Raw genomic sequence first — 121,896 nt, 5'->3', positions numbered from 1 at the left:
CATTCAGTGACCACTCAAAGTTATGATGGCGCTGAATGAGGGAGACTTACGACTGGTCCTCGAAGTTCCAGCCATTGCAGCATCCCCGAGGTCACATGATCGTGATTTGGGTGGTTGGCAACCAGCTTGCACTTATGATGGTTGCAGTGTCCCATGGTCATGTGATTGCCATTTGTGATCATCCCTGCCTTCCCGGAGACTTCTGGGGAAGAAATGGCGAACTGAAGATGGCTCCACTAAAAGTGGAACCAACAACCATGGCAGAATGAAGAGCCAGCGAGTAGATCAGTTCTTCATAATTCCTCTGAACAAGGAGAGGACTTGAGATTGCCCACAAGAGATCCCAGGGACCCCCCCATCTGTCTGTGGCATCCCCCCACAGCACCTCCCCTGCCACGACTCCTGGCTCTTCCCACATTGCAATCATGTGAGGTCCTTGTTTAATGACCTTGGTCATTGGTTATGATGGCAACCAGGACTGCCAGGATTGCCATCGCTAAATGATGTGGTCATATGACATTGTGTTTTATGACTGCATCGCTTAGCAATGGAAATTCAAGTCCCAATTGCCATTGTAAACTGAAGACTACCTGTAACTCCTTTAAATAAACCCCTGTAAAACATGCAGGATAATTTTAGTTTTGACTTACTTATCATTGAAATATATGCTTCTGACTATAGCATAAGTACAGGCAGGAATTAAAGGGAATCCTGTGGACAACAAATATGTTTCTTATTAATAACACAGGGCATTTTATTTATTTAGCCCCAATATTGCTTTCAAATATTAGTAACCTAAATGTCTATTATGGAGAAAATCTATGTGGTTGCCAAGAGTTGACACCAATTTGATGGCACAGAATCAATCAATCAAACAAACAAAAATATCTTAGAGGAAAAATGAATCTGCAAGGTTAGTATGCATCAAACTAAATTAAAATAAGCATCCTAAAAATTGACCAAAAATAAGTCTAATTTATAGTTCATGTTAAAGACAGCATAAGAATCTATATCTAACTCAACTTGTCAAACAAGTGAAATGAGACCCACGAACTTTATAGTACATGTGAATTAAAATAATGAGAGGAGGTAAGTTTATTGTAGGGGGGAGGAGCCTTAAAAAAGACTTCAAAAATTCAATGCAGCATGTTACTTTTCCCATGATGACAGCGTATCTTGCTACAGTATGTGTGCTTGCCAGGTAGAAAGGAGTGGAAAGGAAAGGAAAGCAATGTACCCCAGCCGAGAAAATAATACCACTACAAGGCTTGTCTTTTTGCAAATACATTTACCAGTGACAGTGTAGAGGTAAATGCCTTCACGGAGCATCCAGAAGAAAGTGCAAAGAAGAAAACAGAGATGGGAGACGTAAATCGCTTTACATACCTGTGGGCGGGCAAAAGCACAGACTTAGTACAGCATACAAATCATGTGGGCGCTTCTATAATATGGACAATTACCAGCTGCTTTAGCAAACGAACAGATGTGAAGAGGAATATTAAACTTCCCAGGCTTGTTCCCTTATTCAAAAGGCCCTTGTCTCTCCTAACTTTGAATCAGTATCCCAACTAGATGCTGAAGCTGGTAGATTTGAAACCATAAAAGCAACACCATGCCTACTTACTGGAGGAGTTTCAATCAGTAGCTGCTGGGTATCTCTTGCCAGACAGGTAAGTGATAGAACAAAGTAGCAAATAAAACTAAAAAAGAGATTCTTATGCAAACTAACTCTTGGGCAACTCAAGCTCCTAAAAAGAAACACAGAAGAGAAAATCGTTGTTTCTCTAATTTATCTCTTTTGCCTATAGAATGAGTTGTTATCAAATTCAGTACTTGAGTAACAGTGGTTTGGTTTTGTTCATCACACAGCCATCCTCTTGGTGTCAAGCAGCTGCTCATCTGAAGGCTTCCTTGGAGAGAGCTGCAGACCCCAAGAGCAAAATTCCACTCAGTTCAGGGTAGGATGTTTAAGAAAGGAACACATTAATCTGATCAATTAAATTTTTTTTTTTTAATCAACTTTTCAGAAAAGCCAGAGGACTTTCCAAGAATCTGGCCAGTGATGACTGCATCTTTAACTTTATCAGTGCTCTCATTCTTTGACTATTAGTCCACAGTATTTAAAATATTTGGATACAGATGAAGTTCACAGATCCTCCACAGAATGGTTTTGAAAGGGTCCTTTCTTTTCACTGTCCCATTAACATGTGATGAAGATGTTCAGGAATGTTCCGATCCATTCAGGGGGAAGGAAAGTGAAATAAAGAAAATGGTTAGGGGTGATATGTGATATTAGAAGCAGTGGCAATGGGCCTCTCATTGGCATCTGGCTGACAGCTGCTATCTTTATGTTCCAGAATGTCTTGTGGCAGTGACACTAGGTGATAAGACTGTGCATGCTTCAAAAATGACTGGAGTCAGTGCTTCAGACCATGTGTGAGACCAATACCTCCCTGTTATCCCTGTTAATGTACAGATGTCTTTTTTTAGGTTTCTAAAGCTGAGAAGAATTGTGCAGAGCCTGAAAAAAGATGCATGCTTTAATGAATAATAGAGAAATACTGTGCTCACACACAATTAATTTATCAAAGAGCAAGATAATTGTGTTTGACCAAGGAAATGGTGTGAACAGTTAAAGGTTATAAAAAAAAAAAGAGATCAAAACTAGAGTATATTTATTTGTGTTCCTTCATAGAATTTTTAATAAATATGGGGAAATGGATAGAGACATCTGAATATGTAAACATGACAGTAGAAAGGTGATGTTTAATAAGTGGTCTCTTGTGGGTAATGAATCATTCTCTGAAGCAAAACTGGCTGTTTATAAGTACCTGCTTCTGTCCAGTTCATTATTTGGAACTGACAGTTGGGTATGTTAGAAGAATCATAAAAGTAAGTTGAATGTAAGGAGATACATTATGGCATTTATAAAGGGTGTGTTGAAACAAGAACAGATAGGGTCAAGAATGAATGTGGATTGAAAAAGCGAGTGACCAATAAATATGTACTTAAATATAAATAAATATAAATAAATGTGTATGTAAAAAAAGGACATTGAGATGGTTTGGTTATCTGGAGAGAATGAGGATTGAATTGCAAAACATATATATGAAGGAAGAGTGAATGAGTTAAGAGGAAGAGAAAGACTGAGAAAGTAATAGTTGGATGGAGCTGATGAAACCCACAAAAAGAGGCAGGTGAAAAGTTTAAAGGATGGAACACAATGCAGGACACATGAATGGATGTGGCAGGACTAAGGACAATGATAGAAAGGCATGGAGAGTGGTATACAGTGTAAATGCATAGGTGGATGATATAGTGAACTAGAATCAGTTACTGAAGAGTATCTGTTTCTTTTCTTATGTCTGATTTTTTCTGCTCACGATTTCTTTTTTTTGTCCTTGCACTTTGCATAGTATTGCTTATCTTAAAAAGAAACAGCATGAGTATATTTATATGTATAATGTATCAATGGTGTACCTCCCCCAAAGGGAAAAAAGAGATGCTGATGTTTTTTGATTTATGAAGCTCTGGATGCTTCCTCACGGGACAAAATATTTTTTTCCTCAACCTGGCAACCGGTAAATCAGCTGTCACAGATGACACAGAAGAATTGTTATGTTGCAGCTTAAACAAAATCATACTGGAATATTCCTGAGTCCAAGAATACCTATTCAATGCAATGCTAGTGATGAGAAATGGCAATTCCACCCTTTACAAATCATGAATGAATTGAGAAAGCCTCGTATCACAATGCAAATTGCTGTTATGCTTAAACAGGACAGCCATTGTTACTTTTATAAACCATGTATCACAGGAGAGAGAGAAACATATTTCATAGATGTTTATAATAGACATAAATATAATACCGTATTTTTCCGACTATAAGACGCCCCCATGTACAAGACGCCCCCCATTTTTCCAACCCCAAATTAAGAAATCAATATTTTAAAGATAAAGCAGATCACATTTTTATTTAGTAATTAGGTAACATTTACCTGATATACTCAGAGGGAGGAGGTCCAAACTGTCTCTCTGCAGCTCTGTTTCCATGCTGTTTTGCAAAACTGATTACATTCAGTTTAAATTTTGCACAGTAAGACATTCTCTTATTTATATTTTTATTTTCTGACATCTTTATGGGCTCTCCACCTCCAATGAGATGTGTTCCAATTGGTTTGTTCAGCATCAGCTGACATCAGTTACATAAGGCTCGTGATTGGAGGAAGCCCGTTCACAGAGACAAAGTATGGGCAGTTTCACTCGTGGTTGGAGGCTCGTGATTGGAGGAAGCCCGTTCGCAGAGACAAAGTATGGGCAGTTTCACTCGTGGTTGGAGGCTCGTGATTGGAGGAAGCCCGTTCGCAGAGACAAAGTATGGGCAGTTTCACTCGTGGTTGGAGGCTCGTGATTGGAGGAAGCCCGTTCGCAGAGACAAAGTATGGGCAGTTTCACTCGTGGTTGGAGGCTCGTGATTGGAGGAAGCCCGTTCGCAGAGACAAAGTATGGGCAGTTTCACTCGTGGTTGGAGGCTCGTGATTGGAGGAAGCCCGTTCGCAGAGACAAAGTATGGGCAGTTTCACTCGTGGTTGGAGGCTCGTGATTGGAGGAAGCCCGTTCGCAGAGACAAAGTATGGGCAGTTTCACTCGTGGTTAGAGGCTAGTAATAGGAGGAAGCCCGTTTGCAGAGACAAGGTATGGGCAGTTTTGCCACCGCGCGGTTCTCTTTTCGGCTGACTTCCTTGAATAAGATGCCCTTCAATTTTGAGCATAAGGATTTTAGAAAAAAGTATCGTCTTATAGTCGGAAAAATACGGTACATGTTTTGTAAGAAGGAGATAGAAAGCAGGTTAGAAGCTCAACACCACTGTACCCAAAGATGGCATCATGTGTTCTAATAGTGTGGCACCCTTGACATGTTACAGAAGGCAGAAAAACACAGGCCTCACGTGTCTAAGCAGTTCTTTTCTTTCATAGCTTTGGACCCCTTGAATGAGCAGGGAAGAGGAAGCCATGGCAACCTGGAAAATTTGGGGACAATAATACAGCTCCAACTATTTGAGGTATTGCAAGAGGGGGAATTTGGATTTCTTTGTGAAAGGGCAGTACAGTCAAACTCTGGGGGAGATGGGCAGCATACAAATTGAATGAATGAATGAATGAATGAATGAATGAATGAATGAATGAATGAATGAACTAAAAAGCATCTTTCAACTTCAGTATTTGGTCCAGATGCATTAGCAACAACTCCTGAGTTACTATTAATACTAAAAGGTATTTGGAATTATTCCAAATCTAAGTTTTTAGATTATTCTTAAACCTCCCCCCCCCATTTATTTATTTATTTATTTATTTATTTGCAAGATTTAGAGGCCGTCCAACTCCAAAACAACTCTGAGTGACTTACACCAAAATAGGAAATAATAAAGAGAAAACAGTGAAAAGTAAAGAACAAGTGGAATGAACTTCCTCCCCATGGCTCTGTCACTGGTGACATCAGTTTTGGCATCTAAAGGTGCTCTGAAGACATTACTGAATTGTTCTGAATTATTTTTAATTGAGATGAACTTACCTGTTATATTGTTCTTTTATTGCTTTTAGTTTGCTAGTACATCGGTTTGAAGTATATAAGTATGCAGTTTGTACTATGTAATACTATACTAAGGGTAAGTAATACATGTTTGGGTCCCAATGTACTTTACGGTGTATTATATAGACAGTTCTCATTTAGCAACTGTCTCAATAGTGACTGTTCGCAAATATGACAGTAATAAACAGCAATTAAAAAATCATTTTCTAACCAATGCATGCATTTATGACAACAAAAACCATCAGTGTGAAACTGATTAACGTCTGATCAGTTTTAGGCAGCAGCTGCCAGCCAGAGAAAGGGTTCTGATCAACTAATTAAGGTTCTAATCAACTAATTAAGGTTCTAATTAACTAATTAAGGTCATAGAGATGAGCTTGTTAACTTGCAGTTAGTACTTTTAGGGAAGTGCTGCGCTGCAGAGAAAAGCAGCTCAGGAAGAGATAGCTTGTTTAAGCAATCTCTCCGCCCTGCAAGGAGGCAAAAAAGGTGTCAGGCGCAGGACACAGTATGAAAGAACTTTATCTGAATGAGACGGCAGCAACCAGTGATCTTCACAGCATCTGTCTGTCTCTCTCTGTCACATGTTCACTTAGTGACCATTTCACTTAATGACCTAATCGTTAGAACCAATTGTAGTCACTTAATGAGGACTATGTGTAATATGCCAATGAATACATTTCTTTATTGATTTGCATAGAAAAAGCAACTTGCGCTGATGAAAAGATTTGGGGACAGAAGAAATTCTACATTAAGAACCTTTGTAATAATGGGGATCTTGGAGGGTGGCAACCTTCTTAATCTAGCCTTTTGGGGCCTGTACTTCTTCCTCCCTGTTCAAGTCACCATAGATTTGTATACAGTTGAAAAAGCAAAATGTCAAGGCTGCTCCCAAGATCCTGGGAGAACTTGGCTATCACCACTTTAACAATGATTTCTGGAATCCAGTTTCTTTTCCAGCATATCATTAGGAGTCTGGTCACACCTTTTTGAAGCAACAAATTTTATTAAAATGCATAAGCTTTCACGAGCTGCAGCTCACTCATCAGATGAATCTGGTGACGATTCATGGCAAACTAGATGTCCCTGAAGGAGCGGGGACAGCATTGCGGCAGAGATTGGAGGCCAGATAGAGAATTCTGACTGGCAAAGTCTCTCCAGAAAAAGGAGATATCATGAGATCTCCCACTTGCACTCCACACAGCTGCTCCTCATTAGTAGACTGCAGGAACTGAGGGTTTTTTGGACTGCTCGTCAGTTGAGCGGCTGGGAGTTGAGGGATTTCAATCAAGCTCACAGCCGTAATGCAGTCTATATGGACATAAGGCTCGCACAATTTGTATATATGAAGTGACATCTCTGTAGAGAAAATAGATGAATATCTAAAGAAACAAAATTTACCGAGGATTGACGAGGAACAGAGACAGATTATGAATGGACCTTTAACAATAAGGGAAGTTTCTGAAGCTATAAAAAAGATTAAACTAGGAAAGGTGCCTGGACCAGAAGGATTATCAGGTTCTTATTATAAGTGTTTTGAGGATGAACTTTTACAACCTTTACAAAACACAACGAACTCTATCCTACACAGAGGAAAGATGCCAGAGAGTTAGAAAGAAGCCAATATAGCATTAATATCTAAAGAGGGACAAAATTTGACTTTACAAGAAACTATAGGCCAATATCATTGTTGAATAATGACTACAAGTTGTTCATGATTCTAGCTGAAAGATTAAAATGTTCTAATCTTGTGTGTGTACTTGTTGGGGTCTGTGAGGATGCTGTTGGTGTAAATGTGGGGGCAAAGGGTTTGTTGCAGGATCTGCTCCTCATGTTAGCATCATTACCCTGTTGCTTCTTGTTGCTTGTGAGAATCTGCTTTAGGTTGGGTGGTTGTCTGCACGCAAGGAAAGGTCTGCCACCTAGTGCCTTAGAAAGTGCAATGTCATCATAGCTTATTAATAATGTGTGTGAGTGGCTTCAGCTGCAAGCTACAGAGGACAAGAAATGGTGTTCTGTTGTTCTATTTCTGTGGTCAAGCTATGAAACAGACATACAAACATCATCAACCCAACACATCCTGGGACAACACACAACTATGCACACCTATTAGAGTCTAGACTACCTAAACTGATGTAGGATTTAAATTAAATTTAGAAACCTATTGTGCTTGTTGAGACCTTTTGAGATAAACTGAAACCTTTTGGTGTATGTGGGAATTACTTCACATTATAATCGTTAATTGATAAGTTACTTGGCATAGATGCAGGCACAAATATGTGGTTTGTCTTATAATAGGTTCTCCCTGGTAATTGATCTGGCTGTATTGATTTGTATATTGATCTTGTTGTGTGAGTAGTTCAGTCTCCTTAATGTCTAATTTAATTCCATCAGTTGAGCATCTCTATCAAGTGGGTCAGAATAGATGCAGCTGTAGTGCATGGCCTGGCTACAGATGATAGATTTGGTAGAGTGTTTTGGGTGGAAACGGAAGCATAAACAATCTGGGAAGAAGCAATACCCTAATCAAGAACCATCAAGGAGGAAGCCCAACCAAGACTGGCATGACAAGCTACTACATATAACAGCCAGCAAACCTCAATCTCCCTTGCACTGATGATTTTACCTAGCCTGGGATTGAAATGTCTGCAAGAAAGAACCCAACAATTGATATTGTTACATTAATGTAGCTGGTTGCTTTTTTACTCTCCTGGTGTTGTATTTCTTTCTACCATTAGAATGCTTTATGAAGTTTCAATTTGTTCATCTGCTGGCATGAAAATAGCCTTCATTCAATAATATATACATATTGTAACATAACAATACTCTTTTACCTGTATTCTCATGCACAGGAACTTGTACAAATTTTGGATAACATTTAAACTGGGCTTTCAGGATATTTGAGTCTAGGTCTGTAAAGTCAGTTTTTTTCCTTATATCTCTATAATCTGTGATGATATTTTCTTCAATCATGTTCCAGCTGTCTTGTTTGAAAATGCTTAGACAAAAACCTGGGGGGGGGGAAATAAAGAAAAAGATGTACAATTAGTACAGCTGGAATTTTTAGGTGACTCCTTACATAGATCCATTTAATATAAGATGTGTTCATTTAATCTAAATTGTTTTGAACAAGTAAACAAATGTGGACCTCTACTACCCAGTTGGGGAGTTAAAGCATCCATTTCGTGCCTGCTGTGAAAAATGGCTTTTCATGCAATGTGACATAAAGGACCGTTTCTTAAAACAAATAACACTAAAAATGCACTGAGCCCTTAAGAAACATTGATATACTTTAGAGTTATATAAATCTTTACTCCCCATTGAAATAAGTTATAATCAATGTAAAATATATATTATACGAACATATAATACTATAATAGTTGGCCTTACTGGTTGTATTGCATGATGATGTGGGGTCGTTATGTTGCAAGTACTATGAGTAAAAATACTATGAAGTTTGAGAAGCAAAAAGAGGACCAAGTAAACAAAAAACAAAGGTGCTGATTAGCAGTTGGGAGGGGGATTGGTGCCCTATAAAGGTCATTTGACACTTTCTTCTTGTTTATGTCTTTTCTTTAACTTCCACACACCCTTACTGTGGAATTTCTCTTCCTTTGAAGAGCATGGAAAAATGGAGAGGCATTTAGGCTCAGCATGATGTAAAATTATAAGTACTGCGTGTCCTGGCAAGAAGTATCAGTGGCAACTGCATTTGGCAAGAATCTTCCCAGATGTATCTTGGAACTATGGAGCAATAATCGGAAAAGAGGGGAAAGAGAGCAGAGATCCTTGAAAAGGAATGGCAGGAAGATGCTGTCTCCAGATTGACTCTGGAATATGAAATGAATGTTGCAGAAAAAGTGAGACAGAAATACACGTGGCACAAGGCAAATATAAACATGCATTTATAAAAGTATGAAAATGGATATAAGAATCAAATGATGCCAATCTTATTCTAAAATACAAAACAGAATCCCAGCATATGCTAAAAAGAAATATTCCCTGTCAATGAGGAACTGAAATTTCCCTCTCGATGAAATGCCTGAGTTCCCAATTTGTTGCTTACCTTCTTCAGGAGAGAATCTGTAAGCATGAAGAGTAATACTATTAATATATTGTTTAAATATACATGATAAGAACAAACACTGTAACACAGTATTTATATCAGCAACTCATGTTCTTTTATTTTGATAGAGCTGTGCCTCAGCTGTCCTAATAAATAATCTTTGTACCATCAAATCATTCTCCTTTTGTTTAATTGGTGTTATACCTACTAAAAATAATACCTCAACTAATCAGAAGTGGATGCCAGCCTTTCTGGTAATGGGGCAACTAGGCAGTGTGGATAAATCCAGAATGTGACAAATCACAAATACAAGACAATCACTACAGGGTGGACGTGTCAGCAGGTGGTGTTTGGTGCAGTCAGGGAAAGGAGGCTGAAAAAATTTCCAAACCAGGTCAGACCATCATGGTACTAACTTGTAACTTGCTTCTGCATATTTGTGCAAGTGAAAAAGTGCATTCAGGAGTCATGACAGTGGGTTTCACATGTATCAGATGTGTAAGCTTGTTACTTGTCCAATTGCAAACACTAACCTAGATCAGACTGTCATGGTATTAAGGTAGACAGACAGAAAAGGCAGTAGTTTTATGAACAACCAATTGCCAAAGATCATGGATGATCCACTGTGCCAATAAACATATCAATAAGGTAAACGTGGAACAAATGCTTCTAGTCCGGTTAATCAAAGCTAAGCTAAATGGGCCAATGGTCTGACTTTGTCTAAGGCAGTTTCCTATCAATAGAGGTGAATATGTGTAGCTCAGGGTTGAACTGTGGAGTCCCATTTTAGCACTGAAGATGTTACCTAGCTGGATAACTAAATGTTTGCAAGAAAAGAACCAAGCTCAGAGAATCCCAAGGACTCCGCAGTTTCCTTTGTATGGCTCAGTAATAACTCCCTTCATTCTGGTCTTTTGTCTCATCATAATTATTCAATGACCTCACAAAGTGATGGGTTTCCAGCTATTCTAGTTGTGGAGTCATTAGCAGCATGATGAATTCTTAACTACAGGTCACTTTCTCTCTATCTGGTATGTTCATTAGTTACCCATTACTTTTTTAATTAACAGCAATGATGAGACTTAATCAATTGTTAATCTTGATTAGGTTTATGAAACAATTAAGTTCATTTTACTGAATTCCCATTTCATCTTCTGAGATAATGGTTGGAATGAAATCTGTACAGTATTTTAAAGTATTTAAGTACAATCCAGTATATCTGCTTTTTCAACTGCCCAAAACAATTAATTCCCTTTAATTTTAGAGGGACCTGCTATATATAACAAGTTTCAAGCTAAAACCTTAGCCCAAGTACTATGTGGAGCCAGGTGGGCCTTTATGCTAAGACTAATGCCCCTGGAGTGCTTCAAACTACGTTTCTATGATCTATACTTGCAGCACCCAGATGGGTTTCCAATGCCCTCCTCAGGTTAGAAACAGAGATGCCTAAAATTGAAGTTAGGGCATGGAGGTTAATGTTAACCTACTGGCAGAAGGTCCAGTTCTTCTCCTCAGGACTACCCCCATTAATAATGGCTGGTGAATGCCACTTAAGCTTGAAGAATGTCATAGAACAAAAATGAGTGACTTATGAGTTATCATTAGAGTTTCTACGAATCTTGAGCTATGACCCTGGCAAATACACACTTCTTCAAAGATTTAATGACACTGAACTTCAGGCAATAAGTAGCTTGTCACAGAGAAATAGGACTTGGGTGACAAAGGGCTTTTGGGAAATAGCCAATTATCTCTTTACTGACATTTTCCAAACTAAGGAAAGCTTTCTTCTGGGCAAGGCATAATAATTTGCCTTCAGCATTACTACAGGAAAGATGTTCTAAAATGCCATTTGAGAAGCACATTTGCCCATGTGTAACTGGAGATGTAACAATCCAACACATGTTATTTTATTGTACCATCTATATGGGTATTTGTAAGGCTTTTATTCTGCCTCTTTTCAGTCAGTACCCTGGGAGATCTGACAATACTTTTTTTCAGATTGTAAATCATTCATAACTCAGATCATAGCAAAATACTGTGCAGCAGCTAAGAAAATCAGGCATCAATTAGTGAAAGGTCTCCCACTGTTGTAATATACTTTTTATATCAGCTATTACTTTATTTTTTATTTATTTTTAGTTGTTTTCAGTTAAAGATTCATCCATTCATTCATATACTGCATGGCATATAGTGTGGACTTCAGAAACTGAGCTCCCAACAGTAAGCTGTGGCCTGCAGTTCATAGAATGCCATCCTGTGCTATTAGAGTAAGTATGACAAAGGTGTTATGCGACCTCTATGTTCCTTTCCAACATCACAGTAGCTTCACTATTACAAAAAGACACAAGATATGTATCATCAGAACCATGGGAAGAAAGACAGTAAAAAAATTACTTTGCCATAATTTTTGCCATCTTTCCTGGAAGTACTATTAAATCAAGGAAAAAGAAACATGGAAAATTCAAACTGAAATTCACAACAATTATTAGAGTGATTTTGTTGTGTAGTGTGATAGATTCATCAGCAAAGCCAACAATAAGTTGATGATGCATTTTCTGACAATACTTGTTCTCATTGCTGTTTCTGTTTTTATGTGGCACAGAGGACTTTTCCATGGTAGTGTTTTTTTTTACGTTGTATCCCCATGACATCACCTTCATCTCATCCTCAGCCCAAGAGTGAGATGGGCTTAATCTGTTAGACTTTGTCACCCATTCATTACCTTGGAGGGAATTCAGATGACTAGGGTGACTTGAAACAGAGGCAACAGAAGCAGGATAGGGATCAGCCACAGGAGAGCCAGTCTCATGGGTCAAGGATGCATGAAGAGCCCTTCAATTCAGCAATAAAGAAAGGCCTGGGAGCTTGAGTATAGGTGAGCCCTTAAACAAGCTAGATGAAATGACCAGATTAGCTGAGGATCACAATTTAAACTCCAAATGAGCCAAATAAAATGGAAACTCTATCGTCTGTCTATCTATCTATCTATCTATCTATCTATCTATCTATCTATCTATCTATCTATCTATCTATCTATCTATCATCTACCTGATTATTTAGGTTCCTCCAGTGTCCTCAGAGGAAGAAAGGGAGAGATGGTTACCCACCACTTTTTCAAATGTCTCCCACCCTTCCAGTATTCCATCTTTACTCCTCCCTTGTAGAATTGAGAGGTGCCTCCTCTCCCCCATCTATTTTCTATATATAGCCCTTTTTTTCTTTCTCCTCCTTGACTGTGATGCAGGGCTCAGGAGAGGACAGAAGGATGAAAGAAGAATTTGCTCCTTGTGTGTTAACTGTTCCTTTGCAGACATTGACTTGCCAGAGACCCATCTTGTACCTTAAGCACCACAGATTCCATTGCTGGAACTGTCAGTTTTGAAGTAAGTTTTTAAATTAGGAACTTACTGTTACACTGTACATGTGCAAATGCACTTACAAAGCAGGTGAAGAACATTTTGACAGCAGTCCAGGTACATAGCTCCTGAGAGTTAACTCCACTGAATTCAGCAATGATTAATACCAACTCTAAACATTAAAATTCTAAAACATACTAAGCTTTAACAAAATATCTTTAGCTTCCTGAAATTGCAGTAATTTTTCAAAACAGGGTTACTATTTAAATCACTGAGGGAATGAAAAGAGTGTGTGTGTGTGGGGGGGGGTATTAACCATTTTTAAAACATTTGATTTTCTGTATATTATTCTGCCATAAGCAATAGCAATAGTTGACAGTCTATCTATTGCCTCATTCATTTGCCACTGCAAAGGAGGTCCATCAGTTTAGCTGTTGCCTTAATAACATTTTCCTACTCTGAATAATATCCTGAGCCATCCCTCCGATGCTTTTTCCCTCTACCACAACTTAGTGTCTCTAACAAACGTTGACATTTCCAAAGAGATATCCCTTTGATACACTAGCATGATTACAGTAAATTTAAGTATGTACATACGTATATATATTTCTATAGATCAGTGCTTACCCAATATTTTTTTCCTGAGATATTTGGAAAGATCAATCATTCATCATTCTCCTTCCAAATTCAAAGGGAGGAATGAGAGATGGGTACTAATATTATCTGCAGTGTGATATGGTGACTTGATATCATAGAGTTAGCAGATATCACATGATGAAAAATATCTGATTGTCCACCCTATGTAACTTATCAGCGACCTGAAAGAAATGGTCTTTCTTCCTGTTATACATCAGTTTCCCTCATATACAGTTTTCATATTTAAGCAGCACTAGTGAAGAACTAACTCTTCCCCTTTTAATCTAATTGGCTCTGATGCATCAGAAAGAGGGAAAGCGAGAGAGGTACAGCTCAATTTCTACACTTATCCAAATGTTACATATTTCAGACTACATTCCTCCCCATATTAGTAGAAACAATGTATGATATCATTATTGCATCCAAATCTGTAATAACAACAGCAGCAATCTTTATCTTGGCAAAGACCAACATAAAATGGAATAACAATGTTTGTGCTACAACTGAGTAATAAAATGCAGCCCCTAAAATATAATAAAGTAAAATGATTAAAATTAAGAATAAAAATTGTTAAAACGTACATTAGGGAATAGTCCTTAGGATGGGATCAGGAAAGCTAAGATTCAGAATGAGGTGAAGCTTGCAATTAATGCCAAAAATAACAGACAAACAAAAATGGGTTCTTGGGGTATGTGCAGAGCAAGAGAAAAGTCAAGGAAGCAGTTTGTCTGCTGGTTGGAGAAGGTGCAAGATGGTGATAGCCAACAGGGGGAAGGTTGAACTGCTTAATTCCTGTTTAGTCAAGGAAGAGGTGATAGAATATCTAGCTGCTATGAATGAATGAATTCTCTTCTCCAGGACCAGATGGATTACATCCCAGCATGCTAAAGGAATTGGTGGATGTGATCTCTGAACCACTGATTATATTCTTTGAGAACTCTTGCAGTACAGAGGAAATGCCAGAAGACTGGAGAAGAGTTAACTTTATTCCAGTCTTTTAAAAAGGGGGGAAAGGGGGATCCACAAAACTAAAGACCAGTCAGCTTGACATCAGTGATTTGGAAAATTCTAGAAAAGATCAAGTGGTGGGTTTGCAAGCACTTGGAAAGGACAGAGGTGAATCTTATTGCTTTTTTGACAATGTGATTAGATTAGTAAACTAAAGGAATGCTGTGGATGTAGCGAACTTAGACTTAAGTAAGGCATTTGATTAGATTGACCGTAGCATCCTTCTTGAGAACAATGTGGGATGGAGGGTCTCACTACCAGATGGATTTGCAGTTGGTTGAACATGGCACCAAACACATGGTCCTTAATGAATCTATGTAAATATGGAGGGAGGTATAGTTCTGTTCTAGGCCCAGTGCTGTTCATCATTTCCATAAATAACTTAAAAAACACAATCAAATCTGTAGATGACATAAAGCTGGGGAGAATTGCTAACACCTCAGAAGAGAGGGTCAAGATGGCAGTTTGTTAGGGAGACCACAGAGTTTCTTCAGTGGAGATAGTGTTTTAAGTTAGAGATCATTCATGATTACTGTTAACTGTTAAGAACCCGGCATAACAGCAATTTTCTATGGGGCTATTTTGAAGAAGGTGAATTCAGAGAACTATAAAAATCTTGAAGGAGATTTGAATCTTTAACTGAAAGCAATCTACAGTTTTACAGTGGGTAGTGATGAGTGAGAACCAGTTTTAGTTTTCCTTAAAACTTTCAGGTTTAACTAAAGTTTACTATCACGTGACTGTCTCTACTTTCTTCTTAATGGTATTTCCTTTGAACTTTTCCACTTCTCTTCTTAAATTGGGGATTTGCAAGTGTATGCATTTATGATCCAGGAGGACAATTTAAATAACTTTTCAAGTTGACTCTGTTTATCTATAACATTTTAGTACTACAAAATGTACTTATAAGGCCAGTTAAAAGCTATTAGCCCCCACTCTTCTGGCTCTCCGGAAGAACCTTAAGGCCTGGCTCTGCCAACTAGCTTGGGGATCCACTGGGGGTGGCTGGCACCTTCAGGATGCTCTCTCTGTCTTTTAAATTTGTCTGTAGTCTTTTAATTGTGTTTCATAATTTTTAAACGTTTTTATGTTTTTTATTTGTGAGCCTCCTAGAGTCACTGATAGTGAGATGGGCGGTGTATAAATTTGATTTATAAATAAACAAACAAACAAACAAACAAATAAATAAATATCTGGTTAACACAGTAAGGATTTTTGAGCGAAGACAGTCATTCTTTGATAGTCTCTCCCTCCTTTTTTTTTTTTTTAGTGAGAAACCCAAATGCAAATTGGGGTTTGTAAAAATTTGCATATTCAATACAATTATAAAGATAAGGATTTTACTAACCTGGAGACAATTATTTTTGGATATTAGCCTTATTCAAACAAATGTTATGCAACCAGTTTCAAATAATTTGGATGGCCTTCTATACTTTTACTTTTTCTTCAACCACCAGAGGGAGTTCCGATATAAGGAATGTCCATTTGACATTTTCAGCTTTGAACTGAAACTTAAACAAAAGCATCTGGTCTAAGGAAGTGCTTGAACTTTTGTATAAAGGTTAATGGTATTTAAAAAGCTTATCTTAAGGATTTAACATGTACATGGTTTCTATCCATTCCACCAGATCTGGCAGGTGGGCATTTCCTTATTTATTTAAATAATTTATATGGTTGCCCATCTCACAGCAGTGACTCTGAACGGCATACAAGGAAGAAAATAAAAATAACATCCACATATAACCCATGATGCCTGAGATTAAAACAAGAAAACTCCAGTCAGGAAACACACACACACACACACACACACACACACCAGCAACAGAGCTAGCCTAATTGGCTGGCCCAAATTCCTGAAAAACAGCAGGGTTTTCAAACCTTGCAAAAAGGCTAACAGGGTCAGGGCCATCCAGTTTTCCCAAGTGATGCTGTCCCAGAGGGCAGGCATTGCCACCAGAGAAGACGTGACTCCTGGGCCCAACAATATGCACCGTTTGTTCGAGGGGACTTGGAGCATTCCCTCTCTGCTAAATCTGTTGGGCCAGGGAGGGACAATGGGAGGTCCCCCCATGAAACAGGGTCATCTAGTGGGATCCAGGGAGTGTACCTTCTATTTTATGCTACCTGCACTATGGAACAGTATTTGCTCGAGATCCAGATGGCCCCAACCCTGTTAGCCTTCTGGAAAGCCATGAAGATCTGGCTTTTCTTTAGAGCCAGCTTGTTAATGGGGCCCAGTATGTACAAGGTTACGGTTGTACTTCAGTTACATTGTATTTTTTTTCAAAAAAAGTATTATGCTTTTTTATATTTTATTGTGAGCCAGTTAGAGTCACTAGATCACAAGAACAGATATATAAATTTTATAGACACAATTAATTAATTAAAATGGTATTTCTTCATTTCTTTTTACTTCATACTGTATTATCTGGACATTTATATAAGAATTATCCATTATTGAAATCTCTCTTATTTAATATTCTACACTTAACTGTATAATTTGTTCCAGTCCTGTTTAATGAACAGAAACATAATATCACTGAACATAAAATCACCTTTTATCTATCAAAACTGAGTAGAAGACACAGTAAAGAGGAGATCGGAAGAAGCCCGACCTGATTTCTCTGTTACCTTCTCACAAATTAAAGTTCTTCTTACAGGTTAATTGGATACAATGAAAGATAATATCACTAAACCAACTGAATAAAAAACCAAGATTTGGAAGCAGAATTGGACTCTTTGAAGGTTGGCATTAATGACAAATAAGAGAAATTAATGACTAAATTACAACATCAAGAGAAAGAAATTAAGATCTGCAGGAGCTCTCCTTAGTTCAGAGAACCCAACAGAGTTAAACAAGTTGGAAACTAAACTAAAAATAGCTGAAATAGAATTACATTTAAAAAATATGAAGTTCAGAAGTACACCCAAGGACTTTAGCAAAGATGATTTAGAAAGAGAAATGGAAAACTTACTTAAAACCTATCTTGACATGGATATAGATGAAACTTTGGAAACCCAAGAAATATGCAAAATAAATACATACTGTAAGTAGTATGAAGGAGAAAATTGCCACATCATATACTTGTCAGATTTACTTATTTTAAGACAAAAGAAGCAATCAGACAACAGAATTTAACTCAATTTGGAAGCCAGTTCTAGACTATGATATATGCAGACTTGTACCACATCTGAAATTTGGGGTTCTCCTAACATGAAGTCTTAACATTGTAGCTTTATGGAATCTTTAGTAGCTGGATAGAATTTAATATAGGTTTTAATCCTATTTTGCTATTTATAATGGGCTGACTATTGCTGTTGATATTTGTATAATGCTGGGACTTTAACTGTGACCTCCAGTTTTCAAAACAATATAATATATTCAGTCACTTAAAATCAATTAGTGAAATACTGAAAATTTTAACTTAATTCTATGATGCTTGTAAATTCTCTATTTATTCACTTCATATTTTATTTTACTTTATTCTTTTGTTCCCATTCCTTTGGTTTTCTATCCTTTTTTCCCCTTTATTTTTCCTCTTTTATTTTCAAAAACGTCTAATAAAGAAATATTTTTTTAAAAGAGAGAGATGCGGTACAAGGTTCAAAAGGATCTTGATGGACCTGAACATGGCCCAAATCTCAAAATGTGCAGTTTAAGGGTGAGAAATGTAAGGTTCCACACTTAAGTAAGAAAAAAACAGATGCACTTGTACAAAATTGGTGCTATCAGAGTCAGCAGTAGTATTTGTGAGAATGATTTGTGTGTCTGGGTAGATCGCAGATTAAGTATGAGTCAGCAGTGTGCTGCAGCTCCTAAAGGAACCAATGCAATCTTGGGCTGAATCCACAGAGGTATAATGTTGAGAACATGGGAAGTGATAAGGGACTGCTTATCTTCAATCGTTTATGCCCATCTGGTAAGATCAAGCAGGATGGGTACATGACAGGTCCCATCTATTAAATAATGTCATCATACAGGACCTGGGAGAGACATCTATTTCATTGCTGCACCTGCCTTCTGGAACATTCCCCCCCTCCTCCATCATAAGGTCCCACCCTTATGATGTTCCATAATTTACTCAAAACCTGGTCGTTCTCCTAGGCCTTAGGTTAAAGGGATTGTCTAACCCCTTCTACTTACTTTAGCTTTGTTTAATTTAAAATTACCCTCTAAATTTAAATAAATAAATAAACAAGCAGAAGTCATTACAAATTTTGGAATGAAGTTTAATGAGGTTTGGGTATTGTAACAGAATCTTGAAGGCCTTTCAAAGCCCCACTCTATTTCAACTAACACAATCAAGGAGTTGTTGTTTTGAATGTCTTTCTTATGTTTTCTACTTGCTACCTCCCCAGCACTCAAATATCATTCCTGTAATGGCTCAGCATTCTCTTCCCCCTTCTCTGAGTCACAACTCCCTACAAATACCTATCCTCAAGTCTTCTTTCAGGTTCTCTCCCTTTTTCATGCACAACCATTTAGCATGCTTTATTTCATTCCCTCCTGGGTACAAAGATTAGTTCTTCCTTCCCCAGTTAAACACAAGTTTAATTAAAAACAGTGATTTGATAGAAAGAAAAAAAGTTTTTATACATCTGAAGACATTAACACATGTTAAAAAGAAATGTAACATTATGGTATGGTCTCCTACATTATGTATTTATATAAGATAATTAAAAAGCAGTATTTAATTTGACAATTCTTAGATATTATTATAAAGGGCTAAAATAAATTCAAAACTGTGTGCTAAATATAGAAGTTGGTACTTCATATTTACAGAAGATAATATAAAAAGAAGGAATCTCTGATATATTATTTGAAAAAGCTCAGGAAGCAATGAGTTTAAAAATCTGCAGTAAAATATATAACTATCAGGGCTATGAAGAGATCTATAGTCAAAAGACAAGGCAGTCACTCAATCCTGACCAAAGGGTGCTCTAAGGAGCCTCTGAAGGTGCTACTTGTGCACCCCTTTGCTCTGATTCACAATGATCTGTTTGAATCCAGATCTTTGCACAGCCATACTAAAGCATGTATTTACTTAAAGCTTTGCTTTTTAAAATTAAGTGGAAATATAAATGAAATTGAAGTCTTGTTTAACAGGTTGCTTAGCAACTGTTGTGACTTGTAAGGTACTTTTTAGATCATTTGTTTCTTCTAGTATATTTTTGCTACAAGAACATCGTCCTCCTTATTTTCAAGTTTTTATTACATTTGCAATAAGCTGACGTGACATTCCTTTGCAGACACGAGGGCTAAAATTCCTTTTCTAAAAGTCTAGATTCTAGAGTGGTGTTCCTCAACCTTGGCAGCTTGAAGATGTGTGGACTTCAACTCCCAGAATTCCCCAGCCAGCTATGGTGGCTAGGGAATTCTGGGAGTTGAAGCCCACATATCTTCAAGCTGTCAAGGTTGAAGAACTTTGTTCTAGAGTACCTAATGATTCAAAGAATTATTCTAAACTCTATTTATTATGACAATGACTAAATATGCCCAAAGGAGTCCATTGATATTCTATTGCCCAAGGGTCCATACAGCAAGGAATTGGTCTTCTGGCAAATTATTAATTTTTCAGTATCCTCAGTATGGAAATCTATATACCACTGGAGTCTGGAAAAGGTTTTATTAGAATTGTTGCTGGTTGACATTCCAAAAAGCCAGATCAGGTCAAGCAGAACCCCACACTGGGTTGGCCTGTACTTTTTGTATGTTTTTGCTTGAATTAATAACATTCCATGAAATTCACACCAGTGATTCCTGCAGGCAGGGTATGTCGTGTCTATTTCAAAATCCAGAAGTTCTCATTCAGAACTGGACCTCCTCATGGGAATAAAATAGAGTTGGTCTGCAGTCACAACGCTGTGTATTCAGCAAATTCTGTATGATGTACAAGTCACAGTGATTACTAGAATGGATTGGATAGTGTCAGATTAAGAAGATAAAGTGAGACTAGTTCCGGATCACAGCCTTTCATTCTGCAATTCTGTGTAATCATCATAGAAAAAAAAAAAAATCACAGCATTAATTTTACAGTAAAAAGTTTGGCTCCTGACTGGCAAACCCTCAAGGGAATGGAGAGACTTAAAGTCTACTGTATAAAACCTTGATAAATAACTTGTACGCACAATGTTAAATAAGGTGGGTAATATAAGGATAGTCAATGTCTTAAAATGAAACAGTTTCAGAGTGTTTAATTATATAGTACTTAAATCCTTTCAATAACAATTTCCCCATCCACCAGCTTCACTACTTGTTTCTTTCTTTTCCGGCGTATTCTCATGACACCTTTTTGTCCTTTCTTTGGAATGAAACCTGGGGAAAAAAAAGAAAAGGACAAAATGTATTAAACGACAGGCCATAATCTTCTCTTTTTTTCTCCACCTCTATTTCCCTCCTCTCCTTTTGTTGTTTCCCTTTTGTCTAATTATACATTACAAACTCCTTAAAGTGGGACTTGTTATAGATTTAAAAAAAAAAACTGTCACGATTTACGACTGACAATATACAGCAATTGTTCAGGTAGCTGAAAGTATTATGACAGAGATTTTGATGCCTATGGTGTACCTACACACTTCTCTTTCTTTAGAACAAATAAAATATTAACAGTCCAAAAGCCTGTTTATCAATGGCAAAGACATACTCTTCTTGGAGGGGGGCAGAAAGTGGGCCTTCTCTGTCATGGCACTTGCCCTCTGGAACAGTATTCCCCCTGAGATTTGTATAATCCCCACCCTGACCTTAATTAAACAAGCTCTCAAGACCTGGCTATTCCCCCAAGCTTTGGGTCAGAGTGGGTGACAGAGATTCATTTAAAGAATCTCCAAATTCTTCTTTTAGGTTTCATAGATTCATATTTTTTTATTTTATTTTTTAATCTTCCCAGAATCATTAAAGATTGGAGTGGCCTATACACTGAATGAATGAATGAATGAATGAATGAATGAATGAATGAATGAATGAATGAATGAATGGAGGGAGGGAGGGAGGGAGGGAAAGACAGACAGACAGACAGACAGACAGACAGACAGACTGGTATCAAAAACACAAGGAGATAGTTCTCTTTGGAATCATCTCCAGCCCTCTGGAAAAAAAAAAGTTATATCTATCTCTAACCAGGAGTACCTCCAGATGATTTATTACATTTGTATCCCACTGTTCCTCTATGGAAGTCAGTGCCATCATACAAGTCCCCCCTCCCACTTCCCAAACCTTAGGTATATTCGGTAGTCTGACAAAATTAGTGTGAACTAGGTTAGTTGGAATTAGACTTGATTATATAAGCAGAATATCAGGCTTCTCCACATTCCACATATGTGGAATTCAGAAGATGCTTCAAAACAGAACAGGGAAAGGGGCCTGTAGCCCTCCTGAGTGTGTTGAAGTACAACTCCTAGGAGCCTTAGCCAGCACTGCTGATAGGGAGGGAAGTTTAAAGTTGAGATTCAGCAACATCTGAAGAGGCTTTCAGCCTCATTAGATTCATGAAGCATACTGATTGGTTGCTATTGCAAACCTGAAAGGTTTGTGTGTTGCACTCCAACTCCTATCAGGAGAAAGCCTGGGTCTTTCCTATTCTGCTTTGCCAATGGCTGCCTTTAGGGCTTCCAAAACACGTTTTGTAGGTGCTTGTTTAAGATGAATAACAGGACAAATTTGATTGACTTGTGTACTCAGTAGTAATATTTTTCTTTAGGGGAGAATATTTCAATCCAAGCATTGCAAAGCCTTGTGGTTGTACCTTTCTTACACATCTGCAAACATGACTTCCTAGAGGTAAAGTTATTTTCATTTCCACCACATCCAGTGTAGCTGAATGGACGGCACCTTCCAGTAGTGAGGCTGTAGAAGAACCTTTTCTCATTTGCTTTGCAAAGACCTCTGTCCACAGGCATCACACAAAGAGAAGGGAGCCGGGATAACTCTAGACACAGTAAGTGAGAAAACATGGTTAGAAATCTTGGATTCTGCAGTTGTATTTTTGGTTCTATAATAAATGTACATTTCTCCAATATCGCACTGCAGTTCTCAGAACTTAAAATGCGAGTGTCTGTCGTGTGTTATTGGGGAGGTTCTTTAAGTCAAAGGAAAGCATCAAAATTGAATGTAATTATGTATAAAAGCATGAAACTGTGAAATACACATACTTAATATATTGCTTATATAATATAAATAGGCTATTTTTAAAAAAGTGTAAAAAAGGAAACAAAATCCATAGATATGAATATGAGAGAATAATAAAATAAATCATGAAAAAGAATTGAATCTCTATGATAAAATTACAGATATTGTATCCCAATTTATCTCTGGGGGACATGGGCAGCATATAAATTTAATAAATAAATAAATAATCCCAATCTCATGCTCTCCAAATGTGTTTGACCAGCACCCCCTTCCCCACCCAAGAAGGCCAATGGATGTGAAGGCTGTGGATGATGGGAATTTGCAATCTAATGTGCCTAGAGTGCCAGTTTGGGAAAAGCTGTGCTGTACTAATAAATGAATGCTCTAAGATAGACCAGTTAAACTTAGCACTTGACTGAATGTGTTCTAAACATGTTATGCTTCTAGCCATTGATCCAATATGGTATACGGTTTCTAGATTTAAACAAACTCAACAGTAGTTATTTTTTTCCAATACTGTATATCATTGAAAGCACTATGAAGTTGTATTTAAGCATCACATTCCATCATTTACAAGGTCACTCCTTTCATAGGCATCCTGTTTTGCACAAAATGCATTCTAGCAACTAAAATTGTTCTCTAAAAGCTTGATGTTTTGAGAAATTACAAGAAGCCATGGCATTCAACAGTTCTGAAATGTGGCCAGCTTAGTAGAATGCTATCTGTTTGACCACAAGGAAGGAAGACTTCAAAACAGCATATTTGCTTGGGAGAGATAATCATAGAAGAAAATAGGTAACACAGACACATACATGATATCAGAAGCTTTTAGAAGCTGCATTGCAGCTCTGACTTGAAGATCAGGGAGAGCTGGATAAAGTGACCCCACAGTACTAGAAGATGCACTGGCCGGTGAAGCTGGTAGTCATTTTAATTTCTTATTATATTGCTGCAAACTGATATTCCATTAGGGTATTATAAAAATATATATGGAAGCTGGGGCAACTGCCAGGGTCCAATTATATGTTATGTTAGCTGTGGTTAGCAACAATCCCAGCAAGTGTCAGGTTTCTGGAGCCACCAAAGGATCCCAGGTTCTGACATTGGCCATGTCATATTATGCAAAGACTATAATATTTCTGCTGAAAGATAATTATACTTTGGTTGTGCCTGGAAACAAAACCAAAATGCTGTTTATGAGGCATTTTCCAGCTGGACTCATAGTCGTTTCCATCATGAGACCCCAGACACCTTCTTAGGTGTCCTCAAGCATGAAAACAAATCAACAAGCACAAATCAACAAAGAGATACAGTCCGCATGTCACTAAGCAGTAAAGAACGTTGTCCTTTGAAACAATCATAAAAGAGAAACAGCAATTAGTCCATTTTGAAAGCTGTAACTGATTCAGAGGAACTACTAACAGTGCAAAGATACCAGAGATTTGTCCAAAGAATGATTGGGAGAGGGGGGTTATGAAACTTAAGACAAAGCAAGGACTGGTCATCAGAGGCTTTAAGGGCCTAGATTTTCTAGGTGTGAAATAACAATACAGAAAGTACTATGGCATCAAAACCTGCCCAGGTCCATAGCCTGAAAAAAAAAAAAAGTAATAAAAACCTGAAGCTTAAATTATTTTATAAAACCCAGTAAAATCTTAGGTTATAAAAGATGCGCATGCTCCAAGGTTACAGAAAAAACAGTCGAAACATGGAAAATATTGACTTGCCTGTAAGATGCCAGGAAACAAATCTCCCCCTCAGTTAGTTTTAGATTCAAACTAAACATAGCAAATACGTCTTTTCCTTTAACAGAAAATCATGGATTCACGTTGTGATCCTGAGGAGGTCCTTTCCTATGAAATTATTGCAACAAGCCTTTCCCTGGTCAAATGCTCTTTGCACTGAACAAGCAGGATTTTTGATTTAATCTCACTTCTATTTTATCTCAGTGGTTGACTTAAGGGATTTTGATATCAAGAGAAAGTGAACTAGGGACTTAATTCTACACTGGGCAAGCAGCATTGTGTGTGCAGCTATGAACACGATGGCCCCTTCCTCCAGCAGAGCCTTCTCCTAGGACATCAGGAGAATGTGTTTCTTAGTCCCTAGCTTGCATTTTGAATTGATTCTTTTGCCCCCTGAGTGAAGAGACCAAAGAGAATAAAACCAAATGGAGACATGCGCGCGCGCACACACACACACACAGAGCATGAAGCCAAAGAAAGTAGATTAGGTAGATGAAATTATGTGCATAAGGCTTTCTTATATATGAACATCTATAAAGAGAAATAATGGGAACGTTGTCTATTGCCGTTTGACGATTTGAAGAAGGCACAAGGACAGTCGCAGCACTATGATTGAAGCCCTGACTCTTTGTATATGCGTGTGACATCAGCACACACAAAAAGGGGTAAAGTTTCAATCACACTGTTGTGACCACCATCTTCATTTTTTTGACTTCCTCCCCATGGAGGCTGATGCACCCTCTGCTATCCAGGACACTTTTTCAAAATTTCAAATATGTTTCTCTCTCTCTCATTCTATATATATATATATATATATATATATATATATATATATATATATATATATATATACATACATACACACACACATATACATATACATATATACATGTGTGTGTGTGTGCACGCATGCATGTGTGTGTCTATATTTCAGAGTCCTGGTATAAGGGTTATGACAGCTCATTATGAAACACTAGTATGCCATGAAAATATGCAATTAACAATTAACACAGCAGTGATGAATCAATGATATTATTTACCTACCCCAAAGAATACTTGATGGCTGGCTGTTTTGTCAAGGAATGAGACTGCAGGAGTCAGTTGATTCAGAAACTATAGTAGTTCAGCAGACTATCTGGGCTCAGAGATCCCAGCAACCTTTCAGGCCTTGCTAAGGCCATTTAAAAACAATTCATAAACTTAGGGCGTCTTCAAATCTCAACCATTAGAGTGAAATTTTATCTAGCTCTTTTCTATATACATCTGAGTTCATCTCTTGCTTTTGCCACTTGCCAAGAGGACTGCTGTGTGGAAGCAAAAAAGGGCAAATTAAATTGTTTCCATTGGCCCTTGCAAGTTGACACTGTATCCAGTTTCTTGGTCAGGTGAGGCATTCAGAGGAAGATACCTGTGTGTGTGTCTCTGTGTGTATGTATATATCTGACTAGTGTAATGTGATCTTGCCAGGAGATTGTAATTGCATCTGACTCTTCCTCACTGTGGCCCTATAGGAGCATCAAGATTTTTTTACAGATACCATGTTTTCCCACTGATATGTACCCTTGACTGAGTAGATTAAATTTTTGAACGGATTCCTTCAAATTCAACAGCAGATCCTTGCCTAAGCAAGGGAGAATGTTTAACAGAGATGTAAAAACATGAGGTGTGTTTAACTGCTCAATAAGGGCAAAACAAGACTAAAAAAAAAAGTACTGTCAGTTACTCTTAAACAGCTTTGATGTTTTATTTATTTATTTACTCAGAACATTTCTGTACCACCCTTCATCCTGTTTGGATTTTGGGTGATCAGGAGCTGCTTTCCTCCCTCCCGTTACTGAATTAGGTGATTATAGCTCAAGCAAGTTCTATGCTTCGTGATGAATGAAGCCAGGATGCAGAAAACCACATAGCACTTTCCCATCATAGGCAGTCCCAAAGTTCATTAAGGAGATCTCACTGGACTTCTCCTACATGCATTCCACATTTCTAGCCAGCATGCATAATCCAGAAACTATCAGCCAGTTCCCAGAAGCACATCTGAATGCAAGTGCAGATGGCCAGCAGAAAAATATAGCAACCGTGATCAGTCTTTTTCCAGCTGTTCCTTTCTCCCTGCCGTACAACTGTGGATCATAAAAACGAAAAGCCTCAATCTCCAGCATGGTGTATACCCGCGGAAAAACAGTGTCAGTATGTCTTTCAAAGCTAGCTTTCAGGTAAGAAATCAGTAAAGATAACAACAACAAAAACAAAAGGGATTTATTTCTGCTTCTAACAATTCCTTCAGAAATGTGAATTACTATTTATTATTTATTTTCTGTTATTTATATACCCCAGTCTCCAGACTCTGGGAGGTATGCAGGACAGTTAGGAAACAATTAAAAACAAGAACATAAATGAAAACTATGATTTCATTTATTAATGAGGATTTTATATTCTATATTTTTGTTTTTGGCTTCTCCAGACTCCTCCATTTTTCCACAGTGACGTTTGGGGGGAGATTCTTTGATCTAAACGCAAGGGGCATACTCCTGATGTGAGCCTAGAAGTCCCATTGAATTCTTAAGACAAAAAGCAATAAGATATGAATCCAGCACATTCAGAAGTAATAATCCATTGTTGTCCAAACTTGGCCACTTTAAAATGAGTGGACTTCAACTTTCAGAATTCTGGGAGTTGAAGTCCACTCATCTTAAAGTGGCCAAGTTTGGACAACACTGGAATAATCAGTCAGACCACATGCTAGGAGCTAGTGTGTATCGTGCGACTATTCACATGCTGCAATGACATGTTAGAAATTTGAGATCTCCTTGGTAAACTAGAGTTGTGCAGCAGCGCAGTCAAGCAGAAATTCCCAGCCACTTCTGCCATTTCTACTGAGGAATAGTTAGCAGGGCTGTGAGTGTTTTTGGCTGTTACCAGTCAGAATAAATAATATGGTATGTGCTATGTGGCCCAATGTCCTGGCACTGGTTAAGGAAGCTTCGTATGTTCATATGCTACGCTTCCTTCGCATTTCAGTATTATGTATGAGAGTAATAAAGAGGGAGTGACATTATGAACTTTGCCATCTTTCAGTAGAATAACAGAATGCACAGAGTAGTAGCTGCCCCGTGGATGTGCAGAGTAAGGCCACTAGAACAAATTTTCTAATAGGCCATCCATGCCATGTATGAGTCTCATCACAATCTCATTTTCTAAACTGGAGACCCAGTGGGCATTGTATAAGAGTAAATACTACAAATGATTCTAAAAAGAGTGGGCAGTCACTGGGGGATGACCATAATCCTTTTGATGTATTCATGATAAGAATAGTCATTTAATTTAGTATGCTTGATTTTCAAGCCAGACACGCTAGAAGAGTTTTTTAAGCAGAGTAATTCCAAAAGAGGATCAAATTCCCACATTGCTGCAACTTGCCTTTCTTTCTCCCTACATCACCAAGATGCATCAATAAATAACAACAACAACAAATTACTGCAAAGCTGAAAGTACCACCTTCTCAGCCAAATCATCTCCATTAGCTGAGGGTGGAGTGAATTGCTTTTCTTATCTTCATAGCAGGAGGTTTCCTTTAGTATGAACGAGAACAGCAGATTCCCCCCCCCCTTTCTTTCTGTCTTTAAATATTGTGTTTCTGATGTTAGACCTACTCATCTCAAGAGTCACTCTGACATTAAAAGCAGGAGACCAGCTCTCTTCAGGCATTTTGAGAAGGAGAATCTTCACTGAAGCCCCACCCACACCACTGAGATGTCATCTTTCTCTGCAGACATTTGTGCATTCAGCTTCCAGGTAAGCCAGGACTTTCTGATAAGGCTGAACATGCAGATGTCTACAAGAAGCCATCATCATTTCAGTGATGTCAGTAAGAAGCAAGGCTCAACCACAGTGCTCCCAAATTGCATAGTCTGGTTCTCATAAAGCCTGAATGTCACAACATAGCTTGCTTCCAGCTTCCTCACTGAGGGAAAAACTGGCTGTGGGACAACCACACATAATACACATTGTACATGCACATCAACCAGATTTGCAAAGTGTTTGAGCAGTTCATTCATGTTTTTTTAAAGGCAGATGTGCAGATGATGGGGTAGAGAGGAAAGAAAAAGATGGAGGAATCAGTCACCAAGCTTTGCTTGAACCCTCTTCAGGATCATGACAGGCAAACAAGAAACATGGCAGGGAAAAATTCAGATGAGAATTGTAGAGTGAGCCTGATCCTTATTCACGAATAAGCTATTAATACATACCTTGCTTAATAAGTGGAGCACTATTATTATTCATAGTGCTAAAAACTTGATGGTCGTCATCTGTTTGCAGTGAATTGGTTGAGGAGACTGAAAGAAAAGAAAGTCTGATTAAATAGGTTTTGAAAATGGTATATAGGAACAGAGAAAATAATGACTAACATTTGTTTAATATACCAAGGTTGCAGTTATTGAAACCCTCTTTTCACTTGAACTTAAAAGATGCAATTTTTGCTTCATTTACATTTGTTTACATTAAACTGAAACAGGAGTTTATTCCCACCTTCTGTTCTGCACCATACTGCCTTGCTAATGCATTGTTTATGCAGTTCTTTCAGTGAAGACTTCATGACTCCTCATCTCCTTTACTTTTTCTCCCCAATTATGAAGGCATGTGACAGCAACCACAAATGCATGCAAACTGCAAATGTGTGTTCAGAGGGCGAGGCACAGAACTGTTGCTTGAATTTCTGTGGCAGCTGAGCAGACCCTACCATTCCCACACGCTTTGAATTCTACAAATTCCAAGTCCCATCAGCCGCAGGTAATACAGCCAATGAGAGCTGATGACATGTGTTTCCAAAAAGATTTGGAAGGCCAGAGTCTGTCCCCTCCTGCCTTACACCAACAGGCATGGAGAGACACAGTTAAGTACCAAGAAACAACTCCACTTACCCCGGTCATGGCAGGTATCTTGGCATTCTTGCAAAGATTTAAAGTTGTTTTGGTTTCCCAGGCAACCACCATATTGGAATTTTTCACATTGCTGTGACTCTTTGTTGTAGAAATACCTGGAAATTAATCCTCGGCAGACACCAGGGTCATTTTCCAAAAGGCAGAAGGAAGGCTTTTCTGTGAATTAGGATTGTTTCAGAGAGGAAAATTATGTCATTTTTTCCACCGTTACTGTTATTGATCCCTCTTAACTGCACAAGGAAATCATTTAGTCCTAACTCAAGTTAAATGCTACTCAGCCCCATTGACCTCAGTGGGAAAGATTTAGGAAATCGTTCAACACTCTAGTTTTATAGGTGGTAAAGATATCCAGAATGTGAAACATAATGTGATTGTAGCATATTAATCCATAGCAGCTGGCTAGGACTTGCTATACTCTGCTTAAGTTTGCAAATAGTATGGTTGGTTCAATTTCCTGGATAGACGTAACTGAGATGGAATGTGGTGAGTTTCACAGGCCTGGTTTATTCTGATATTTTTAGCCACAGTGAGGCAATAGCTCTCAAGAGAGTGATAAACCTTTGATGTTGCCATAATATTTAATATTTAATTTCAGAGTCCAGATGGCCCCAATTTTTCATAGAAGTAAGCAAAGACAGAAAATGTCTCTCACAAAAACATGAGATTTGTATGTTTTTCTTTCTTCCTTATACTCAGTTTTCAAGTTTAAACTCAGCTACATTTACAGAGTCTTCAAATGTATGCTACAAAAATAACTCACCACAAACTGCTCAGAGTAAGTAAGAACAGCTGATATAACTTTTAATACAGCTGGAAAATGGACAATACTTTGAGAATCATGGTCCAAAAGATAGCATAATGATAACTGGGCCAAATTTATCAATCAACGATCAGGCGTCTTATTCTGTTACTTATTGACTAAATTTATATCCTGCCTTTCCTTCAGGAGCAAAAGATGGCATACATACATACCATTCCCTCGTCCTATTTTTCACTCTAACAACAATCCTGTGAATCAGGTTGGGCTGAGAGAATAACTGGTCCAAAGTCACCCAATGATCTACCGTAGCTGGCGGTAGATCTGAACCTGGGTCTCCCCACTTCTAATCCAACAGTTTAAGCACTACACCCATGTTACTCTAATTACAGTGTTGAGCTGAAATGTTCTCCATCACTTCATCTTAATCTCAGACTTTGAAATTGTGGGGCATTTTGGTGATGTGAGAAGACACTAGTCCATTTAAGGATGAGCCAAACTTATTGTTAGTGGCATTCAGATGTCTTCATACTGCTTGATCCCTTCCCTTTGACTCATATCTCCAAAGAAAGAATGGATAGTATTGTCCTCTCTTAGCTTTGGTTCCAGAAATCAGTGTCTGAAATGAAATCAGCTTTAATGCAATGTTTCCAAAACTTTTTAAAAAATTAAAAAGCACCTAACTGGGATCACAGTGGACATTGCCAACAAGGTCAAGAAACAAGTTATGATAACAATAAAGTGATGGTGAGAGGGTGCAGTTTTGTGAAGCTCTTTATCTTTCCTCTACTTCTGCCCTGCAACATACTGGTTCTAATTCTCATGCCACTGCTTTCATAGTGCTTTGATTGATTTCAATGGGCTTCAAATTAATGGTACTTTTATAATTAAGATATTCATGTGCTAGGTAAAGAAGGTAGCAACTTAAAACCAAATTAACTAAGGATAATTGAATTGATGTGATATGAATACTAATAATTTATCTTGGCAATTTTCATTTTTCATTTTTCATTCATTATTCATTTTTACAATAGAAATTTAATTGTAATACAATTATTTTACATTATACTGTACATTGTAAATGGTAAATTAAACAATTATTGTATTGCATTGTACTGTTGACATGAAGCCCACTGAAATCAATATCAAAGTTAAATGATGTAAACAAAAATGTACTTACTTCTTAAGTCCCTCTCCTTCTTACTGAAGAGAGAAGCATGAAAAATTATGCTAGTTATTGTTTGCTATGATAACTGCAAGAATCTTATAAGCTAATACAGGATTGAAACATTTGAATGAGGTCTGTACAGTAACTTAACCCAGCCACATTCCTGTTGGGAAATTAGTTCATAATACTAAGAGATAACAAAATACTATGATACAGAACAGTAAGTTACCATTATTATGTCTTGATCTCTTTCTCTTCTCTGGCACATCTGTAATTGAAGATTTAGAGATAGATTATGAGAGAAACATGTTGGGGAGGTTGGTTTTCCGTTTCTTCCTTTGCTTCCCAAAATCTTCACATAATGGTTACTCAAAAAAAAAAAAAAAAAGCAGATTTGCTTTGTCACTGCTGATCTATATAGGGTCCCTTTTCTTTCAAAGATATCAAAAGTGAAGCTGCTAAGCCATTAGTGACACTGTTGGACGGTGCATGCATTTCTCTGAATACATTAATATACTTTAATATACTAGTACCAAGAATTAAAAAATCAGAATAAAAATCAGCAAAGACGCCGGGGACAATAAGTCACAAATCACGTATCAATGGCCCGTGCAAGATCCTGGTCCAGTACCAGAGGGAAAAACCAGGTCTTCAGGACCTTTCTAAAGGCCAGGGGGATCAGGGCCATCTGAATCTCAGTGTTGGCGGGGGGGAAATGTGTTCCACAGGACAGACACAGCAACAGAGAAGGCTTCCTGGGTTCTATAAAATAACACTCTTTAATAGATGGGACTTGGAACATGCCAACTCAGTCCAGTCTGGTTGGGCAGGCAGAGATAATTGGAGATAGTCCCACAAACTGTGTTGAAAATGATGAAGGCTGATACAAGAAATGCTGTAGATGAGGCATCTAAAGTAATTTCAGTAACTAGACAAGCAGTAGATAATTCCCAAAGTTCTGGTAATTAAACTAAACTAACTTGAGAGAGATTACAAGTTACACATGTTGTAGGACATATGAACATCTTACAAGCACAATTCTTTTGCAGATCTTATAAATGTGCACAGAGACACTTTTCAGATGCATTAGAAAACTCTACTATGACATCTTTTTCGGTTCCAAATTCAGAGTGACTCCATGCAGTTTTGTTTTTCCTGGGTATGATGTAGCCTTTCTTTTCATCCTGAGAGGAGTTTGAATTTTCATGAAGACTAAGGCTGAGGGGCATTACTTAAACTTTTTTCCCTGCAGGCTGGGATCTTAATGATTATTTCCCCATCTGATTTTTGTTACATCTGAATTAAAACTCAGCTTTTCCTTACACGGCATTTATGCACCATTAAACATGCACCTGGGGCCCTGGCTGGTTTATCTTCTCAAGGTCAGTATACAAATTCACAATGTTTATTACACTTGCCCACTATAGTGTGGAGCTGCTTTCACTAGCCTTGACTGAGCAAGTAAGATTGGTTTTTCTGGCAGAAAGATTTACTAAAAGTTGTACCTTGGGATTTTCTTAACCAGCCAACAATTTGATAGTTCTTTTCTCTGCTGGAGACTCTGGAATAATTAAATCCCTGCTGAGTTAATTTCTTGGTTATAAAGTATATTTCCCACCTGGACTTTTAGTGTATATTACCAAACCTGGATAACCACTGTTTATGATCTACTTATGTGTATAATGTTGGTACTGATTTGAAGTTTAAAACCTGAAACTTTATTGCACAGGGCATCAAATCTACATCTGATGGGAATCTGGGGTAAGCTGATAGATGCACATGACTTAATGCTCACTTTGCCTGGTGAAACTGAGATATGGAGCTTACTCATTCAAAACGCTGTCTCAAAGTTTTATATTTATCTTGGATTTGCTTTTAATTCCAAGAAGGACCATAGTTCAGTGGTACAACGATGCTCCACCTGCACATGACACCAGATTCAATTTGTGGCCTCTCCAGGGGTGGCTGTAATAACTAACTGACCCTTTGGGAAACTACAAGAATTGGGCCAGTTGGACCAACGATCTAACCTGGTGCAAGGCTGTTTCCTATATTCTTAGGTTTCTTAACACTACCCTAGAACAGATATGCAGCCTCCAATACGAAAGATTGAAAGATCCCTGGCCACCATTTCTGAATACATAGAGCAGGCTCAAGTATATCTACCTTACATCGTAACAATTCCTTTTAAAATAATGACATCATTCCTGTCTGTTTTGCACTTCTCTTTTGCAAAACTTAATAATCTCAAAGATACAAACTGACAATAACGGTAACTATTTTGGAATCTACTTTTTGAAGGAAATACTTTTGCTTTGACAGCACCCAGACACTTGAATTTCCTTCATTCCTCCCCTTTTGGAAAAGCAGGAAAATGTTTTGATTTCAATGTGCAGTCAATGTTTACTTGCATTTTTACCTCTTCTTGTGGATATTGATGGGGATGTTTGCTTGGGTCAAAAAAGTCAATATGGCTTCTGTGATTGTGCAATGCATGTAAAAAAGGGGCAGGGCTATATCCCAGCCACAATCATGATTTTTTTGATCCCTCCCCATGCAGACCCCTGGATATAGAAGTATATTGTATAAAAGTTAAGTGTTCTTCCTAGGAGGACACTGCTCAGTTGGAAAGGCAGTGCATAGTAGAACAAAAACAACAGAAATAATAATAAAATAAATGGCTTTTCTTCCTTTTTAATGAAGGAGCATAATTTTTTAAACCACATGCATATATTATATACCTGCATGCATATATGCAACCAACTTACTAAATGGAGAATGTAAAAACTTTCTCACTTCATCAAGATTCTACACTTGATCACAGATATCCCCCTCCCAATCATGAATATATTTGTAAAAATTCTGGAGGTACTCAGATAGTACATAGTATGACTACCTGATAAGTTGTCCTAAGAACTGGCTCTCATGTGAGACTTAAAAAGAAGTGTTTCTTTTGAAAAAGAAAGAATTGAAGCAAGGAATATACTGACCTTTTACGATACACTTTTCTTGACATTCCTCTAGGGTCAGAAAGTTGTTTTCATTGCCTTTGCATCCACCAAAGTTAAAGCTTTCACACCGGCGAGTTTGAATGTCAAAATAATAGCGGGGGTGCAGAGCCTTGCAGGGACCGGAATCAGCTTTCAAGGCACAGATCGACATGCCTAGTTTGAGCGGGGGCAAACTGAGACCTGGAAGAAGGTAAATAACAGTGTTCCATGTATATCCTGAAAGAAATTGAATAGTATAACAACCAAATACATATTGGAAAGGGTCTGAGCATCATGTATTGCATATTCAGTTCTGCTGCCAGGAGGTAGAATGGGAATATCTGTAAAATGTTCCTGCTTGGCCCAACACTGCATTTCAGCAGAATCTTCCTATTCCATATGTATGCGTGTGTGTGCACACGGGCACATGCGTGCACCTTCAAGTCAGTGTTCACTGCCTGGACTAATCCCTGCAGTTTTCTTGGTTTGCCCTTGCCTTCTTCCAGGAGCTAAAAGAGAGTGACTGACCCAAAGTGACCCAGTTGGCTTCATTTCTAAGGCAGGATTAGAAGTCTCCTAGTTTCTAGCCTGGTGCCTTAATGACTACATCAAACTGGCTCTCATTTTACATGTATGGAGTATCATTATGCTCTAAAATGACAAATGAGTTTGTGTGACCACCCCAGGAATAAAATTAATAATGTTACTGCAGTTAGTGTTGGGCAAGAAGTCAATCACCTTAAATAATTAACTTTTAATCTATAAATCAAATAGGACCTTGCAACTTCATAAAGTAACACTTTTCTATTGGATGTAATTGAATCTAAAACCATATTTATTTAGCGGAAAGGAAGCGCTTGCTTAGTCTGGCATAGTTCCTGAAACCTGGGTTTTATTTATTCCTTGTTCCACATTTATTTTGGATTAGTATTTGCTCTTTACAGAAGCAGATGAAGAAAATTCTGACTTTCTGCCACTTTGCCCCCCCTCCCCCCAATTTGTAACCCCACTTATATTTGCTGTTGGGGATTACATATCCCATAGTTTGCAAAGCCCTGCATTAAGCTTATCCCATACGTAAATATATTGGTTGCTGGTTCCAATATAGTTTTTCAAGAGCACTGGAAAAATAAAGATCTCTTACCAAATACATCAATGGAATGAGGAAGATTCATTTGCCTAAAAGTGTTGGCTGTACACTGGAGGAGGATATGTAAGCTTGTCAAGACACAGGAAGAGCCTAAACCCTCTGGGCCTGGGTAGCAGATCAACTATTCCATTCTTCTTCTTATAACTTTCTCTAAATAAACTATTGCTTATACTATAAGCTTTCTTGTCAACTCAAGGATCATGTACCGCTTTCAACCTTGCTTAATTAAAAAAAAAACATTTAATTGCTTTCTTCTCCATGACAAGCATAATTACTATGTTTATTATTACATGATGTAATTATAAAAGGAAACAAGAATATCACTGGCCATGAGCAAACTTCTGAAAAGTAGGTTTACTGGTACAGTATTTTTCACTTGCAAGTTAGTGTGAGAAAGGCCTGTATGCTTGTATTATATATAGCATATATTATCTATATAGGTTTATATTATATTATTACTATGAAGTTCAATATTACTTTATTCCATTAGACAACATGACACTAATATATTTATATCTGTACATCCCTATACAGATGTAGAGCTTCATTTAATCAATTGAATATGTACATGTATTTATGAGACCTGAAGAAGCATAACTAACCTCTAGGGGGCAGCATCTCCCTAGAAATTACACATCAGAGCCATTAATTCCTCTGAAAGTTATGGAACTGAAGTGTCACACACACTGTTCATTTATTCATTTGTTTTGAAGATTGCAAATGATAAATTGCCACATCATAATATGATACAGATCTATATTTTAAAGAATGAGATAAGGCATAAACAGTGTTTGAAAGGTCCTGCTCTTTTAAAGGATATGTTTGAAGCATTTTTTCAGTCCCCCCAAACTGCTGGAAAGCCTTTTAGCACAAATGTAACACCTGGAAAGGATGCTCATGTGTGGACATCTGTGGATACAGATGTTTTAGGGTTTTTTCCTATGAGGTTTAAGAGCAAGAGATCTTCCCCACTTTTCAGAACTAAACTGCTCCCAAGTGGCTTTGTCCTCTACATATATAAGCAGCATTTTGCACCAGTGCTCAATATCCCTTCCCCTCCTGCAGCCAATGAATCAACTCACCAGTGGGGGAATGTAGACATGAGCCCCATCTGGCCCATGGGGGAAAGGTAAAAATGAGGCCAGGGAGATAGCAGTGAAGCACAATGGCCCTTGCCAGCTGGTGAAATGGGGAAACCCCAGGAGTCAGGCAGGGGAATAAGCCAGGACTTTCTGCCCAGGGGTGACTCTGCAAACCTAACATCAGTGTTTCTCCTGGAATAGGAACCAAGCTAGAATTTCATTGGCTAGGCTTCCCAATCCCCAAAGAAGATCCATGAAGCCACAGCTTCTGTCTGTCCTGCCAGAGCTGGCATACTCTGGGTCCCCTCTGTGAAACAATGTCATTTATTAGGAAACATACCTTCCGTGTTGTAGCACCTGAGATCCAGATGGTTCTGACCTGACCCCATCGGCCTGGCTTTTTCCACAGGCGGTGACGCCAGGATGTTAAAACAAGACATGCTTCTTAATGGGTTGCGTGAGGAGCCTCAATGATTTTTAATCTGGTGCTGCCTTACAGCTTTTATTATAGTAACATGTTCTGTAAGCCACCCCGAATTACTTGGTTAAGATGGGCAGCCGTATAAGTTTGCTAAATAAATATATCCTTACGCATGGATGACACTGAACTCAGATTGCCCTGCTCCCAGTGTGAGGCAGGGGCCTTGGTCAGGGCACTGCATATTTCAGGGTGAGACTAATCTGATCCTGGACGCAAGCCAAGCATTGCTGCTTTTGCCAAACAAGTTCCTCTTGACTTACTCCCCTGCCCTGGTGCCATCCTAGGACGCTCCCCCCGATTAATCTGCTGATTATTTTCTTCCCTGCAGTTTCTGTCATTTTAGATCATTCCTGTCTGGCCACAAGGATGGTTTTGATTGGAGCCACAAAATCAGGAAAAAGGCCAGGCCAGATTGGGACAGACCTAAAGCCTGGGCCTGCTTCATCTGTGCTTGCAATGCCTCCCTCTTCTCTTCTGCTCTGAGCAGGAAGGAAGATTGAGTATAAACTGCTTAGTATAAAGGATGCAACACACTTCAGTGCCCAAAAGAGAAGGATGGCAGGGAGAAGAAAGCCAGAGACAACGGGAGCTTAGTGATATCTATCATGTGTAATTGGGAAAGGGAGAGTCTTCTGCTTTAAAAATCTCAACAATTATTAAATGACATTAAAAACCTGAAAGTGCCGTCAAATCTGGGTTTGCTATATATTCCTGTGAAAATGTCTATGTGTGCATGTGGGTGTGGGCGGGGTGTGTGTGTTGCATCTGTTTTGCATATTGGGCCAGATTTGTGAATCAACTTTTTGTGGTTTACCACAGTTAACTTGGATTTGTCCCACATGGCAGTTATTATGCTCATGGTGAGCTTGACTGACATGGCAATGTCCTCGTACAAGACAGATTGGATGGGTTCCCATACATCTGAGGTGTGGGAACCAGCCCTGTCAGTCTGGCAAAGTCAATGATTTTACGTCATTATTACTGCAAAACATGCCTCATTTTTCTTAATCTCTCTAAGTGGAATCCAGAGGTACTTTTCTCTAATGGAAAACTCTTCTCTGTGCATCAAAAGGCTATTCCCAGTTCAGCAGAAAACCCAACCTGATGAACTATAATTAAAAAGAAATTCGTATATTCTCAAGAGTTTTTGTGGGCCTTTTAGGAATATATTGCATTTCCCACATTTAGTGTTTTTAATAGTTTAACACATTCCCCATTAAACTGTGGCATCGGAAGCTTCTGTTAGCTTTTACTAACGTAACAGTTTACACAGAAGGAAGAGAATTAATAGTCTTTTCATCCAAGGATTTGTTCTTTTATTTGGTTCTTGGCATACCTGGGCATCTTATTTTCCTTCTGCTTTGTGTCACCACCCCCAACTACTGTATCTTTAGGTAGTAAAAACTGTGAGTATGAAATAGAATTTTTCTTTAATTTCCTGGTGTATTTTTTGTTAAAGAATTCAGAAGTGTACCTCTATGGCACACTTAGGCAATATAGTGGAAAAAATACATCAAAACATTTGAGATTAATTTTACCATTCAATGGAAGTTGTCCCAATTCATCATCCAAAACTATTCATCATCCCAAACTACAAGTTTGTTGTTGCCCCAAGGCACAAATAGTATACCTTCTACTAGTCGCCATGGAAATGACAATAAATAAATAAATAAATAAATAGCCTTGTTTTTCCATTGTCTTGATCATTATTTATACACTGCATGAAGTGCAGCTGTCTTGGTTTCAATTTCAAGCATTAGAGCTAATCCTCAGCTTTTCCTTTTGGAATCAAAGGCTTCTAAACATATGGGAGATGCAAGAGGTCAACTTTTCCTTGGTAATAAAAATGTACCAGACTTGGACTTTTTCTTTCTAGTCGAGCAAATGTACTTGCTGAGTTGCAGAAATTCCAGAGGAGACAAACCACTGTCTCTCATACCCTGCTGGGTTTATACCAGCAGGATAGAAGTGAGGGAGGAACAGCATGTTTGAACTTTTCCCTCTATCCGTGACAGTTCTCCATCACTCACCCAACTGCATCCATTTCAACAAGAGGACAATATGTACATGCACACCTCTCCCAAGGAGGTTTCCACAGCAGCTGGGAGGCAGTAATAAGGTCAGACTTCTCTTGCAGTCCTTGGAGAAGAATACGTAACATATCCTGTGCTGCTTGGGAGGTCTCATCAGCAACCACAGGATTGCAGAACAAAAGGTTTGCAGTGAATGTGGCAGGAAGAAAGTGAAAGACCGAAAAAATTACGGGGGAGATGGACAAACGCAGACAATCTAAAAAAATAATGCCCTGGGAACAAAGTGGCCAGAAAGAACATTGGCTAACTGGAACTAAAATTGGTAGGTCAACCTCCCCATCCCACCAAAAAGTAGCTGTTGTCATTACTGCCTAGAATTTCTTAAAAAAAAGAAAAAAACAACCTGATCTTGAAAGGTGGAGCTGCCAAAATGGATGGTACTTAGACCTGTGATTACACGTTACACTATACCTGTTTCAATTCCCATTTGCATTTCTCTTAGTGCCCCCTTATGACTAATAGAAAGAGAAAAGGGGTTGCAAAGGTGAACAAAAGAGCAACACACAAACAAAAAGCAAAACAAGGCAATGGAAACAAATAGGCATATTTATATATTCATATGGGTTTGTTTATTTATACCCAGTGCCTTGGATACTAACTTGGTGCCCATAAACAGAAAGGTCCCTGCTACTCATGGATGGGCTGAAATCCAAGAGAGGATTCAACTGGTGAAAGACAGAGGAGACTTTTGCCCATTTGCCTCTTCCCTTGCTCCCATTCTTCCAGAATTACTTTCCAGAATGGAACAGGGGCATGCCAAGAGTTCTAGTGGAGGAGCAGTTGTGGAAGCCACACTCAGAACAACACTGATTCCAAGAAATCCAGAATACAGCCTATCCCTGTTGAATGTTCCTGCTGTTGAAATCAATGCCGTAACTTGCCCAGTAGGAACAGAATGACAGCTGTAATCTGGATCTAAACAATAAACTCATATCATTTCCCACAGTTTGGGGAGGTGGGGGGAAGGAAAATTTCATTCAATATTTTTCTGAGAAACTGAAAAGCTTTTTGGTTCCAGTTTCCCACCCGGTGCATTAAAACCTGATTCAGTTCTCTGAATAAGTATTTTTGGTTTTAAGTGGTATGGCAAGGATCAGACTCCAATATATAGGTATAGCAAGAACAAAGAACTGGGAACTAGCAAGGCATAAAATTAAATGTGATTTAATTTAAACTAAATGTAAACTATTTTATATTTAAAGTTTGTTTATTTTTAATATTCCCATGTTCTTAAGCTGCAGGTCTGCCCAGATGTTTAAAATTGTCCAAGGGATGTGTAGTTCAATGAGAAAAGTAATTTGGATCATTTATTAATTGTCCCTTAAAGCTAGATCAAGTTCTGGTAAAACTTAAGCTAAGCCAAGTCAAATTTATTTATTTAACAGCATGAATCATTGCAACCATAGCAAAACATAATGATACAGAAAATAGCTAATAATATAATAAATATAATTAGTATAGTATAGCATCGTAATGTAATGTAATGTAATGTAATGATATAATATAATATAATATAATATAATATAATATAATATAATATAATATAATGTAATGTAATGTAATGTAATGTAATGTAATATAATATAATATAATATAATATAATATAAAATAAATATTGGGGTATTTATCATAGAAGATTTTAATCAGCTTTTAGAAGGGGATGGATCACTCAGTTTTTGCTCCTCATTTTTCTCATCATGTTTATCTCCTTTTTATACTGGTCTGAGATTTTTTTAAAAGTGTGCAAAAATGAAATAAATAAGATATATAAAATATGGAGAAGTGTATATTTCAAAAAATGATGGTTCATATAAGAGGTTTGTAATTTTGCACTGAAATGTGAATTAAAGGAATTTTTTTATCACTAAAAGTTGTACTCTTCTACTGTGTCTGTGCCTTCAAATCAGTCTTGACTGCTGGCAACTTGTTTTGAAAGTGGTTTGTTATTGTTTTTTCCTTGGACTGAGAGACAAGGACTGATCGAAAGTCACCCAGCTGGCTTTGGGCCTAAGGTAAGACTGGAACTCACGGTGTCTCAGCGTCCAGCCCAGTGTCTTGAACCACTACACCAAATTGACTCTCCTTATTTCTGCTTGCTTACTCCTACTAAAATGAGCCACATGCATGCCATTGTTGCTAAGTGCAGTTTTTCACTCACCCAAATCAAATCTCTTTGCAGGATATGACAACTCTTTAATTCCACAATTAAAACAAAATGATCACCTATTTATGATAAGCTGACCTGACGAGGAAAAATACTCAGTACTCTTTCCTATGGATGATTGTTCTGTTGTCTCCCAAGTGAAATGGTTCATGTCTATATATTCTATTTATATAGTTCATCACGAGGCTCTGTTCAAACTCTTCTTGTTGATGAGCATTATCAAGGCAAAACAGCTTGTCACGTTGAAAGAAAATTAGTCTCTTCTTTGTCCCCATCATCAGCTTGATTTGACAACTTGCCACCCACCCACCACCCATGCCTACTAAAAGCTTTTCCTGCTAGACAAGCTGAATCTTCAAGCGATGATGCTAATACTTCATGGACTTTCACCGTTTACAAGGAAGAGGTGATTTCAACGGCTGTGACTCATTCCCTTTGGGAAATGCGTCTTGCAGGGGAAAGGTTATTGGACGTAATTAATAGATCAGGATTCTCCTTACAACCCAGTTCTGTGTATTCCTAGGAATTTTTTAAAGCTTTTATTCCATATATAGTATTGGGGCTTATATAGTTTATTGTCAGAGCAATTAAGTAGTAGTCCTCTATCTTTGTCATATTTGCCTTGTATATTTAGCAAAGTCATAGATAACACCTTTTTCAGATACTCTCTGGGGCCCAGGGGTATATACATACCAGCTATTTTCTTTTCACAGCAAGTGTAATATTCTTTCTTTTATTTTTGGTCAAAGTCAGTTGACGGTAAAAGGGACTGTGTGGGCAACTCCAAATATTGAAATAATTGCTGGGATTACATTTTAATGCCAAAGATGGGAACTCTTTTTTGTTTGAGCGTTGGATTAACTTTTCCTTTGTTTTTTATATTATCTTTGAATTTTATACTTTAAATAACATGCCATAATGAATTTACCCTTTTATTTTAGATAAAATATGCTTTGAAATCAGGTTTGTTTCTATAAGGGTATTTTGTGAAAAGTACATTCAAAACCATGCATTTAAATTGATGAAATTGTAGACTAATTGCAGATTAAGACAGAACAGGCTCATGGATGAAAACCAGTGGAATTTGATAGTGGCTGGAAAGGTTCATCTTGAAAGTACATACAAGAATTAGGGATTGCGTAAAATATGCCCTGTTAAACTGGGATGTTTTATTTCTCTGTACTGTAGCTTTGTGAGAATGAATAAAAGAGCTCTTACCTATAACCTCTCCATATTTCTCATCCTCTGAAGCTGCAGTCCCATCACAAGGGATAAGTCTGGAGAGAAGATACAAGGTGGCAGCTATAAACATGTCAATCCTCCTTCCGCTCATCTTTCCTAAACAAGCAAAAGAAAATAAACTTCAATGCAGAAGGCAAAGAAGAAAGAGCTTTGAAGCTTCCTTCCCTCCACTGCCAAGGAAGAAAGGTTTTGTGGGTGTTGCAGTTCAGTTCACACCATCATCCACCAAGGGAAGAGAAAAAAGGGCCTGGATGCAAAGACTATATTCTGATGCCTGTATTAATGCAGATGCTTGAACCCAAGAGTTGTTGAAGCCTGTCTTTTTCACTCAAAAACATTGTTCATCTTGAGGGCAAGTTGAAAAGCTTGCCCTTGGTTATACTGAAGAATACCGGACCTATAGAAATGAGTGTTCACGTTTAATCAAATAAGGTAAATCATGACAAATTAAATGGGTTGAATTAACATCAATTTCTCTATTAATGCTGGGCTGTCTTACCTTTCCTAATCTGGCTCATGACTGTGAAAGATAATTTTTCCTCATTATATTTGGCCTGATGGATTGTTGCTAATTCATGATGAATTATGCATTTTGTAATTAGTTATTAATTGAACTTATTTGTTATTTTGGAGACAAATTATTATGATTTTTCCCATTAGTGTGATCATGTAAAGGTCCACTCTGTATTTGCAGCATTTGAGAGAAATCTTTGTCCTCTTCTCTGTGGGCCCTTTCCCTCTGCTGAGTGCTCTCCACTCATCCTGGAGTTGGCAAAACATTATACTCTCATGAAATTTGCTGTACCCACTACTGATTCCTATCATGCCTATGGTACCTCTGTTTCAAGTCACTGCAGTCAATTACCTTCCCGTATAACATGGCCTATCGGTTTAATACACTGTCCTTGGATGGTGCCTGAAAGTGGGGGGGGGCGAGGGGGGACACACTTATTTAACAACAGTTAAGGGCTGTATAAGTAGCCCAATTTAAGGAAAGATGAGATTAAGATTAAATGTAAAGATGACCAAATTAATGACAATAGTTACAGCGACCAGTCTTATTGTTGGCAACGAAGATATTGACAGCTTCTGCTTTTTAGGATAAACTATCAACTATAAAGGAACCAACAGCCATGAAATATAGCACAGACTAGCACTTGGTAGAGTAGCAACTAAGGCCTGGGAAAAGATATTCAGATGCAGGGATGCATCTAAACCTGCAAAGATCAGAATTGTGCAGGCAATGTTTTTCCTTGTGACACAGTCTAAAAGAAAGTTGGACTTTGAAGAAGCAGAATAGAAAGAATATTGAGGCGTTTAGACTTTGGTGTTGGAGAAGACTCCTTAGAATACCATAGATAACCAAGAAAACAAACAAATGGCTCAACAAACAAGTCAGTTCAGAATTCTCACTCAAGGCACAAATTATCCTACTACGGACACATTATCCAAAAACCTAGCTACCTGGAGAAGTTCATAATGCTGGGAAAGGTGGAAGGAAAGAGAAGAAGAGGATGACCAGCAGCAAGGTGATTACATTTACTTAGCAATTACAGCGGTGATGAGTGCATCATTGCTTCCATTCAGGAAGACCGGAAGGGCCAGATTTAGGAAAGATAATCCTGGAGAAGGTCTATCTATGCGGTTGCTAAGAGCCAACACTGACTTGGTGGCATATAACCAATCAGTCAATCAATCAGGGGCAACTTAAGACTATCATACCCATGGGCTGGAGTCAAGAGGGGCCTGGATCTGGAAGCTGTTGTGATAGGAATTCATGCCCTGATCACTACTGCAATATGCTTTATGCGGTTGCTTTTGAAAGTGACTCAGGAGCTCCAACTGGTCCAGAATGCAGCAGCCAGGCTATTGACTGGAGAAACTCACTACCACAGAATTACTCCCACCCCATGATCAAATAAGCATCTCACATAAGGAATCTCTAGAGGTCTGTGAAAGTCTCTGATTTAAAATACATGTTGCCTGGGGATCTGACACACTTTCATATGTGTTACTACTTCAGAAACTACATACGATCTGTTCCACAAAAGTATGTGAAGGCAAGTCTCTGCTCCTTTTCTCTCTTTTTTTTTCAGCAACAGGACAAAAAACTTGAGAATCCTTATCTTTAACCAGGATTACTTTCCTAGTGTTCCATTTGTCCTCATAAAAACTGCATCTGTAATCTTGGCCAAACTTCAAGACACAAGAATTGATTATGTTTAAATTATGGAGAGACCATGTATCTATCTCCTGTATGCTTAAACAAAAACTGAAGCAATCTCTTTAATACTGGAGAAGTATTAGAATCAACACAAAATGCTTTTGAGATATTCATATGCTATATGAGTACATTCTCTAGTAGAAAGAATTGAGTCCCATTTGGGAGGCAAGAAAGGAAGCTTTTTTTTCTCTCCAAGGATTCCTACAATATTGGTTATTAGTTTGAGAGTATCCCTTTTTTATTTGCATATTTTTGCAAATTTGATAGAACAAAACTAAGGCATTTGTATCTTTGGAGCTTTAATACTAGTATGTTGTTATGTTCAATAACGTATTATCCTGATGTTCAATAACACTTATTGTTGCCGAACTTTGATCAAACGATGGTATTGTTTGAATGGGTTTTCTCCATAATTTACAGAACTCTGCACTGTTCAACTGCAGAACATGGATGATTTTAAAAGGTTATCTGAGATGCGCCATCTGCAAATCTGTAGACTGTATGATGCATCAGATGCAATCCTTCTTGACAAAGCGCAGAAGTTGCTTTGTGTGAAATGGGTAGCTATATAAATGTGAGATAGATAGATAGATAGATAGATAGATAGATAGATAGATAGATAGATAGATAGATAGATAGATAGATGAGAAATCACACAAAAAGATACATTTATTCCTGCTTTCTTCTTCCATGTATGCCTTCAAAATCTGTTCCATGGGTTTGAATCCTCCAGAGCACAAGGAGGAACCACTCCAGAGGAGAAAGGGAATCACCATCAACGGCAGGGCTGCCCCCAGTGAAATCATACTATTGACTTTCATGAAAACATTGCTATTTTTTTTTCAAAAGTTTTATCAGCTTAAATCTGCTCATTGTTTCCTGAAAATCGTCTAGTCACAGAGTTAATGTTTTGATCAAATGTCTAGACCACACAAGCCAGAAGTACTGTAATGTAAAATCCTTTCCCATTTGATAGAAATCTTTGATGTGGTTTCAAGCTTTCAATGAGTCAGTACAAATTGAAGAAGAAATGCTCTGGAAACAAACATTCCTAAGCATTTAATTTGGAGCAGAAGTGGTTCAAGCCAGTTATTAATGTAATGTTATTAATAGCAGTTTGATATTAAATCGTACCTTAAATCTGTATTGCAAGAGATTCCCTGAGAGATTCGGGATTATAAAGTAGAAGGATTGTAGAGATCATCATTAGCCTTGTATTACAGAAGCCAGTAGTAAATGATGATAAGGCATTAGTAGGCAGCAAAGAATGTGAAGTTTATGCAATATTAATCGTTGGAGTAGTTCCAACCTGAAGCTACATTTCATGGAGAGCTTGCTTCTTTCTTAAAAAAGAAAAATCATTCTTCATGAGAAAGTTGAATAACAAATGCAATGCTTTAAAATGCACTCTTGTTATGGGAAAAAGAGCAGAAGGAAATGGGAGGGAAGAAATTCCTGAAAATTAGTATTTACAATTATCTGTTTCAGTGTACATATTAGTGCCAAAGTTTTGTTTTTAATCTTCCATTAGTTTCCCAATCTCAAATACTTGATCTATTGCTCCATCTGGGAGATGCAGACACAGGGAGTGAAAATTCCAAAGATTAATTAATTACTCTTTGTGGCTCCCTTCTTCCTTGTTTTATGTAATCCACTGTTAAAAATAAAACTTGTGCTAACATCTCTTCACTGAGTACCTTTAAAACATGTGTCTCTTTCAAATTTGTTTTTCATTTTGTTTGCTTTATAGAAACAAAATTGGAAGCCAGTTTTGCTCTGTTAGTTTTTCCTGTTCTGCACAAACTGTACAGCCTGGTAAATGCTGAAAAACTGACAAAGGGGCCACTCAAGGCCCGCAGGACTTGTGCGTCCAGACCTCCAGCTGAATTGAGATCAGTGTGTTCTGCAGATCTTGCAATCATTCAAAATCCAGAATAGATTTGAGAAGTTTTATCGTTACCTGGCCCCATTTTCTGTCATCCCATCTCTGTCCTACAGGCCTGTTGAGACTGCCATTATGTAAGTAAGCCTCTGACTGATATGCTCCCTCTCACTTCTCCTATTTTATACTCAGAAATGAAAACAGCTTGTTGGCTTTGTGGTGGATCATAAATCTTATTTCAAGACAAACAATGATTTATGCAATCCACTGTCCACCCAGTTTCAGCATAAAGATTTGCTACAAGATTAGGAGTAAGGAAGATGCATTGGGAGGAAGAAAAGTCAGGTGGGAGACTATGACCATGACTTTGCTCACATAAAACCAAGCTATACCCAAACTAACTTATTGTGTGGTTCTTTCCTTTCTTAAACCCTCAAATTTCAAATTGTCTAACGTTGCTTGAATATTGTCAAAGGATAGAATCAGGATAAAGAATATCAAGTCATCAAGCTGTATTGTGAATTGTATGTTTTGAGCCAATTTAAAAACCAGTTGGGGAAATAATTACCTGCACGCCCTCTTTAGAAATATTTAGTAAGTGGGCCACAGTCTTAGACCTTAATCCTGAACACCTTCTGCATTTAGTGCAGTGGACTTCCACATTCTTTGTAGTAGAATTTCAGCATATTTTTATCCATGTTCCCTTTAGAAAACAGCTGCCAGGGACCAACGTTGTATGAGCTTGAATTACAAAACAGGGAGAGCCATACAGAAGCTGTTCAGATAAAACAACACAAGTTTGCTACAGTGTTTTGTTTTGTTTTTTACTCAAAGTACAGATAAATACCTAGATCACCCAGATGTTAATCTAGTTCTGGCTTATCAGACTATACATGCCTGGCTCCCCTTTAGATTGTTGGCATGTTGTGCTAAAATTTGAAGGGAGTTAATATGTGTATTTGGCTACAGGCATTTGGAAACCTTATCAAGGCAAACACACTGTCACCCAACTCCTTTCAAATGAACCAGGTAAGGACATTCTGCTTATTGCATTTCTGTGTTGAAGCACCAAAAAAGTGAAATAGATAGTGAGTTATAGATAAATTTACAGATACTTTCAACATAGGAATGCACGAACATTTAAGTGTCTGCCTTAGCGATACAATTCTCCTTTGTTATTTTGCTTTCTCAAACCTTTAGCATTCTCTTATTGTTTTCAACTTAGTCCAGATCCTGTTTTCCATAATGAATAAGCTCTAAAATATTTTTGTTTACTTGTTTGTATAGTTACATCCTTAGGTATTTCATCTCTGTGTGTTTCTGTTTGATAGAATGGAAAACAAAGTTCCTATGTTGATTTTGAGCTACAAATGCCTTATGTTTTTCTGTTCAATTTCCTGTGCTGTCACTTTGAATGAGTCACTTTTGTGGCTATGAAACAACAGGAAGGATAGAATGAAAAACAGAAAAGAGATAAAAGTCTGAAGACATTAAGGATGCAATTTAAGTTAAAGATTTTTAAAGGTCTGCATGGATAGCTGTCAAATAAGAAAAAAGATCATAACTTTAGTGGTAATCTTTTATCATTAGAAAAATGTTTCTGTGGTCTTACAAAAGTCCCCTGTATTTTAATACAGTTGTTTTTATTACTCACAAGAGATAAGTCCAATGCGGACCATACACGTAACCTAACTGAATGCAATTTTGGAATATAAATTGGGATTGTTTCCCACCGGCCCTGTTCCCATGAGCATTTGTCATAGCCTCTGACCAGCATTTAAATACAATCAGTGTGTAGATTTGCTCACACCCTGATGTTCAGCAGCCAAAGCTTCTGATGAACTCAGTGGAAGTTCAATGGCAGAGTTGGATGCTTTGCATGCAGAAGATCCAAGCTTTAATCTTCACCTCCAGATAGAGATGGAAAAGGTCTTGCACAAAATGTTAGAAAACTGCTGACAACCAATTAAGAGTAATATTGAACTAGATATACTTAACTTGATATACCCCAAACACCCATGCCTAGGAAGGCAGGAGCACACAGCACAAGCTGTCAGGAATTCACTTCACACACTACCAACCATACCCTGTACATGTCTATTAAAAAGGAGGATTCATTAAATTCAATGGTATTACTGACTTTCAAATAAATGAGTATGGCATTGCAGCTGTAAATGCCGGCTGATCTCTTTTGAGAGCATCATACAGATCCAGAGTTCTAAAAACAAAGGCTTCCAATTAAGCCCATTGACGAAGAACCTTTAACTGACATTCGTTTCATTTTTTATCCATTTGGAAACAAAGGTCAACAGGAGTACTAGGGGTTTTACAAACTCTAGGGTTTTACTGCCTGGAAACATAATTCAACTTAGTTCAACATTCTTAGATAAGAATGATTAAATTACAAAAGCCTTGAAAATGTTTCTTTCACCTTAAATTCATGTTTTGACCAACCCAATTATTATTCAAACTGGATGTTTAGCTATCTAAACTAGTAATATGAACAAGTGTTACTTCACAGCAAGTAGATTGCTGTGATAATACCCTCTTGAAATAATAATAATTTGGGGGAGATCTGTACATCTGTACATAAAGTTCATTTCTAATAATTTACTATCTTTTACTTTAATTTTGTAAAGTTAATGCAGCCCTCATTCAATTTTTTGGGAGGTCCATATACATAATTATATTTTGATTGTTTTGTTCCTCTCTATGCTCCTTACATATTGCTCAACAATATAATTTAACAAGGGGACAAAAGAGGACATGAGTTTGCATGTAACAGGCATATATGAAGCAAATTTAGAAACAATTATTAAAATTTAAATCAAATAGACCATGTATTTCATCACAGTGAGAAGGACAGTAATCAAAAGACCTGGGGTTTAGCTGCACTGCCTGGTTGCCCCCTCACCACAATGGATCAGCAACTGTTTCTGGAGGGCAGAAATTGACCTCATACTCTCTTAATTCTCCATTTAATGTCAAAGCAACCTCAGGGTGCATTCTTCTGTTTCTATTTCTGAAGAACCCTATTCCATGTTATGTCACCTCAAAGCTGCTGTCCATTTGGGATAATGTGCTTCAGTCTGAATTGCTAACCCAAGCAATTCACTGGGTATTCTGTAGAACAGTATTTCTCAATTTTAGCAACTTTAAGATGTGTGGTATTTGGGGAGTTGAAGTCCACACATCTTAAAGTTGCTGAGGTTGAGAAACAGTGTTGTAGAGGAAGGAACAACCCTTCAACTAAGTCAGTGCTTACCATGAGCTCTAATATCCTCTAGATCCCCTCTCTTTTACCATGACTGTTGTAATAGCACAATAGGTATAATTCCTGCCTTGCAAATAGGTTTCTTTGTTGTTGCTGTTTAAAGAAAACCTACAGGGGATCCTTCTACTTCAGGTACCTGGAAAGATGATGAAATGGTATACCACTGAAGTTTCTTAAAAACAGAAATGCACAGAGAAAAGTAGGAAAATATTAAAATGCATTATGCTTTTAAAAATGTTTCTGCTGGGTTCTGAACCAGCAACCTTTTATTTAAGAGGCAAAAGTTATAATTGTACTATTAGAGCACTCATGTAAGTGTGAGTTAAAAGAAACAAGAGGGGCTGTAAGTCATGATTTTAAAAAGAAGCTGCTTTGTTGTGCTTGGATGTATGTGCATTTTGGTGTTTTAACTCTATCCAAAAATTCAATTCAACTTTGTGGATAGATGTACACAGACAGATGTACATACACATCTAAAAGTATCTTAATCAGGGCAGGATTTCCTTAAGCTGCCTTCCAATAAAGCTGACCTGAGCAGTAGACAGGAGCAACTTAAATGGTAAGTGTGGATATGTCAGTATAATGCGGTCAAGACATAAGATGACCCACTTCAAGGACAATTCTCTTCCTCCCCATGGTTCTTTATAAAGACAGATAAGGACAGGACAGTCCTTCAAACAAGTGGCCACATAAAGGGCTGGCTTCTGACAGATTTTAATCAGGACTCTCTCTGTCAAATTGGACAAGTAATAATGTACCGTTACGACAGCAACTATCAGAGCAGAGGTGTTGAGGCTTTTCATTCTGAATCCAGTATCTATCATTAGCAAACCAAACTATAGTTCATACGGAGGCCTATGACACTCAGTTTCTCCGTAGCTGAGCATTGAATAATGACACAGATAATGTATAACGCCACATGAAGAAGTTTCTAACTGGACTAACATGAAACAATTTTTATTTTGTGAGATGACAAGGCTTAGCCATGATGACCCAGTCACACAGACAAATCATCACTTCATTTTCCAGTAGGAAATAGTCTGCAGAAAATAAAACAATGAGAAACCAGCCTTTGATTTAAAATGTGATTTGGTTAGTAATATATCATGCATTACTGCTGGTTAAATGTTAGAGTGACTTTAAAAATTGCAGCATCCTTTAGGAAGGTTTCATTTTGCTACAGGACTAATATTTGGATTCTGAAAAGCAATATTTGTGCAAGTATTCCATTTTTCTCTAGAGATATAGTTTTAAGCAAGTGTGGTGTCTCTGAAGAAGTTAGGAAAATTGCATAAAGATGGTGTGATGCTCAGAAGGGTTTTGACAAGATACCACAGGCAATTATAAGAGGGAGCTTTGCTGGCAGTTTTAAATCCAACTCTAGAATGAGGTGGAGAAAACCTGGAGCTGGAATTAGCTTTAGATTTGAATGGATCATATTATAATTCCATGTATACTTTTTATTCTGTGTAGAAATGTCACCGGAAACTGCATAGCTCATATTGCCCACATGATATCTTTAGGGCTTCAAAGATTAGCATTTCCTAGCCCTACCTTTAAAAAATATAACTACTGAGAATAACTCTTTGAACTAAAGGAACTCTTTTTTTTAATCAAATAAAGAAAATCTGCTACCAAAAGGATATTGCACACTATGTTCCAAGCTTGTTTGCAAAAGCAACTTTCACATGCCATAGATGTAAAACTTACCCAGGAATGACTTAGTGGGCATCAATGTGTCTGATGTGTGGGTGTGACATCATTATACAAATGCCATGATTTACATACTTGCATCAGATATCAGGACAGAAGTACGTAATGAAAGCATTTGCGTAATGACAAGTATAGAGTACTAAGCTTTCTTCCCAGGCACATCCCCAAGTTGTCCTAGTTTTTTTTTCTCCCAGTGATAATAATCGGAGGGATGAAGATAATAATGAGGAGGAGGATGCTAGGCAGAAGAGCAACTTTGTATTTCTATGAAAATAAGTAAATTCAAAGCTATTTCAAAGGCATTCAAAATCAACGGCTGATTAAATGGGATAGCAACCTTTCAGCTAGTGGGAAGAAATGTTTACATTTATTTATTAGATTTCTATCATTATTTTCTCTTCTGGGTGTGAAGCACTAAAGGCAGCTAACCAAATTTAAGGCAAAAACAATATATAAAAATAAAATTAAGAATATGAATTAAAATTAACAATAAAGTTAAGTAATAAAATCAACTAGCAATTCCAATTCTGGCAAAGAGATGTACCTGTACAGGACTCCAAAATACTGAGAAGGGGCAAACACAGCTCCCAAGGGAGAGTCTTCTGTAGCGAGAAGCAATGAGAAGACTTTTTCTTGCATGTTAGAAGGACAAGCCTCTGACCCCAGAAGCATGAGAGCTTCTCCTGCCGATCATATCAGCTGGACAGGTTTTTTAATGGGAGAGAGGGTTTCACAGAACCCTAAGCCTCTTTGAGCTTTATCAGTCAAGACCAACTCCTTAATATATGCCTGATAAATAATCAGTACCAATCTTTCAGTATAGATATCATGTCTTCCCTCTTCCCTGCACTTGTTAGCAGCTAAACTGCTGCATTTTCCACCAACTTAACTTCTTCTTTATCATTCGGTCAATGACTGAACTTAATCAGCGTTCAAGATACTTTCTATTTCCTTGGAACTGGATGGCAACATTACCCTTTATTGACAGAATAAGATGCACATTTATTTTTAGTGGCCTATGTCTCCTCTGCTGCAACACTCAGGCCTACTGGATATTTCCATTCTAAACTATTTTTTTTAAAAAAGCTTAATTTGTATAAGTAATCTGCACCAAAATAACTGCTAAGAATATTAATAGTGAAGTTCTGGATCTGTTGGTTTATTCAAGTGCATTTCATTGAACTCTATGGGACTTACACCTAAAAAAGAATTGCAACCTAAAGCCCACTTTTTTCCCTCCAGCTTAACTGAGAAATTTTCATTTATCACTAGCTTTCTTTTGTGCAAATACTATATACAAAACATATCACCAACTATACTAAGACTTGTTTTAAGAAAATAGTGGTTGATAGTAGTTAGATAACTATTGCTCTCTTCCTTGGATCCCATTCAAGTCTTTTCAGTTCAGCATTGGTTCAAATGTACATATACATACATGAATAAGTCTCTTCTCCTCATAGATTGCTTTGCAACAGCTTCTTCTGTTCATAAGATATCATATCCTTACTTGGGCTAGAATTCTGCATTAACATACATGAGAGGAAATCCCAAGGTAATTTCTGTAAATGGTGCTGCAGACAATTGTGCATGTGTACAGCCAAGAAAATAAATACTCTAAATCTAAACTACGAAACCATTTATTTTCCCCCCAAGCTCTCTATAGAGATATATGCCTGTTTAACATTGCCAACTCTTTGTATTTAGATGCTTTACAAGTTTGTTTCCATGAAGGTCCAACTCACTGCCCTTGCTGAGATATTCTTCCAGCCAAATGCATACATTGCCATCTTAACTTTTGCACTCAGTACACAAAAGCAGATTTAAACAACCTCCATAGATCCAACATCTGAAATCCATCTGGCAAAAATGCTCACCCAGCCAGAGAAACACAGTAACGTGAAAAGAACCCTGCCATTTTCTTACCACCAAACTGCTTGCAGTGCTGAAAAACGTCCAAAAAGGGTCAGGCGATTCCAGAAGAGTTCTGCGCTTGTTTCTTCCTCAGCTCCAGAAGGCAGGGCCTGGGGTGGGGTGGAGGGGATGGGACAGGGACAGAGACGGGGAGAGAAAAGACAGTGGGAGAAATGTAATCGGATCTTATTACCGGAGTTGTTAGTAGTAGAGCTGGGAGAGGGTGATCTGGACACACGGCTCTGAAGTTGTTGCTTTATGCTCTGCAGAAACCTTGGGATTCCAAGGAATCGGCTGGCAAGTGTAAACATCAGAGCTTCCGGTTCAAAGCATGATGATGACCTTCCTGTGAAATTATCTTATACCTCTCCCCTCAGGAAAACACTTTCTCTATCACAAACTTTACAGCGCGTGGGAGGCAGGATGAACTAACTGACTAACTTCAGGCCGTCTTCTCCGATTAGCCACCTCCCTTTCCCCCCCAAACAGGGAACGTAAACTGATCTTGAATCTCTATCCAGCACTGAGTTTTCTGCGCGCTCAGACCTGGGCTGCTCCCACAAGATCCTGTGCGTGCCAGCCCTCTCCCTTTATCAGGAGAGTTTGTCTTTTTGACACGGTATCCATGGCAAAACAGCATTCCCGCCTGGCTTTTTCAAAAGAATATTCAGGATGTCTTTTTAATTTTTAAAATCCAGGCAAAGCACGCCTATACTTGCACTTGGAAATCTGCCAGTTTTGCTGTCTGCTCCTGCCTTTCATGGAGGTGCAGCTAGCTGTCTTGAGGCTATTGCTCGTGGGTGTGGAAGCAGCTAGGCCAAAATACCAGGCATTCAATGGGCTTTCTTAAAAGAAAGGAGGAAAAAACATTTGCAACTATAGGAGAAATCCAGGATCAGGATCATAATGCCGGGGGGGGGGGAGGTTTAGCCTTTTCTCCTCTTCATATTCCTAGTGAAAATAAATCTCCTGCTCCCCCTCCCCCCCATTGCACTCTGAAGACTGGCAATTTTTTATGAAACTCTGCCATGAAGAAACAAGATAATACTTCTCGCCGAGCATTACAGACCTCATTCCTGATAGGGCATGTTACTAACAACTGCTGGGTAAAAAAGGAAGCTGTGGCTAATACGATCGTGCATTAAACAGACTGGCTGGCTCTCATCCAGGCCCGAAAAACTAGGATTATCAGTTTTTTCCCTTCCTCCCACTCATAGTTCTACTTAGCTGAGGCCGTTCTGTTACGTCCAGCTTCTTCCATTTTGAGATAAAACACTCTCAGACAATGACGACAGTAACAACAGAAACACATTTCGAAACTCACAAGCTGTTGCAGCGGGTCATTGAACATAAGTATGCAGAGAGACGACTGAAGAGATGCTCCCTAGGGTCACAGGGATTAATAAATGCGTATGCAGTTTTGTCAGCTGCAAAAAGATGACTGTCGTATGAGAGTTTATTTCCAATATTCTTCTGTTTTCTGGAATCTATAAGGGTATTTTTAAAGCAGCGTGAGAGTCATCATGGAGGAAGCATTGGAGGGAAGGAACTGAGATGCTGATGATTTGGCTTGCGCAGGGGAGATTCAGAGGTCCCGGGTAAGAAGAACCCCACAACTCAGGAACCGGGGAAACTGCTTAATTACAACCCCCTTAAAACAGCACCAGGTAATGACATTTGCTCCAGGACTCCTGAATTAGAACATCTTTGGCTCTAATAGCCGACTTTCTGCAGATGACATGAAACCTGTGCCAGACTTAGGGCCACCAGTCTGAGTCACTTTAGTGCCGGACCTCACATTTAATCAACATTATTGATGTTCCTTATTCAATTTAAATGTCATTTCCTGTGTCATAAGCAGATTGACGAAAGCAATAGAAACATGGTTGTCACTTCAGCCCCAGTCAGTCGAACCCATACTTCTCGATCAAATATAGGAACTAAAACATATCTGCCTTTTGCTTTTTGTGCTACTTCAAATGTATATTTATTTATTTGTTGGTCAGATTTCTAGGCCATCTAACTCCAAAATGATTCTGGTTGGCTTTATAAGATTAAAATAAATGATAACATTACATCAAAAGTAACAACAGTTACATAAAATACTGCAATTGTTTGAAGGAGCAACCTAACATATTTCCACATCACTCTTCCCACCCAGTGACCAAACAAAAATTATATATGCATTTTTATTGTGAATGTAGTCCCCAGTTTAAGAACGAGTTCCCTTCCAAGGTCTGTCCTTAAGTCGAATTTGTGTGTAAGTCAGAACAGTATTATTGTATAATACTGTATAAGTAGTATTGTGTAATGAACCGTTGTGTATTTAACTTGAATCATTATGTATTTAACTTGAATTTTGCTACAGTAGGCTTTGTTCTTGGGTTGTCCTTAAACTGGGCATTCTTAACACAGGGATTATCTGTACTTCAGTTCATATGCACTCTGAATCATTTGTTCATATGCAATTATATAAATTAGAAATATATATTTTAATTATTAAACATGTTATTTTACAAAACTTTATCATATTATGATCTTTTAGAACCAAAACAGATGAGAGGCCTCTGCTTTCAAAGCTACTGACAATCTTAAATAAATGGGGAAGACTCCAACAAGAGACAACTGAGGAAGTTGAAGCTTGAGAAAATGGAGTTGTTCATTAAACTTCAATAAGTTAGTTATTAAACTCAGTGCTAATATTTGTTTTTTGGAGTTTTTTCCCCCTTGCTTTGGATCAGTACAGTACCATATTTTACTCTCAACTTAAAACTGAGCATATACCTAATGGGAAACCAAATATAAATGAATAACACTTACTTCTATGTGTCTGAAATAGAGGAAATGTCCAAAATGTCAATGCAGTTCCACGAGAATCAGCAGGAATTAGCTGTTTTAACAAAGAACATTGGTCTATATCTATGAATGCTTTGTCTATACAAGTTCCATGAAACATCTCAAGGCTGAGCAGGGAAGCATTGTAGGTATATGGATGATTAATGCAAAAGAAAAACTGGAAGAAACAATTAAGGAAAAAAAAACTAGGAAGAAATAGTTAAAATATGAAACCTATATCAAATTTCAGTAAGCAGAAACTTTGTGAACCTGGAAAATTTCCTTACTGGTAGCGTTTAGTCACACACAAAAACAAATGTTCACAAAGCCATAGCAATGAGTAGAAGGTTTGTTTTGACTATATATTGATCTGGGACAAAGGAAGAACAGTAAAAGAAAGCCAGAGAGTAAATTTCTTATGGGAAGGTCTAAGTCAACAGCTGGGGCAAATTTGAAATCTTGTGCTTCCCAGCATGATAGAAAGTCTAAGTGTGGTAATTGAAAAGCAATTAGTAAAAATTTTTTTAAAAACCACATGATTTGGTGGGTTTGATTTTTTAACAGTTCTTGCAGTTTTAACATTTCAGTTCACATCTGCTTGTATGCAAAAGTAGCACACATGCTGTTCATAATAATGGTTGACCCTAATATATAGAAAGAATCAGTTGGGGGAGAAAGGGAAGGAAAGAGAGTCACATGCATAAAGGAGCGTGGTGTGGAATCTTTATGCTTCCCACTTAGCTCCAGAGTGGAACTGACCAGCCTTTGTATTAGCCTAGAATGAATGGGCTGTTTTCTCAACCATAAAATTGGGAACTCAACCAAATCATATGATTGTTGGTAGACATGGAGAAATCAAGACTGAGAGGTCAGGACTGGTTGGTCTTTTAAAAGAGGTGTGAAGATCCACTAGCCAGCCAGATGCTGCTGAACTACCATTCCCAATATTTACTGGCCATGCTAACTGAACATCAGAGGACTATAGTTTCCCCCTCCCCACCTTAATCTATCTTCATGTCCTGTGCTGAATAGGATAAGAGTGCTACAAACAAACGGGACTGTGTACACTGGCTCTAACCCAACATCCTTATGCATATTGGATTCCAATATGGGACCACAACAAGCATAATCTTTATTTCTAAGAACTCCTCTAGGATCCAGATGATTCCAATATGCATTCTTAGAAAATAAAAATGATGGGAGGCTGTAGCCCAGTTGCTTGGGAAAAAAAAGGCAAACCTTAGGGTGGGGTTGGGGAGTGAGAAACATCCTGCAAGGAGGGAAAAGACTACAGGCTTGACTACTGCAATGTGCTCTCCGTGGGACTGCCCTTGAAGACCACCCAGAAGCTTTAGCTGGTCCAGAATGCAGTGGTGCAGGCAGTGATGGGCATGCCACGTAACACCTCTGCTTCCCTAGCTACACTGGTTGCCAGTTTGCTTCTGGGTGTGATATAAAGTGCTGGTAATTATTTATAAAGCCTTATATTGCATAGGGCTCAGCTACTTGAGGAACCACATTTCTTCCATAGTATCTCCCTAGCTGATTCAATCCGGCAGGGTTGGTTCATTCTGGGTTCCTGTGATTAAAAACACCATCTATTGGGACCCCAGAAGTGCATTTTCTCTATAGCAGTGCCTACTGTCTGGAATGAGATTTGCCTCAAGGTCCGCAGAGCTCACATCCCGCTGATGTTTCAAAGGGCTTTGAAGACCAGGTTGTTTGCTCAGGCCTTTGGCAAGGGTAAGTGAGCCCCCTCCCCCTGGCTTATGTGGGTTTGTTTTTTACTTACTTATTTACTTATTTATTTATTTATTTTATTTAAGCAATTTATATGGCCACCGAACCTACTCACATTGACTCTGGACGGCTTACAGAAATAAAAACCCCAGATACAAAACCCATATTTTTGTGACCCTTTCCATCTTCACTCTTCCTTTTTCTCTACTGTTGTTCTTTCTTATTTTTAATGTTTTTTGTCTGTAACCACCCAGGCTCGTTGAGAGTTGGTCAGCATGTAAATTTAAATAATAATAATAATAATAAGTACCAAGTAGCATTGTAGCAGATTTACAGTATTTTATAACTGGCTATATCCTCATATATCCTTGGAATATAAATGTAAAGAATTCTTTGAATTTCTTTATGACTTCCATATTCTCCTATAACATCTAATGGCCACTGAGTTCTCCTGAGATCAATTTTCTGCTTTCAATATTTTAATATTTCATTTTTATTCTTTGTGTTTATCTTAATGATCTCTAACACATGACACTCTTTCTATCTCTCAATCGTTATTGGCAGTTTATGGTAAATTGGGGGTCATTTTTTATTCATATTTTGAAATTCATATTTTTGAATTTTAAATTCATTTCAAATTTCCAATTCATATTTTGAAATCAGTCTTTTGGCCATAATAACTCTTCTGACTCCATTTATTCTGGTGTTCCTGCTGACTTGGTAACACTTTTCACTGTGCTGTATCAAAGATGGAACTCCACAGAGGATTTTGAAGCAGAGTCAGGGCAAGTTGGACACTTCCATCCCACCTTGAGTTAAGAACCACCTACAATTCCCCATTCTTCATTTAATTCAGCCTTAGTGCCAAGTCAGAGGATAGTCTACATTCTAACTAAGACTCTATTATTGTGGTTTTGAATACATTCTAAGCCTTCTAAAGAGATGTCACCCCCCCACCCCCCCGCCCCAAATTTCTTCTTTCAACCTCCATTTTACAACCCTGTCACGTAATTCTTTCTTCAGCTATGGGGGTTTTATTATAGACAAGTACAGCACCAGATTCTAACTTACTATTACATTTAATACTAGATAAAAGCCTTTTACTGAGACTGAAAGGTGTTTGTTATCTTTTGCGGCCCTCTGCTGACAGTGTGTAGTATCACACATCTTTAACTTAAAGCTATTGAGTGGACCTGAACAAACTAAAGCCCGTGACCATCCACCTGGAGGAATTTTGCTTCTCAAGATCCACCCTTCTGCTTCGATGCCTTGAAGCACCTCATGGAGCCCCAAGACTAGGATAGTCTGACTCCATTGGCCACTTCACTGGACAAAGGTGGCTTCTAGGCATGCACAAAAGGCATATTTGCCATTCTACTTACTAGAATTGAACACCATGATGCTTTGCATTTGGATTTTTGGTGAAACGAAGCACTCCTTTAAAAATTTGCATAGCCCTAAAGTTCAGAGTGGGTTTTCATTTTCTATTTACATGAAACTACACAAAGTGAATTGGTTTAATTACCTGTTTACCTTTTCTCCAGGAGTTGTATATGGTTTCCCTCGTCCTTTTTTTTTTTTCCTTCTTCTTAATCTCAATAACAACATTTTATCGATTAGGCTGCAAAATAGTGACTGGCCCAAAGTGGACCATCCAGCAAGCTTCTATACCTAAGTGGAAATAAAAAACTAAATTTATCCATCACTAATCCAAGACCCTACCATTCTTCACTGAGTTCCTTAAACTTAACAAAATTATGTGAGCAATATAACTACTTTTTGAAGAACAACCCCAAATTCTGTTTCTATTTAATGTCTTATCTATTTCGTATAGAATTGTTAACAAATATTTTTGTATTTTTTATTTAAGGATGCCACCTTCTGAAAGTTGCTTTGTATATACCATTCTGAATTAGATTGGTGTCTGCCAGTACACAAGAATTAATTCTAAAGTCTATGAATAAATAATATTTTATTCTAACCCTTTGGTATAGACAGAGCAATCATGCCTGCATTGTTCTGGAGGGACTGTCAGTATATCTTCATACGTGACAGTTTTATCCAGTAGTTTATTCTTTCTGAGTCAAGGTATTGCAGAATACCATTGAAGAAGTAAAAATATTGTGTTTGGAACAGATTTTTTTTACTATGTTCCCACACTCTTAGTGTCAGCCCTTATAAGCTTCCAGTAACAGAATTTTGCAATACTTCTTCCTCAAGATTATTCTTGCAGCCCATTACACTTACAAATAATTCTTTTTGTAAAACACCGTATCCTAAGGACTTCTTTGTCTTGCTCCTGGAAGTGACCAAAATGATAACATTACATTTTAGGAAATATAGTTTACTGGTTTGAGCCAGTCTGGTGTAGTGGTTAAGGCATCAGGCTAGAAACTGGGAGACCGTGAGTTCTAGTCCTGCCTTAGGCATGAAAGCAGCTGGGTGACCTTGGGCCAGTCCCTCTCTCTCAGCCCTAGGAAGCAGGCAAGGGCAAACCACTTCTGGAAACCTTGCCAAGAAAAGTGCAGGGACTTGTCCAGGCAGTTGCCAAGAGTCAACACTGAATCAAAGGCACAAAATAATAATAATAATAATAATAATAATAGTAGTAGTAGTAGTAGTAGTAGTAGTAGTAGTAGTAGTAGTTTACTGGTTTACTGCTTGATACGGTAAAGTTTGGGAGATGACAATTTTGAAAGATATAACTTGCAATCAACAAATAGCATATTCTTCAACGTATTTTTATATTAATTCTGACTGCCATTCTTCCCTCTCCAATTTGCTAATCCTTTCGAAAAGACCTGGTTAAGTCTGGAGTTTTGGTACTGGTGTGAGTTACCTAGTTATTTTTTCCCTTGTATATTGTATTTTCTTGATCACTTTTTTATATCAAAAACTAAGCAAAACTGGGAGGCTCACACAGGGCTCCCAGAGAGTAGCCTGCCCCCAGGTCCCATCACATCTAGGAGCACCGGATCTTTTTTGACCGGAAATTAATCAAAGAATTTAAAGCATTGGTATCCCACATTTCAAAAACCTCTGAAAGGAAATGAAAATTGTGGGGGACAAGGAAGGAAAAGAGAAGCATCTTCACTCAGACACTGTTTTTTAATGTTTCACTATTTGGATAATGGCCATCTATGACAGAAATGGGAGTTTCCAGAAGACCCAGATTACATCCGCATCTCCAGGCAAAAAGAACCTCTTGGTTTTCCTTATGGGATATTTGATCCTGACAGCCTGTTTGAGGAAGCAGGAGGTTTGTCCAACTTAGCTGGCAACTGCTATAGACAGACTACAATCTTTATTTTGTTTGAGTTCTGCATGGCCTTTCTTTAGCTACACATTTCTGTTTACATTCTTAATCCTTTAATCTTTTGAAATGTCCTTTGTGTATTATAATCTCTGGGTCCCCCCCCCCAATTACTTTATATCAATTGGATGTGGTTTTGCATGACTGTTTCAAACATCCTTTTAATATTTCTTTGCAGGGCAGATTTGATGGACCTCTAGTTTCAGTCTTGAGGATTTAATTAATTAACATTCTAAACTCTAGAGTTTAACCATGTAAGCGGAGTCTGTATTTCCATCCTGGGCCATGACTGTAACATTAAACATGAGCATTATGAATACAATTATTTATGCAATTTGGCACTCCTTAATGCTTTTCCTAAATTGCCTCATTCCTTGGAATAGCTTTTTAAAATGGCCCGTTTTTTTAATGATTGCCTCGGATCACTCTATTTAGTCCAAGGAATGTTAATAAGGCTGGCACTGAATGAAAACAATTCAACAGATGAGTCTTTAAAGGCCAAATATTCATGGTGTTTCCTTCATGTGAAATGCTTCTGCACTGATAAACATAATAAATGTATTGTATAAGGATTTATTGTGTTTGGAAATGTACACAACCAACAGGTCCCTGAAGATAAGGACGTCTGAAGAAAGGGGAGAGGAGGGGAGAGGAGGCAGAGTTTGGTAAACTTGGAGGTCTGTAGCCTAGCTTCTCAGAAATAATGCACAACTTTTGAGTACAATAATACATCAGGATTAACCTTTATTACAAATATAAATCTTTATTATGTCTCAAAGACAAAACAGGCTGATACTCTCTCTGTATCTTTTTTCATTTGTATCAAAATCAGGGAGAAGTTCAGATCTGTCAGTTCAGAACATTTCTTAGGAATGCTCATACAGAGAGAGACAAAGAAGTCAGAACCCAGCCACCACCACAAGCCTTGTCCAAATTATTACTCAGGTCCAATGTCATCAAATCTGATTCAACTCAATTTGTTGAGTAACCAGAAAGGATACCAACATGATGAAACATACATCATCTGCTTTTAGCAGAATCTGATCATCTGCCTCTGCTGTGTTTAATGATAAGAATTTCTAATAATACAAGCAGAACGTTCTAAAGTCAAACTCAAAAGAAGAAAAAGAGTATTCCTAACATGTATCATGACATAACTAACTAAAGTGATGGTTAAAACAGATAATTATGTGTGATTTGGGGATCAAAGATCAATTTAGTAAACAACTTTGGGAACTCATAAAAAATTAGTAGTCACTTCACATACTTTCAAAGCACCAGATCAACTTTCTCAGCATCCAAAGATGTAGCAAAGATGGATTTGCTTGTTAATTGAATTTTAAAAAAAGCAATTACATCAATTAAGAATCTAATACTATCAGAATCATGATGACCCTATATTAATCTGAGTAGGGTACATTATTTGAGGAATGAGTGGTAACTAATGGGCCAAGGTGGTTGTTAAAATCTTAGCATCCACATTTATTTATTTTTTTAAAAAGTCTATAATAGGAACAGCTAAGAAGAACTACAGTATAATATTTGCCTCCTTGAAAATGAGGGGCAACAATCTATTTGAAAAAGCATCTTTAATAAAATAATAGGAACTGGATAGATTTTTTGGGGGAAGACCATCATAGCCAAAAGCCATTAATTAATTTGATGCTATTTCTTTTTTTTTAATTATTTTTACTGAGAAATTTAATAACAATAGTAAAAGACAATGCAAACTAAAAGAAAGAGAAAGAAGAATAAAGAAAGGGAATAAAAATACAAAGAAAAGAAGAAAGAGAAAGAAATAAGAAAAATAAAAATAAATAAATAAGTGACTTCCAATTTTCATCACAAGTACAAACTTAGTAATTCTTCACCCTCTATAAGGTTACATGTATGTACCTCTTCTTCCCATAACCCATAACCCATTCATATGCAAATCCATAAATCATTAACATTTCAGTCCTGGTGTCAGCAAGAAGTCCATAAAGGGTTCCCAGAGCTTTGTAGATATATGTCTTGTTTTAACCTTGGTCAAACAAACTTTGTACTCCTTCCTTTTGCTTCTCACAGTCTCAGTCTTTAATTCATTCAGATGTTGTCGTAGGATTTGATCTCTCTTCACATTTTCTTTTTCCCATATCAAAGGCTTCTTCGAGGCTTTAGCAAACCTCTTTTGTAAATCCAGTAAGTAGTTATTATCCAGGTCATTCTCTAGGCTTGTCATTTGTTTTTCCACTTTAACTGTTATCTCTTATAATCCACATTTAAAAAAAAAAATCCCAGTTTTTCAATAATTTCTTTAAATTCTAACATTTCTGCATGTTTCAGCTCTTTATCCTGTAGATCTTCCAAGGTATTCTTTTTCACATCTGTCATTTCTCCTATAACATCTTTTGGAAATAATCTATCCATAGAAGCAGACATCATTGCTGACATTGTATCTGCAGAAACTGGACACAATTTCTTGAACAGAAAGAGATAAGAAAACAATTATGGTCACACATAATTTCCCCTAACATGTCTGCCTCATCCTCCAATATAGGCATGTTTATACATGGCTTCCTGTAATATTGACATTTTTCTTTGCAAGTTGCCTAAGAGATGCTGTTTATATGCAAATGCTGCATTTCAAATAGTGAAACCAAACTAAGGCTTTCTCTCTCTCCGAAAACATAGAACATTCAGTTATTGATTTAGAGAATGAAATGCAAAGAGAATACGTGAATCATGAAAACACATGGGGGGGGGTACATTCCAGGCTCACCCATCCATTCAAAATCATCCTGTATTGATAGAGAAAACCCAAGGAGGGCCAAATAGACTTATAGTCTACAGACTTTCCCTCCTGGCATGAAAAGGACAAGGGAAAAAGAGCTAAAACAGATGCCTCCATCATCCTCCAGGCATTCCTTGTATGCGTTGCCAGATGTGTAAAGGCAATATTCCATGGGACAGGGTATAAAGAAAAATGGCACAATACACTGAATGCCTGGGGGATTTGATTGCAGAGAAAGGGCACGAAGAAATGAAGTGTATTGTGTTTGTTATATATGAAATAAGAAGGGGTTAGAAAAGGTTATCGTACAGAAAAGCAAAACTGGAGGCCTTCAAAAAGATATGGCAGCGATAACTGAAATCTCTCTAGAAGCCAGGAGTCAGTATGAGCAGAGCAGGAAATTAGATGAGCCAAACAGTCATTGCTTTGCAAGCTCAAAATCTCTTACAATTTTATCGGCAAAAAAAGTGCCCCTCATTGCTGAGCTGAGCTGAGCTGCCAGCGGGCACTCAGATCGGATTCTGGAAGAAGCAAGTAGAAGCCTATTTCAAAATAATTGTCAATGTATTGCAACGCCTAATGCTAATTTCTATTCCGTTTCCTTGCACTGTACGGTAATACTTTAGTGCTGTAGATATTCACTGTGATTGTATTTTGTGCCATAAAGTATATTTTAATGCATTGTTAAGTTGACTTCCTCCATTTCCTCCAGGCGATCCAAAGCAGCTCCAGGATACCTAATATTCTGTTTTCTATATATCCCTGAAACCATTTTGTCTGAAGCTTGATGGGTAAATATCAAAACTAAGTAAAAGATACGATCTCTACAACCTTCTCTGTTCTCAAACGCTTTCGCTGCCACGTACTCTCTGTCTCATTATCAGCAGAGTTATCATCCCAGGTGTACGGGTATAAAATACAAGTACGGCATATGAGTTGTAAAAAATTAATGCAGATATAATTGCTTCCTTTTTTTAATGCGCACAGAAGTGTCAGTTGGGGAAGGACAAGGCCCCCTTTCTTCCAAATGCCTTGAAGAACCAGGCAGAATTGAAGCTCACATAAGCTTACAAGGCTGGAGTCAGTAGGATACTAGTGAATGAGCATAAAAAAAAAGAAAAAAGAGTCCAGTATGAACAACAATAACAACCAGAACAAAACCAGGACAAAGAAAAACAGTGACTTGCATATAATAATAATAATAATAATAATAGTAATAATAATAGTAATAATAATAATACATTGGATTTATTCTCCGCCCATCTCCCCTCAATGGGGAACTCTGGGCGGCTCACAAAGTACAACTTATAATGGCATACATATACAATTAATATTATCTCTATCTAACATCTAACATTAACTGCTATACTATATAGCCAGCAGCGGTCGCTAGGGAGTCACAGCACATCCGGGCTTTTTCCTCCTCTGTAGGTCTTTTTCCCGTGGATCGCGTGGGTTGCGTCCAGTGTCGGGTCCAGCTCCGGTTTCTGCTCCCCGCGCAGCGCTGCCAGTTCCTCCCACCGAAATGGGAGTACCTATTTATCTACTCGCAGACGGAACGCTTTCGAACTGCTAGGTTGGCAGAAGCTGGGGACGAATGATGGGAGCTTACCCGTCACGTGGGGCCAGGCCCAAACCGCTGGAGTGCCAACCATTTCTTCCCAGCAAGCTCCAGCATCATTAAGCCCTGCGCCACCACATCAACAATAAATGCATATCTATGCAGAATTTTAAAATATTTTATTTATTTATTAAATTTCTCACCCGCCCATCTCCCCCCAATGGGGGAACTCTGGGTGACTCACAACAAACATTAAAAACATATATATATATATATATATATATATATACACACACACACACACACACACACACACACGTGTGTGTGTGTATACACACATACATACATAAAACATTGATTAAAAGCATTACTAAAAAAGGGGAAGAATTACTAAAAACGAGAAAGGAGAGTCCAAGAAGATGAAAAATCTGAGGCTGAAGACAGCAGGCCTCTATGGGCCTAGCCATCCCCATGCTTGAGGTATTCCCTCCCCACCCCAGGCCACGTGGCAGAACCAGGTCTTCAAGGCCCTACGGAAGGCCAGGAGTGAGGGGGCCTGTCTCACCTCCGGGGGCAGAATGTTCCAAAGAGCGGAGGCTACCGCAGAGAAGGCCCGCCTTCTAGACCCCGCCAGTCAAAGTTCTTTCACTGAGGGGGTCCGAAGCATGCCCTCTCTGTGTGATCAGGTGGGACAGGTTGAAGTCATAGGGGAAAGGCAGTCCCTTAGGTAACCTGGCCCCATGCCATGTAGGGCTCTAAAGGTGATAACCAACACCTTGAATTGGACCCGGAAGCAAACTGGTACCCAATGCAGCTCACGGAGCTCACTGCCATATTCCAGTGAGAAAGACTGTGAGCAGATGATCTATTTGGAGTTTAGGAGATCACAATTAATGGCAACATCTCCAGGTTTCTATGCCTTAGTCAATAACCATTCTGACTCTGAGCTGCATCATATTATTCCCAGATTTCCAGCACAGTGACCAGGGATACCAATGTAACTGCAGATTTGGGCCCACCAAATTCCCTGCCCCACTGAACGTTCTTCCCTTTTAAACAACATGGAAGTTTGCACGCTGAAAAGTAAAATACCAGCCTCCAGCATCACCTTTATTTCTAAGAATCCTCTGAGCCTGAAATAAGTTCCACAATTTATTTACAAAACAACAACAATATGCTTTGCTGTAGCCCAGTGTTTTCTTTGGAAGTGTGACCACTTGTCCAGAAAAAGTGTAAACACGATCAGAAGTAGTAAGGGAGTATCCTGCAAGCAGTGTAGAATGGGCTACAGGTGGTGACAGCTTAATGGTTAGTCCTTTATAGTTGGGTGTTTATCCTATGGAATCTGCCCATCCACAGCCATTTTGTGAGAGCACTAAGAACATATTGACAAAACTCTGAAGGCATACACCATCCTCAACGATTAGACCCTTTGAGACTTTATATCCCAAGCTTTTAATTCTCTGCAGGATCTCATGAGCTTTTCGGATATAATCACCAACATCTCAGAATATTTGGAAGTTTGAGCCAGTTTGGTCTAGTGGTTAAGGCTCCAGGCTAGAAACCAGAAGATTGTGAGTTCTAGTCCTGCCTGAGGTATGAAAGCTGGCTGAGTGACTTTGGGCTAGTTGCTCTCTCTCAGCCCACGACGTCAGGCTCGGGAGACAAACTGGCCAGTCGTTTAATTCCTGTTGTAACCAGTGGATCAACATTTGGTTGATCCGAAAAAAGCGGACCCTGCACCTGCAGGAAAACATTAGAAAGAAAGAAAAAAATCTCAGAATATTTGCCAATTTCATCTTATTTCAGGCAATTCACACTTTTTAATTTTTAAATTGTATGGAAGGCTGGGGAACCACATGGAAAGCCAGTAAATGACTTGTGGGCACCATATTGCGAAGTCCTACTATAGACTTTGTTCTCTCTACATAAACCCCTAGTGGGCTCTGCCCTTTTGGCACAGACTTTTGATATCCCCTACCATACTCAGTGACCTATTTTGGAAAAGCAATTTCTTCTGCCGAGAAAGGAAGTGTTTTCTGCTTAATAAGGCTCTTTAGGCACTCCAGAACTGTTACTAGGCAGGGTTCCAGACCTAGAAATAAAGCAGCTCACAGCAGAAGTTACTCCAAGCAATGCAGGACAAGAAGTGCTATTCTCACTGCAGGGTGGGGAAAGGAGTTCTGAACAGGTCTGCAGTTGGGAATCTAACCTATTTAAGGCTTGGATAGGAGACCCCAGGAAATCCCAAGGCTGTAGGCTAGACTGGGAAGTAAAACAAAGCAAAAGAAAACTTCCAAGCAAGCCACATCTCTAATGTTACTAAGAAAACTGAATGGACCTGTCTATGAAGTCACCAGGAGCTGCGCTTTTTAGAAGGAAGACATCAGCTCAGGTAGAGTTAATTGGTTCGTTGAGATGTGGTAGCTGTTTTTCTCAATAAATCAAGAAAAGATACCCAAGAGGGTAGAAAAAAATGAAAACAAATATATGGCAATTTGACTATATAAAAAAATAAGCAGCCTGTTTTCTCAACAGCAATCCACAGTGGGTGGATAAATAACACAATTAAGATAAATGTTTAATTTTTACACTTGTCAACCTTTTCTATTAATAAATTGGGCAATTTAGAGCCTCAGTCAATATACTGATGTGTCAACTATCTTTTTCATTTTCATGAAAGCTGGAAGCACCACTCCATGCCCTCAATAAGTAGCTGAATGCAAATATGGTATGTGCTGAATGACAGCAAACAAACTAAACTGAGATCCAGGAGAAAAGAAAACTATTCCAATGACAGCCAACTGATGGCTAAAGAAATGCCAATTTTACCTGCCCTGGATGGAGAGGCACTATCTCATATACCAACCAAGACAATATTCCTAGACTGGAACTTCATATTGCTCATGGATTTGATTTCAAATATGCCCACTCTGACAACCTCCAACTGGGCTTGGAGAATGTCCTGGAGCTCATTTGAAAGACTGTTGGGAAAAATTCAGGTACAGCACAATGTTCTGCTCCTCTTTGATAGGAGTAAGTTAACTGTGCTGGCTTCCTGATAGATCCTAGGGTGCCATGAATCAGTTGATTCAGACAAATAGGATGAGAAATCCATTCAGGAAGTAACAGCGTTTCAAAGGCCTGTTGAAAATAAGTGTGAAATTCCCACTGGGTGAATTGGAAGGAAAAAAGCCAATATTTAATATAAGAACAGCTGAACAGGAGGCCAATCAACTCTGTCTTACCTGAAGTTAACAGTTGGAATGTCCCCAAGCGCACAGGAATGAAGATGGATGTATACTGAGAATCATAGATGGAATCCTTTCAGGTAGGACTTGTGAATGATATTGTGATCCCTATTGTAATCCATATATATATATATATGGATTATATATATATAATTTTTTTATTAAGAATTGGGATTACAATAGTAAAAAGTAATACAAAATAAAGTTAGAGAAAGAGAAAAGAAAAAAAGAATGAAACATGCAGGAAAAAAGAACAAGAAAGAAAGAAGAAAAAGAAAAGAATATAATAAAGAAAAAGAAATATATAAAGAAGTGATTCCAACCTTCATCACAACAAGTAACCCTTCACCCCTTATAAGGTTACAAACAGATATCTCTTCATCCCATATTCCATCCCTTAACTATAAGCAAATCCATAAAACACCAAATTTTCAATCCTGGCATTAGAAAAATATCCACATAAAGGGTTGCCAGAACTTTGCAAAAAAACCCAAACAACTTATTTTAACCTTGATCAAATAAGCCAACTTTATATTCCTTCCTTTTACTTCTAACAGTCTTTAATTCAAACAAATATTGTCATAGGATTCAATTCTTCTTTATCCCATTGCACAGATCTCTTCAAGGCTTTAACAAGTTTCTTTTGTAGATCCAGTAAGAAAACATTTCCCAGGTCATTCTCTTGGCTAATCACTGGTATTTCCCTTTTAATTTTTAAAACTTCACCCAGTTTATTTTGTATATCCAGTAAAGCGTCCTTTTCCAAATCATTCTCTTGGCCTGTCATTTGTAGTTCCACTTTTGGTACGTTCTCTGTCTTGTCAGATAAAATTTGTTCCACATCTGTCATTCCTTCATTAACATCTTTTGGACATAGTCTATCCATAGAAGCAGACATCATTACCTGCAGTGTTGATATTGTAGTTACTAATTTCTGGCTCCATTATTCAACGATCTCCATTTATATTTTGAATGTTATAACGTTTTGTGTCATTCTGTAAGTTCCAATATTAATCAACATCAAGAACAGGCTTGTATTTTTTTTCCTTCTGCTAAAAATTTTTAGTCCCCTCTAGTGTCGAGTTTTTAAAACCATAAAGTAACTTATCTTTGTTATGACTTACAACAGCCAGGATAGCCAAAATAAATCTGTTTCCCATGGGAAAGTATTTATTTTTATAGTTATTTACAAAATCTTATATTAAAAGTCAATATTCCAATTTATCTGGACCCTTAATCCTTTATAACTTTCTTAGATCAAATTTGATTTAGCCTTTTGCTGTTTATTTCAAATTCTTTAAGTTCTTAAGCTTATAATTATTTTTTCTTTCGTTCAGGGTTGAAGATAAATCACCTGATGACTTTTCAAACTTGTCATTCTGAAGATCTCTAATAGCTTTAAGAGGATTAAGAGGCAATTTCCAAAAGTAATTAGAAAGTGAGGTCTGCTTAGTGTCCTTTAAAAGGGTCCACCATGATTGCAAGCAAGATGGCTGATCAAAGGGATCAGCCATCTCCTGGTGCTCAAACCTGTGGAAGACCACTGTCCTGCAGTCTCCTTGTGAGAAGCAGCCTTCTGGAGCACATGTGGGTAAACTTCTGTCCTCTCCTTATGCAGAGAGGTTCTGAGGAACTGGTCTACTCACCTGTTCCTCGGTCTTTGCCATAGTTGTCAGCTCCAGTTTTCCATATCTCCCCTGGAAGTCAGGACTTGTGACTGTTATTGTTATTCTGACAGATACGTGCAGGCATGCCAATGCCACTTTCCCCAACTTTTGGACAGAGGGAGGGTGCGGCAGGTGTGCAAAGCAGGAAAATTGGATCTGACTCCCTTTCCTCGCATTAAACATACAAACATGAGACAGCTCCTGAACAAAACTAGAGACTGACTCTTGATAGTAACAGCTGTCTTCAACCCAGAGACCACTGAAGACTTGATTAACATTGGCAAAGGAGATGATCAGTCCTGAGATTTTTGTTGATTTGAAACAATCTAGCTTCACATCATCACTTTGTAAAAAAGAAATCTATTGCTGATGGAAACAAATACTAACCGCATTGTCATTATTAGAAAAGTGCAGCTTGGTATCTTATGTAAAACATGTATCTGTTCACTACAGGCACAGCTACAAAAATCTCTCCGCTGAATTTCACAATTCTGATTTCATTCTCAGAAGTTTGAACAGGCAGCTAAAATGTTAATCAAATGTTAATTATGTGTGATACAATGATGAAGAAACCTCACAGAAGTTCATTTCTTTTGGTTCAAACAATATTAGGAAACTGCAATGCTCAGGGAGTCGGTAAAAATAGATTTCATTTTTAAGAAGGGCACAGCCACGGGTTGTAAAGCTTTTATTTCTTCATCAGTAGCCTTAAATTAAATCCTCTCATAGACTACTAAAACAGATTGAGAGTCACCACTAGCAATGTACTCAACAGGATTAGAGTGGAATAGAAGAAAGTGGGAGATACATCTAAACAATGTTTAAAGGCAGGTACCAGGAACATGATGTGAAACTTGTACTGGGGATGTGTTGGGGAGAAAGCGCCAGTTGCCTCCAGGACCCATGAGGTAGGGTCAAGCAAGAATTTTCACTAATAGAAAAACAGGCTGTCTTCCAATTCAGCACAGCATTGTAAATAAAGCACTAACTTCGCTCTGGTTTCAGTAAATTGCTCCAGAACCAGAGAAAAATGACTCCGGTCTCAAACCTAAACTGACCTTCTGCAACTGCACAGCTCCAAAGGTGGTTATAGACTGATGCCAGCTCCTCATCTGGAGATGCCTTAAGACAGAAGCAAGCAAACGCTTATAGAAGCGTACTGTTATTCTGAACAGACACCACATTCCATCTCCAGTTTTTGATTTTCATGTGAAATATTCTGCCATAATGGAGCAAGAGTTTTGCTAAGTCTAGAGAAACTTCATAAGGATGTGAAGAAATAGCACATATGAATTACATAAGAAAAACATAAACTCTGTGGAAATTCTTAAGCAAAATATTTGATTCTCTGGGTGGATATGGCTTTGCACCTGCCCAGTGATCATCTCACCTTTCACCAGCGTTAATATTGTATTTCATCTTTTTCAAATTGCAATAGCCAATTTTGGAGCTTTCCAAATATTCCAAGTTTCAAAGCAACAATTCATTTTCAAAATCCATTTAAATCATCCTCAGCAAAGTCATTCCTACAAATTCCTTTGTTCTTTCACTTCTATAGGATTTGTTTCTTTGGTTGTGAGATCCTTAGTGGAAGCCTCCTCTGCAAGATGCTAGCAGTTAGAAATCTCATATTCTGTGCAGGAAACAAAGAGCAATAATTGGTTTTATGGACTTTTAGCATGGGTAAACATCTCAATCTTAACATAAAATGTTCCATCAAATCCATATTTCACATTTGAAGCCATTGTTTTCTGTAGTGGAGTTTCTGTTAAAAAGAAAACCCCAATCAGTTGGGGTTCACTTCAACAGGATTTCAGAAAAAGCTTAGTAAAGCATATTTATAGATTCTATATTAGAGAATAATTTCAGTATGAGATAAGTATTTCAAACCCTACTCATGTTAGTTTAGTTTACATTACAATCTTAACTGCCATTTTTAAGTAGCATTTACTGGCAAGGTTTCTTATTTCAATTAGTTTTGGGCCCAATCTGCTTTGGGGAAGCTTATCAAATACTTTATGTTGCAAGCAACTAATTAGTTAACTTACAGCAATTTAAGATAAATGAAATTCGGTGCCTCAAAGTTCTACAATGCAATTTATTTATTAAGCAAATTAATAGTCATCTCTTGAATATACAATAGATGGAGCTCAAGTATAAGTCTGCAACTAATGAAATAATGAAAATGCGCACATTTTAATCTTTATAATAAAACATATATAGATTATGCACATTTTATTCTCCTGTTGCTTCCTCTGGGACCCCAAGACATTTGGAACTCATTTTGCATAGACAAGGGGATTGGTGAAGTCATTAAGGTGCTGGACTAAAATGGGGAAAATCTTGGTTTGAGTCCACCATCATGGAGGCTGTTGTGGAGAAAAATTGGAGGAGGGAATGCTATGAATGCTCTTCTGAGCTTCTTATGAAAAAGTGGGATATGGATCTAGCAAACAAAATATTTCTTCAACAGAAATTTCTGTCCATGACCCATGGAAACCATTTTTGAAAGTGAAGACATTTTGGGACTTCTGGGGAAGAAATGGTGGATGTAAGACGGCTCTAGAAAAGTGGAGCTGACAGCTATACAGAATGAAGAGCCGATGAGTAGGCAGCCTCTTCGATAATTCCTCTCTGCTCAAGGAGAGGACTTGAAATCACCCACAAGTTCTTCAGACAGTTGCTCCCCATAAGATGATTTCAAGACAATGGTCTCCAGTAGGTTTAGAGCTCTGGGAGATGAGGGAATAGCCATCTTGCTCAACCCATGGTCAGAGCCTTTGAAAGGACACTAAATTTGCATACTTCCTTTTCTAATCACTTTCAGAAATTGCTTGTTAATTGCTTTTCAGCTATTAGGAATTTTTGGATTGACAAGTTTTACAGCACTGGGTGAGTTTCTTTCAATCCTTAGCGAAAGAAATTTTAACTACATGTTTAAGAACTTAAAAATTTGCGGGGAGGGGAATCAACAGCAAAAGGGTGATTAAAACTTTGTTTTCAGAAAGTTACAAACAGACTAAGTGTCTTGATAAAATTGAAATAAGATTTTGGAATTATAAAGAATCCTTCCCATGGGAAAATGCTTTTGTTTTGAATTCTTTAAAAAAATGGTAAGATTTAAAAAATTGGACACTAGAGAGAATTAAAGATTACAATTAAAGGAGAACACTTAAACTCAACTTCCAGTTACAGAGTAAAGCAAAATATTTTGACATTGGACATACTGAAAGGTATTTTTGAACAATGGACTCAGAAGTTAATTTTAAGAGCATCTGCCTCTATAGATAGACTTTGTTTAAAAGATGTTATGGAACAGGAACAAGTTCTAACTGACAAAATTGAGATTGATTTGAAAGTGGATTTAAAAATGACAGGCTACAAGAATGACATAGAAAAAGATGTTACACTACTGTTGATATACAAAAGAAACCAGCTGAGGTCTTTATAATTAAAAGGGATATACAAACAACAAACCAAGAGAGTGACTTGGATACTTTTCCTATATGGGATTTACAAATGAGACTTGTTAACTTTTTGAAGAATGGTGTGAGAAGGAACAAAGAAAAAAATTAAAAGAAATCAAGTTCTAGGACATTATTTGAAGGGAATAAGGTCAGGATTGTCAGGAATATAAAGCTGGTTTATTTGATCATGGTTAAAATAGATATGTTATCTCTGGTAACCCTTAATGGACTTTTGCTGACATCAGAACTGAAATGATGCTTTATGGATTTGTTTATAGATAAAAGATGGGATATGGGAGGAAGAGATTATTTGTTGTATTTGAAGAGAAGGTGATAACTTACTAAAATCGTTTATACTTGTGATGAAGGTGGGAAGTCACTTCTTTATATGTTTCTTTTTTCTTTACTATATCCTTATTTTTTCTTTCTTTTCTATTTCTCTTTCTATGTTTCCCTTTTTCCTTTCTTTTCTGCACCTTCTATGCTTTCTTTTTATTCTTCTATTTTTTTCAGTGTGTATTAGTTTTTACTGTTGTAATTGTAATATTTAATAAAATTATTATAAAAAAAGAAGAAAGTGAAGACATTTTGAATGGATGGAAGTCTATTGTTCAAATGTCCAGTTCCTTGATCTTCTTAGTGTGAGCTTTTGGCTCCTGGCTTCTATTCATTTTCTATGTAGTATCAGTGTAAAAAAAAAACATCAAATTAATTGACTCACATAGAGTATGATGCATTTAAAGAATGGGTAACATAAGGCTTACAATCAAAAGGAGTTTGGTAGCATCTTTTCAGACTATCAAATTTTATGAAACCTTTTGTGAAGTACTGTTCACTTCATCAGGGTGTAGTTCATGAAAGCTTATGCGTTTTAATAAAATCTGCTAGTCTGAAAAAGTGCTATCAGACTCATTCTGATTTTGTGCTACCATAAACAGACACAGCTCTCCTCCTGCAATAAAGGTTACAGGTATACAGTAGCCTGGCCTTTCTAACAAGATTTCCCCTTAAAATAATTAATGGTGGATCGATAGACATCTACATGTCATATGAGAGTTTATGACAAAATATGAGCTATGGCTCCAACCTGGACTAGACATAGAAGGTCCATTTCCAACAGTAATACCAACCCCCAACATTCTTCAGAAAATATAAATTACTATTACATGTCAAGCAAGACATCATGTCAGACTGTAAAACAGAGCTTTCTTCAACAGGTCCTAATTCTGGGTTCTGTGTAGAAATAAGCAAAGCTTTCTTGGGAGCCAACTGATGTTTTCTTTAAAGAACAGGAAGATTATATAATATTCAGTGTTCCTTTCCTTTCCTTTCCACTTTCTGTTTCAGGTTTTGTTTGATGTAATTATTTCTCCTTCAGAGTCTTCTTCCTCTTTCCTGGATTAATCATGGAAAGTCTTGAATCAGTCAGGCTATATGAGGATATCACTTGAGAGTGAAGAAGGGCACCTATGGCAAATGAAGATAATGGAGAAGTTAACATTTCTGCATGATAACAAAGCCACCAGAAAGGAGAATGCATTTTCAGCAGAATTCCGGAAGACTGTTTGCCCTTCTCATTAAACTCACACACACACAGAGACACACACACAGACATACCCACAAACACACAGAGCTAGTTTTGGCTCAATTTTGTACTGAATAGATTGAGGAGTCAAAATCTGCCAGAGCTCAAGCAAGAAGCTAACCTTTCTAGGGAAATGGATTTGTTGCCTTAAACAAAGAAATCAGGTATTGCAAGAAAACAAACGAGAAACCCAGATACTGAGTCTTTTCAATGAGTAGTGATTAGAGTAACTTGTCACTTAAAACAGTGAATTATGTATGCACTGTTAATTCAACAAGGTACAGCTATTTCATCAAAGCTTCAAAGATGCAGAAAGTGTTTTGTTCCTTTATGATTAGTTAAGCCCTAGGGTAAGCTCATACACTCACTTGTGGATCTGCCTAGGGGTGGACCAGAGAGAAAAGGTGCCTGTTAGGTTATGTATTGCAGCTCTACTTCCTACATGTAGCTGAGTGAAGGACTGGAAATTGCATGGCAGAAACCACGGAGATGTATACTGTCCTTTTCTCTTGCCTTTTATTGAAACTGACTTCTTCCTCCCTCCTGCCCACCTCCTCCCCACCACCAATGTTTGGGATCTTATTTCTAGAAGGTACAACACAGGCAATATTTGCAAATTTCTCTTTTTCTTCACGTAATTGTTGCAAGTATCTCCGCCCAACCCCATTCATCTTCCCATTTCACGCCCTCTTTCCATCAAGATCTTTTAGGAACAAACCTCCAAGAAACAAAACTGGGAAAATAATTATAGCTACAAGGATACATCAACCCTTAAAGTAAGAGTCAATTCTGATAAATGGTTTCATACAGAAGTTTCATTATTTTTCTTGGCATAAGGTTATCGCCAAAGATAAAAATGGTTGAACAAATGAAATAAAATGCATCTAGCATAAATAACAATACTTCAACAACTCAGCATATATCTGTCTACAGAGGAGTCCCATATTCATTCATCGTTTACTCTTACTGCAAGTATGCATGCTGCGTACTCAGTTGTGGGAAGATTTTTAACATAAAATGTTAAAAAAAGACTGAATTCTTTTTCTTATTTATTTAGTCATCTGATCCTACGACATAATTATTTTTACTCCAGAATGATATTTTAGTCATATATCTTTGTTTACTCTGTTATTTACAAGCGAAAATCGGTATTAACTCTTTCTTTACAAGAACTTTTCATCAAGATGAGTCTCTTGCCTTCAATTGTGCTATAGGAGACATGATTTATTATCATTATCTCATGACAGACCCCTTGGATTCCATGGCTATTGTCCCATGACCAGTTTTCCTCTCTAGAACAACAAAACCTTTTTAAGGGTATAGCAACCACTGACTACTTTTTATTTTTGTTTAATTGTATTCATTTTAATCTTCTATCTTGAAAGCAACATCTGGAGACACAAAATCAGACTGAATAGATGTTGAGGGATTTGTGCACTAGCTATGTGATAAGGTTAAAAACAAATCCTAGTAAGGTTTAAAAGATCTATCTCTATGCCTATGATGTGGAGGGTTTGATAAAGAAGATATTGAAAAAAATACTCAGGAGCTAAGTAGTATGTCATTATGAGAAACTACATTACATAAAGATTTCAGAAATTAAAACAAAAGAGATTATGGGCTTCATCCATAGCACAAGAAGACTTCTTGTGCAGTGCCATTTTCCCACTCCTTTCCCAGCACATGGAATCTCCCAAATTGTTTCTGAAGGGTCCCTCAAGCCTCTAGAATAAATTTGGAAATGTGGAAGCACAGAACACTATCATCCTATTAAGGCATCCTTTTGTCTTCCCCTAACCAAAGGCATTTTTAATAAAGGTGCATAAAAGTCTATATACAGTCAGGTGTATAATGAGAGTGCCAACAAATGATTTAATCCATGTGACTTAATCATGGACACACTATGAAGGAGGAACAATAATTAGCTTTCCAATTTTAAAGAACTTCATGCATAAAAAGTGGTCTAGGAAAATCTTCCCTACATATATAACCTCCGTTTTCAGAGCATGATAGATACTAAAGGCATAAAAGAAAAAGAAAAGAGAAAGTTAGAAAATAAATCAAGTAGAGTAAGTGTAATATTTCTCAGCTGGCTTTGGGTATTAGAGGAATGGGGAGGGGACAGGAAACAGATCACTCCATGTAACATCTTAAATATAACTTTTCTTTCTCGTATTTACATGCATATATATTTGATTATAAGCATTTTATATTTTTCTGCAGAAGGAGAAACAGATATTTTACAGAGAGAAGATACAGATATACTGTATATAAGTAGATGAAACAAACAGATGATACACTTCTAACAATTCTCTTACGCTTGTGCAAAGAAATTAATTCAGGCTGGGGAGATTATTTCCTTTACCAAGTGAAGAGGCCACCAGGCATCCTTTGACAAATGATTTGGGTGGCCTTGAATCCAGTGCGGCAGCAAAAAGATTCATGCCACTGTTTTCAGGCTGAGCAGTTTCAAGATTGCCCACAGAGTCTAGGGTCTCTGGAATCACCTAGTCTGGAAGACATTCATTGCAACCAAGGGGCCCACAAGTTGGTCGCCTTCAACATACACTTCAAGCAATCCCACATTTGCTGAAGCCACCCTTCCTAGAAGCACTAGAACACAGTAACCCTTTTGGTCCTTTCATGCTGCTTGCTTCCTCCCAATAGAAGACTCCTCTCAATTTTCTCCTACAGCCCTTGAGAAAGAAGATCCTTCTCAGTCTTATCCTGTAATACAAGCTCTGCAGAATGAGATAAAGCAACATGGGCGTTCTACTCTGCTGTTATAAGCAAGGAGACCATGCTGTTTATGAAGCAACCTCGAATGAAGGGGCTCTGTTCAAGATTTCACCCAAGTGAAGCATTCATCTGATGTTCCTCATAGCCTAAATTCTATAACTTAGTGTTTACACAACCAGAGGAAGCATATAAATAAGTTAGGTGGCCATTACAATGCTTTATCACTACTACTATATGATGTTGAACTTTGATGCATTATTTTTAATTCAACAAATTTATTTATGTACCTATCGATTCAATTTATAACCTAGCTTCTCATCAAAATCAAAATGGCACAACATGGAAAACATTTTTTTTTTAAAGCCAACTAATTAAGAGAAACACAATTCAAGATAGAATATATTATAAACTTATTGATGTTATAGTTTGCTGCTTGGAGTGCCCTCAGGGCAGAAAGACAGAATATACATTAAAAAGTAAGTAAACATAAACATTCATAATGTAATTAAAAAAACAAGTGTCCTTGGAAGCATGCTATAACACACAATAGTCCCTTCCGTGCAGATCTTATTTGGGGGGAGGGAGATGCAACCTGCGCATTTCAATTGCTCCTCAGGCTTTTGCTGCTGCAGCAAAAGATCTCCCCCCCCCAAAAAAGCAGGGGGACGGGAGGAAAAGATAGGCCCAGCTGTCATCAAACTGATACATGAATTAGTGTTCCTTAAAGCAGTAAAAAACTACCCACCCCGTGAACCTCTCCACTTTTGCTGCCAGAAACTGAAGCAGCAAGGCTGATCTTTGGCCCAGCTCTACATTTCTGGGCTAAATCTTTTCCTTTCCTTCTTGCTTCCCAGACGATTGTCAGAGGCAGCCAAGCTGCCCTGAGGCTTGTTTCGAGTTCCTTCATTCTGCATACAACTTTACAAAGCTGAAGAGCTGCCCTGTCTCGGAGCCAAAATCTCTTTGCTCTATATGCTAGATCACACTTAGTGCCTTAGAAAGAACTGAGATTTGGCCCAGGCATTTTAAAATTCATCAGAAGGCTTTAAAATGAAAGCCACTGTTTGTCAGCCTCTGGGTTTTTATCAGATGTTACCAAATGGGGGTTATTAAAATCATAAAAATGTCTCCCAGCTGGAATGATTTATCTTGGTCTTTTGAAAGACCTGTCAATTGGTCTGCCAGGCTTTAAATTATTCACATAAAACACTACCTCCATTATAACCCACAGATGTCTGTTTCATCGTCCACTAAGAAAATATTTGTATCATTGACAGGAGTGATAAATGATTTCTATCATGTCTTCCTCCAGCAAGTCTTAAACAGCATTAAGCAATTATTTGTTGAACATAAAAAGAACAGGAAAAACATGGACTTTTCATTGTAGTATTTAAGCAAAGATGATGTTACATTTGCCATTTCCATAAGAAATGTCCTGGCTCAGCAGAGCAGAGATACAATTTTAATGAGCCAAAGGCTTCAGTGCTGATCATGCTTAGGGAAGCTGAAATGTTCAAGAACGATGATTACACGGAGTCATAGAGCTGGAAGGGGACACACAATCCACGGTCCATAGAAGCACGGACAGATCTGTAGACCGCAGAGAGATCAAGAATCAAGTCATAAAAAGCACCTTGGGCACCTATGAAATCTACAAGATTCCTTTTGACAAAGTAACTTGGGCCATGAAAGAATCATGATCCGCTTCACCAAAGTGAAGTAACCCTAGATTCACTTCAGTGAAACAATCTGGGTGGCCTCAAACCGTTTTGGCCCAGGGCTGCATCTGAGTCCTCCTACCCAGAGCTGGCTAAAGGGTTTCTAGACCTCAGGATCGCTGCTTCATTAATTAGGGCTGCCTTCAGCATGTGCAGAGGAGTCTTCAGTTGGCTACTTCCAGTGCACTGGAGGAGGTGAGCAGTGCTTCGTCCTTCTCCAGAATCTTTGATGAGAACTACAAACCCCTGGTTGAGGAACTCCAGAGTATGCTGTGGAGGACTGCCCACTTCACATGTTTCAGTTGCTCAGGCAGAAGGCCTTTGGTGCATGAGGTAGGATTTCCTGATTGATTCACCAAGGTTGCCCTTCGACCGGTGTTAGGACAAAGGCTCTTCTCACTGTTCTTCCACGGCTTTCAGCCCAGAAAGCTCCTCTAAGCCTTTTTTGAAATCCTCGTGGTTTCATGCAGCAGCTGTAAGGTGACATTTCATTCAAAGCTTTGTCAGAGGTGAGGCATCCCTCCCAAATTTGCCCAGCCCTACAATCTACATGCAAAGCTTCTTCATTATATTCATGCTTTTACACAGTGGCAAGCTACAGCAAATGAGGACAGGCACATTTTTGCTGCTGAACGTTTACCTATTAGTATCCTAATGTTTGTTTGTTTAATGACTTACAGGGCTTATTAGCTGCTCCAATGTGCTGACTCAGAGCAGTGTACAACTCCCCAGTACATCATTGGGATTAAAATCATGCTATCAATTAAACCAGCCACTAGAAATATTCCTATAGCACTAGGAATCGTGACTAAAAATATTCACAATAATAAAAGGAGACCCACTCTTCTAACCAAGAGGCAATTACAACAAACCAGCCTCCCTGGTTTGATGGAACAACTAAGTTTTCACCAATTTCCTAAAGGCCAGGCGGGAGAAGTCTGATTGCACACTGAGGGGAATGCTATTCCAGAGGATGTGGGCTGGGACTGAAAAGGCACGCTTATGTGGCCTCCATCCAAATTACAGTCTTTAACTGATGGAACATGTAGTGAACCTGCCCTATTAGATTTTACTGGGTGGGCAAATTTTACAGGGAGAAGGTTGCCCTGCAGACACTCAGGCCCAGAGCTGTGAGGGTATTTAAAGGTGACAACTAGCACCGTGAATTGCACCCAGAAGCTCCTGTAGCTCTCAAGTAGAGGCTTTACACAATGCCTTGAGGTGCACCCATTGCTACTGCATTTCAGATCAGTGGCAGTTTCTGAACGCTGTTAAAGGGCAGCCTCACATACAGTGCCTGGCAATAGTCCAACTGACTAAGGCAGTGTTGTCCAAACTTGGCCACTTTAAGATGAGTGACTTCAACTCCCAGAATTCCCCAGCCAGCATGAGTTGAAGTCCACTCATCTTAAAGTGGCCAAGTTTGGACAACACTGGACTAAGGTATGAGTGACTGAATCATATTTCTCTTTCCAAGAAAGACTGCAATGAGCACACTAGGTGGAACCGAGCTAAGGGCTTCTTTATTGTATGCTATCCTCAAACCTCACCCCACACCTAGTCAGGGCAGCTATGATGGCTCCATTAGTTTTGCAAGGATTTATAACTTCTAGACCAGCAGATGAAAAGGTGTACCTTACCAAATAAATGAGAGACAACTTTTTATCATCAGTTAGGAAAAAAATACACATAATCTACAGCAATTAAAAACCAAAGAAAGCTGAAGATGATGCTACCGAGGTACATTTACCACAGCAGTGGAGACCCCATTCTTGAGTTGTTAAGCCCTATTTTTCAATCTCTTACCCCAGACTTTTAGTCTTTATTGGACACAATATCCCAGGCTTCAAACCTAAGGTGCTTGCAGACAGATTCCAGCAAGCTGTCTTTTTAACTGCATGTCACAAATACTGAACTGATTAAATTAAATTATGCTTCAAGATGTTGTGAGGAAAATTTAAATCCCCTCACGCTAACTGAGCTGGAAAGCAGGCAAACATTTTTGTCCCAAATGTATACATTTTGCAACCATTCATCTACTTCTGTGATTTATCCACTGCTGTAACACATTTGCTCTTAACTTTATCCTACAACTGGCTCTCCAGCTGTAAGTTTGACTTTTCTGATTTGTTTAGACCATGAAGATGTTGGGAAGTATTTTGGCAAATGGAAATACTTTCCTCTTTTAACTTGCATTGTCTTCAGATCTGGCCACTGTGGCATAGACTGTTGTAGACAGAGAGGTGGGGAGCTAAATAGCAAGTAATGGAAAGTAAAAACTGGACTCTCTAAAGACATAGAGGACCTGTTGAAGTTTATTCCTTCCAATCCCTTGAGCATTGAAGGACAAGGGAAGAAAACAAAAACTGACTCTTTGGACTCAGCAGTCCAAACCAAGAACTCAAAGTAACATTCAAAACCAAAGTTCTATCCAAGGAGGTCCACAGATGCAGCAGCAGCAGCAGCAGCAGCAGCAGTTTGAAGCTTGTTCTGCTCTCACACCAAAAGTCTCAATAGCCCTTCCAGCCTCAGCTGTTGAGCATCTAAGCAACTCCTTACTTGAGCAGTCTCTGACCCCTTCCTTCCCTCTCAAGAAGGCTTTCCAACATGAGGAGCCAGCTCACTTCTGTGCCTGGGCATTGAGCTGAGCCCCAGCCAGGCAGCATAGAAGGGTAGGGGAGGCTGTTTATGCAGGCCTGATAAAGGTAATCCAACAGGTACTTTCTTTGTAGGCTTTGCTTTGTTGTCTTCTGGCATCTGCCATCTCCTTCAGTCTGTTTCTTCCCCAACTCTCCTGCCCTTTCTTCAGAGCAGCCTTTATGCTGAGCAGGCACTCAGTCTGCAGATACTCATACTATACTCTGCTACTGTGGCTTACTTACAAAGAGGCTGGTGTTTTCCCTTCACCATGGCTGAAGGAAGGAAGGAAGGAAGGAAGGAAGGAAGGAAGGAAGGAAGGAAGGAAGGAAGGAAGGAAGGAAGGAAAACTTACTGCTATGTAAAGATTTGAATATGGTAAAGTTGGAGATGCAAAAGGCAATGTCTGATACAAGTTATAAGTGAACATGATTCTGCCATCTTTTGACACATTGTTTTGGCTTATCAGCATCACTGAAAGGTAATAGATGGGATGGATAGCTGGGGAATGTTGCATTGATACTGATAGTCTGATGGCACTAGAGACAAACTTAAGGAGCCTGCTGGAGTGGTTTCCTCTTCCTGAAAATTGAGAAAGACCCCAAGAGGGACCACCTGAACTATGAATGTTACACTATTAGAGCCCCTCTATCTATAAAGGAGTTAAACAAGGATATATATCGGCATCTTTATTGTTCAATTTACTTACTAACTGAATAGTGCAAAAATTTATCAGGCAAAATTCCATCTTCCAACATTGGCAGATAGATATATTGCATTATGCCTTTATTCCAGCAACACAGTGATCTTGTAACTGATCCAAATTGGTTTGAGAAGGCTAATGTGAGCTCTTGTTTCTCAAAAAGTTTACATATAAATTATAACAAATTACATATAAATTATAATAGAAATGGTCGTTGCCAGACCTAGGCAGCATTTGAATGGAAACACTGTAGAGCAAGTCAAGACATCCAAATACTGTAGGAGGTGGTTTTATGAAATGAGCTCCTGAAATAGAGAAATAAAATTGGTGTCTATAAGTGCCCACAGGAGTGTTGCCACCTTCCTTAGCTTCTTCAGAACCAGGAGAAGAAACCTGATATGTCTCAGCATTTAAAGTTTTCAAAGATCAAATTGTAGCTCAGCTGTTGCACAGCTTGTAAGTTCATACTTAGAAAGGATTGGAACCACTGCAGTGATTCAATTGAAATATGTTAAGTCATTGTTTTAGTGCTGCCCAGCATATCAAAAGAAGCAACCAGGCTCTGAAAGGGTTTCAACAGAGCCCAGATGTGGATTAATCAGATCAATGGTTGATTGAAATAAGCATTCCCAACAGAGGGTTGCTTGGCATCTCTGATTTTATTAGTTTTTGCTCACTTTAGAAAAAGCTTCTTGATGAAACTATCAGATTCAATTACTTGATCTCAGCTAAATTAGAGGCCAAACAATGTGTGAGAGATTGATCTGTGAGATGGGATATATGAGAGATTGATATTGTGTCTGCAGATAGCTGCCTAGTGACCCTGTTTTGGGTCCCTTCTTGGTAAGGAGGGGTTGGGGAAGACCTTGCCGGGCAGCTGTAAGGATTATGTAAAGCATCTGTCATATAAAGTTGCTTGGATCTGCTCAGAGTTAGACTCTGGCTATGCTAATCCTGTAGAAATTACCTGGGATGGGTCTTGTCTAGTTATATGGGCTGAATTTGATCCAGTTCTCCTGAGGAAGTGGACAGAGTTCTTGGGTTGTTGAATTCTGCCATCTGTGTATTAGATCTATGTCCTCCCTAGTTGGTCAAGGTCTCCTGGGAAGTGCCTGGACAGTAGCTGGGTCCAGGTAGTGGTAAATGCTTCTCTGCAGGAAGGAACAGTTCCATGTGCCTTGAAGGAGGTGGTGGTCCACTCCCTCCTCAACAGGCCATCACCGGACCCAGCAGTACTGGACAATTTTTGTCCAGTCTCTAATCTTCCCTTTTTGGAGAAGGTTGTTGAGAAGATGGTAGACCTATAGCTTCAAAGGGTTCTTGATCCATTATACTTGGGTATAGGCCAGGATACAGTACCTAGATGGCATTAATCACAACTGTGGATGACCTCATGTGGGCCTGGGATGGAGGTGGTGTTTCCATCCTGGCCTTATTTGATCTCTCAGTGGTTTTTGATACCATCAATCATTATATTCTTCTAGGTCAGCTGAAAGGTTTGGGACTGGGAGGCACAGTTCTTCAGTGGTTCTCTTCCTTCCTCAAGGGCTAATTTCAATTGGCATTGGTGGGGTGGGGGGAAGGGGTTGAGCCATAGGTCTCTGCTTTGTGAGATGCCACAGGGCTCAATTCTCTCCCCAATTCTATTTAACGTCTGCATGAAACTGGGTGAGGCCATCCATTGGCATGGGGTTAAGTATCAGCAGTATGCTGATGATACTCAGTTACACATTTTGGCCCTAGAGCATCCAAGTGATGCTATGGAGGTGATTTCCCAGTATCTGAAGGCAGTATGGATCTGGATGGGGAAGAACCAGCTTTGACAGCACCAAGTGGCTATGGTGTTTAAAGCCCCTGCACCTCGTGATTTGCCATCGTTAACCCTGGTTGCAGTGACATTCCCTGCTTACAGTCACTCATGCCTTAGTCACCTCCCAATTGGACTATCACAATGCACTTTACATGGGACTGCCCTTAAAGAGCATTCAGAAGCTGCAGTGGATCATCATCATCATCATCATCATCATCAGTATCATCAGAATGCAGTGATACAGGCAGTAGTGGGTACATGACAGTATGGCCATGCAACATCACTGCTGCGTGACCTGAACTTTTTCCATGTAGGCTGCTGGGTGCAATTCAAGGTGCTGGTTGTCACTTTTATTTTTGTTCACCACCCAGAGTCCTTCTGGTAGATGGACAGCCATAAAACTTGAATGAATGAATGAATGAATGTCTGGTACTTCTTTATACAAGTTTGGGTAGGGAGAGAGGGCAAGGGAGAAGGGATTGGTATGCAATACAGTATCTATATCTTAAGACATCAGAAACCTGGAGATTAAAAGTTACTTCAGCACTATTGGAAGGAAGGTTTGGTATCTTGCAATGTGTCTGTCCTTGTGGTGCTGATGTTGTACAATCTTACCAGTAATAAAGATCTTTCCAGAAATCCAAGTGGTTCTCATTTCCTGAATTTGCCAGCCTCACAGGGCTTGACAAGGAATTCAAGGTAGATAAATGATGGAAAGGTAGAGGGGGTGGCTCAAAATATGTTAAATCAATCAATAAATAGAAGATATGGGGTATCTTGAGCAGCTAATACTGGAAAATGCTTTTCACCATTGGTATTTTACACATATAATCCTACAGGCTCAGAGTATCGTGTTCACAATCCAAATTAACAAATGCCATGGCTGTTAAATTCCACAGAGGTAGGGAAATTAATAGGAGGCAATGTCAGTGTTCTGATCTGTGCATTCTTAAGGCATGATTACAATTACCAGTATAACTTCCAACTAATTATTTTGCATGGTGTGTCCTAGGTAATCTCTTGCGGTGGGCAATTGGAATTCATGGCTTTAAAAACAACTTCACCACTCAGTACTGCATACTCATTCATAGCAGTACAAACCCAAAGCCCAACTCCAGGCTCTTTTAAACATGGCTTGTTAATCTCCCTTTGTGCTGAAGGGATCTGTAAAGTTTCCATGAAGTGACACCTTTGGCAAGAAGATTAAGAAAAGACAACACAAAGCTTAAAATACAGGTAGAATGTCAGTCAAGAGGACTGAGCCCTGTGAAATCTGTAGTTCAGAGTGAAATCTTTATATGCTTACAGAAATTGATAAGAAGCAGTAAAAGATAAATGATAAGGAAGTAATTCTTTCTCTTCTCTTACACTACGATTTATTAGGTAAGGAAATTGGCCATCCCTCCCAGAGTGAGATATATGAGTTCTCCATGCATTACCATCTCCCAGAAGTGATAGTCCTTTTAGTCTGTGGAAAACCTCAACAGAGTCCTGAGGTGCTGTGAGAAGATATAAAACTATCAGCATTGGACAGCAGCAGCTTCAGCATTTAGAAAAGAAAAGATCAATCAGGTGTGAGAGTTACTGTAATTCAAGGGCATAACGTGCCTCCTTCGCTGATCTTTTTCCATTTTCACATATTGCAGATCTTTTGCTTTAGACAGCGAGCTTGATCAATAACTATCTTCTGGACTGGCAAAAATACAAATCTCCTGATAAGACCTCCTCTTCCCCTCAGATATAACTAGAATTATTTACAATCATATTCCAGAGTCGTAAGTAAAAGATATTACACTGCTTTTTACAAGACAATAATCTGCATACAGCTACAAGTGCATTTTTTCAGTCATATTAATGCCATAACTCAGAAGGCCTCGGTGGCAAGGAGGATCAAAGCAGCCAATTTGTCACATCTTGTCAGCAGCCCCCTTCTTAAATAGCACCCCCCCCCCCCATACAAATAAAGGCAGAGAAGAGCTGCAGTTGTCCAGGCACAGAGCAGCTTCGAGGGCTTCCACGTTTTTTATTTCAAAAGAGCCCTTGTTATTCAGTGGATGTTCTCTGGGCCCCCTTTCTTTCCCTGCCTAATCTCCTCCTGGCAGCTTCATAAGGATTTTGAGACCTCTGTAACTTTGCCAAGCAGAGAAAGAGCAGCCAGAGGACCAGTAGCTCAATTAGCTAGTGACAAAAAAGAAGTAGGATTTTTTTTTGTAACTTCAGCCAACTGCTTATTGAAAGTGATGTTTCCAAAGTGCTCTGCACTTTGCTGTAGCCTATCCAAATGAAATTATGAGGTGGCTCAAATGGGCATGGTATTCACAGGGATCCCCCCCTCTCCCCATATATACAAAGGGGAGATGTCCAAGGACATTTCAGCTAGGGATGTGGTAGTGTCGGGAATGATTGAGGTTACCAGGCATAACTCTCCTCCTCCCATCAATTTATGTGCAGTGCTTCTGTGAACATGACTTTGATTAGTTATGTGCAATCAAGTCAATGTTGACTCTTAATGACCACATAGAAAAATTTTTCTCCAGAAAACTCTGCCCCCAACTTGGCCTTTCAGATCTTCCAACAGTGTACCCATTGCTGCTGAAATTAAGTCCCTCCACCTTGCTGCTAGTCATCCTCTTCTCTTTCCTTCCACTTTTCCCAGCATTACAGACTTCTCCAGGGAGCTAGATCTTCACATAAAATGTCCAAAGTAGGATAATTTAGGTCTGGCCATTTGTGCCTTGAGTGAAAAGTCTGAATTGATTTATTTTGTTATCCATTTGTTTTCTTGGCTATCCATGATATTCTCAGGAGTCTTCTCCAACACCAAAGTTCAGAAGTGACAATGCTCTTTCTATTTTTACATATACATACATAAAACAAACTCACCAATCACCTTTTCAAAGACATGGTGATGTAAGGAAAATTAAGAGAGATGGAGGAGTTTGCCCTGTTCACTTTACTAATGTCTGGATGTAAAAACCCCATAAGATCCCAAACTACTGCTGAAATGAAATGATTAGTGAGCCAGTTGTGAAACAGTGATAACTGAAATTCAACAAGGATGAGCATACCGTAAAACACATAGCAAGACTTCAGATTTTTGCCAGGCAGTTTAGAACTGAGACTCCAACTATTTGTGTTCCTAAAAACTGCAATCCTCTGAGAAAGCCTGTTCACAAAGGCTGCCATTTTGATATGGTCATATTACATAAATATATCAGCAGTTAAATTGTGTCTACATATATACGTATATACATACACTTCTAATATGTTTTCTCAAAGACAACAAATCTACAAGTATTATTAAAAGTCCCCAAAATCTTAAATATATATTAACTGACCACAGATACCCAAACTACTGACACCCTACAGAGAGATTTTCAATGATCATATGTAATGCTAGAGTAAACAAATACTCTCTTACTACTTCATCTGGGAAGAAGATCCATCTGTACTTTGCACTATATATGAGGATCTACTTTCTTTACTCCTCCAGAGTTGACAAAGAATATATATTTAGCTGAGATTTAAGTGAAAATTTTAAAATGCTGTGACTAACTTAAGTTATCTTGTCCTTAATTATACACATATATTAACTTTGATTGATACTCTTTGGTCTAAGAAGGCATCAATGGATTTTGATGCATGTTGTGCTTCAATATTCCAAGTGTTTCTAGGCTAAACACTAGAGAACAGTTTGTGCAGTAACCAAGACATGTCCTTGTCCTGGACAAAGCTTAATTTAAACAACATTTTATGACCACTCAGAGAAATGAGGTTTGTAGAACAATCTTCTCAAGACTAATATCTAAAGATATTAATATAAGATAAAATGACATATATACAGGGGACACAGTGACATATATATTATAAAGTGCTTTAAGGCCAAATTGCCTAATATATTAACATTTTTCACTACATAGTCTTAGCATCTGGTGATATCTTTCCTAGCTTGAAAAATATATAGAATGACTAGAAAATAATACCAACAAAAAGCTTGCTAGGAATTGTCAAAATACTAATAAAGCTAAAAGAATGAAGAAATTATAATGAAAATATTCTTACATTGCTTTTTGCATTTGATTTGCATTTTAGGACATATACCAAAGCAATGCACCAATTAAACAGCCTAATTAATCTATAAAATTTGAATTGGTGTGCATTTGACTTCACTAATTGGACAGAAGTACTTTATGGAATGCTTGCAAAAGCCATTATTGGTAACTAGGAATCATATTTAAAGCATTCAGAAACTCTGTTATGTTATGGCATCAAGACCTTATCCAATCAGTCCTGGGTAAATTAAGAATCAACAATGATAACAATGTTCTCATCCCCACCTTTTCACAAGGACTGCCATATATGGGTCTTCTAAAACACATTTCTAGAGAGCTTAGGCTAGAAACATATAGTTTGTGTTAAGCAAGTAAATTGAAATATGTTAAAAGTGATGTTGGACAGCCTTGTTTTTGGAGTCCAGCTGTTGTCTTGGTACTATGCCCACTGCTACTATCATACAATATCATCTTTCTGGACAAATGAAAAATCCTATTGATGTCAAACACATCAATAACATTCAGTAGGGGTCTTTATTAACAGCATTCTTTCCAGCATCCTTGTCCTTTTTGTCATTAATGACAACAGTAAACACTGCAACCATTCCAAAGTCTGACTGACTTTCAATAACATTGCATCAAAGTTTCTTCAACTTCCATCAAAGGGGTCCTATATGGCCATAAGGGGAGTTTCTGCTAAGCAAATCCACTTTAATTTGTGCCTTTGATTTCTAAAGTTCCCAATATTGCAAGTAACCATAAACATAAGAGCGACATCCCCCAAGCAGCAAATATTCTGAATATTGCACAAATCTACCTTGGGAAAAACTCCTGTTTTCTGGCTTGGCTATTCAACTATTCTTTCCTTTTCTTCATGTTTCTCTTTCATTTTGACTTCATATAAGTGGAAATTTTTCACTAGAGAAGCCAATAATTACGAGAACAGCATAGTAATTACAGAGATAAATTATACTACTTTTGACAGCTATTAGTACAGTTTTAACCTGTTTTGCTCTAAAATTGATTGCAGTAGCTTTTTGGTCCCAGCAAATTCTTTGGTAATTTTTAAGTACAAAAAAAAGAAGAAGAAAGAAAAAAAGAAAAAAAAATTAGGAGTCTAACCCAGTACAGTCCATAACACAGTTGACATTCCAGAATTTGAAGCAATGCAGTTGAAAGCAATGTATTAGGTCTAGGTATACCAGCATGGTGATGGTGTAGAATATAATCTAGACTTCTAGAAATTTAAACCTCTTGCAGGCAATGTAAATGAAATCTGATTTCACAGAGCCATGTCCTCACACATAATGCTTAATTAAGAACACAAAAATTGCCCATTTTGCTTCTTGCATATTGAAGGCTGATACAAAAATGTTTTAGAAGAACAATAATTAAGTCTTTGTCATGGGCAAAAAATTGTCAGGAATTAAAAGTCAATCAATTGACAAAACAATGTGCCTATAGTGGAATCTACAATCTAAGTGGTATAAAACTGTTCTAATGAAAACGTAAGTCACTCTGTTAAATTCAGTGGAATTATTCCTTACACTTCTAAGGATCCTTTTGTCCAATTAGCAATTTTTTGTCCAATTACATTGGATTTAAACAAATTATTGAAAATAATAATTATTTTCACTTATTATATACTTGCATAAGCATTCCTCAGCCCCATACATATGCCTCTCCGTTACACATTGATGTGAATATAGTCCCATACGCCCACCCAAGATCCATACATTCTGAACTCAGCCACTGAATTCCCACTTACCATAAGTAATGAAAAACCTGCAGTTTGCTTCCCTGGAGTCTGCCGATCAGCTGAACACCCCTTAGATTGATGAAGGCAGCTGCACTGATTGCTGAGAGCAGGAAGCAACCATACTTGTTCTCTATTGCCTGAGAATTGTCTACTCATGTTATAAGTCAAGATAGGCTATCTGTGTTTTCTAAGATTATGCTGTTTTCCAGCACCCTTCAGCACTGAGACCTATATTAATATCTGGAGAAGGATCGGGAACCTATGGCTCGCGAGCCAGATGTGGCTCTTTTGATGGCTGCATCTGGCTCGCTGCCAAATCTTTAATAAAAAAAATAATGGGGTAAGGCTTAGAACACGTCTTCTATCCACCGAGCGCAGGCCACGCCCTCCTCCGCATCGCATCCGGCATCCTTGGGACTCACCCTACCTTGCCCCGCAACATCCGCGGCCGAACGGGCCCAGAGCCGCATCGTCCTCCACAGGCAGCCGCAAATCGAGGCCCCGGCTTCGGCCTAGCTCCCGTCGGCGGCCCACGCGAATGCGATCCGAGTGCACCGCTTTGCATCCTGCTTCCGCTGCCCCTGCTCTGTTGGGTGAGTCCTCATCTTGGGCTGGCCCCCTGTTTGTGGCCCCAACGAGGTACGAGACATATTTCAGGCACGGTGCCACTTTCCACCAGTGGCCAAAAATCGAGCCCCCGGCTTGGGCCTAACCTCCTTGACGTGTTGGTCTTACATAAAATGCACACATTTACTTGTATTTAGTTTTAAACATATTGTATGGCTCTCACGGAATTACATTTTAAAATATGTGGTGTTCATGGCTCTCTCAGACAAAAAGGTTCCCAACCCCTGATCTGGAGGGTTACTGTTGATGTAGGCCACTAATATAAAAGAGCTCCAGAAAACAATGCCAAAGCCCCTCCTCAGGGACCAGCACATTGCAGATCATTAATTTACACTTAATGATTCTCAATCTGAAACACTTTAACCAGATCTGCTATTTATATCCATGCATACAAATGATGTGTGTATGTACACACACACACACACACACACACCCCTCTTTGTCTGTCTGTCTAATCTATCTATTTCATTGTCCCACTGGGTATTTTGTGGCAGTAAAACTGTTATGTTCAAAGCCCCAAAAGATATTTGGAGAGCTGATGCAGTTCTATAGATTAGAACAGTATTTTATTTATTTATCATGTTTATACTGTATATCCTGGAACTGCAAGGCTCTTGGTTGTTTACAGTAATGCCAAGCAAAAAACACCAGCCTGTAGGACTGAAACATATAAAATTATAAAACCATACATTTCATAAAATCAATCAAATAGGCATTCTATCATTCACCACTAGACCCTCTGGAATAGCTTGATTTTCAAAAGTTTCCAGAAGGTCAGAACATCCCCTAATTTGGGGGGATGTATCTTGCAGTTTACACACTGCTACTGAAAATCAGGGCTTTATAAGCCTCCATCCCCCATATTTTGCAGTAATGGGGGATCACCAGCAGTTTTCCTCAAGAAGCATGGGTCGAGAGCGCTAATTTTTTTTGGAGGAGGCTTCCTGCAAGGATCTCAGTACCTAGTCATGTATCATACTGAGAATTCTCTTGACTGAAGTGAACTGAAATGAATTTTTTTCTCGATGGAGAAGTGAAATGAAAATAATTTGCCTAAGCAGCTATGTTATTATATGTATCAGGTTTTTAAGAGTTCTAGTATTTCTTGTGGTGTCTGTTTTCTACCTCAAAGGACTCATATCAATCTTAAAAGTCTGATGGCATTTCCTCTTCCTTCCTTCTTATGCCAAACAGAGTCAAAGTGAGACAATGTTAAGTTTCTTTCTCACCCTTTCTTGTTTTCCTGGCTAAGCCCATGTTTTGCTAAAGTCTCTGTATACCTTCTCCAAGGTCATCTCTCTGCTCCTCTACAATTCCCATGTAAATGAAAGGAAATTTGTCTACTGTGAAAAATGCACATAGTTTGATTTGATTATGTGCTATCAAGTCACTTTCGACTCCTAGCAACCACATTGATAAATTTTTCTCCATGGCATCTAGATTAGATGGGGAATTTCTCTGTGGAAGTATAGGAATACTGAAAGCAAAGATGTTCAACCATGGCAGGATCCTTGAACTAACATGAAATTATTTTATGCGTTGATTAAGTTGCAGGGAATTAGAAGTTTATGAGATAAACTCTATCTTGCATAAAAAAATAGAAAACAAAAGTAAACTGTTTTAGTAGCTGCAACCCTGTACAATGCACAATGGCTTGCATTTATTGTTTTTATTACAGGTTAAAACTAAAGAGATCGGTGTACCCAAAGACAATGGAGTTTTACAAAAGGAAGCTGTTTTCTAAAGAGTATAATTGGGAAATCAGACTTCGTTTGTTTGGTTGTTTGCATTTGAACACATTTTAGGGACAGACTGAAAGTGTGAAATCATTACTTTTTGGAACATTAAGTTGGTAAAGTAAGGATAAATGGAATTTGAAAGTTTAGAAGTAGTATAACATGGTGTATTTGCCTTCAACAGGTATTGACAGAAGCATTTATTCAGCAGAGAGATGTAAAATTGCTTAGGGTCTTCCAAAGGGTACATTATCAGAAACAATACCATAAAAGTCAGAGGAAAAAAAAACAACATTTGAGCTCAGTATCCAGAGTGCTGGAATCTACTAATCTATGTATAACAAACAGGGAAAACCAGCTTTATTTAAAATAGATAGCCTGCGCTGCTTCAAGATGTACTGCTGCAAAAGAACCACTGTTGCACTGGACAGCTTCAGAAAACATTTGTGTTTCTTAGTTACCCTAAATCAGCAGATGTGGAACAATAACCTAGGATTTTCAACATGTGAAGATAAACCCAGGTACAAAAGCATCCATGCAGAGTAGTAGAGAGGGTTCAGATCTGAGAATACAAATGAAAGAGCTTGATGTCTTGCAGAGTAAGGCTGAGTGGCTCATCTACAAAAATAAGGCACATGCACTTATAATGAAGCTTATGCTAGAACAGTGGATGGTGCTAAATTCATATTCCTTGGAGCCAGTGATACAGAAAATCCAAGCAGGTATCGTCCTGATTCTGGGGAACAGATAATCATCTTGTGTATCCAAGTGCTTATATAGAGTTCCAAGACCTGCTGTATTCTCTCAGTCCAAACAATTTGTTGCTGAGAAAAGCCAACAGTGAACATATCTAGGGAGAGACAGGAGGAACAAGTATAAAGCTGTCTACAGATTTGCTTTAGCTCTCTTATCTAGACATTCTTAAGAGTTCCCACTGATAAAAGCAGTGCAAATATATACTGGTGGATGAAATGATAGTTCCTCATGGAAGCCTTGAGTGAATAGGATATGGCTTATGGTAGTCATTTATTTATTTAAATTTATTGGCCACCCAATTCCAGTGGACTCTGGGTGGTGTACAAAACTAGGGAATATATAAAAACAGCTAAAAACATTGAATCAAGCAGACAGCCCAGACTAAAATAATCTAATAGACAGCAGAAACAACAAAATAAAACAGGGGCCATTGAACAAATAATAAACGTAACCCCTAGGCCTGGGACCAAACGCAGGTTTTCAGAGCTTTCCAGAACCCGAGGAGAGGGGGCGCCACCCTTATCTCTGGAGGGATGCTGTTCCAGAGGGTGGTGGCCGTGACAGAGAAGGCACACTTCCTCAGTTCCACAAGGTGGCAATGTTTAATAGAGGGGACCTGAAGTGTACCTACTCTGCTGGAATATACTGGGTGGGCAGAAACAATTGGAGACAAGCAGTCTCTCAGATATCCAGGCCCTATGCCATTTCTCTCTCCTGTGTTCATTTTAGAGCTTAGAACACCTGAAAAAGACTAATAAATTGGCAATACAAGTGTTACAACCCAATGTTTGAAAAATCAATCAGGCACAATATTCAAGCAGGAATGGTTCCTTAGATATAATATATCACCCAGCAAGGTAAAGTAAGGCACTTAGAATATGATTTTTGAAGAAAAAGAGAAACTGTTTTAAGTAATAACAACAAAATGATCTAAACAGAAATGAGTAATAATGTCCAAAGTAAAATAAAAAATATCCAAGTAGCAAATAGTAGCTGGGGGACAGGAGGAAAGGTACTGGGGAGGAGAAAGACAGGGGGATACCAGGATACCCTTTTTATAATTTTTATTTCATTTATCCTTTAGGTATGTGTGTATGTCTATATCTGTGTGTGTGTGTGTGTGTGTGTGTGTGTGTGTAGTGCCTTCAAATCAGTCTTGACTCCTGGCAACTGCCTGGACAGTCCCTACAGTTTTCTTGGCAAGATTTTTTGAAGTGGTTTGCCATTGCCTGCTTCCTAGGGCTGAGAGAGAGTGACTGGCCCAAGGTCACCCACTATATCATATAGAGCTATATCATATATCATATATCTATATCAATATCTATCTATATATCTTTTTTGCCTTTTTTTTGAACATTTTATTTAAGCAATAAAAAGAAGAAATTGTTCAGTTTTGGTAAGGAACAATTACATGTATTAGCTAACCTTGAGACTTATCTCAATCATGTGAGAGTTGACTTTTGGACAGAAAAAATGAATGCATAATCAAAAGACTTATTGTTCAGCATTGGAAGCCAAACGCATAGCTCCAACCATTTATTGCTTTGCACAATTCCTTAATATAAATCTACCATGGATGACTGTAATAAACCATGGTTTCAATTTATCTGTATGTGTATGTCTCTAAATATACATTTTGTATGTTTTTGGTTTTTTCCCCCAAAACAGATCCAAACAGAAATGAGTAATAATGTCCAAAGTAATGTATAAAAAATATCCAAGTAGCAAATAGTAGCTGGGGGACAGGAGGAAAGGTATTGGGGAGGAGAAAGACAGGGGGATATAATTTTGTGTATTCTTTTTCTTTTTCTTGGTTTTTTGTATTTAGTTAATTAAAAAAGAAAGAAAAAAATAATACACATGCCCCAAAGCGACAGAACTTTGGATATGATACCACAATTCTCCTTTTGTCATTCTGAGAAAACAGCCTGCTCCTGCAGGCTAGAGCTACCAAATGGCCTTTATTAGGTACCAGAGCACCAATTGGTTACACGTATTTGCAGCTAAGGAAAGACATTATAGAAGAGGCAGGAACTCGCTGCTACTGTGACTTCTTTAAATCTCCCCCACCCCCTTGGGGAAGGAAGTATCTAGTGATGTAGAAAATAATAAAAGTACAGTAAGATTTATGGTCCACTTTCAGTTGGACCAAATTTCAAACAGGCTGTATGTGGTTTGATGAGGACTTTATTCAAGAATGTAACTTTCTGATATCAACCCTTTCTCAAATATTCCCCTTGTTGCCAATCCAGAGTAACTCCACACTGTACTTGTTTTTACCTGTAGTCCTGGAAGGCTTCTGTTCAATATTGCAGCTGCAAACGATATGTTAAAGCTTTTATCAAGTGGAGTGTTCAGGAACCTGAGTGCTTCATCATAATATGGCTTTGCTTTGGCATGTTGTGTGAATCCAGCCATTTGAATCAGATACTGTGGTGTGACCCTTCGACTAATGTGTGGACTTTGCTGCTTTTCCCTCTCTGATAAGCCAAGATGAAATAACCCTGGCTTAGCATGATATGTGAACTTAGTTGTTGACTTCAGTTATCATGTTCTCTGTTGAGAATTTGAAGTCCTAAATACTTTGCATTGCTAAAAAAAAAAAAATGTGTAAGCTTACATATGTTACGAATCTGCTTTTCCAAAGAAGTGAAAATGGAAAAAGATCCTTTAGTTATTGATAATGTAATACCTGAATGGAAGTCTAAACAATTCTAAACTTATTTTATTTATCCCATATATATATATCAGCTAATCAAATGCAGACTCACAGTGCAAAGTTGCTACAGGCTATAAACAGATGGCTAATGGCTTCTAAAAGATTAAATTTCAATAAGCAGCTAGCTCCAACAAGAAGAAATCAATAGTACAATTTCAACATATATTGACAGCATATCCACATAGCATGTGTTTTGGTAATCTACCTACACACACCATCAGTGGCTAATGCGGATACCCAAAAGTCAGTGCTCTAGCTAGTAGAAATAGATTTTTCATCTTACTCTATTTAGTGAGTTGACACTAAAATAAATAAAAGTTACAGTTCTAATTTTGTATGTTGGTTTGCATATTAAGTGTGTTACACCACTGACTACCAAAATTTTCCTGGAGGTTATAAAAGAAGTAAAACTAAAATCAAACCCAGAAATAGCAAAATCAAAAATTAAAAACCTGTTTTAAAAGATGCCCTTGAAAAGACCAATAAAAGGATCAATCCTCTCAACTAACCATGGAGCCCATACTAGAGAGCTGGGGGAACTATGGAAAAGGCTCTATCTCTAATTGCCCCAAAGCAAACCTGTGGCAATTGTAAGTGACCCCTCATATTATCTCAATGTATGGGGAAGGACATCATATCAAAATAGACATTTCTCAGGTAGCCTGGATGTAAGCAATTTAAAACTTTAAAACTAACTTTTTTAAAAGTGTCCAGAAGCAAACTTTAGGAAGAGTGGAACTTCTTTCAGAATAGGCATATCAAACAATTATCTGTATTTGTGTCTTCTCACTATAAACACTTCTTTCTTGCTTGGATTCAGTTTCAGTATATTGTCCCTCATTACCAACTTCAGGAAGCCAAGCACTCAGGAAAACCACACAATTGCCTCAAGGTAATACAGACAGACTGGGGAAACATTGGCACACTACACATCTCTACAATATGGTGCTCTTCTTATCAGATACAGACATTTTTCTACCACATGACTGAAATGTTCATATTTCAAGGACCTACTACTGTTTCTGGTACTCCAGTCCAATACATCATTTCTCTTTAAAAATTGTATGGGTTGTAGACATCCAATTATATTTATCAGCTGCATATGTTTTTAAAACTTAATTCAAATTACAGTGACTTACCCTGTGTCCCACTTAGATTATTCCTGAGTCTCACCTATGGCAGGTGTACCACTGGCTGAGAACCACTCCACTAGGAGAAAAGCATCCTCTTCTCCTCTGAGGCTTCATCCAGTGTTATAGGATGACCCTGAAAGGAAACTGGTGAGAGAGCACACAATGCTACTTTCTAAGAATATTAGAGAATTACATACTGCCATTTTAACTCAGCTCTAATTGTACCATGGAAGCACATCCATCCTCCAGCAAAACTAGCTCTTTGATATATAGAAGCTCTTTAAAGTTTAGCTATCAAAGGCATTTAGATAGTTCCAATGAGATAATTCTACCACCAGGTTGCCATTAAGGAGGTCCCAAAAATATTAAGGAAATGTGAGAATTCATCAGTAAATCTCAAGTGGATGTTCCACCTCCATTTTCCCAATTTACCTGTAGAAAAAATCTCTTTCTCTCTCTCTCCTATCAATCTATCAGTTATCAAACAACTGACCTGACCTTATGACTCTTCCTAGCTTTATCTGTAAATCCTAGACAGGACATTTCAAGGAATAATTTTATGTTACCCTCTATTCTATTATTTCCTAATAATTCATAGCATATTAACCATCAAGGAATATAACAGATTTATAGAGTTGAGATTTTTTAGGATTCAAAGCCCAATTACTTTGCTAGGGTCCATTAGATTTCAACCAGCATTACATAACTTAAAGATGTGTGTGGGACTGGACAATGCTGCATACCTTTATGATATCAAAAGAGTTAAATTCAGCAAAGGTACAAGGACTCTGAATAAGGCTGAATGCCAAAATTTCCAAGACTTTAGCTTTTAACAATGAAATTGTAATCATATTCAATGGCTGAGGGATCATTAGAGCCTTTCCAGCACCTTATCTAAAAGATGTCTGGGAGGGTTTTGCCAGTAGCAAAGCTTGCTGGCAGCAAGCCTAACCCAATATAATTTCAGAGGAAATCCATGATTTTATTTTGCATCATAAATTTTGTTCTTGGATTCACTCCCCACCGCCCTTCCCTTTTGTCTCTTTAGCGGACTTTCCTTTCTTTGGCGTATTTAAAACTGCACTACATAGCATAATTGCATTGAAATGACAGATAACTGTGTCAATTGCAAAACGTTGCAGTTACCCATCAAGAAGATTGAAACACAACAGAATAGCATTTAGCAAAACACCTTAGGGAATGCTATTGTTTGCCAACATGTAAAACCAAACATAAGCTTGATTTCTGGCAGTGCAAACATCCTCTGACTTAGACTAGTTTTTTTTGGGGGGGGGAAGCTCAGACGGTGGAATCTTTTGTGGGTTTAAAAAAACCCCAATATAAACAGCATCTCTCTTTTTTTTTTACAGTTCCATATTTCATTGTACAAGAGTCAGATTCAAAATGGTTTTAGGCAGTAAAACATTCCAGAATACGAATTAAAACATTAAAGAATAGTTCAATCATTCTTATTTATTCACTTTTATGCCAGCTCAGTCACAAAGATAGCTCTACACCTAATATAGAATAGGCTTATATATTAGGATTAAAAATAACTACAGCAGCAACAACTAGCCAACAGAATACCCAGGAAGAATAAACTGAAAGTCAGTAACAGTCATAAAACATGAATCCAATCCAATATCAGGGATTACCTTACTCATCTTCTTGCACATAGTCTCCCTCTCCAAAATATGTATGGGCACACACAAAAGGATTGTTCAGGATGGAATTACATGATCTCCATAGGGTGGTGTAGAATTTAGTCATTGGGTTCAAGAATGAAGAATCACTAGTGGAAAATTGGCTATTAAGAAATCTGTGCAAAGAAGGAAGGAGGGACATTAAGAAAAATAACAGAATTTGAAATGTTCATGCAAAACGAACACCACCTATTAGGGTGCCTAAATAAAATTATTTAGAAATTCCTGCTTATTATTCATATTAGCTATGACACAGAGACAGAACAAACAAAAAACTGTATGATAAATGGATGCCAACCTTTAAAGAAACAGCTACAACACAACAATGAGAAGAATTATGGACTACATCTATAAATTTACACCAAGTTCTAACCTAAAGAAAAATTGGTACAGAATGTTTTACAGATGATATACAACTCCGTCAATAATATCTAAGATAGACAAATCATACAGTTATAAATGTTGGAAATGTCATGAAACAGAAAGAATGTTTTACCACATGTGGAGGACATGTAAAAAACTCAAAAGTACTAGAAAGACATACATAATATAATGCAGAAAATCTTGGAATTGAAATTTGAAATGAAACCACAACCTTTCTTCCTAGGTATAATCTCAGGAAAAAACCAATAAGAAATATAATAATTTAATGAGATATATGCTTACAGCAGCAAAAATAAATTTTGTTCAACACTGGAAGAAAGACACAATTTCAACAATATCTGATTGGGAACTTAAACTTGGTGAATATGCAGCAATGGCAAAACTAACAGTATATATATATACCCAATAGATGTTTAACCAAATTTAAGCAAGAATGGTTCCCGTACATACAACACATCATGCAACAAGGCAATTATAATGATTTACAGCCTGGCTTGTAAGGGTGCTTAAATGTCTACAAATACTGCAAATTAGCAGATGTATAAAAAAGGGGAAGTCAGAACATAATAGGTTTTTTTTCTTTTATTTTCCAATAATAATAAAATTTGGGCTGCACACATCTTTTTAAGGTTTTTTGGTATTCTGGCTTCAATTCTATGCTATTTTCTATTTACAGGGTTTATAAGCTACTCCAGTTAAACCAGCCCACTCTGAATGGTGCACAGTTCCCCAAATCCTTTAACAGAAGTTTGTAACTTGAGTTAAAAACAAGTCAAGATAAATAGACAGGATACGTATAAGTAAAATCAGAACTATTAACCATACATCATAATATCACCACACATAAACTGGGAATCTGAATGTTCAAAACAAACAAAAAAACCCCAAGCTCATTATGCAGAGGAATAGTCACAACAAACTCACCCCCAAGGCTTGATGGAACAATGAAGTCTTTAGAACAGCATTTCTCAATCTTGGCAACTTTAAGACATGGACTTCAACTCCCAGAATTCATGCTGACTGAGGAATTCTGGGAGTTGAAGTCCACATGTCTTAAAGTTGCCAAGATTGAGAAACACTGCTTTAGAAACTTCCTGAAAGTCAGGAGGGAAAGGGCCATTCAAACATCTGAGGAGGTTCAAAACTCAAGGACTATTCAGAACTCAAGGACAAGGCAGGCCTGCACTGATTACTTCAGCAGCCATTCACCTATTCAGATGATGGAGGAACATTAACCTGGTTTGCCAATTAAGGAATTAAGTGCAATGCACTTGCTTCAGAGAGGCCCAATCAGTTCCCAGGGAAAATCTGTAATTAGTTTCTCTTGATATTCAAAAGATGAGGTTCAAGGATGTAGCAGCTTCCGACCAATCTGTGTCACACTTATTTCAGTCATATCAACACATGGAGAAAATTATCACCTCAAGCTCCCCCTGGCTTAGCTTAACGCGGAGTCCTTGGGGTTCTCCGAGCTTGGCTATTTTCTTCCAAACGTTTCATTACCCAGCTAGGTAACATCTTCAGTGCACTGAAAATGTTACCTAGCTGGGTAATGAAATGTTTGCAAGAAAACAGCCAAACTCAGAGAACCCCAAGGACTCCACAGGTCAACCCTGAGCTACACATATTCGCTTCTATTAGCTTAATGCTTTGTTTGTAGCAACCTTCCCAGTTTAATGCTCTCTACTGAATATTTCTCAGGCTCTCAAATCAAGCACTTACACCAATGGTAAGATGAACCTTCTAAGCATGTGTCGCTTAGATATACTTGACTGCTTTATTGATCCCTGTGCCACATGCACACAAAGAAAATGAAGTAAGAGCTACTTAGTACCTGCAATCAATTGAGCCAAAATGTAATTATATTTTAAGATAAACTGAAATAGAGAACTAGTCAACCTCAACTTGGGGGTTTTCTCTGTAAGATGTATAAATCTAGTAATAGTTTGAGAGGGCAATCCTCTCATTATCAATTATGTGCCAAGTCAGGTGGGACTTTCCAAGCAGAGATAATAATGGCAAGATAAGGTCAGCAAGGCAAGAGATTTTAGCCCATCAATTATTCTCTTGGCTTACTTGGTAATCTGTTTGTTCAAGAAACACTCTCCCCGCCCCCCAACACACCCCTAACCTCTTTCCTTTCAAGAAGAGTGGGAGTATGGATAATATGATTCAGAAAACTGTAAAATGGTAGCAATGCAACGACTCCATCAATTAGATTTTAAATTTTAAAAAATGTGATTCACCATAAAAATATTCCACTCAGGCAGCAGATCAGGAAGGAAAGCTAATATTTATTTTTCATAGTAGGGCTTTCAAGAGTGCATATAGTAAACACTATCATAAAATAGGCACCCTTTTTTCTTCTTTCTGAAGAGTGCAAAGGAAACCCACAACAAGATGTTGTAATTTGCAGTGTTCCTGGGTCTATTCAGATCCCTTTCCCAGAATCTTGCTTCCTGCTACTTTACTTCTAATTGACAAGTAGCATTCCAGGGCACAGATTTCATTGCACTGTTTTCTGTTTCTGTTTTTGTTGTTGTTGTTGTTGTTTTTTTTGGTTTCCACTTAGATTTTTTATTATTTATTTAAAAAATGGACTTTGGGTTTCTTCCATTTTTTTTAATCGCCCAGGGAAGGTTGCATGCTCTCTGCCCCAAAACTCAGCTAGAACAGAACAAAGAGCTCCCCAGCTGAGTTGCCTGATTCCCACCATGGGTTGGCCAGATGTCCTCACAAGGGTGACACCAGAACAAGTGACCAGGGTGGAAGGCAAAGTGAGCCAAAGAAGAAAGGTGTGTTGCAATATCCTGATACTACGCCACATGACAGACCAATGTTTTGACATTTCCTCATTTTCATCATCATCATGATTTGTACCAGGCACATGTTATGTTGCAAGTAATATCCAATCTAGTTTGCTCTGAGTAACCTGTGAGTGAGGAAATGAAGTCTTGTATGTTTATAGTGAAGTTGTGGCTTTGTTGATAGATCCCAAACTAAAGTAAGTGGGAGTATTTGATTGTGTGTATATGCGTGCGTTTGTCTTTTGCAGTACTGTTACACCATCTCCCTGGTCAGTGCACGTTTTCTCATTCTTTTCACAATCCATTTTGAAGTAATGTATTTCAGTTTTATGTCTGTACTATGCTGTTTTATAATCTTATTAAAAAATTGAAAGCTACACTTTGCTATCAAGTCTTCATTGCCACATATGAAAGCAAAGGGAAGAATGATAAGTTTTCCTTCATGTAATAATGGCATAGTTGAACATCATTATCATTTACTACTTACTACTTCATAATGCTTATCTGAATCTTCTCTGGCTGTCCCCCCACCATAGATAATTGCTTCACACGATATCATTTTATAGTGAAATGCATAGCCAAAGGTAAACAACTGTTTACATCTCTTACCGATCTTAGTGTGGCATTTGACTCCACAAATATAGATATATTGAAGAAGAAATTCATGAGGTTAAATATGGAACCCAGATACTTGTATTTGGTTAATGTACTTTACACAAATCCCCATCTGAAGGTCTATCGTGGAATCAGTGGATCTCTCCCATGGAATCTACCACTTTTAAAGGGTTAGGCTAGGGTGTATCCTGGCCTTCCTGATATTCCATCTTTATGTTAATGACATACCGGGATTTCTTCACTGATTGGATCCTAATATGCCAAAGATCCTCAATCAATTCATAAACATCCTTTTCTATGCAGAGGATATGGTTTTGGTGGCCCATTTCCAAGTAGGCCTGAGAAGATTACTAACTGTCCATTGTGTTTCCAATTCTCTGAATATCAATAAGGCTAAGTCCAAAGTGGTGGCATTGGCAAGAGATATGTTATATATCATCGGTAGTTGGACAGGGAGCCTATAGAACAAGTTGATTCCTTCCCATAGTCAGGGGTGGTTTTACTAATGCAAGACTGTGGACAAGTCATTTCAAAAGAAGTTCAGCAAGGGCTGTGGTCAGTTCTAAAAATTTGCTTACATTAATTATAACTAACCAGGCTTTCTGACTCCTATGTTATATGTTTATAAGGCATAAATAGGACCAAGATTAACCTATGGAACAGAATTGTGGGGTCTACTAAAGGCCCCCTTACTTGGACAAATTCAGACCTGTTTCCTAGGATGCATCCTGGATATCAATGAGAACTCCTGTGGACTGAGCTGAAACAGGCATCTATTCTATGTGAAGTTATTCTATAATTAAAGTTTTTCATTGTTTGTGAAAGATTCTTTCCACTGAGCCTGGCAGTTACCTAAACAATGTCTAGAGGAACAATATGGTATATCACCTACCACCATATGGGTATCAAAGTTATTTCACAATATGGTTTATCAATTCAATGTCTAAACATATATCAGACCAAGAAAACTTAGGCAGAGGATCTTGAATATTAGTGCCCAAACTGATATTGAGTTTCTTGCAAATATCAAATCTTTAAAATGGTTGATGAAGAACGAAGAAGGCATTTCAAATATAAAAATACCTGACTAGGTGTATGACATGATACCAAAGAACAGATTTTATTACAGTGAGATTTGAGCTATTAGATTCTATGGTGAAATATGGGAGATTTTATTGAGTGCCATATTATGAGAGAAAGCTGATAACCAACTATATGCTTCAGTAAGAATGCAGTACTTGGAGTCACTATTTGACAGAACGGCCTACAGGGATACTGTCAATAGACTGTCTTATTCCTCTAGGGCATAAACTCAGTTGTTACTAGCAGGACTGCCAAGTCAAGGCTCCTGACTTGTCAAGGCTGTTCAACTGAGAATTCATTTTATAGAACAGGCTATGATAATATGCAAATGTGATGACTTTATTTGAATGTACTTTATGTTTTTGCATTTGTACTTTGTCCTCAAATGTATCCTTTTTCAACTTCTTCATTTTCAATTTCTTTGGTTGGGGTTCACAAACCACTTTCCATTCTTTATTTGCATTATATGAACTGGTCACTTACATGGAAGTAAGCAGCCTTATGCTTTTAGTCTGAACTCTTCCACAAAGAGTAACACAATCCCTTCATCTCAGTGATACTTATTTATGATATGATTTAATTCCAAGAAATGCAAACAAAAACTTAGTTACGGGTAGGATTTCATACTTCTAGGCCATTCCAATACAGTTCTTGGCTCAAATATGTATCACTTTATACAATGCTATCTTGAGTGGAGGGTAATAGTTTAAATTAGCATTTAAAGCCATGTTTGGTGCTGATTGTTTTAAATTTAAAGATTACTTTGGAAGTTGATTTTTTCATGTTTTCCTGGGTCAACTTTCACTTGGATTGAAGACTTTAATCTTCAATGTTTATGTTCCATCAGCAAAACTATTCTGAATTCTAGAAGCAACAAGTTGAGGAAAGCAAGCTGAATATAGTTTCTGGAATTCTTTCCAATCCCAGAGAAGGCATCTGTATTTTCTTCTGTATGACATGTGTCGGTGTGTTTTTTTGTAAGGGTCTAATCTGGGTGGTTTCATATGTATTGCCTGTTGGTGTGGGTAAGAGAGAGAGAGTCTAATCAGTGTGGATACATCTGGATTGCGTCTGTCTGTGTTATATGCATACCTGCACTGGGAAGTATTGGGCAGGCTGCATATCCTTCACTCTGGTTGCCTAATCAGGAGAGAGAGGGTTTAGACTGGAGCAGTCATCAGCACTTTTAGCTGTGGTTTCACTGCCCCTCCCCTAGAGAAGCATTCTTTTTTTGTTTGTTTGTTTGTTTTGCTTTTCTCCACAGCTTAACTGGCCTACTTCCAGCTCAATCTTTCCTTTATTGGCTTCTCTCGCCACACCAAATTTGGTCCCATCAGAGATGCTGATGGACAGAAGACAGCTAGAGTCACAATGATGTCTTTCCAACATTTTGTTGGGTTGGAAAGAATGACGACTTACGGCATGCAGAGTATGGCTTCTGGGATTCTTTCCAACCCATTGGAATATCTCCACTGCAGATCTTCTGACCAGAAGGGGAGAGAGACAGAAGGGTTTAGGATGGAAGAACCACCAACTTTCCTAGCTGCTGCCCAACTGCTCCTCCCATAGAGATGCATTGTTGATTTGTTTTCTCTGCAGATCCTGGCCTAATCCAGCCCATTCTCAAACTCAGCCTTTCTTCTGCCAGCTTCCCCCTCACCTATCAAACTGAGTTCCATTTTCAGAGAGTTATCTTGTCGATGGACAGACAGACAGTGTCCTGAGCCCCCTTACATAAGTTCTTTCCTCTGTTGGAAAGAATAAAAATGAGTACATGGTAAATTAGTGGGTGATACAATTTAAGTGCCTTAAACACATAGCTTTCAGAATGTTACCAATATGTATGAGAAAGAGGATTCAAATTCAGGCATAGGTTTTCTTCTGTATTAACCAGTAATGAGACACAACCAATTAAGGATGGCCAGGTATGTATGCTTCACATAAATAAAGCCAGGAGTTTGTGTAAAAGAGAAAAAGAGAGACAGAAATGGATCCCCAGTCAGGTAGAATATTCATTGGTTTCCAACTCCTTCTTCATCTAATGCATTCATCCTTTGTCAAAAAGACAAAAGAACTCAAAACCCAGACTGCAGACCACAGGTACTAGCCTGACATTTAAAACATGGTCAGCTGAATATGAGGAGAATATAAGTCACAAAACTGTCAATGGTCACTTTGATGATAAATAAAATAATAAAATAAAAAAAAGGAATGTAACTTTGCCCAAGGTATGCCAGCACAACTCAAGAAAGTAATGACACCAGAAACTCAGAGTGTATTTTGTTCTTTTGTTGCTTTAACCTCATATGTAATGAAATACATTTGATATATTATTAAAACTACCCATTATCTCAGAGATGGGGGACCATTAGCTCTTCAGATGTTACCGAACAATATCACTCAGCAAGCATAAGGACTTGGTTGAAAGGTGCTGGAACATATTGTTCAGGAAAGGCTGGAGAGCCACATACTGCTGAATTTCACTTATATAAGAATCATTCTGTCTATAACTGCAGATGAATGAACATCACTTTATTTTTATTCAGTTCTAAAATCTCTGCCTTGCTTTTCCCTGACAAAGTAATTCCCAAACACCTTGGCATCTCTTCATACAAAATGGGTTGCAGATGCTTTCAGCCACAAAGCACTTTATGACATTGTGTCACTGGGTTCCTAAGAGATCTTTGCTCACCAGTGAGCATACTCTTGATCCTGCGTCCATGGAATGACTTTGCCTATTAATCTCAATGTGATTTGTCCATGCACTCCCACATGGAGGCTTGCAGACAATAGCAAAAGTTACTTTTCTGGCTAAAATTAAACAGTTTTTGAAATTTAATGCATGCCTACACCCACACCCACAGTATCTTTTCCAGCTGTTTCCCATCTTCACACTGGAAGCAGGCAGATCTTAGCCAGATAGTGGGAGCATCCAAAGAATTCCAAGAGACTGCAGAATTACAGTGGCTGGAAGTGAAAATTTTTCTGAATTTTGAATTGCAGTGAAGCAGTATCTAGGGGGGAAAAAAATAGAGAGGGATGCCTATGCCACCTCCGTTACAATCCATCAGAATCAAGAATGGTCTATTCATGAGAAGAAGGAACATATATTATTCAGTGTAAAGACTGAATAACTTTGTTGACAGGCTAGGCATATCAAATGATCAAATTATAATATTGTAAAGGAAGAATGGATACATGCTGTTAATTCTCAGGATTTATCTTCAGCTCAGTGAAGTGCCTGCTGTTTAGAAAATCCTCAGACCCGAAGAATCATGATCACTAGGACAAGCAAAACTTACTTACTTACTTACTTACTTACTTACTTATTTATTTATTTATTTATTTATTTATTTATTTATGGCATGTATTATTTACCATGTCTGTAAGCCTCCCCAATCAGTTAAGACTCTGGGCAGTGAACAGCCAAGCGACATAGAGATAATAATAGCTAAATGAAAACAAGGAAGGAGGTGACTGAACTCATTCTTGGGGGACCATGCTCCAGAACATGGAAGTTATGACAGAGAAGGCCTGCTACCTAGCTCACTCCCCATGTGCTTCTGGTGGAGAAGGGATTCTCAACAGGCAACTTCTAGCTGCTCAACTAGATGGGCAGATTCAGTTCTGACAAGGTGGTCCCTGATATAAACCAATATTATATCATAAGGAGCTTTAAAGGTGATAACCACCGTTTTGAATTCAGCCCAGAAGGTATTGGGGAACAACAGCTGAGATCTGATATTCTACAAGAGTGGGATTCCCACTGGCAGTCTGGCTGCCCTATTCTGGATCAGCTGCAGCTTCTGAGCTATCCCCAAAGGCAGCCCCAAACTGAATGTGTTGCAGCAGACTAGCTGAGGGGTGACCAGGACATGAGTTGTTGTCACCAGGGCAACATGTGCCTATTTACAAATTAACCAAGGAAACACAATATTCTCGGTTGGATTTTTCTACTAATATTCAGGAGGAGGCAGCAACCAAGGGGGAGAAGATCTGGATCTGCAGATATAAATTTATGAAGAAAGGATAAAAGTCAAAGTTCTTAAATGTACTATATACAGTATTTTATCCAATGCCTGGCCAAAATCTCCCTTGTGATTTTTTGAAAGTTTTTTTCCTCCTCTCCTATGAAAGAGGCTTCTCTTTTTCTAACTTATTCTCAGAGTGTTTGAGTGTTTTTCTGGAGTTTATTGTTGGAGATGGGGTTCTATCACTTGGTAGCCTCCCTGACTGTCTACCCTTCTCAAACTGAAAAGCCCATGGGGAGGTTTTCCTCATCATGGCTTCCCCCACCCCACCCCATCCCACCCCTTTGAAACAGGGGAAGCCACAGAAGCTGCAGATCACTGGAGAAAAGGTGGCCATTCCCTTGTGCATCTCATAACTGAGTCAGGACAAAAACATCACTCACCAGCCATGAGGATTTCAACCACATTCTTTCCCCCCTGATAATAAATTTCCAGTGAATTTCTTTTCTTAATTTGCATGAGAACTGGTAGGAAAAAATGGAAGAGAACTTTCAATTTTTTTGGTGCCTCCTGGAACCTGACTAATGTGCTGATTAGACCCTTTCAGCCTAATTTCACATATCTGTGGTGGGTGATATAACAAATTTCATTTTTATCCTCCCTTATTTTTGTTTGTTTGCTCCTGTCATTATAGTACAAGCATCAGTAGGACAACCTATCATTGGTTTTCTACTCAGATGCTTGCAGAGAAACCCTCACCCAAGAAAAAGAGCAACAGCAAACTCCAAGAGCTCACAGAGCTAATTGAAAAGCCTGATATGGGGTAGCATTTTTAAGCCTTTCTTGACAGATTTATCAGACATACTACAGCAATCCTGTGCCCTGAAAGAAGTTTACTTCTGCAAATGCCCACATCTGTTAATGATTATGGGGAGGTCTGGAGGAATGTTATTTGAACAGCCTTCTCTGAAATCATGTGCCAGAAATAAGCAAAGGAAATGAATGTTTTGCCCTGAAATGGTTGGTGCAGCACCAGAATGACAGCACCAGAGAATTAATGCCAAGGTTGTAAATTCCCTCAATTAGGGTAGGTATAACATTTGATAGAGTGTGCAGCTCCCTCTCTCTCATGTTTATAACAGCTCAGGGTAATGAAGCATGTATATGTGTTAATAGCTGACATTTCAGGTAAGGTGTAAGAGACTTACCAGCCACCCAAAAGTAAAAGCTTTTTATCCTTATTTTGGGGCATTGACCCTAATCACTCTTTTATTTTTAATAGAAAATCGTTTAATGGTATAAAATCTAAATTAACAATTAAATTGCCTCTTAACTGCAGACATGCAATTTCCCAGTTGCTCTTCATGCATGCCACCCATGAGTAAAATAATCTTTTTGCTGAAGAAGTGACTGTCCTCTGAGCAAAGCCTTGATGAATAACACGCACAACCTTCTACTGAACTTCTTAAAAATGAATGAAGCTGTTATACTGGTGACTGCTCCTATGATTAAGGTGATTCTTCTGTACATCTCACTCACCAGCACATGGATCTTTGAAAGGTATAATCCTGGCAACTTTCAGGAGGTCAAGGGCATGGTAAAGGCAGACGGCATCTCAGGTTTTCTGGAATCTTGATTGTTAATTGGCTAGAAGCTAGATTGCTGATGGTCTAGGCTGCGGCCGGTCAGCAACCATGAGCATGCTGCTGTGGGAATTCCCCCTTGCTTGCTTGCTTATTTATTTAATGTATATGGCCGCCCATCTCTTATACATAACTCTGGACAGCTACCTATTAAAACAAAATAAAAACAGAGTAAAAAAACCTAACAATTAAACATAACAGCATAAAACAGCATGAATAGCAGCTGAGAACAACTGCATCATCTCACAACCAATATAACCAAGAAATGAGCTCACCCACACTATCAGGGCCCCAGGCTTGATGGCGAAGCCAAGTTTTTAATGCCTTGCTAACAGCTGATTTGGTAAGAATGTGCCTTCCCTTTTGTGAGGAAGTTAGTATTTACAACAGATGAATCTACTTATGAGAAATAATGGCATGTGCCTTGCAATATGCTAAGTTCCTTTTTTGTTTCAAGTCAGAGATGAATCCAAGCAGAACTTAATAAACACAATCAGTCCTGGAGAACAGTGGGGAATCCAAACTGACTAGCGCTTGCTACATCTACAAGCAATCTCTGATCTAAGAACAAGAAAGGATGCTGAACACAATGCCTGCCCTTGCTATGAGAAATCACAACTGTAAGGTTGATGCTACCAAACAGCCCTGGCCAAAAATCAAATGGCAGTTTTACTCAAGGAATCAACAGCTTTCCAGATATACCAAAGACTGTAGGTCATAAACAATGTTACCTTCTGCTTTTGCTATTCCTTTTTCAGGGAATACTGCTCATTGTTGTTAAAAAGCTAAGAACTAATAAAAATACCACCACCAAAATGTGGTGTAGTCTCTTTCTGACCACAACGGACAAAAATGATGGACTTGCATGGAACTTGAACTGGCCAAATTATTACCGTTGATATTGTTATTTAGATTTAGACTCCAGTGAACTAGGCTCTTTTCTTTTTTCACTAACAGATCTCTGTTGCAGCAAGCAGTGTGAAATTCTGCTTCTGTTCATTCTGTTTTGTATGGTGGTGTCAGGAGCAGGTGAAAAGATATTCCTTTGAATGGAAGTGAATTACAAAGGTTCTTAAACCTGCAGAGAAAGGACTAGAAGGCTTTTATGGCTACCTTTCTTAAGTTAACCAATGTTGAATGAATGACAGCAATGGGTGCCTGCTTTGCACTGAATTAGAAATAAGCCGAGCGACTTCTGTTGCCACTTCGAAAATAAAAAAACAGCTCTGCTCACTTCCAGGACTGCACCACCAATTTCCTACTATCCAAGCCTTCTAATCCCCCAATCCCAGAAATTCCTCCCATCCCTCTGGGCTGGTGTAATCACTGGAAAGCCACAGCAAGCAATTCTTCTCCTTCTTCCTCTTGTGGATGCCTGATGTGCAGCTACAGTAATAGTAGCCCTCTGAGAAACATCTCTTTCTACAAGGGCTATTTACATATTAGTAGCATTGGGGGAAACCACATTTGCCTTGTGCCACCTACAGACCAGCACTCGCTGTCTGTCCTGTCCTCAACTGCTTTGGATCACCATTAAGAAGCGTTAGCCCAATAAATGGAAGAGTGATTGAGGGGCTGGCTGAATAAGAGGGGGGTCATTTTTGAGTTCAGATTAGTATTCCAATTTGAGATGAATTCAGGAAACATAACACTGATTTGAAAAGAACATTATTAACGTGGACTCCTAATGCTCGTATTTGAGTGTCAGAATACAACAGGAACAGGTAGAAATGATGCAATGAGGACGTTTCCAAACTTTTTTTTTTTTAAGTATTAATGTAAATCTGGCTGAATTTCATCTGAAGAAGGTTGGACAGTGTGAGCAAAACAATATACTTGCTATTTGTATTTCTATTGCTAGAAATCTATTCTATTGATCTGCCTGAATTGCAGTATTTGGGATACAATACAGCTGCTGGACTGCATTTTAAATTCAGATTCCCAAATATACAAATGTAAGGTATTCTGTGAGTTGAACAATCTCTTTGAAAACCTTTATCTTTTTCTAAAAGAAGAATGCGTTTAGGGATTTTTTTAAAAAGCAGGAAGATTTAAAAAGAATACCAGTCTATTTGCCAAGAGGTAAACCACCCCTTATAAAAAATCTGAGTAGTGGCAAGAATAAATAGGATTTCTAACAGCAATCAGAGCTGAACATTCAACAAAGGTTTCAGATGAAACTTTGATCTGGTGCTTTTTTTCCTGACCCTGAAATATAGGTATCACTTGAGATGAGTGGATGCTAACATTTCATCTTTTTCTTAATACTGAATCAGATTAGATGTTGATGATTGCCAGATACACACTTTTTGCTTGTGAGAAGCCACCTTCTAGCAAGACCACCTTCTGCAGCCCACCTCCCATTACTTGAGTTCAGGAATGGATTTGGTCATCCTCTGTTACAAATTTTTCTCCTAAAATCTAACTGGCCCTGTTTTTCTTATAAGTCCCACTTCCTTACAATCCCGCTCCTGTCTCTCTCCCCTTTGAGCACCCACTTGCTTTGATCAACAGCTCACAAGTGGCTGCAATCTGGGATCTTGAAGGAAGTTATTTTGCACAGCCCAGGAAAATCAAACACACAACATTCTTTGAGACTTCTTTCCCCAATTTTCACCTAGAATTCCAATTAAGGGCCAGCTAGGTTCTTGCAACAAATAGCAAGAACACTGAGTTCTAAGAAGAGTAAAGCTTTATTGGTTGCACAAAAGGAGGGCTCACACACTCACATGCACTCACACTCATACCTCTCTTGCTTCTAGGGCTGGCTAAGCCCAGGACAAGAAAATAGGAAATTCTTAGGGCTGGGGGTGAGGGGAAGCATTCAGCTTGACCTTCTCTTTCAGAGCTTTTATAGTTTGCACTGCTAGCACAACACGAATTGATTAATTGCTGCTTGTTTGTTTATCTCTTCAGCCTCAGCTTTCTGCTTTTTCTCCCCATTCCTTCTAGGAAAATATACATAATCTGCTTGCTTCCAGATAAAGAAAGGTTACTGTTATTGTGTGATGGTGTTGGCTTTTAACTGCCTCATGTTCTGAGGTGCTGGATCTAGTCTTCCAGAAATTTTATTTTTTCCTTGTTACATCTCTACCCACTCTCAGCCTATCACAAATGTACCTCCTGCTCAAGCTTTGAAACTCCACTTTGAAAGTACCGCTCTCCATCTCAGTCTACTGACATCCTCAGTTCCAGCTGGCTGTCCTGCCCTCCCCTCCAGCTACTCCTCTCTGCCCTGCATGGACCTTCATCCTGGGCTGCTCTGTGGTTGGCCGCTTCCTCTTTTCGCCCTTCCAGTTGATCCAGTTATGGCCCATAAAGACCATGGAATCCAATAAAGTCTCCTGGCCACCATGTTTTCCCCACTTCTCTCTTCTGTCAGCACAGTTTTCTTCCATGCTTACATTTCCCACAGACACCCTTTTGGTTTCAGCCCAAGTTGTCTGAAGTAGTATTTATTTATTTATTTATTTATTTATTTACTGTATTTATATAGCCGCCCATCTCACACAAAGTAACTCTGGGTGGCTTATAGCAACTCTGGGTGGTGTACAACGTCTTAAAGCAGAACATCAAAAAAGAAAAAAAAGGCTATACTTTTTCTTTCTTTCTTTCCCACTTTGTGCCCACTGTACTGTAACAGTGTGTGTGTGTATGCACACACACATACACACACACACACACATATATACATACCCACAGACAATACATATATCACACAATGTCTGTCTGTCTGTCTGTCTGTCTGTCTGTCTGTCTGTCTGTCTGTCTATCTATCTATCTATCTATCTATCTATCTATCTATCTATCTATCTATCTATCTATCAGTATTCTGAGTGTTAACCCAGCCCTATTGCCAAACTACTGCAATCCAGAAAATATTTTTTTAAAGTGACTTTCAGAAACAGCCAGGAGCAGCACAGCAAGCAGCTCATTGCCCCAATTCTGGGCAGAATTGTCTCAACCCTTAAAAAAGTATGCATCTCAAACTGGCACATGAAATGCAAACGAAGCAGCAGTGCAGTGAGTGTAAGAATGTATTAGGAAAACCAGCATTCTTGTACAGTTTGGATTCATCCCACCTTGCTGCCATATTTTTCTCCAGTGGAAATGTTTTGTGTTGGATTGCAGTGGCCTAAATTTTGCTGGGTGTAAGTGGAACAGCTTCCAGAAAATCACTCAGGGCTCTTAAGTACTTCAAGCTCATTAGAAAATGTGCCTTTTAATAATTTTGCAAGCAAACTGGTTTGATCGGGCCACCCACTAGAAATTTTAGGGTTGTTTTTTTTTTTTTCCTGGCTGGTTTATAGCAACAAACTATCTAATCCTAATCTGAGATCCCATAGTTCTTTGGTACTTTCTATGTCCACTTTTCCAACCTTTTAATATTTTTAATTTAATCAATATGTAACTTGATTTATTATTCAGAGGGCACTCAAGGTGGTTAACAATCTAAAACACAAGATATTTATTTAAAATATTCCATCATAGACCAAATAAGACAAAAACTTGAAGAGGAATACAGAACACAGGTATCCAATAACAACCTATTCATACCCAGCATTGAGGTATAGTTGGGCCCAGTAGCTTCTAACTGTCATTCCGATGGCAGAAAATTTGGCCATCCTTCCGGAGACTTCCCGGGCCTGGCTGTTTAAAAGGTAGCCAGCAACTGCCATGTGAGATCAATCTGAGTAGTCTGGAGTAAGATGGGAAATTGACTCTACCCTCCAAGAATGGGAGATAGGACACTTTGGAAGTATGTCCGCTATTGTCTCAATTTCACAATCTGAACAGACACATAAACGCTCTTGCCAAGGGATGCCATTAAATCTTCCTGACAGGATTATTGATGGGAAAGCATCCAAGCATGCCAGTTTGAATGCCCTCCTATGCCACAGAACAAGTAGGTGATAAAAATATTTGGGGGTGGTAAAGGGAGCTCATGGTAGATGTAAGACATTAATTCTGTCTGTCTGTATAGAGAGAGGTCAAAAATTCTCTGCTTGAGCTTTCTCCAGGCTTTGCCCAGGCCCAAATTGGGGGTGAGCCCACAATGAACCAGGCCAGCTGTTATTTGTTCCTTCCAAGGAGACTGGTATCTATTTGTCACTACTAGCTGGGCCCTAAAGACCTGCCTCCCCCCGCAAAGATTTGTCGAAGCCTGTCCTTCAGCTGGCGAAGTCAGATGCATCCAAGGTCTAGCTGTAGAAGTCCAGCAGCAACAGAGCGGGGGACTCAGAGTAGGGACTGCTCCCAAACGTCTAAGCAGCAATCAAACTTTTTAAAACACAAGGTAAAGAAATAAACACCAGATAATTATTGCACAATTATTACAACAACTGAAAAGATCTGTTGGCAGAAGAAGGGATCTTCTTTCCTCCACTTTCTGGAATTTTTCTACAGGAGTACTGGAGTTAGAAATTGCCATCAGTAGAGGATTCTATCTACCAACTGTCATGAATTTCCTCGGACCACATTTTTCAAAGTGCAGTCTCACAACAAAATCCTGGCCTCCAAGCTGCCAAAACCAAAACAATGCCTTTGATAAACAACTTTGTGTTATTCCGTCCACCACCACCCCATATTTTCCTACACTGTTTGTCTCCCCCTGCCCCCGCCCCCGGCCCTTTTCTGGGCATGCTGATTTGACGTCTGTTTTATCAGTGGAGGATTTATCTTGGTGCTGTGGGTAGCTTGTTCTCAGTGCAGCCAATTAAGGGGAAAGGCAAACTGAAATGGGTAAAATTACAACCATAGCCAACTGTTCCCAGTTTGTTGGCTTTTTCCTTTGTATTTAGAACCTCAGGAATGTAATATTTGCTTGAACAGTGTGGTTCAGGAGCTGAGTGGGGAGCATTGTGAGTGAGCCTGGCTCGCTTTGGAAAAGTTCTGATACAGCCACAGATTCATTTTCCTTGCAACATTTGGCTTAGATATTATAAGCCAGTGCTCAGAAAGGGGAAGGTGGGCCCAAAGGGAGTGTTTGCCTTTTTTCAGAAGTTGCTATGAAACTGCAAATCTCAGCAGGGGTGTCTGATTCTGTTTTGTTATGCCTCTTCTGTATAAGAAGACTGAGGTCCTTATTTTCTTACTTGTGAATAAACCTCATTGAACTTAACTGGACTAGGCAGATATAGGATTGTACTGTGCAACTTATTCAAGCATTTTATGCAGCAGAAAGGGTGCTTCATTGATAGTTTTGTACAGACTAGAGAAATGAGGATGGGGATGCAGGGAGAGGTTGGAAGACTGCTGCTTTTGTGTGGTGAGTTTGTAGCTGAATTCTATGTAAGGTGGCTGCAATACATGCTTATTTTGGGAGGAGTGTGGCCCACTTCTGAGTGGGCACACACATACACAAAACTCTTATTAAATTGATCCCCTTGTTTATTATGAATAGCTTTGCAGTCTTCTTCCACACTTTCTATTTTGGCTTCATCAGATTTGGGATGTGGTTTTTGAAGCATTTTCCAAGAGGAGGCTATAGAGGGTTCTCTGCTCCCAGCATAAATACAAAGACATAAACATTAAAAAGTTGTTATTTTGATGTCTTGTATTAATAGATTTACATGAAAATAGTCTCTTTAGAACTTGAGACACTGAATACATGATGAATATCACTGAATACAGAGGGAGGAAGAGCTACTAGGTGAGGCTGTATAGCAGGCGCATATTAAAATGCTAGGATCAGACCATTCATATATGTGCATTGGGGGGAGGGGAGACCCTGGAGAGCCAAGATTGTCCTCTCCCCTTTGCAAAATTCAGATTTACCCTTTCAAACTTGTGATTTATAGCGTTGTACCAGATATGCCACCAGTCAGTTTTCCAAGTGAGAAAGAAATACAGTGGCTTCATGAAACTGTAGCTGTCCTCTCATTTGTAGATATCAGTTTGGCATTCTGCAGTGTTTTGCTGATAAATCATAATCTTTCCACATGGCAAAGTTGAAAGGAAGAAGTGGGCCCAATGAAAAGAAAATAAGAAGAACTTATTCATCAGATATCCAGATAGGAAATGTCAGTGTATGGAGATAAAGCACTCGAAAGTAACCATTATGATCTGAGGTGAACTCCAACAGAATACTTCTTTGCTAGAACTGAGAGAGAGCTCAGAAAAATCCTTCAGGCAAGTATCTTATAAAATAAATCTCAGGAGTGAAACTCCTTTCCTAAATGAACTATCAGTGCCTCTTATTCTTCAACCGTTTTCCCACTTTTTCTGAAAGGCATAGCTGGAAGCCATACATTTAATATGCATTTGTTGTAAGACAGCCAAGATAAAAGGAATAATGTATATATATGTATTCTTTAACAGCCATACTTCTCTATTAATATAATCCATGCTCAAGGAGGATGTTAAGATTTATCTATGTATGTTTGTATTTATTTTAAAAATGCCTGGTATTTGTTGCACATAAAACTCCAGTAGTTAAGACATTTTCTACCATAATAGTTCTAGAAACTTTAATGAGCTTAGTTCAAGTTCCAGAGCTCTGTCCTTGTCCTCCCCAACTCTGACGAAGCCTAATGGCTGCTGTTCCTTTTGACTGGAAGATATATATGAAACTTATCCAAACATACAAGTGTATATGAAGAAATAATATCAACCTTTTTCTCAGGTAGGAGACTGAGGCAGGAACAACTCTTGAAATTCTCTAATGCTTCCTTATTTTCTTCTCACACTTAACTACTGGCTACTTCATTTATCTACCATCTTTGCTCGTCTCATTTTCCAGTTAAATCCCGGAGGTGGTTTTCAAATGGAACCACTATAAATTCCATGTTCTGCTTTATACTCTACGTTCCAATTATGTCTGCACAAAGATATAATTGCTCCCCCACCCCCCAGTCCCACTATGCTGCCTTGTTGTAGTGGGGGATAGTTCCTGGAAGAGATGAGCAAAGAATGCTTGGACTGTGTCAAGGTGACCCTGCTGGGAGTGTGCCAAGAGTACATATTCTCATCTAGGTCTTTCAAGGTGTGAAGCTCATTTCAGTTACTTAGTTAAAGCAAGCAGGCATCTATATCAGACAGCAGCAATGTAGGAAGATGCTGGAGATGGATGATCAGCTAAGTGACAATGGCAAAGGCATAATTCTGTACTGCATGGGACAGTGCAGTGGGAACCCAATCATCTATTTTTTCCAAGAAAACCACATAGATAGTGGTTAGATATAAAGTGAAAGATGCTATAATGCCAGATAGTGGGCCCCTCAGGTCAGATGCAATCAGCATTACTACTGAGGAAGAGCTGAGGATCTTTTGGACTACTAAGGAACTGTACATGTAAGCTTCCTATGTAATTTAAAACCCTGATTTACCAAAATTCTATGCCAGTGTTTCTCAACCTTGGTAGCTTTAAGATGTATGAACTTCAGTTCCCAGAATTCCCCAGTCCTAACAATTCTCCAGTCCTGCCCAAGTTGAGAAACACTGTTCTATGCTATACAGGGACTCAACATGGATAAAGCAACACTCTTCCTCTGGGAATTTCAATTATAAGAAGAAAATTAATGCTATGACAGAGTTAATAGGGTTAGTATAAGAGACCAAGAATAAGGCATTTTTCTCTTTTGGCATGTTAAAAATGAATAAAGCTTTCATATAATAAAGTCCACTTTGGCCAATGAAGTGAGCAGTGAAGATCATGACTTCTGCTGTGTGTTTAAAAATTAACTATATGCATTGTTCTAAAAGATCATGACAGGACTATTTGTAAGATAGCCCCCCCCCCCCCAGTATGAACAAATAAATACAGAAAAAATAGTACCAAGGTTTTGGAATAAATATATTGCTGCAATGAGATGATTAATATAGCTTGTCATGAACCTAATTACTCTGAAGGTTTAATTCCATGCCTGTACACATTTTATTGAATGGTCTTTTTGGACAGCTATATTTTAATGCTTATCTGCCCCTAAGCTTAAACAGCTGTGCCCCTGTTTGGTTTCCTTGGAAATACCAAAGCACATTTCCACACCATTCCCCTGTTTTCTCTGCTAGGTTGTTTGTGATGCTCTTTTTTCTGTTCTGTCTTTGGGAAGTGACTGCTGGAAAACCTTTATAGCATCCCATTTATCATATTTCAAATAATCCCTCAAGTAAAGCACAACGATTTATAACCATCTGAAAGGCATCTGCATTTTTTTCCAGTTACGTTTAGTCATTGAGTGACAAGCAATAACTACCTTAGGTTTTCACAGTGCAAGCAGGGGAAGGTGGAGGATGAATGTGAGAAATCAGATTCAGGGATTAAAAAAACAAAGTAGAAATACTATCACATTGGTTCACATTCCAGAAAGCCAGGAAATTGGAAACTAAGGCTGAAGCCATACATACATTCCCTGTGATTGGTAAAGATGTTTTAGAATGCCACAAACTCTGCTTGCTTATAACTTAATATAAGTGTAAGATTACACTGTCAACAGAACCACATCCCCCAAATTCAAATAATTAAAGTAATTGTTTAACTTCAAAAATCATGTGAAATCGCCAGCTCCCATGAGATTCCTGATTCATGAGAGAATTGTGAAATTTTGAGAGACTTTTTTTAGGGGGTGGGGGTGAGGAATGGTTCCCGGACCATTGTACAGTGGTTACCAGGGCCTGAAAAGATTGCCAATCATTGTCCTGGTACAATTATCCTGTGAATTATTGAGCAATTCCCATAATTCAGTAGCTGGCAGAAACTCTTTTCATTGTTTTCCTGAATCAATATAGAAGTTTTTAATGTGGCACAATGGGAAGACTAAATAACAGAAGAGCTTATGTTTCTTATTTGAGATTTAAAAGTCAAACATGCTGAAGAAGAGAAGAAAATAATTCAGTATCATATTAAAGACACTCATTAGCAACTATATCTCAAGATATCTGAAGTTTGGGAGCTCAGTCATCTAACCTAGCATTGTATGTTATTTACACGTAATATAAAAGAGTATTTCATGTAGTCCACGAATGCACACAAATAATTGTGCAAAACACTCTTGCTCCCAAAGGGTATGCTTCCCCCTCCCCTAATGCCATAGATTCTTAAAAATCTATGAATGAGTTTGTTATTTTCAAAACTTGCTTTTACACTTTTCACTGCTGGCAACATCAGCTATGATGGTGTGAGGAAAGATGGCTTGAGGCAATCTCTCCTTCCCTACTCATTAGCAGCATTGCCATTCTCGCCTCAAAGGAAAACCTTTGTTTCCCACTCTTTCACTCTATCTGCCAGCAAAATATATCTTCAGTCCCAGCTTGCATGTTAAAAAGTCCCTAAAAATAACTTCAGTAATCAAACATGTTGTCTCAGCTTGGTATCACTATGGCAGTGGCAATAAACATTATCTACAATTCAGAAAGTTGTAGAGATCCAAAATCTCAGGGTACCTGATAGCAATCAGTCTTTTGTTGCAAAACTTGGTATTACACTGTTAGGCCATCAAGAGCTATTTTAGTACAGCACTGAGTGTCTTTCTCCAACCTTAGCTAAGTTTATTCTCAAAACAGTTTGGAAGAACAATGTATAAATACAATAATAAGTGGAATGCAAATGTACTTGCGTGGCTATTACTATTTAAATAAATGGAACATAAACCATTTAGTAAGAGCGGCTTGCTTATAGGAAGCATGCAGAGCTCTTTTTAGACTGAGACTTTATTTTAATTAACTCATTTGTCCTTCAGAACCGACCCAGAAATACCTTACATGTCCCAGGACCTCCCAGTTACTGATGACCAAAGAGAAGGCTCAAGAGATACATGTGACCCAGTACTCCTACCCATATAGCTACATGGATCTTATATTGATACTAATACACATATCCTATACGGATATCCTTGGAGCCCTGGGTCTGCCATTGTGGCTACTGAAGGCCAAGTCTCTCTGTAATAAAACTATCCACATCTACAGTTTAATTGTGCGTGAGAGGGCAGACCTGGCTTGTATTATCAAACATGGGTGGGAGATGAAGAGGGAGATCTTGGAGATCTGCCCACCCAGGTTTCAGATTTGGCATCAGCTGTGGTCCCAGGGTAGGGCGAGCAGCAGCTATGGTCATCTGGGAGATTCTGTTAGCATCAAGAAGTGCATATAATTTCTTTGTGAGGTTAGGTCTGTAGGGGCAGTTGTGTTTTCTGCCTGAGGTACTGCTCCCCTCCCCTCCCCCCTATAATATCTATACAAAATTGCTGAGGGAGGTTGGCAAAAGATCCAGTATCACCAGTTATAGATCTCATCCCTGGCCAATAGCTGATGTGGCAGAAGTGTTGACCCATGCCTAGAAGCTATCAAGGTCTGGATAGGGACAAACAGTCTCAAGTTGAATTCCTCCATGAAGAAGGTCTTTGGGTTTGTGGCCAAACAATTTCAAGGAAATATCATTTTTGATCCTGAATGGAATTATATTCTCCCATTCAGGAGTGGTTTGCAATTTGGGAGTCCTTCTACATTTGCAGCTCCTGCTCAATCAGCAGGTGGCAGCAGTGGCCCTGAGGGCTTTTACACAGTTACGTCTTGT

General features: G+C 38.3%; 1 protein-coding gene across 6 annotated transcripts; it reads right to left on the bottom strand.

Annotated features, from left to right (window-relative positions):
• Positions 1 to 18,865: 18,865 nt before the first annotated feature.
• On the bottom strand, positions 18,866 to 54,943 carry TFPI (tissue factor pathway inhibitor). Of its 6 annotated transcripts, none has more exons than XM_025163535.2 (9): positions 54,925 to 54,943; positions 53,613 to 53,710; positions 42,573 to 42,692; positions 34,385 to 34,585; positions 31,624 to 31,662; positions 29,449 to 29,625; positions 28,777 to 28,863; positions 22,399 to 22,581; positions 18,866 to 20,972 (listed from the first exon to the last, which is right to left on the bottom strand). In XM_025163535.2, exons 3-9 carry the CDS (start codon positions 42,685 to 42,687, stop codon positions 20,866 to 20,868), a joined length of 909 nt encoding a protein of 302 aa, XP_025019303.1. In that variant the 5' UTR covers positions 42,688 to 42,692; positions 53,613 to 53,710; positions 54,925 to 54,943; the 3' UTR covers positions 18,866 to 20,865. The 6 variants fall into 6 exon arrangements, with proteins under 6 accessions (XP_025019303.1, XP_025019304.1, XP_025019302.1 ...); XM_025163536.2 differs by lacking the exon at positions 54,925 to 54,943 and adding an exon at positions 54,670 to 54,842; XM_025163534.2 differs by lacking the exon at positions 54,925 to 54,943 and adding an exon at positions 53,966 to 54,550.
• Positions 54,944 to 121,896: the final 66,953 nt, after the last annotated feature.

This window comes from Python bivittatus, unplaced genomic scaffold, assembly GCF_059951505.1.
Source record: "Python bivittatus isolate LINGU-HERP-01145 unplaced genomic scaffold, Pbiv_v1 ctg000200_np1212, whole genome shotgun sequence".
NCBI lineage: Eukaryota > Metazoa > Chordata > Lepidosauria > Squamata > Pythonidae > Python > Python bivittatus.
The sequence above is the reverse complement of the archived record's forward strand: the minus strand, read 5'-3'. Positions and strand labels throughout refer to the sequence as shown.

Coding starts and splice junctions, on each gene's coding strand:
- TFPI (XM_015887252.3), bottom strand. CDS start 53,911: ATGTTTACACTTGCCAGCCGATTCCTTGGAATCCCAAGGTTTCTGCAG. Junction 31,663..34,384: donor AGAAAAGTGTATCGTAAAAG/GTCAGTATATTC, acceptor CTTCAATTACAG/ATGTGCCAGAGAAGAGAAAG. Junction 20,973..22,398: donor TTTGCAGATGTGTAAGAAAG/GTACAACCACAA, acceptor TTTTTTCCCCAG/GTTTCATTCCAAAGAAAGGA.